Below are 144179 nucleotides of genomic sequence, written 5' to 3' on the forward strand. Positions count from 1 at the left end.
TCTAGGTGTGCAAGATGTGGTTCTTTCACACTTATACAGGTATCTATTCTTCCTCACATCCTTTTCTCATGTACGTTATGACAGAATGTTGAGTAGTCTTCTCCTGGTCTTCCGTACGTCTTTGCTGATTATATATTTCACATGGTTTGTATATCTCTGTTAACCCCAATATGGTAATGTATCCAATCCTCATCCCTTTCTATTTGGTGAACCATAAGTTTTTTAATGAATCTGCGATTGCCTCTCTCTGTGGAAATATCTTCATTGGTATCGATTTTTAAGTAACTCCTAAAAGTGATATGATAGGATATGTGTCTTTTGCTTTCTCACTTACTACAGGTGGCGTGATTACGTCTAGACTCATCTATGGTGCTGCAAATGGCATTGTTTCATTTTTTCACTAGCTCATATTCCATCTGTACAGGTAGCAGTTCTTCTTTGTCCGCCCATCTGTCGGTGGACTTTTTGGTTACTTCCGTATCTTGGCTATTGTAATACTATGCAATGCAGATTTGCATACCTGTGTCCTTCCAATTCTGTCTTCTTAGTTTATAGGTCCAGGAATAGGTCTGCTGGATCCTATGGTAGCTCAATGTTTACCTTTTAAAGGCACCTCTATTCTGCTCTCTTTAGTGGCTCTTTCCAGGTTACGTCCCACATAAAGTTGAGGGTATGCATTTCTTCCCAGCACCTTCAGCATTTATTCTTTGCAGTTTTTGCTGATGGTTATTCTGAGTGGTGTGAGCTGATACCTCTTTGTGGTTGAATATGCATGTGTCTCATAATGCGTTGAAATTGAGCTTTTAGACATGTCCTTTTTATTTTTCCAGCTATGATTAGAGCTTATTTCTTCATAGTGTTTTCTTAAAGTATGTGTCACCATTTGAAATATTTTGGCCATTACCTCCCTCAAGACATTTTGAGGGCAAGTTTCATTTACAGTTCTGCAGTACTTGTTCCTATGAAATGACCATTAGCACGGGCTTTAAAGCTGCTTTTGCAGGTAACTGCCAGAGGGCAGCAGCCTTTCTATGTTCCCCACCCTGGTAACTAGGGAAAAGCCCTTGCGGCCTGTGGTGTTTCTCGGTTAAAAATTAGAGTGGAGTGTGCCTGGAGAAACCCACACAAGCTGATGTCTCCTTACTTCTGTTGGATTTTTAAATGTAATTTTTATTTTTTATTGGAGTAATTTTCCACTGTGTACGTGGACCACTTCTACTTTGTGCATTCCTCGGTTGATGGACATTTTCATTTCTTCCAAGTCTTGGCTATGGTAAATATTGTTGGAGTGCAGGATTGCCAGCCTGTGACTTTTTGATTCTCATTTTCTCAGGTGATAGGCCCAGCAGTGGGTGTGATTCATTGACTGGTAGCACCGTGTTTCCCTTTTCAAAGCACCTCCTTTGTGTTTTCATTAGTGGCTCTTACCACGTCCCCCTTAGAATCGAGGGTACGCATTTCTCCACAATCGCTTCAGCATTTATTGTTTGCAGCATTTATGCTAATGGCCCTACTGGCTGCTGTGAGCTGATAGGTTTTTGTAATTTGGGTTTGCATGTATTTGAAAATTCGTAAAACTCATTATTTTTCTGCGCCGTTTTCTTTTCTGTTACAAAAAGGAAACAAATGGGAGTACATTATAACTCTTGAAATTGTCTTCTTAGAAGGTTGCCCTCTTTTGAATTTTTTGGTCGATTTTCCACCCCAGAGTTTTTTTAGAGAGCAGGTGTCATTTCCCGAACTGCAAGTTTGGTGAATATTTATTGACCTTTAGAAATGGGTTTAAAGCTGCTGTTGTGGGAAGTGGCCTCAAGCAGGCAGCATTTCTCCATTTTCAAATCTGGTTTCTAGGGCAGCAGAGCCTTTCTGGAAGTCGTGTTCCTAGGTTGTAAATTACATTGGAATGTGCATGGAGAAACCCCCATAAGTTTATGTCTCATTATTTCTTCTTGGTTTTAAAAATTTTTTAATTGTGGTAAAGCTTAGAATATTGTTTGTCCTAGGTGTACACAATCTGGTTCATTTGTAGATTATATATGTCTATTCAAGTACAGATCCTCTTCCCATGTAAAATGTTACAGAATGTTCCGCAGACCTCCCTTGCTATATGGTCGGTCTTTTTGAGATATGTGTATAATATGTGTTTGTATACATATAGTAACACTAATCTTAATTTATCCATTCCCCCCACCTTTCCTTTTAGATGAGCATAGTTTGTTTTCTAAGGCTGTGAGTGTCTTTCTCTGTGGAAATATGTTCATTTGTGTCAGTTATTAGATAACGCCTATAAGTGATATCATAGAATATAGGTCTTTTGCTTTTGGACTTACCTCATGTTTCGTGATTATCTCCAGACTCATTTGTGGTGCCTCAGGGAGCAATGGCTCATTGTTTTCCATGGCTAATATTCCATTGTGTACATGGACCACTTCTTCTTTATCCATTCACCTCTTGTTGGATATTTTGATTGCTTCACGGTCTTGGCTATTGTGAATAAGGCTGCACTGCAGCTTTTGCGGCCTGTGTCTTCTCGATTCTTGTCTTCTCAGGTGAGAGGTCCAATGGCGTGCCTGCTGGATTGAATGGTACCTCCATTTTTACTTTTAAACACACCTCCTTTCTATTCTCATTATTGGCTGTTACCCTTTTATGTCTCAACAGCAGGTAGAGGGTTCACAGTTCTCTAAAACCCCTTCAGCATTTATTGTTCGTAGACTTTTTGCTGATGGTCAGTCGATTGGTGTAAGTTGAAAACTTTTTGTAGATTAGATTGCATGCGTCTAACACTCCCTGAGGTGGAGCTTTTATCCATTTTCCTTTTTTTTTAAAAGAGCGTCAGTAAAACGTAACTCTTCATATTCTCTTCTTCAAACATTTGCCTGTTTTGAAATTTTTTGTCCATTCCCTACTTCAGCACAATTTTTTAGGGCAGGTGTCCTTACAGCCTTGAGTTCTTGTGAATGTTAAGTGACCATTAGCTGTGACTTTAAAGCTGCTCTTGCAGGAAACGGCCACAAGATGGCAGCATTTCTCCTTTACCAAATTTGGTTACTAGGGAAACAGAGCCTTAATGGAAGTGGTGTTCTAGGTTGTAAATTAGAATGGAATGTACCAGGAAAAAGCCCTTTAAGTTTATGTCTCATTAATTCTTGTTCATATTTGTAATTTACTTTTTATTTTTTATCCCAGCAAATTTGATTACAATGGTTTGTTTCTTCTTGGTGTGCAAGATGTGGTTCTTTCACACATATATGTGTATCTACTCTTCCTCGCATCCTTTTCCCATTTAGGTTATGACAGAATCTTGAGTAGTCTTCTCCTGGTCTTCCGTACGCCTTTGGTGATTATATATTTCACATGGTTTGTATATCTCTGTTAACCCCAATATGGTAATGTATCCAATCCTCATCCCTTTCTTTTTGGTGAGCCTAAGTTTTTTTAATGAATCTGTGATTGCCTTTCTCTGTGGAAATATCTTCATTGGTATCAATTTTTAAGTAACTCCTAAAAGTGATATGATAGGATATGTGTCTTTTGCTTTCTCACTTACTACAGGGGGCGTGATTACGTCTAGACTCATCTATGGTGCTGCAAATGGCATTGTTTCATTTTTTTCAGTAGCGAATATTCCATCTGTACATGGAGGAGTTCTTCTGTGTCCACCCATCTGTTGGTGGACTTTTTGGTTACTTCCATATCTTGGCTATTGTGATACTGTGCAATGCAGATTTGCCTGCCTGTGTCTTTCCAATTCTGTCTTCTTAGATTATAGGTCGAGGAGTGGGCCTGCTAGGTCATATGGTAGCTCAATGTTTACCTTTTTAAGGCACCTCCTTTCTGTTCTCATCTGTGGCCCTTTCCAACTTACGTCCCACTTGAAGTTGAGGGTATACATTTCTCCACAACACCTTCAGCATTTATTGTTTGTAGTTTTCTTGCTGATGGTTACTCTGGCAATTGTGAGCTGATACCTCTTTGTGGTTGAATTCGCATGTGCCTCAAAATCCGTTGAAATTGAGCTTTAAGGCATGTCCTTTTTATTTTTCAAGCTGTGATTACCCCTTAGTTCTTCAAAGTGTTCTCTTAAAGTATGTGTCACATTTTGAAATGTTTTGGCCATTACCTCCCTCAAGACATTTTGAGGGCAGGTTTCATTTACAGTTCTGCAGTACTTGTTCCTATGAAATGACCATTAGCACAGGCTTTAAAGCTGCTTTTGCAGGTAACTGCCAGAGGGCAGCAGCCTTTCTATTTTCCCCACCCTGGTAACTGGGGAAAAGCCCTTGCGGCTTGTGGTGTTTCTCGGTTAAAAATTAGAGTGGAGTGTGCCTGGAGAAACCCACACAAGCTGATGTCTCCTTATTTTTATTGGATTTTTACATGTAATTTTTATTTTTTATTGGAGAATTTTCCACTGTGTACATGGACCACTTCTACATTGTGCATTCCTTGGTTGATGGACATTTTCATTGCTTCCAAGTGTTGGCTATGGTAAATATTGTTTTAGTGCAGGATTGCCAGCCTGTGACTTTTTGATTCTCATTTTCTCTGGTGATAGGCCCAGCAGTGGGTGTGATTGACTGACTGGTAGCACCGTATTTCCCTTTTCAATGCACCTTCTTTGTGTTTTCATTAGTGGCACTTACCACGTCCCCTTTAGAATCGAGGGTACACATTTCTCCACAATCGTTTCAGCATTTATTGTTTGCAGCATTTATGCTAATGGCCCTTCTGGCTGCTGTGAGCTGATAGGTTTTTGTAATTTGGGTTTGCATGTCTCTGAAAATTCGTAAAACTCATCATTTTTCTCCGCCGTTTTCTTTTCTGTTAAAAAAAGGAAACAATTGGGAGTACAATATAACTCTTGATATGGTCTTCTTGGAAGGTTGCCCTCTTTTGAATTTTTTGGTCAATTTTCCACCCCAGAATTTTTTTAGAGAGCAGGTGTCATTTACCGAACTGCAAGTTTGGTGAATATTTAGTGACCTTTAGCAATGGGTTTAAAGCTGATTTGTGGGAAGTGGCCTCAAGCAGGCAGCATTTCTCCATTCCCAAATCTGGGTACTAGGGCAGCAGAGCCTTTCTGGAAGTCGTGTTCCTAGGTTGTAAATTACGTTGGAATGTGCATGGAGAAACGCCCCTAAGTTTATGTCTCATTATTTCTTCTTGGTATAAAAAATTTTTTAAATTGGAGTAAAGCTTAGAATATTGTTTGTCCTAGGTGTACACAATCTGGTTCATTTGTAGATTATATATGTCTATTCAAGTACAGATCCTCTTCCCATGTAAAATGTTACACAGGGTTCCGCAGACCTCCCTTGCTATATGGTCAGTCTTTTTGAGATATGTATATAATATGTGTTTGTATACATATAGTAACACTAATCTTAATTTATCCATTCCCCCCACCGTTCCTTTTAGATGAGCATAGTTTGTTTTCTAAGTCTGTGAGTGTCTTTCTCTGTGGAAATATGTTCATTTGTGTCAGTTATTAGATAACGCCTATAAGTGATATCATAGAATATAGGTCTTTTGCTTTCCGACTTACCTCATGTTTCATGATTATCTCCAGACTCATTTGTGGTGCCTCAGAGAGCAATGGTTCATTGTTTTCCATGGCTAATATTCCATTGTGTACATGGACCACTTCTTCTTTATCCATTCACCTCTTGTTGGATATTTTGATTGCTTCACTGTCTTGGCTATTGTGAATAAGGCTGCACTGCAGCTTTTGCGGCCTGTGTCTTCTCGATTCTTGTCTTCTCAGGTGAGAGGTCCAATGGTGCGCCTGCTGGATTGAATGGTACCTCCATTTTTACTTTTAAACACAGCTCCTTTCTGTTCTCATTATTGGCTGTTACCCTTTTACGTCTCACCAGCAGGTAGAGGGTACACAGTTCTGTAAAACCCCTTCAGCTTTTATTGTTCGTAGACTTTTTGCTGATGGTCAGTCGACTGGTGTAAGTTGAAACTTTTTGTAGATTAGATTGCAGGTGTCTAACACTCCCTGAGGTTGAGCTTTTATCCATTTACCTTTTTTTTAAAAAGAGTGTGAGTAAAACTTAACTCTTCATAATCTCTTCTTGAAACATTTGCCTGTTTTGAATTTTTTTGTTCATTCCCTACTTCAGCACAATTTTTTAGGGCAGGCGTCCTTTACAACCCTGAGTCTTTGTGAATGTTAAGTGACCATTAGCTGTGAGTTTAAAGCTGCTCTTGCAGGAAACGGCCACAAGGTGGCAGCATTTCTCCTTTACCAAATTTGGTTACGAGGGAAACAGAGCCTTAATGGAAGTGGTGTTCTAGGTTGTATATTAGAATGGAATATGCCAGGAAAAAGCCGTTTAAGTTTATGTCTCATTACTTCTTGTTCATATTTGTAATTTACGTTTTATTTTTTATCCCAGCAAATTTGATTACAATGGTTTGTTTGCTCTAGGTGTGCAAGATGTGGTTCTTTCACACTTATACAGGTATCTATTCTTCCTCACATCCTTTTCTCATGTACGTTATGACAGAATGTTGAGTAGTCTTCTCCTGGTCTTCCGTACGTCTTTGCTGATTATATATTTCACATGGTTTGTATATCTCTGTTAACCCCAATATGGTAATGTATCCAATCCTCATCCCTTTCTATTTGGTGAACCATAAGTTTTTTAATGAATCTGCGATTGCCTCTCTCTGTGGAAATATCTTCATTGGTATCGATTTTTAAGTAACTCCTAAAAGTGATATGATAGGATATGTGTCTTTTGCTTTCTCACTTACTACAGGTGGCGTGATTACGTCTAGACTCATCTATGGTGCTGCAAATGGCATTGTTTCATTTTTTCACTAGCTCATATTCCATCTGTACAGGTAGCAGTTCTTCTTTGTCCGCCCATCTGTCGGTGGACTTTTTGGTTACTTCCGTATCTTGGCTATTGTAATACTATGCAATGCAGATTTGCATACCTGTGTCCTTCCAATTCTGTCTTCTTAGTTTATAGGTCCAGGAATAGGTCTGCTGGATCCTATGGTAGCTCAATGTTTACCTTTTAAAGGCACCTCTATTCTGCTCTCTTTAGTGGCTCTTTCCAGGTTACGTCCCACATAAAGTTGAGGGTATGCATTTCTTCCCAGCACCTTCAGCATTTATTCTTTGCAGTTTTTGCTGATGGTTATTCTGAGTGGTGTGAGCTGATACCTCTTTGTGGTTGAATATGCATGTGTCTCATAATGCGTTGAAATTGAGCTTTTAGACATGTCCTTTTTATTTTTCCAGCTATGATTAGAGCTTATTTCTTCATAGTGTTTTCTTAAAGTATGTGTCACCATTTGAAATATTTTGGCCATTACCTCCCTCAAGACATTTTGAGGGCAAGTTTCATTTACAGTTCTGCAGTACTTGTTCCTATGAAATGACCATTAGCACGGGCTTTAAAGCTGCTTTTGCAGGTAACTGCCAGAGGGCAGCAGCCTTTCTATGTTCCCCACCCTGGTAACTAGGGAAAAGCCCTTGCGGCCTGTGGTGTTTCTCGGTTAAAAATTAGAGTGGAGTGTGCCTGGAGAAACCCACACAAGCTGATGTCTCCTTACTTCTGTTGGATTTTTAAATGTAATTTTTATTTTTTATTGGAGTAATTTTCCACTGTGTACGTGGACCACTTCTACTTTGTGCATTCCTCGGTTGATGGACATTTTCATTTCTTCCAAGTCTTGGCTATGGTAAATATTGTTGGAGTGCAGGATTGCCAGCCTGTGACTTTTTGATTCTCATTTTCTCAGGTGATAGGCCCAGCAGTGGGTGTGATTCATTGACTGGTAGCACCGTGTTTCCCTTTTCAAAGCACCTCCTTTGTGTTTTCATTAGTGGCTCTTACCACGTCCCCCTTAGAATCGAGGGTACGCATTTCTCCACAATCGCTTCAGCATTTATTGTTTGCAGCATTTATGCTAATGGCCCTACTGGCTGCTGTGAGCTGATAGGTTTTTGTAATTTGGGTTTGCATGTATTTGAAAATTCGTAAAACTCATTATTTTTCTGCGCCGTTTTCTTTTCTGTTACAAAAAGGAAACAAATGGGAGTACATTATAACTCTTGAAATTGTCTTCTTAGAAGGTTGCCCTCTTTTGAATTTTTTGGTCGATTTTCCACCCCAGAGTTTTTTTAGAGAGCAGGTGTCATTTCCCGAACTGCAAGTTTGGTGAATATTTATTGACCTTTAGAAATGGGTTTAAAGCTGCTGTTGTGGGAAGTGGCCTCAAGCAGGCAGCATTTCTCCATTTTCAAATCTGGTTTCTAGGGCAGCAGAGCCTTTCTGGAAGTCGTGTTCCTAGGTTGTAAATTACATTGGAATGTGCATGGAGAAACCCCCATAAGTTTATGTCTCATTATTTCTTCTTGGTTTTAAAAATTTTTTAATTGTGGTAAAGCTTAGAATATTGTTTGTCCTAGGTGTACACAATCTGGTTCATTTGTAGATTATATATGTCTATTCAAGTACAGATCCTCTTCCCATGTAAAATGTTACAGAATGTTCCGCAGACCTCCCTTGCTATATGGTCGGTCTTTTTGAGATATGTGTATAATATGTGTTTGTATACATATAGTAACACTAATCTTAATTTATCCATTCCCCCCACCTTTCCTTTTAGATGAGCATAGTTTGTTTTCTAAGGCTGTGAGTGTCTTTCTCTGTGGAAATATGTTCATTTGTGTCAGTTATTAGATAACGCCTATAAGTGATATCATAGAATATAGGTCTTTTGCTTTTGGACTTACCTCATGTTTCGTGATTATCTCCAGACTCATTTGTGGTGCCTCAGGGAGCAATGGCTCATTGTTTTCCATGGCTAATATTCCATTGTGTACATGGACCACTTCTTCTTTATCCATTCACCTCTTGTTGGATATTTTGATTGCTTCACGGTCTTGGCTATTGTGAATAAGGCTGCACTGCAGCTTTTGCGGCCTGTGTCTTCTCGATTCTTGTCTTCTCAGGTGAGAGGTCCAATGGTGTGCCTGCTGGATTGAATGGTACCTCCATTTTTACTTTTAAACACAGCTCCTTTCTATTCTCATTATTGGCTGTTACCCTTTTACGTCTCAACAGCAGGTAGAGGGTTCACAGTTCTCTAAAACCCCTTCAGCATTTATTGTTCGTAGACTTTTTGCTGATGGTCAGTCGATTGGTGTAAGTTGAAAACTTTTTGTAGATTAGATTGCATGGGTCTAACACTCCCTGAGGTTGAGCTTTTATCCATTTTCCTTTTTTTTAAAAGAGCGTCAGTAAAACGTAACTCTTCATATTCTCTTCTTGAAACATTTGCCTGTTTTGAAATTTTTTGTCCATTCCCTACTTCAGCACAATTTTTTAGGGCAGGTGTCCTTACAGCCCTGAGTCCTTGTGAATGTTAAGTGACCATTAGCTGTGACTTTAAAGCTGCTCTTGCAGGAAACGGCCACAAGGTGGCAGCATTTCTCCTTTACCAAATTTGGTTACTAGGGAAACAGAGCCTTAATGGAAGTGGTGTTCTAGGTTGTAAATTAAAATGGAATGTGCCAGGAAAAAGCCCTTTAAGTTTATGTCTCATTACTTCTTGTTCATATTTGTAATTTACTTTTTATTTTTTATCCCAGCAAATTTGATTACAATGGTTTGTTTGCTCTAGGTGTGCAAGATGTGGTTCTTTCACACATATACAGGTATCTATTTTTCCTCGCATCCTTTTCCCATGTAGGTTATGGCACAATGTTGAGTAGTCTTCTCCTGGTCTTCCGTACGCCTTTGGTGATTATATATTTCACATGGTTTGTATATCTCTGTTAACCCCAATATGGTAATATATCCAATCCTCATCCCTTTCTATTTGGTGAACCTAAGTTTTTTTAATGAATCTGTGATTGCCTTTCTCTGTGGAAATATCTTCATTGGTATCAATTTTTAAGTAACTCCTAAAAGTGATATGATAGGATATGTGTCTTTTGCTTTCTTACTTACTACAGGTGGCGTGATTACGTCTAGACTCATCTATGGTGCTGCAAATGGCATTGTTTCATTTTTTTCAGTAGCGAATATTCCATCTGTACATGGAGGAGTTCTTCTGTGTCCACCCATCTGTTGGTGGACTTTTTGGTTACTTCCATATCTTGGCTATTGTGATACTGTGCAATGCAGATTTGCCTGCCTGTGTCTTTCCAATTCTGTCTTCTTAGATTATAGGTCGAGGAGTGGGCCTGTTAGGTCATATGGTAGCTCAATGTTTACCTTTTTAAGGCACCTCCTTTCTGTTCTCATCTGTGGCCCTTTCCAACTTACGTCCCACTTGAAGTTGAGGGTATACACTTCTCCACAACACCTTCAGCACTTATTGTTTGTAGTTTTCTTGCTGATGGTTACTCTTGCAATTGTGAGCTGATACCTCTTTGTGGTTGAATTCGCATGTGCCTCAAAATCCATTGAAACTGAGCTTTAAGGCATGTCCTTTTTATTTTTCAAGCTGTGATTACCCCTTAGTACTTCAAAGTGTTCTCTTAAAGTATGTGTCACATTTTGAAATGTTTTGGCCATTACCTCCCTCAAGACATTTTGAGGGCAGTTTTCATTTACAGTTCTGCAGTATTTGTTCCTATGAAATGACCATTAGCACAGGCTTTAAAGCTGCTTTTGCAGGTAACTGCCAGAGGGCAGCAGCCTTTCTATTTTCCCCACCCTGGTAACTAGGGAAAAGCCCTTACGGCCGGTGGGGTTTCTCGGTTATAAATTAGAGTGGAGTGTGCCTGGACAAACCCACACAAGCTGATGTCTCCTTATTTTGTTGGATTTTTAAATGTAATTTTTATTTTTTATTGGAGTAATTTTCGACTGTGTGCGTGGACCACTTCTACTTTGTGCATTCCTCGGTTGATGGACATTTTCATTGCTTCCAAGAGTTGGCTATGGTAAATATTGTTTTAGTGCAGGATTGCCAGCCTGTGACTTTTTGATTCTCATTTTCTCTGGTGATAGGCCCAGCAGTGGGTGTGATTGACTGACTGGTAGCACCGTATTTCCCTTTTCAATGCACCTTCTTTGTGTTTTCATTAGTGGCACTTACCACGTCCCCTTTAGAATCGAGGGTACACATTTCTCCACAATCGTTTCAGCATTTATTGTTTGCAGCATTTATGCTAATGGCCCTTCTGTCTGCTGTGAGCTGATAGGTTTTTGTAATTTGGGTTTGCATGTCTCTGAAAATTCGTAAAACTCATCATTTTTCTCCGCCGTTTTCTTTTCTGTTAAAAAAAGGAAACAATTGGGAGTACAATATAACTCTTGATATGGTCTTCTTGGAAGGTTGCCCTCTTTTGAATTTTTTGGTCAATTTTCCACCCCAGAATTTTTTTAGAGAGCAGGTGTCATTTACCGAACTGCAAGTTTGGTGAATATTTAGTGACCTTTAGCAATGGGTTTAAAGCTGATTTGTGGGAAGTGGCCTCAAGAAGGCAGCATTTCTCCATTCCCAAATCTGGGTACTAGGGCAGCAGAGCCTTTCTGGAAGTCGTGTTCCTAGGTTGTAAATTACGTTGGAATGTGCATGGAGAAACGCCCCTAAGTTTATGTCTCATTATTTCTTCTTGGTATAAAAAATTTTTTAAATTGGAGTAAAGCTTAGAATATTGTTTGTCCTAGGTGTACACAATCTGGTTCATTTGTAGATTATATATGTCTATTCAAGTACAGATCCTCTTCCCATGTAAAATGTTACACAGGGTTCCGCAGACCTCCCTTGCTATATGGTCAGTCTTTTTGAGATATGTATATAATATGTGTTTGTATACATATAGTAACACTAATCTTAATTTATCCATTCCCCCCACCTTTCCTTTTAGATGAGCATAGTTTGTTTTCTAAGTCTGTGAGTGTCTTTCTCTGTGGAAATATGTTCATTTGTGTCAGTTATTAGATAACGCCTATAAGTGATATCATAGAATATAGGTCTTTTGCTTTCCGACTTACCTCATGTTTCATGATTATCTCCAGACTCATTTGTGGTGCCTCAGAGAGCAATGGTTCATTGTTTTCCATGGCTAATATTCCATTGTGTACATGGACCACTTCTTCTTTATCCATTCACCTCTTGTTGGATATTTTGATTGCTTCACTGTCTTGGCTATTGTGAATAAGGCTGCACTGCAGCTTTTGCGGCCTGTGTCTTCTCGATTCTTGTCTTCTCAGGTGAGAGGTCCAATGGTGTGCCTGCTGGATTGAATGGTACCTCCATTTTTACTTTTAAACACAGCTCCTTTCTGTTCTCATTATTGGCTGTTACCCTTTTACGTCTCACCAGCAGGTAGAGGGTACACAGTTCTGTAAAACCCCTTCAGCTTTTATTGTTCGTAGACTTTTTGCTGATGGTCAGTCGACTGGTGTAAGTTGAAACTTTTTGTAGATTAGATTGCAGGTGTCTAACACTCCCTGAGGTTGAGCTTTTATCCATTTACCTTTTTTTTAAAAAGAGTGTGAGTAAAACTTAACTCTTCATAATCTCTTCTTGAAACATTTGCCTGTTTTGAATTTTTTTGTTCATTCCCTACTTCAGCACAATTTTTTAGGGCAGGCGTCCTTTACAACCCTGAGTCTTTGTGAATGTTAAGTGACCATTAGCTGTGAGTTTAAAGCTGCTCTTGCAGGAAACGGCCACAAGGTGGCAGCATTTCTCCTTTACCAAATTTGGTTACGAGGGAAACAGAGCCTTAATGGAAGTGGTGTTCTAGGTTGTATATTAGAATGGAATATGCCAGGAAAAAGCCGTTTAAGTTTATGTCTCATTACTTCTTGTTCATATTTGTAATTTACGTTTTATTTTTTATCCCAGCAAATTTGATTACAATGGTTTGTTTGCTCTAGGTGTGCAAGATGTGGTTCTTTCACACATATACAGGTATCTATTCTTCCTCACATCCTTTTCTCATGTACGTTATGACAGAATGTTGAGTAGTCTTCTCCTGGTCTTCCGTACGTCTTTGCTGATTATATATTTCACATGGTTTGTATATCTCTGTTAACCCCAATATGGTAATGTATCCAATCCTCATCCCTTTCTATTTGGTGAACCATAAGTTTTTTAATGAATCTGCGATTGCCTCTCTCTGTGGAAATATCTTCATTGGTATCGATTTTTAAGTAACTCCTAAAAGTGATATGATAGGATATGTGTCTTTTGCTTTCTCACTTACTACAGGTGGCGTGATTACGTCTAGACTCCTCTATGGTGCTGCAAATGGCATTGCTTCATTTTTTCACTAGCTCATATTCCATCTGTACAGGTAGCAGTTCTTCTTTGTCCGCCCATCTGTCGGTGGACTTTTTGGTTACTTCCGTATCTTGGCTATTGTAATACTATGCAATGCAGATTTGCATACCTGTGTCCTTCCAATTCTGTCTTCTTAGTTTATAGGTCCAGGAATAGGTCTGCTGGATCCTATGGTAGCTCAATGTTTACCTTTTAAAGGCACCTCTATTCTGCTCTCTTTAGTGGCTCTTTCCAGGTTACGTCCCACATAAAGTTGAGGGTATGCATTTCTTCCCAGCACCTTCAGCATTTATTCTTTGCAGTTTTTGCTGATGGTTATTCTGAGTGGTGTGAGCTGATACCTCTTTGTGGTTGAATATGCATGTGTCTCATAATGCGTTGAAATTGAGCTTTTAGACATGTCCTTTTTATTTTTCCAGCTATGATTAGAGCTTATTTCTTCAAAGTGTTTTCTTAAAGTATGTGTCACCATTTGAAATATTTTGGCCATTACCTCCCTCAAGACATTTTGAGGGCAAGTTTCATTTACAGTTCTGCAGTACTTGTTCCTATGAAATGACCATTAGCACGGGCTTTAAAGCTGCTTTTGCAGGTAACTGCCAGAGGGCAGCAGCCTTTCTATGTTCCCCACCCTGGTAACTAGGGAAAAGCCCTTGCGGCCTGTGGTGTTTCTCGGTTAAAACATTAGAGTGGAGTGTGCCTGGAGAAACCCACACAAGCTGATGTCTCCTTACTTCTGTTGGATTTTTAAATGTAATTTTTATTTTTTATTGGAGTAATTTTCCACTGTGTACGTGGACCACTTCTACTTTGTGCATTCCTCGGTTGATGGACATTTTCATTTCTTCCAAGTCTTGGCTATGGTAAATATTGTTGGAGTGCAGGATTGCCAGCCTGTGACTTTTTGATTCTCATTTTCTCAGGTGATAGGCCCAGCAGTGGGTGTGATTCATTGACTGGTAGCACCGTGTTTCCCTTTTCAAAGCACCTCCTTTGTGTTTTCATTAGTGGCTCTTACCACGTCCCCCTTAGAATCGAGGGTACGCATTTCTCCACAATCGCTTCAGCATTTATTGTTTGCAGCATTTATGCTAATGGCCCTACTGGCTGCTGTGAGCTGATAGGTTTTTGTAATTTGGGTTTGCATGTATTTGAAAATTCGTAAAACTCATTATTTTTCTGCGCCGTTTTCTTTTCTGTTACAAAAAGGAAACAAATGGGAGTACATTATAACTCTTGAAATTGTCTTCTTAGAAGGTTGCCCTCTTTTGAATTTTTTGGTCGATTTTCCACCCCAGAGTTTTTTTAGAGAGCAGGTGTCATTTCCCGAACTGCAAGTTTGGTGAATATTTATTGACCTTTAGAAATGGGTTTAAAGCTGCTGTTGTGGGAAGTGGCCTCAAGCAGGCAGCATTTCTCCATTCCCAAATCTGGTTTCTAGGGCAGCAGAGCCTTTCTGGAAGTCGTGTTCCTAGGTTGTAAATTACATTGGAATGTGCATGGAGAAACCCCCATAAGTTTATGTCTCATTATTTCTTCTTGGTTTTAAAAATTTTTTAATTGTGGTAAAGCTTAGAATATTGTTTGTCCTAGGTGTACACAATCTGGTTCATTTGTAGATTATATATGTCTATTCAAGTACAGATCCTCTTCCCATGTAAAATGTTACAGAATGTTCCGCAGACCTCCCTTGCTATATGGTCGGTCTTTTTGAGATATGTGTATAATATGTGTTTGTATACATATAGTAACACTAATCTTAATTTATCCATTCCCCCCACCTTTCCTTTTAGATGAGCATAGTTTGTTTTCTAAGTCTGTGAGTGTCTTTCTCTGTGGAAATATGTTCATTTGTGTCAGTTATTAGATAACGCCTATAAGTGATATCATAGAATATAGGTCTTTTGCTTTTGGACTTACCTCATGTTTCGTGATTATCTCCAGACTCATTTGTGGTGCCTCAGGGAGCAATGGCTCATTGTTTTCCATGGCTAATATTCCATTGTGTACATGGACCACTTCTTCTTTATCCATTCACCTCTTGTTGGATATTTTGATTGCTTCACGGTCTTGGCTATTGTGAATAAGGCTGCACTGCAGCTTTTGCGGCCTGTGTCTTCTCGATTCTTGTCTTCTCAGGTGAGAGGTCCAATGGTGTGCCTGCTGGATTGAATGGTACCTCCATTTTTACTTTTAAACACAGCTCCTTTCTATTCTCATTATTGGCTGTTACCCTTTTACGTCTCAACAGCAGGTAGAGGGTTCACAGTTCTCTAAAACCCCTTCAGCATTTATTGTTCGTAGACTTTTTGCTGATGGTCAGTCGATTGGTGTAAGTTGAAAACTTTTTGTAGATTAGATTGCATGGGTCTAACACTCCCTGAGGTTGAGCTTTTATCCATTTTCCTTTTTTTTTAAAAGAGCGTCAGTAAAACGTAACTCTTCATATTCTCTTCTTGAAACATTTGCCTGTTTTGAAATTTTTTGTCCATTCCCTACTTCAGCACAATTTTTTAGGGCAGGTGTCCTTACAGCCCTGAGTCCTTGTGAATGTTAAGTGACCATTAGCTGTGACTTTAAAGCTGCTCTTGCAGGAAACGGCCACAAGGTGGCAGCATTTCTCCTTTACCAAATTTGGTTACTAGGGAAACAGAGCCTTAATGGAAGTGGTGTTCTAGGTTGTAAATTAAAATGGAATGTGCCAGGAAAAAGCCCTTTAAGTTTATGTCTCATTACTTCTTGTTCATATTTGTAATTTACTTTTTATTTTTTATCCCAGCAAATTTGATTACAATGGTTTGTTTCTTCTTGGTGTGCAAGATGTGGTTCTTTCACACATATTTGTGTATCTATTCTTCCTCGCATCCTTTTCCCATTTAGGTTATGACAGAATGTTGAGTAGTCTTCTCCTGGTCTTCCGTACGCCTTTGGTGATTATATATTTCACATGGTTTGTATATCTCTGTTAACCCCAATATGGTAATGTATCCAATCCTCATCCCTTTCTATTTGGTGAACCTAAGTTTTTTTAATGAATCTGTGATTGCCTTTCTCTGTGGACATATCTTCATTGGTATCAATTTTTAAGTAACTCCTAAAAGTGATATGATAGGATATGTGTCTTTTGCTTTCTTACTTACTACAGGTGGCGTGATTACGTCTAGACTCATCTATGGGTGCTGCAAATGGCATTGTTTCATTTTTTTCAGTAGCGAATATTCCATCTGTACATGGAGGAGTTCTTCTGTGTCCACCCATCTGTTGGTGGACTTTTTGGTTACTTCCATATCTTGGCTATTGTGATACTGTGCAATGCAGATTTGCCTGCCTGTGTCTTTCCAATTCTGTCTTCTTAGATTATAGGTCGAGGAGTGGGCCTGTTAGGTCATATGGTAGCTCAATGTTTACCTTTTTAAGGCACCTCCTTTCTGTTCTCATCTGTGGCCCTTTCCAACTTACGTCCCACTTGAAGTTGAGGGTATACACTTCTCCACAACACCTTCAGCACTTATTGTTTGTAGTTTTCTTGCTGATGGTTACTCTTGCAATTGTGAGCTGATACCTCTTGGTGGTTGAATTCGCATGTGCCTCAAAATCCATTGAAACTGAGCTTTAAGGCATGTCCTTTTTATTTTTCAAGCTGTGATTACCCCTTAGTACTTCAAAGTGTTCTCTTAAAGTATGTGTCACATTTTGAAATGTTTTGGCCATTACCTCCCTCAAGACATTTTGAGGGCAGTTTTCATTTACAGTTCTGCAGTATTTGTTCCTATGAAATGACCATTAGCACAGGCTTTAAAGCTGCTTTTGCAGGTAACTGCCAGAGGGCAGCAGCCTTTCTATTTTCCCCACCCTGGTAACTAGGGAAAAGCCCTTACGGCCGGTGGGGTTTCTCGGTTATAAATTAGAGTGGAGTGTGCCTGGACAAACCCACACAAGCTGATGTCTCCTTATTTTTGTTGGATTTTTAAATGTAATTTTTATTTTTTATTGGAGTAATTTTCGACTGTGTGCGTGGACCACTTCTACTTTGTGCATTCCTCGGTTGATGGACATTTTCATTGCTTCCAAGTGTTGGCTATGGTAAATATTGTTTTAGTGCAGGATTGCCAGCCTGTGACTTTTTGATTCTCATTTTCTCTGGTGATAGGCCCAGCAGTGGGTGTGATTGACTGACTGGTAGCACCGTATTTCCCTTTTCAATGCACCTTCTTTGTGTTTTCATTAGTGGCACTTACCACGTCCCCTTTAGAATCGAGGGTACACATTTCTCCACAATCGTTTCAGCATTTATTGTTTGCAGCATTTATGCTAATGGCCCTTCTGGCTGCTGTGAGCTGATAGGTTTTTGTAATTTGGGTTTGCATGTCTCTGAAAATTCGTAAAACTCATCATTTTTCTCCGCCGTTTTCTTTTCTGTTAAAAAAAGGAAACAATTGGGAGTACAATATAACTCTTGATATGGTCTTCTTGGAAGGTTGCCCTCTTTTGAATTTTTTGGTCAATTTTCCACCCCAGAATTTTTTTAGAGAGCAGGTGTCATTTACCGAACTGCAAGTTTGGTGAATATTTAGTGACCTTTAGCAATGGGTTTAAAGCTGATTTGTGGGAAGTGGCCTCAAGCAGGCAGCATTTCTCCATTCCCAAATCTGGGTACTAGGGCAGCAGAGCCTTTCTGGAAGTCGTGTTCCTAGGTTGTAAATTACGTTGGAATGTGCATGGAGAAACGCCCCTAAGTTTATGTCTCATTATTTCTTCTTGGTATAAAAAATTTTTTAAATTGGAGTAAAGCTTAGAATATTGTTTGTCCTAGGTGTACACAATCTGGTTCATTTGTAGATTATATATGTCTATTCAAGTACAGATCCTCTTCCCATGTAAAATGTTACACAGGGTTCCGCAGACCTCCCTTGCTATATGGTCAGTCTTTTTGAGATATGTATATAATATGTGTTTGTATACATATAGTAACACTAATCTTAATTTATCCATTCCCCCCACCGTTCCTTTTAGATGAGCATAGTTTGTTTTCTAAGTCTGTGAGTGTCTTTCTCTGTGGAAATATGTTCATTTGTGTCAGTTATTAGATAACGCCTATAAGTGATATCATAGAATATAGGTCTTTTGCTTTCCGACTTACCTCATGTTTCATGATTATCTCCAGACTCATTTGTGGTGCCTCAGAGAGCAATGGTTCATTGTTTTCCATGGCTAATATTCCATTGTGTACATGGACCACTTCTTCTTTATCCATTCACCTCTTGTTGGATATTTTGATTGCTTCACGGTCTTGGCTATTGTGAATAAGGCTGCACTGCAGCTTTTGCGGCCTGTGTCTTCTCGATTCTTGTCTTCTCAGGTGAGAGGTCCAATGGTGCGCCTGCTGGATTGAATGGTACCTCCATTTTTACTTTTAAACACAGCTCCTTTCTGTTCTCATTATTGGCTGTTACCCTTTTACGTCTCACCAGCAGGTAGAGGGTACACAGTTCTGTAAAACCCCTTCAGCTTTTATTGTTCGTAGACTTTTTGCTGATGGTCAGTCGACTGGTGTAAGTTGAAACTTTTTGTAGATTAGATTGCAGGTGTCTAACACTCCCTGAGGTTGAGCTTTTATCCATTTACCTTTTTTTTAAAAAGAGTGTGAGTAAAACTTAACTCTTCATAATCTCTTCTTGAAACATTTGCCTGTTTTGAATTTTTTTCTTCATTCCCTACTTCAGCACAATTTTTTAGGGCAGGCGTCCTTTACAACCCTGAGTCTTTGTGAATGTTAAGTGACCATTAGCTGTGAGTTTAAAGCTGCTCTTGCAGGAAACGGCCACAAGGTGGCAGCATTTCTCCTTTACCAAATTTGGTTACGAGGGAAACAGAGCCTTAATGGAAGTGGTGTTCTAGGTTGTATATTAGAATGGAATATGCCAGGAAAAAGCCGTTTAAGTTTATGTCTCATTACTTCTTGTTCATATTTGTAATTTACGTTTTATTTTTTATCCCAGCAAATTTGATTACAATGGTTTGTTTGCTCTAGGTGTGCAAGATGTGGTTCTTTCACACATATACAGGTATCTATTCTTCCTCACATCCTTTTCTCATGTACGTTATGACAGAATGTTGAGTAGTCTTCTCCTGGTCTTCCGTACGTCTTTGCTGATTATATATTTCACATGGTTTGTATATCTCTGTTAACCCCAATATGGTAATGTATCCAATCCTCATCCCTTTCTATTTGGTGAACCATAAGTTTTTTAATGAATCTGCGATTGCCTCTCTCTGTGGAAATATCTTCATTGGTATCGATTTTTAAGTAACTCCTAAAAGTGATATGATAGGATATGTGTCTTTTGCTTTCTCACTTACTACAGGTGGCGTGATTACGTCTAGACTCATCTATGGTGCTGCAAATGGCATTGTTTCATTTTTTCACTAGCTCATATTCCATCTGTACAGGTAGCAGTTCTTCTTTGTCCGCCCATCTGTCGGTGGACTTTTTGGTTACTTCCGTATCTTGGCTATTGTAATACTATGCAATGCAGATTTGCATACCTGTGTCCTTCCAATTCTGTCTTCTTAGTTTATAGGTCCAGGAATAGGTCTGCTGGATCCTATGGTAGCTCAATGTTTACCTTTTAAAGGCACCTCTATTCTGCTCTCTTTAGTGGCTCTTTCCAGGTTACGTCCCACATAAAGTTGAGGGTATGCATTTCTTCCCAGCACCTTCAGCATTTATTCTTTGCAGTTTTTGCTGATGGTTATTCTGAGTGGTGTGAGCTGATACCTCTTTGTGGTTGAATATGCATGTGTCTCATAATGCGTTGAAATTGAGCTTTTAGACATGTCCTTTTTATTTTTCCAGCTATGATTAGAGCTTATTTCTTCAAAGTGTTTTCTTAAAGTATGTGTCACCATTTGAAATATTTTGGCCATTACCTCCCTCAAGACATTTTGAGGGCAAGTTTCATTTACAGTTCTGCAGTACTTGTTCCTATGAAATGACCATTAGCACGGGCTTTAAAGCTGCTTTTGCAGGTAACTGCCAGAGGGCAGCAGCCTTTCTATGTTCCCCACCCTGGTAACTAGGGAAAAGCCCTTGCGGCCTGTGGTGTTTCTCGGTTAAAACATTAGAGTGGAGTGTGCCTGGAGAAACCCACACAAGCTGATGTCTCCTTACTTCTGTTGGATTTTTAAATGTAATTTTTATTTTTTATTGGAGTAATTTTCCACTGTGTACGTGGACCACTTCTACTTTGTGCATTCCTCGGTTGATGGACATTTTCATTTCTTCCAAGTCTTGGCTATGGTAAATATTGTTGGAGTGCAGGATTGCCAGCCTGTGACTTTTTGATTCTCATTTTCTCAGGTGATAGGCCCAGCAGTGGGTGTGATTCATTGACTGGTAGCACCGTGTTTCCCTTTTCAAAGCACCTCCTTTGTGTTTTCATTAGTGGCTCTTACCACGTCCCCCTTAGAATCGAGGGTACGCATTTCTCCACAATCGCTTCAGCATTTATTGTTTGCAGCATTTATGCTAATGGCCCTACTGGCTGCTGTGAGCTGATAGGTTTTTGTAATTTGGGTTTGCATGTATTTGAAAATTCGTAAAACTCATTATTTTTCTGCGCCGTTTTCTTTTCTGTTACAAAAAGGAAACAAATGGGAGTACATTATAACTCTTGAAATTGTCTTCTTAGAAGGTTGCCCTCTTTTGAATTTTTTGGTCGATTTTCCACCCCAGAGTTTTTTTAGAGAGCAGGTGTCATTTCCCGAACTGCAAGTTTGGTGAATATTTAGTGACCTTTAGCAATGGGTTTAAAGCTGATTTGTGGGAAGTGGCCTCAAGCAGGCAGCATTTCTCCATTCCCAAATCTGGGTAGTAGGGCAGCAGAGCCTTTCTGGAAGTCGTGTTCCTAGGTTGTAAATTACGTTGGAATGTGCATGGAGAAACGCCCCTAAGTTTATGTCTCATTATTTCTTCTTGGTATAAAAAATTTTTTAAATTGGAGTAAAGCTTAGAATATTGTTTGTCCTAGGTGTACACAATCTGGTTCATTTGTAGATTATATATGTCTATTCAAGTACAGATCCTCTTCCCATGTAAAATGTTACACAGGGTTCCGCAGACCTCCCTTGCTATATGGTCAGTCTTTTTGAGATATGTATATAATATGTGTTTGTATACATATAGTAACACTAATCTTAATTTATCCATTCCCCCCACCGTTCCTTTTAGATGAGCATAGTTTGTTTTCTAAGTCTGTGAGTGTCTTTCTCTGTGGAAATATGTTCATTTGTGTCAGTTATTAGATAACGCCTATAAGTGATATCATAGAATATAGGTCTTTTGCTTTCCGACTTACCTCATGTTTCATGATTATCTCCAGACTCATTTGTGGTGCCTCAGAGAGCAATGGTTCATTGTTTTCCATGGCTAATATTCCATTGTGTACATGGACCACTTCTTCTTTATCCATTCACCTCTTGTTGGATATTTTGATTGCTTCACGGTCTTGGCTATTGTGAATAAGGCTGCACTGCAGCTTTTGCGGCCTGTGTCTTCTCGATTCTTGTCTTCTCAGGTGAGAGGTCCAATGGTGCGCCTGCTGGATTGAATGGTACCTCCATTTTTACTTTTAAACACAGCTCCTTTCTGTTCTCATTATTGGCTGTTACCCTTTTACGTCTCACCAGCAGGTAGAGGGTACACAGTTCTGTAAAACCCCTTCAGCTTTTATTGTTCGTAGACTTTTTGCTGATGGTCAGTCGACTGGTGTAAGTTGAAACTTTTTGTAGATTAGATTGCAGGTGTCTAACACTCCCTGAGGTTGAGCTTTTATCCATTTACCTTTTTTTTAAAAAGAGTGTGAGTAAAACTTAACTCTTCATAATCTCTTCTTGAAACATTTGCCTGTTTTGAATTTTTTTCTTCATTCCCTACTTCAGCACAATTTTTTAGGGCAGGCGTCCTTTACAACCCTGAGTCTTTGTGAATGTTAAGTGACCATTAGCTGTGAGTTTAAAGCTGCTCTTGCAGGAAACGGCCACAAGGTGGCAGCATTTCTCCTTTACCAAATTTGGTTACGAGGGAAACAGAGCCTTAATGGAAGTGGTGTTCTAGGTTGTATATTAGAATGGAATATGCCAGGAAAAAGCCGTTTAAGTTTATGTCTCATTACTTCTTGTTCATATTTGTAATTTACGTTTTATTTTTTATCCCAGCAAATTTGATTACAATGGTTTGTTTGCTCTAGGTGTGCAAGATGTGGTTCTTTCACACATATACAGGTATCTATTCTTCCTCACATCCTTTTCTCATGTACGTTATGACAGAATGTTGAGTAGTCTTCTCCTGGTCTTCCGTACGTCTTTGCTGATTATATATTTCACATGGTTTGTATATCTCTGTTAACCCCAATATGGTAATGTATCCAATCCTCATCCCTTTCTATTTGGTGAACCATAAGTTTTTTAATGAATCTGCGATTGCCTCTCTCTGTGGAAATATCTTCATTGGTATCGATTTTTAAGTAACTCCTAAAAGTGATATGATAGGATATGTGTCTTTTGCTTTCTCACTTACTACAGGTGGCGTGATTACGTCTAGACTCCTCTATGGTGCTGCAAATGGCATTGCTTCATTTTTTCACTAGCTCATATTCCATCTGTACAGGTAGCAGTTCTTCTTTGTCCGCCCATCTGTCGGTGGACTTTTTGGTTACTTCCGTATCTTGGCTATTGTAATACTATGCAATGCAGATTTGCATACCTGTGTCCTTCCAATTCTGTCTTCTTAGTTTATAGGTCCAGGAATAGGTCTGCTGGATCCTATGGTAGCTCAATGTTTACCTTTTAAAGGCACCTCTATTCTGCTCTCTTTAGTGGCTCTTTCCAGGTTACGTCCCACATAAAGTTGAGGGTATGCATTTCTTCCCAGCACCTTCAGCATTTATTCTTTGCAGTTTTTGCTGATGGTTATTCTGAGTGGTGTGAGCTGATACCTCTTTGTGGTTGAATATGCATGTGTCTCATAATGCGTTGAAATTGAGCTTTTAGACATGTCCTTTTTATTTTTCCAGCTATGATTAGAGCTTATTTCTTCAAAGTGTTTTCTTAAAGTATGTGTCACCATTTGAAATATTTTGGCCATTACCTCCCTCAAGACATTTTGAGGGCAAGTTTCATTTACAGTTCTGCAGTACTTGTTCCTATGAAATGACCATTAGCACGGGCTTTAAAGCTGCTTTTGCAGGTAACTGCCAGAGGGCAGCAGCCTTTCTATGTTCCCCACCCTGGTAACTAGGGAAAAGCCCTTGCGGCCTGTGGTGTTTCTCGGTTAAAACATTAGAGTGGAGTGTGCCTGGAGAAACCCACACAAGCTGATGTCTCCTTACTTCTGTTGGATTTTTAAATGTAATTTTTATTTTTTATTGGAGTAATTTTCCACTGTGTACGTGGACCACTTCTACTTTGTGCATTCCTCGGTTGATGGACATTTTCATTTCTTCCAAGTCTTGGCTATGGTAAATATTGTTGGAGTGCAGGATTGCCAGCCTGTGACTTTTTGATTCTCATTTTCTCAGGTGATAGGCCCAGCAGTGGGTGTGATTCATTGACTGGTAGCACCGTGTTTCCCTTTTCAAAGCACCTCCTTTGTGTTTTCATTAGTGGCTCTTACCACGTCCCCCTTAGAATCGAGGGTACGCATTTCTCCACAATCGCTTCAGCATTTATTGTTTGCAGCATTTATGCTAATGGCCCTACTGGCTGCTGTGAGCTGATAGGTTTTTGTAATTTGGGTTTGCATGTATTTGAAAATTCGTAAAACTCATTATTTTTCTGCGCCGTTTTCTTTTCTGTTACAAAAAGGAAACAAATGGGAGTACATTATAACTCTTGAAATTGTCTTCTTAGAAGGTTGCCCTCTTTTGAATTTTTTGGTCGATTTTCCACCCCAGAGTTTTTTTAGAGAGCAGGTGTCATTTCCCGAACTGCAAGTTTGGTGAATATTTATTGACCTTTAGAAATGGGTTTAAAGCTGCTGTTGTGGGAAGTGGCCTCAAGCAGGCAGCATTTCTCCATTCCCAAATCTGGTTTCTAGGGCAGCAGAGCCTTTCTGGAAGTCGTGTTCCTAGGTTGTAAATTACATTGGAATGTGCATGGAGAAACCCCCATAAGTTTATGTCTCATTATTTCTTCTTGGTTTTAAAAATTTTTTAATTGTGGTAAAGCTTAGAATATTGTTTGTCCTAGGTGTACACAATCTGGTTCATTTGTAGATTATATATGTCTATTCAAGTACAGATCCTCTTCCCATGTAAAATGTTACAGAATGTTCCGCAGACCTCCCTTGCTATATGGTTGGTCTTTTTGAGATATGTGTATAATATGTGTTTGTATACATATAGTAACACTAATCTTAATTTATCCATTCCCCCCACCTTTCCTTTTAGATGAGCATAGTTTGTTTTCTAAGTCTGTGAGTGTCTTTCTCTGTGGAAATATGTTCATTTGTGTCAGTTATTAGATAACGCCTATAAGTGATATCATAGAATATAGGTCTTTTGCTTTTGGACTTACCTCATGTTTCGTGATTATCTCCAGACTCATTTGTGGTGCCTCAGGGAGCAATGGCTCATTGTTTTCCATGGCTAATATTCCATTGTGTACATGGACCACTTCTTCTTTATCCATTCACCTCTTGTTGGATATTTTGATTGCTTCACGGTCTTGGCTATTGTGAATAAGGCTGCACTGCAGCTTTTGCGGCCTGTGTCTTCTCGATTCTTGTCTTCTCAGGTGAGAGGTCCAATGGTGTGCCTGCTGGATTGAATGGTACCTCCATTTTTACTTTTAAACACAGCTCCTTTCTATTCTCATTATTGGCTGTTACCCTTTTACGTCTCAACAGCAGGTAGAGGGTTCACAGTTCTCTAAAACCCCTTCAGCATTTATTGTTCGTAGACTTTTTGCTGATGGTCAGTCGATTGGTGTAAGTTGAAAACTTTTTGTAGATTAGATTGCATGGGTCTAACACTCCCTGAGGTTGAGCTTTTATCCATTTTCCTTTTTTTTTAAAAGAGCGTCAGTAAAACGTAACTCTTCATATTCTCTTCTTGAAACATTTGCCTGTTTTGAAATTTTTTGTCCATTCCCTACTTCAGCACAATTTTTTAGGGCAGGTGTCCTTACAGCCCTGAGTCCTTGTGAATGTTAAGTGACCATTAGCTGTGACTTTAAAGCTGCTCTTGCAGGAAACGGCCACAAGGTGGCAGCATTTCTCCTTTACCAAATTTGGTTACTAGGGAAACAGAGCCTTAATGGAAGTGGTGTTCTAGGTTGTAAATTAAAATGGAATGTGCCAGGAAAAAGCCCTTTAAGTTTATGTCTCATTACTTCTTGTTCATATTTGTAATTTACTTTTTATTTTTTATCCCAGCAAATTTGATTACAATGGTTTGTTTCTTCTTGGTGTGCAAGATGTGGTTCTTTCACACATATTTGTGTATCTATTCTTCCTCGCATCCTTTTCCCATTTAGGTTATGACAGAATGTTGAGTAGTCTTCTCCTGGTCTTCCGTACGCCTTTGGTGATTATATATTTCACATGGTTTGTATATCTCTGTTAACCCCAATATGGTAATGTATCCAATCCTCATCCCTTTCTATTTGGTGAACCTAAGTTTTTTTAATGAATCTGTGATTGCCTTTCTCTGTGGACATATCTTCATTGGTATCAATTTTTAAGTAACTCCTAAAAGTGATATGATAGGATATGTGTCTTTTGCTTTCTTACTTACTACAGGTGGCGTGATTACGTCTAGACTCATCTATGGGTGCTGCAAATGGCATTGTTTCATTTCTTTCAGTAGCGAATATTCCATCTGTACATGGAGGAGTTCTTCTGTGTCCACCCATCTGTTGGTGGACTTTTTGGTTACTTCCATATCTTGGCTATTGTGATACTGTGCAATGCAGATTTGCCTGCCTGTGTCTTTCCAATTCTGTCTTCTTAGATTATAGGTCGAGGAGTGGGCCTGTTAGGTCATATGGTAGCTCAATGTTTACCTTTTTAAGGCACCTCCTTTCTGTTCTCATCTGTGGCCCTTTCCAACTTACGTCCCACTTGAAGTTGAGGGTATACACTTCTCCACAACACCTTCAGCACTTATTGTTTGTAGTTTTCTTGCTGATGGTTACTCTTGCAATTGTGAGCTGATACCTCTTGGTGGTTGAATTCGCATGTGCCTCAAAATCCATTGAAACTGAGCTTTAAGGCATGTCCTTTTTATTTTTCAAGCTGTGATTACCCCTTAGTACTTCAAAGTGTTCTCTTAAAGTATGTGTCACATTTTGAAATGTTTTGGCCATTACCTCCCTCAAGACATTTTGAGGGCAGTTTTCATTTACAGTTCTGCAGTATTTGTTCCTATGAAATGACCATTAGCACAGGCTTTAAAGCTGCTTTTGCAGGTAACTGCCAGAGGGCAGCAGCCTTTCTATTTTCCCCACCCTGGTAACTAGGGAAAAGCCCTTACGGCCGGTGGGGTTTCTCGGTTATAAATTAGAGTGGAGTGTGCCTGGACAAACCCACACAAGCTGATGTCTCCTTATTTTTGTTGGATTTTTAAATGTAATTTTTATTTTTTATTGGAGTAATTTTCGACTGTGTGCGTGGACCACTTCTACTTTGTGCATTCCTCGGTTGATGGACATTTTCATTGCTTCCAAGTGTTGGCTATGGTAAATATTGTTTTAGTGCAGGATTGCCAGCCTGTGACTTTTTGATTCTCATTTTCTCTGGTGATAGGCCCAGCAGTGGGTGTGATTGACTGACTGGTAGCACCGTATTTCCCTTTTCAATGCACCTTCTTTGTGTTTTCATTAGTGGCACTTACCACGTCCCCTTTAGAATCGAGGGTACACATTTCTCCACAATCGTTTCAGCATTTATTGTTTGCAGCATTTATGCTAATGGCCCTTCTGGCTGCTGTGAGCTGATAGGTTTTTGTAATTTGGGTTTGCATGTCTCTGAAAATTCGTAAAACTCATCATTTTTCTCCGCCGTTTTCTTTTCTGTTAAAAAAAGGAAACAATTGGGAGTACAATATAACTCTTGATATGGTCTTCTTGGAAGGTTGCCCTCTTTTGAATTTTTTGGTCAATTTTCCACCCCAGAATTTTTTTAGAGAGCAGGTGTCATTTACCGAACTGCAAGTTTGGTGAATATTTAGTGACCTTTAGCAATGGGTTTAAAGCTGATTTGTGGGAAGTGGCCTCAAGCAGGCAGCATTTCTCCATTCCCAAATCTGGGTACTAGGGCAGCAGAGCCTTTCTGGAAGTCGTGTTCCTAGGTTGTAAATTACGTTGGAATGTGCATGGAGAAACGCCCCTAAGTTTATGTCTCATTATTTCTTCTTGGTATAAAAAATTTTTTAAATTGGAGTAAAGCTTAGAATATTGTTTGTCCTAGGTGTACACAATCTGGTTCATTTGTAGATTATATATGTCTATTCAAGTACAGATCCTCTTCCCATGTAAAATGTTACACAGGGTTCCGCAGACCTCCCTTGCTATATGGTCAGTCTTTTTGAGATATGTATATAATATGTGTTTGTATACATATAGTAACACTAATCTTAATTTATCCATTCCCCCCACCGTTCCTTTTAGATGAGCATAGTTTGTTTTCTAAGTCTGTGAGTGTCTTTCTCTGTGGAAATATGTTCATTTGTGTCAGTTATTAGATAACGCCTATAAGTGATATCATAGAATATAGGTCTTTTGCTTTCCGACTTACCTCATGTTTCATGATTATCTCCAGACTCATTTGTGGTGCCTCAGAGAGCAATGGTTCATTGTTTTCCATGGCTAATATTCCATTGTGTACATGGACCACTTCTTCTTTATCCATTCACCTCTTGTTGGATATTTTGATTGCTTCACTGTCTTGGCTATTGTGAATAAGGCTGCACTGCAGCTTTTGCGGCCTGTGTCTTCTCGATTCTTGTCTTCTCAGGTGAGAGGTCCAATGGTGCGCCTGCTGGATTGAATGGTACCTCCATTTTTACTTTTAAACACAGCTCCTTTCTGTTCTCATTATTGGCTGTTACCCTTTTACGTCTCACCAGCAGGTAGAGGGTACACAGTTCTGTAAAACCCCTTCAGCTTTTATTGTTCGTAGACTTTTTGCTGATGGTCAGTCGACTGGTGTAAGTTGAAACTTTTTGTAGATTAGATTGCAGGTGTCTAACACTCCCTGAGGTTGAGCTTTTATCCATTTACCTTTTTTTTAAAAAGAGTGTGAGTAAAACTTAACTCTTCATAATCTCTTCTTGAAACATTTGCCTGTTTTGAATTTTTTTGTTCATTCCCTACTTCAGCACAATTTTTTAGGGCAGGCGTCCTTTACAACCCTGAGTCTTTGTGAATGTTAAGTGACCATTAGCTGTGAGTTTAAAGCTGCTCTTGCAGGAAACGGCCACAAGGTGGCAGCATTTCTCCTTTACCAAATTTGGTTACGAGGGAAACAGAGCCTTAATGGAAGTGGTGTTCTAGGTTGTATATTAGAATGGAATATGCCAGGAAAAAGCCGTTTAAGTTTATGTCTCATTACTTCTTGTTCATATTTGTAATTTACGTTTTATTTTTTATCCCAGCAAATTTGATTACAATGGTTTGTTTGCTCTAGGTGTGCAAGATGTGGTTCTTTCACACATATACAGGTATCTATTCTTCCTCACATCCTTTTCTCATGTACGTTATGACAGAATGTTGAGTAGTCTTCTCCTGGTCTTCCGTACGTCTTTGCTGATTATATATTTCACATGGTTTGTATATCTCTGTTAACCCCAATATGGTAATGTATCCAATCCTCATCCCTTTCTATTTGGTGAACCATAAGTTTTTTAATGAATCTGCGATTGCCTCTCTCTGTGGAAATATCTTCATTGGTATCGATTTTTAAGTAACTCCTAAAAGTGATATGATAGGATATGTGTCTTTTGCTTTCTCACTTACTACAGGTGGCGTGATTACGTCTAGACTCATCTATGGTGCTGCAAATGGCATTGTTTCATTTTTTCACTAGCTCATATTCCATCTGTACAGGTAGCAGTTCTTCTTTGTCCGCCCATCTGTCGGTGGACTTTTTGGTTACTTCCGTATCTTGGCTATTGTAATACTATGCAATGCAGATTTGCATACCTGTGTCCTTCCAATTCTGTCTTCTTAGTTTATAGGTCCAGGAATAGGTCTGCTGGATCCTATGGTAGCTCAATGTTTACCTTTTAAAGGCACCTCTATTCTGCTCTCTTTAGTGGCTCTTTCCAGGTTACGTCCCACATAAAGTTGAGGGTATGCATTTCTTCCCAGCACCTTCAGCATTTATTCTTTGCAGTTTTTGCTGATGGTTATTCTGAGTGGTGTGAGCTGATACCTCTTTGTGGTTGAATATGCATGTGTCTCATAATGCGTTGAAATTGAGCTTTTAGACATGTCCTTTTTATTTTTCCAGCTATGATTAGAGCTTATTTCTTCAAAGTGTTTTCTTAAAGTATGTGTCACCATTTGAAATATTTTGGCCATTACCTCCCTCAAGACATTTTGAGGGCAAGTTTCATTTACAGTTCTGCAGTACTTGTTCCTATGAAATGACCATTAGCACGGGCTTTAAAGCTGCTTTTGCAGGTAACTGCCAGAGGGCAGCAGCCTTTCTATGTTCCCCACCCTGGTAACTAGGGAAAAGCCCTTGCGGCCTGTGGTGTTTCTCGGTTAAAACATTAGAGTGGAGTGTGCCTGGAGAAACCCACACAAGCTGATGTCTCCTTACTTCTGTTGGATTTTTAAATGTAATTTTTATTTTTTATTGGAGTAATTTTCCACTGTGTACGTGGACCACTTCTACTTTGTGCATTCCTCGGTTGATGGACATTTTCATTTCTTCCAAGTCTTGGCTATGGTAAATATTGTTGGAGTGCAGGATTGCCAGCCTGTGACTTTTTGATTCTCATTTTCTCAGGTGATAGGCCCAGCAGTGGGTGTGATTCATTGACTGGTAGCACCGTGTTTCCCTTTTCAAAGCACCTCCTTTGTGTTTTCATTAGTGGCTCTTACCACGTCCCCCTTAGAATCGAGGGTACGCATTTCTCCACAATCGCTTCAGCATTTATTGTTTGCAGCATTTATGCTAATGGCCCTACTGGCTGCTGTGAGCTGATAGGTTTTTGTAATTTGGGTTTGCATGTATTTGAAAATTCGTAAAACTCATTATTTTTCTGCGCCGTTTTCTTTTCTGTTACAAAAAGGAAACAAATGGGAGTACATTATAACTCTTGAAATTGTCTTCTTAGAAGGTTGCCCTCTTTTGAATTTTTTGGTCGATTTTCCACCCCAGAGTTTTTTTAGAGAGCAGGTGTCATTTCCCGAACTGCAAGTTTGGTGAATATTTATTGACCTTTAGAAATGGGTTTAAAGCTGCTGTTGTGGGAAGTGGCCTCAAGCAGGCAGCATTTCTCCATTCCCAAATCTGGTTTCTAGGGCAGCAGAGCCTTTCTGGAAGTCGTGTTCCTAGGTTGTAAATTACATTGGAATGTGCATGGAGAAACCCCCATAAGTTTATGTCTCATTATTTCTTCTTGGTTTTAAAAATTTTTTAATTGTGGTAAAGCTTAGAATATTGTTTGTCCTAGGTGTACACAATCTGGTTCATTTGTAGATTATATATGTCTATTCAAGTACAGATCCTCTTCCCATGTAAAATGTTACAGAATGTTCCGCAGACCTCCCTTGCTATATGGTCGGTCTTTTTGAGATATGTGTATAATATGTGTTTGTATACATATAGTAACACTAATCTTAATTTATCCATTCCCCCCACCTTTCCTTTTAGATGAGCATAGTTTGTTTTCTAAGTCTGTGAGTGTCTTTCTCTGTGGAAATATGTTCATTTGTGTCAGTTATTAGATAACGCCTATAAGTGATATCATAGAATATAGGTCTTTTGCTTTTGGACTTACCTCATGTTTCGTGATTATCTCCAGACTCATTTGTGGTGCCTCAGGGAGCAATGGCTCATTGTTTTCCATGGCTAATATTCCATTGTGTACATGGACCACTTCTTCTTTATCCATTCACCTCTTGTTGGATATTTTGATTGCTTCACGGTCTTGGCTATTGTGAATAAGGCTGCACTGCAGCTTTTGCGGCCTGTGTCTTCTCGATTCTTGTCTTCTCAGGTGAGAGGTCCAATGGTGTGCCTGCTGGATTGAATGGTACCTCCATTTTTACTTTTAAACACAGCTCCTTTCTATTCTCATTATTGGCTGTTACCCTTTTACGTCTCAACAGCAGGTAGAGGGTTCACAGTTCTCTAAAACCCCTTCAGCATTTATTGTTCGTAGACTTTTTGCTGATGGTCAGTCGATTGGTGTAAGTTGAAAACTTTTTGTAGATTAGATTGCATGGGTCTAACACTCCCTGAGGTTGAGCTTTTATCCATTTTCCTTTTTTTTTAAAAGAGCGTCAGTAAAACGTAACTCTTCATATTCTCTTCTTGAAACATTTGCCTGTTTTGAAATTTTTTGTCCATTCCCTACTTCAGCACAATTTTTTAGGGCAGGTGTCCTTACAGCCCTGAGTCCTTGTGAATGTTAAGTGACCATTAGCTGTGACTTTAAAGCTGCTCTTGCAGGAAACGGCCACAAGGTGGCAGCATTTCTCCTTTACCAAATTTGGTTACTAGGGAAACAGAGCCTTAATGGAAGTGGTGTTCTAGGTTGTAAATTAAAATGGAATGTGCCAGGAAAAAGCCCTTTAAGTTTATGTCTCATTACTTCTTGTTCATATTTGTAATTTACTTTTTATTTTTTATCCCAGCAAATTTGATTACAATGGTTTGTTTCTTCTTGGTGTGCAAGATGTGGTTCTTTCACACATATTTGTGTATCTATTCTTCCTCGCATCCTTTTCCCATTTAGGTTATGACAGAATGTTGAGTAGTCTTCTCCTGGTCTTCCGTACGCCTTTGGTGATTATATATTTCACATGGTTTGTATATCTCTGTTAACCCCAATATGGTAATGTATCCAATCCTCATCCCTTTCTATTTGGTGAACCTAAGTTTTTTTAATGAATCTGTGATTGCCTTTCTCTGTGGACATATCTTCATTGGTATCAATTTTTAAGTAACTCCTAAAAGTGATATGATAGGATATGTGTCTTTTGCTTTCTTACTTACTACAGGTGGCGTGATTACGTCTAGACTCATCTATGGGTGCTGCAAATGGCATTGTTTCATTTTTTTCAGTAGCGAATATTCCATCTGTACATGGAGGAGTTCTTCTGTGTCCACCCATCTGTTGGTGGACTTTTTGGTTACTTCCATATCTTGGCTATTGTGATACTGTGCAATGCAGATTTGCCTGCCTGTGTCTTTCCAATTCTGTCTTCTTAGATTATAGGTCGAGGAGTGGGCCTGTTAGGTCATATGGTAGCTCAATGTTTACCTTTTTAAGGCACCTCCTTTCTGTTCTCATCTGTGGCCCTTTCCAACTTACGTCCCACTTGAAGTTGAGGGTATACACTTCTCCACAACACCTTCAGCACTTATTGTTTGTAGTTTTCTTGCTGATGGTTACTCTTGCAATTGTGAGCTGATACCTCTTGGTGGTTGAATTCGCATGTGCCTCAAAATCCATTGAAACTGAGCTTTAAGGCATGTCCTTTTTATTTTTCAAGCTGTGATTACCCCTTAGTACTTCAAAGTGTTCTCTTAAAGTATGTGTCACATTTTGAAATGTTTTGGCCATTACCTCCCTCAAGACATTTTGAGGGCAGTTTTCATTTACAGTTCTGCAGTATTTGTTCCTATGAAATGACCATTAGCACAGGCTTTAAAGCTGCTTTTGCAGGTAACTGCCAGAGGGCAGCAGCCTTTCTATTTTCCCCACCCTGGTAACTAGGGAAAAGCCCTTACGGCCGGTGGGGTTTCTCGGTTATAAATTAGAGTGGAGTGTGCCTGGACAAACCCACACAAGCTGATGTCTCCTTATTTTTGTTGGATTTTTAAATGTAATTTTTATTTTTTATTGGAGTAATTTTCGACTGTGTGCGTGGACCACTTCTACTTTGTGCATTCCTCGGTTGATGGACATTTTCATTGCTTCCAAGTGTTGGCTATGGTAAATATTGTTTTAGTGCAGGATTGCCAGCCTGTGACTTTTTGATTCTCATTTTCTCTGGTGATAGGCCCAGCAGTGGGTGTGATTGACTGACTGGTAGCACCGTATTTCCCTTTTCAATGCACCTTCTTTGTGTTTTCATTAGTGGCACTTACCACGTCCCCTTTAGAATCGAGGGTACACATTTCTCCACAATCGTTTCAGCATTTATTGTTTGCAGCATTTATGCTAATGGCCCTTCTGGCTGCTGTGAGCTGATAGGTTTTTGTAATTTGGGTTTGCATGTCTCTGAAAATTCGTAAAACTCATCATTTTTCTCCGCCGTTTTCTTTTCTGTTAAAAAAAGGAAACAATTGGGAGTACAATATAACTCTTGATATGGTCTTCTTGGAAGGTTGCCCTCTTTTGAATTTTTTGGTCAATTTTCCACCCCAGAATTTTTTTAGAGAGCAGGTGTCATTTACCGAACTGCAAGTTTGGTGAATATTTAGTGACCTTTAGCAATGGGTTTAAAGCTGATTTGTGGGAAGTGGCCTCAAGCAGGCAGCATTTCTCCATTCCCAAATCTGGGTACTAGGGCAGCAGAGCCTTTCTGGAAGTCGTGTTCCTAGGTTGTAAATTACGTTGGAATGTGCATGGAGAAACGCCCCTAAGTTTATGTCTCATTATTTCTTCTTGGTATAAAAAATTTTTTAAATTGGAGTAAAGCTTAGAATATTGTTTGTCCTAGGTGTACACAATCTGGTTCATTTGTAGATTATATATGTCTATTCAAGTACAGATCCTCTTCCCATGTAAAATGTTACACAGGGTTCCGCAGACCTCCCTTGCTATATGGTCAGTCTTTTTGAGATATGTATATAATATGTGTTTGTATACATATAGTAACACTAATCTTAATTTATCCATTCCCCCCACCGTTCCTTTTAGATGAGCATAGTTTGTTTTCTAAGTCTGTGAGTGTCTTTCTCTGTGGAAATATGTTCATTTGTGTCAGTTATTAGATAACGCCTATAAGTGATATCATAGAATATAGGTCTTTTGCTTTCCGACTTACCTCATGTTTCATGATTATCTCCAGACTCATTTGTGGTGCCTCAGAGAGCAATGGTTCATTGTTTTCCATGGCTAATATTCCATTGTGTACATGGACCACTTCTTCTTTATCCATTCACCTCTTGTTGGATATTTTGATTGCTTCACGGTCTTGGCTATTGTGAATAAGGCTGCACTGCAGCTTTTGCGGCCTGTGTCTTCTCGATTCTTGTCTTCTCAGGTGAGAGGTCCAATGGTGCGCCTGCTGGATTGAATGGTACCTCCATTTTTACTTTTAAACACAGCTCCTTTCTGTTCTCATTATTGGCTGTTACCCTTTTACGTCTCACCAGCAGGTAGAGGGTACACAGTTCTGTAAAACCCCTTCAGCTTTTATTGTTCGTAGACTTTTTGCTGATGGTCAGTCGACTGGTGTAAGTTGAAACTTTTTGTAGATTAGATTGCAGGTGTCTAACACTCCCTGAGGTTGAGCTTTTATCCATTTACCTTTTTTTTAAAAAGAGTGTGAGTAAAACTTAACTCTTCATAATCTCTTCTTGAAACATTTGCCTGTTTTGAATTTTTTTCTTCATTCCCTACTTCAGCACAATTTTTTAGGGCAGGCGTCCTTTACAACCCTGAGTCTTTGTGAATGTTAAGTGACCATTAGCTGTGAGTTTAAAGCTGCTCTTGCAGGAAACGGCCACAAGGTGGCAGCATTTCTCCTTTACCAAATTTGGTTACGAGGGAAACAGAGCCTTAATGGAAGTGGTGTTCTAGGTTGTATATTAGAATGGAATATGCCAGGAAAAAGCCGTTTAAGTTTATGTCTCATTACTTCTTGTTCATATTTGTAATTTACGTTTTATTTTTTATCCCAGCAAATTTGATTACAATGGTTTGTTTGCTCTAGGTGTGCAAGATGTGGTTCTTTCACACATATACAGGTATCTATTCTTCCTCACATCCTTTTCTCATGTACGTTATGACAGAATGTTGAGTAGTCTTCTCCTGGTCTTCCGTACGTCTTTGCTGATTATATATTTCACATGGTTTGTATATCTCTGTTAACCCCAATATGGTAATGTATCCAATCCTCATCCCTTTCTATTTGGTGAACCATAAGTTTTTTAATGAATCTGCGATTGCCTCTCTCTGTGGAAATATCTTCATTGGTATCGATTTTTAAGTAACTCCTAAAAGTGATATGATAGGATATGTGTCTTTTGCTTTCTCACTTACTACAGGTGGCGTGATTACGTCTAGACTCATCTATGGTGCTGCAAATGGCATTGTTTCATTTTTTCACTAGCTCATATTCCATCTGTACAGGTAGCAGTTCTTCTTTGTCCGCCCATCTGTCGGTGGACTTTTTGGTTACTTCCGTATCTTGGCTATTGTAATACTATGCAATGCAGATTTGCATACCTGTGTCCTTCCAATTCTGTCTTCTTAGTTTATAGGTCCAGGAATAGGTCTGCTGGATCCTATGGTAGCTCAATGTTTACCTTTTAAAGGCACCTCTATTCTGCTCTCTTTAGTGGCTCTTTCCAGGTTACGTCCCACATAAAGTTGAGGGTATGCATTTCTTCCCAGCACCTTCAGCATTTATTCTTTGCAGTTTTTGCTGATGGTTATTCTGAGTGGTGTGAGCTGATACCTCTTTGTGGTTGAATATGCATGTGTCTCATAATGCGTTGAAATTGAGCTTTTAGACATGTCCTTTTTATTTTTCCAGCTATGATTAGAGCTTATTTCTTCAAAGTGTTTTCTTAAAGTATGTGTCACCATTTGAAATATTTTGGCCATTACCTCCCTCAAGACATTTTGAGGGCAAGTTTCATTTACAGTTCTGCAGTACTTGTTCCTATGAAATGACCATTAGCACGGGCTTTAAAGCTGCTTTTGCAGGTAACTGCCAGAGGGCAGCAGCCTTTCTATGTTCCCCACCCTGGTAACTAGGGAAAAGCCCTTGCGGCCTGTGGTGTTTCTCGGTTAAAACATTAGAGTGGAGTGTGCCTGGAGAAACCCACACAAGCTGATGTCTCCTTACTTCTGTTGGATTTTTAAATGTAATTTTTATTTTTTATTGGAGTAATTTTCCACTGTGTACGTGGACCACTTCTACTTTGTGCATTCCTCGGTTGATGGACATTTTCATTTCTTCCAAGTCTTGGCTATGGTAAATATTGTTGGAGTGCAGGATTGCCAGCCTGTGACTTTTTGATTCTCATTTTCTCAGGTGATAGGCCCAGCAGTGGGTGTGATTCATTGACTGGTAGCACCGTGTTTCCCTTTTCAAAGCACCTCCTTTGTGTTTTCATTAGTGGCTCTTACCACGTCCCCCTTAGAATCGAGGGTACGCATTTCTCCACAATCGCTTCAGCATTTATTGTTTGCAGCATTTATGCTAATGGCCCTACTGGCTGCTGTGAGCTGATAGGTTTTTGTAATTTGGGTTTGCATGTATTTGAAAATTCGTAAAACTCATTATTTTTCTGCGCCGTTTTCTTTTCTGTTACAAAAAGGAAACAAATGGGAGTACATTATAACTCTTGAAATTGTCTTCTTAGAAGGTTGCCCTCTTTTGAATTTTTTGGTCGATTTTCCACCCCAGAGTTTTTTTAGAGAGCAGGTGTCTTTTCCCGAACTGCAAGTTTGGTGAATATTTATTGACCTTTAGAAATGGGTTTAAAGCTGCTGTTGTGGGAAGTGGCCTCAAGCAGGCAGCATTTCTCCATTCCCAAATCTGGTTTCTAGGGCAGCAGAGCCTTTCTGGAAGTCGTGTTCCTAGGTTGTAAATTACATTGGAATGTGCATGGAGAAACCCCCATAAGTTTATGTCTCATTATTTCTTCTTGGTTTTAAAAATTTTTTAATTGTGGTAAAGCTTAGAATATTGTTTGTCCTAGGTGTACACAATCTGGTTCATTTGTAGATTATATATGTCTATTCAAGTACAGATCCTCTTCCCATGTAAAATGTTACAGAATGTTCCGCAGACCTCCCTTGCTATATGGTCGGTCTTTTTGAGATATGTGTATAATATGTGTTTGTATACATATAGTAACACTAATCTTAATTTATCCATTCCCCCCACCTTTCCTTTTAGATGAGCATAGTTTGTTTTCTAAGGCTGTGAGTGTCTTTCTCTGTGGAAATATGTTCATTTGTGTCAGTTATTAGATAACGCCTATAAGTGATATCATAGAATATAGGTCTTTTGCTTTTGGACTTACCTCATGTTTCGTGATTATCTCCAGACTCATTTGTGGTGCCTCAGGGAGCAATGGCTCATTGTTTTCCATGGCTAATATTCCATTGTGTACATGGACCACTTCTTCTTTATCCATTCACCTCTTGTTGGATATTTTGATTGCTTCACGGTCTTGGCTATTGTGAATAAGGCTGCACTGCAGCTTTTGCGGCCTGTGTCTTCTCGATTCTTGTCTTCTCAGGTGAGAGGTCCAATGGTGTGCCTGCTGGATTGAATGGTACCTCCATTTTTACTTTTAAACACAGCTCCTTTCTATTCTCATTATTGGCTGTTACCCTTTTACGTCTCAACAGCAGGTAGAGGGTTCACAGTTCTCTAAAACCCCTTCAGCATTTATTGTTCGTAGACTTTTTGCTGATGGTCAGTCGATTGGTGTAAGTTGAAAACTTTTTGTAGATTAGATTGCATGGGTCTAACACTCCCTGAGGTTGAGCTTTTATCCATTTTCCTTTTTTTTTAAAAGAGCGTCAGTAAAACGTAACTCTTCATATTCTCTTCTTGAAACATTTGCCTGTTTTGAAATTTTTTGTCCATTCCCTACTTCAGCACAATTTTTTAGGGCAGGTGTCCTTACAGCCCTGAGTCCTTGTGAATGTTAAGTGACCATTAGCTGTGACTTTAAAGCTGCTCTTGCAGGAAACGGCCACAAGGTGGCAGCATTTCTCCTTTACCAAATTTGGTTACTAGGGAAACAGAGCCTTAATGGAAGTGGTGTTCTAGGTTGTAAATTAAAATGGAATGTGCCAGGAAAAAGCCCTTTAAGTTTATGTCTCATTACTTCTTGTTCATATTTGTAATTTACTTTTTATTTTTTATCCCAGCAAATTTGATTACAATGGTTTGTTTCTTCTTGGTGTGCAAGATGTGGTTCTTTCACACATATTTGTGTATCTATTCTTCCTCGCATCCTTTTCCCATTTAGGTTATGACAGAATGTTGAGTAGTCTTCTCCTGGTCTTCCGTACGCCTTTGGTGATTATATATTTCACATGGTTTGTATATCTCTGTTAACCCCAATATGGTAATGTATCCAATCCTCATCCCTTTCTATTTGGTGAACCTAAGTTTTTTTAATGAATCTGTGATTGCCTTTCTCTGTGGACATATCTTCATTGGTATCAATTTTTAAGTAACTCCTAAAAGTGATATGATAGGATATGTGTCTTTTGCTTTCTTACTTACTACAGGTGGCGTGATTACGTCTAGACTCATCTATGGGTGCTGCAAATGGCATTGTTTCATTTCTTTCAGTAGCGAATATTCCATCTGTACATGGAGGAGTTCTTCTGTGTCCACCCATCTGTTGGTGGACTTTTTGGTTACTTCCATATCTTGGCTATTGTGATACTGTGCAATGCAGATTTGCCTGCCTGTGTCTTTCCAATTCTGTCTTCTTAGATTATAGGTCGAGGAGTGGGCCTGTTAGGTCATATGGTAGCTCAATGTTTACCTTTTTAAGGCACCTCCTTTCTGTTCTCATCTGTGGCCCTTTCCAACTTACGTCCCACTTGAAGTTGAGGGTATACACTTCTCCACAACACCTTCAGCACTTATTGTTTGTAGTTTTCTTGCTGATGGTTACTCTTGCAATTGTGAGCTGATACCTCTTGGTGGTTGAATTCGCATGTGCCTCAAAATCCATTGAAACTGAGCTTTAAGGCATGTCCTTTTTATTTTTCAAGCTGTGATTACCCCTTAGTACTTCAAAGTGTTCTCTTAAAGTATGTGTCACATTTTGAAATGTTTTGGCCATTACCTCCCTCAAGACATTTTGAGGGCAGTTTTCATTTACAGTTCTGCAGTACTTGTTCCTATGAAATGACCATTAGCACAGGCTTTAAAGCTGCTTTTGCAGGTAACTGCCAGAGGGCAGCAGCCTTTCTATTTTCCCCACCCTGGTAACTAGGGAAAAGCCCTTACGGCCGGTGGGGTTTCTCGGTTATAAATTAGAGTGGAGTGTGCCTGGACAAACCCACACAAGCTGATGTCTCCTTATTTTTGTTGGATTTTTAAATGTAATTTTTATTTTTTATTGGAGTAATTTTCGACTGTGTGCGTGGACCACTTCTACTTTGTGCATTCCTCGGTTGATGGACATTTTCATTGCTTCCAAGTGTTGGCTATGGTAAATATTGTTTTAGTGCAGGATTGCCAGCCTGTGACTTTTTGATTCTCATTTTCTCTGGTGATAGGCCCAGCAGTGGGTGTGATTGACTGACTGGTAGCACCGTATTTCCCTTTTCAATGCACCTTCTTTGTGTTTTCATTAGTGGCACTTACCACGTCCCCTTTAGAATCGAGGGTACACATTTCTCCACAATCGTTTCAGCATTTATTGTTTGCAGCATTTATGCTAATGGCCCTTCTGGCTGCTGTGAGCTGATAGGTTTTTGTAATTTGGGTTTGCATGTCTCTGAAAATTCGTAAAACTCATCATTTTTCTCCGCCGTTTTCTTTTCTGTTAAAAAAAGGAAACAATTGGGAGTACAATATAACTCTTGATATGGTCTTCTTGGAAGGTTGCCCTCTTTTGAATTTTTTGGTCAATTTTCCACCCCAGAATTTTTTTAGAGAGCAGGTGTCATTTACCGAACTGCAAGTTTGGTGAATATTTAGTGACCTTTAGCAATGGGTTTAAAGCTGATTTGTGGGAAGTGGCCTCAAGCAGGCAGCATTTCTCCATTCCCAAATCTGGGTACTAGGGCAGCAGAGCCTTTCTGGAAGTCGTGTTCCTAGGTTGTAAATTACGTTGGAATGTGCATGGAGAAACGCCCCTAAGTTTATGTCTCATTATTTCTTCTTGGTATAAAAAATTTTTTAAATTGGAGTAAAGCTTAGAATATTGTTTGTCCTAGGTGTACACAATCTGGTTCATTTGTAGATTATATATGTCTATTCAAGTACAGATCCTCTTCCCATGTAAAATGTTACACAGGGTTCCGCAGACCTCCCTTGCTATATGGTCAGTCTTTTTGAGATATGTATATAATATGTGTTTGTATACATATAGTAACACTAATCTTAATTTATCCATTCCCCCCACCGTTCCTTTTAGATGAGCATAGTTTGTTTTCTAAGTCTGTGAGTGTCTTTCTCTGTGGAAATATGTTCATTTGTGTCAGTTATTAGATAACGCCTATAAGTGATATCATAGAATATAGGTCTTTTGCTTTCCGACTTACCTCATGTTTCATGATTATCTCCAGACTCATTTGTGGTGCCTCAGAGAGCAATGGTTCATTGTTTTCCATGGCTAATATTCCATTGTGTACATGGACCACTTCTTCTTTATCCATTCACCTCTTGTTGGATATTTTGATTGCTTCACTGTCTTGGCTATTGTGAATAAGGCTGCACTGCAGCTTTTGCGGCCTGTGTCTTCTCGATTCTTGTCTTCTCAGGTGAGAGGTCCAATGGTGCGCCTGCTGGATTGAATGGTACCTCCATTTTTACTTTTAAACACAGCTCCTTTCTGTTCTCATTATTGGCTGTTACCCTTTTACGTCTCACCAGCAGGTAGAGGGTACACAGTTCTGTAAAACCCCTTCAGCTTTTATTGTTCGTAGACTTTTTGCTGATGGTCAGTCGACTGGTGTAAGTTGAAACTTTTTGTAGATTAGATTGCAGGTGTCTAACACTCCCTGAGGTTGAGCTTTTATCCATTTACCTTTTTTTTAAAAAGAGTGTGAGTAAAACTTAACTCTTCATAATCTCTTCTTGAAACATTTGCCTGTTTTGAATTTTTTTCTTCATTCCCTACTTCAGCACAATTTTTTAGGGCAGGCGTCCTTTACAACCCTGAGTCTTTGTGAATGTTAAGTGACCATTAGCTGTGAGTTTAAAGCTGCTCTTGCAGGAAACGGCCACAAGGTGGCAGCATTTCTCCTTTACCAAATTTGGTTACGAGGGAAACAGAGCCTTAATGGAAGTGGTGTTCTAGGTTGTATATTAGAATGGAATATGCCAGGAAAAAGCCGTTTAAGTTTATGTCTCATTACTTCTTGTTCATATTTGTAATTTACGTTTTATTTTTTATCCCAGCAAATTTGATTACAATGGTTTGTTTGCTCTAGGTGTGCAAGATGTGGTTCTTTCACACATATACAGGTATCTATTCTTCCTCACATCCTTTTCTCATGTACGTTATGACAGAATGTTGAGTAGTCTTCTCCTGGTCTTCCGTACGTCTTTGCTGATTATATATTTCACATGGTTTGTATATCTCTGTTAACCCCAATATGGTAATGTATCCAATCCTCATCCCTTTCTATTTGGTGAACCATAAGTTTTTTAATGAATCTGCGATTGCCTCTCTCTGTGGAAATATCTTCATTGGTATCGATTTTTAAGTAACTCCTAAAAGTGATATGATAGGATATGTGTCTTTTGCTTTCTCACTTACTACAGGTGGCGTGATTACGTCTAGACTCCTCTATGGTGCTGCAAATGGCATTGCTTCATTTTTTCACTAGCTCATATTCCATCTGTACAGGTAGCAGTTCTTCTTTGTCCGCCCATCTGTCGGTGGACTTTTTGGTTACTTCCGTATCTTGGCTATTGTAATACTATGCAATGCAGATTTGCATACCTGTGTCCTTCCAATTCTGTCTTCTTAGTTTATAGGTCCAGGAATAGGTCTGCTGGATCCTATGGTAGCTCAATGTTTACCTTTTAAAGGCACCTCTATTCTGCTCTCTTTAGTGGCTCTTTCCAGGTTACGTCCCACATAAAGTTGAGGGTATGCATTTCTTCCCAGCACCTTCAGCATTTATTCTTTGCAGTTTTTGCTGATGGTTATTCTGAGTGGTGTGAGCTGATACCTCTTTGTGGTTGAATATGCATGTGTCTCATAATGCGTTGAAATTGAGCTTTTAGACATGTCCTTTTTATTTTTCCAGCTATGATTAGAGCTTATTTCTTCAAAGTGTTTTCTTAAAGTATGTGTCACCATTTGAAATATTTTGGCCATTACCTCCCTCAAGACATTTTGAGGGCAAGTTTCATTTACAGTTCTGCAGTACTTGTTCCTATGAAATGACCATTAGCACGGGCTTTAAAGCTGCTTTTGCAGGTAACTGCCAGAGGGCAGCAGCCTTTCTATGTTCCCCACCCTGGTAACTAGGGAAAAGCCCTTGCGGCCTGTGGTGTTTCTCGGTTAAAACATTAGAGTGGAGTGTGCCTGGAGAAACCCACACAAGCTGATGTCTCCTTACTTCTGTTGGATTTTTAAATGTAATTTTTATTTTTTATTGGAGTAATTTTCCACTGTGTACGTGGACCACTTCTACTTTGTGCATTCCTCGGTTGATGGACATTTTCATTTCTTCCAAGTCTTGGCTATGGTAAATATTGTTGGAGTGCAGGATTGCCAGCCTGTGACTTTTTGATTCTCATTTTCTCAGGTGATAGGCCCAGCAGTGGGTGTGATTCATTGACTGGTAGCACCGTGTTTCCCTTTTCAAAGCACCTCCTTTGTGTTTTCATTAGTGGCTCTTACCACGTCCCCCTTAGAATCGAGGGTACGCATTTCTCCACAATCGCTTCAGCATTTATTGTTTGCAGCATTTATGCTAATGGCCCTACTGGCTGCTGTGAGCTGATAGGTTTTTGTAATTTGGGTTTGCATGTATTTGAAAATTCGTAAAACTCATTATTTTTCTGCGCCGTTTTCTTTTCTGTTACAAAAAGGAAACAAATGGGAGTACATTATAACTCTTGAAATTGTCTTCTTAGAAGGTTGCCCTCTTTTGAATTTTTTGGTCGATTTTCCACCCCAGAGTTTTTTTAGAGAGCAGGTGTCATTTCCCGAACTGCAAGTTTGGTGAATATTTATTGACCTTTAGAAATGGGTTTAAAGCTGCTGTTGTGGGAAGTGGCCTCAAGCAGGCAGCATTTCTCCATTCCCAAATCTGGTTTCTAGGGCAGCAGAGCCTTTCTGGAAGTCGTGTTCCTAGGTTGTAAATTACATTGGAATGTGCATGGAGAAACCCCCATAAGTTTATGTCTCATTATTTCTTCTTGGTTTTAAAAATTTTTTAATTGTGGTAAAGCTTAGAATATTGTTTGTCCTAGGTGTACACAATCTGGTTCATTTGTAGATTATATATGTCTATTCAAGTACAGATCCTCTTCCCATGTAAAATGTTACAGAATGTTCCGCAGACCTCCCTTGCTATATGGTCGGTCTTTTTGAGATATGTGTATAATATGTGTTTGTATACATATAGTAACACTAATCTTAATTTATCCATTCCCCCCACCTTTCCTTTTAGATGAGCATAGTTTGTTTTCTAAGTCTGTGAGTGTCTTTCTCTGTGGAAATATGTTCATTTGTGTCAGTTATTAGATAACGCCTATAAGTGATATCATAGAATATAGGTCTTTTGCTTTTGGACTTACCTCATGTTTCGTGATTATCTCCAGACTCATTTGTGGTGCCTCAGGGAGCAATGGCTCATTGTTTTCCATGGCTAATATTCCATTGTGTACATGGACCACTTCTTCTTTATCCATTCACCTCTTGTTGGATATTTTGATTGCTTCACGGTCTTGGCTATTGTGAATAAGGCTGCACTGCAGCTTTTGCGGCCTGTGTCTTCTCGATTCTTGTCTTCTCAGGTGAGAGGTCCAATGGTGTGCCTGCTGGATTGAATGGTACCTCCATTTTTACTTTTAAACACAGCTCCTTTCTATTCTCATTATTGGCTGTTACCCTTTTACGTCTCAACAGCAGGTAGAGGGTTCACAGTTCTCTAAAACCCCTTCAGCATTTATTGTTCGTAGACTTTTTGCTGATGGTCAGTCGATTGGTGTAAGTTGAAAACTTTTTGTAGATTAGATTGCATGGGTCTAACACTCCCTGAGGTTGAGCTTTTATCCATTTTCCTTTTTTTTTAAAAGAGCGTCAGTAAAACGTAACTCTTCATATTCTCTTCTTGAAACATTTGCCTGTTTTGAAATTTTTTGTCCATTCCCTACTTCAGCACAATTTTTTAGGGCAGGTGTCCTTACAGCCCTGAGTCCTTGTGAATGTTAAGTGACCATTAGCTGTGACTTTAAAGCTGCTCTTGCAGGAAACGGCCACAAGGTGGCAGCATTTCTCCTTTACCAAATTTGGTTACTAGGGAAACAGAGCCTTAATGGAAGTGGTGTTCTAGGTTGTAAATTAAAATGGAATGTGCCAGGAAAAAGCCCTTTAAGTTTATGTCTCATTACTTCTTGTTCATATTTGTAATTTACTTTTTATTTTTTATCCCAGCAAATTTGATTACAATGGTTTGTTTCTTCTTGGTGTGCAAGATGTGGTTCTTTCACACATATTTGTGTATCTATTCTTCCTCGCATCCTTTTCCCATTTAGGTTATGACAGAATGTTGAGTAGTCTTCTCCTGGTCTTCCGTACGCCTTTGGTGATTATATATTTCACATGGTTTGTATATCTCTGTTAACCCCAATATGGTAATGTATCCAATCCTCATCCCTTTCTATTTGGTGAACCTAAGTTTTTTTAATGAATCTGTGATTGCCTTTCTCTGTGGAAATATCTTCATTGGTATCAATTTTTAAGTAACTCCTAAAAGTGATATGATAGGATATGTGTCTTTTGCTTTCTTACTTACTACAGGTGGCGTGATTACGTCTAGACTCATCTATGGGTGCTGCAAATGGCATTGTTTCATTTTTTTCAGTAGCGAATATTCCATCTGTACATGGAGGAGTTCTTCTGTGTCCACCCATCTGTTGGTGGACTTTTTGGTTACTTCCATATCTTGGCTATTGTGATACTGTGCAATGCAGATTTGCCTGCCTGTGTCTTTCCAATTCTGTCTTCTTAGATTATAGGTCGAGGAGTGGGCCTGTTAGGTCATATGGTAGCTCAATGTTTACCTTTTTAAGGCACCTCCTTTCTGTTCTCATCTGTGGCCCTTTCCAACTTACGTCCCACTTGAAGTTGAGGGTATACACTTCTCCACAACACCTTCAGCACTTATTGTTTGTAGTTTTCTTGCTGATGGTTACTCTTGCAATTGTGAGCTGATACCTCTTGGTGGTTGAATTCGCATGTGCCTCAAAATCCATTGAAACTGAGCTTTAAGGCATGTCCTTTTTATTTTTCAAGCTGTGATTACCCCTTAGTACTTCAAAGTGTTCTCTTAAAGTATGTGTCACATTTTGAAATGTTTTGGCCATTACCTCCCTCAAGACATTTTGAGGGCAGTTTTCATTTACAGTTCTGCAGTATTTGTTCCTATGAAATGACCATTAGCACAGGCTTTAAAGCTGCTTTTGCAGGTAACTGCCAGAGGGCAGCAGCCTTTCTATTTTCCCCACCCTGGTAACTAGGGAAAAGCCCTTACGGCCGGTGGGGTTTCTCGGTTATAAATTAGAGTGGAGTGTGCCTGGACAAACCCACACAAGCTGATGTCTCCTTATTTTTGTTGGATTTTTAAATGTAATTTTTATTTTTTATTGGAGTAATTTTCGACTGTGTGCGTGGACCACTTCTACTTTGTGCATTCCTCGGTTGATGGACATTTTCATTGCTTCCAAGTGTTGGCTATGGTAAATATTGTTTTAGTGCAGGATTGCCAGCCTGTGACTTTTTGATTCTCATTTTCTCTGGTGATAGGCCCAGCAGTGGGTGTGATTGACTGACTGGTAGCACCGTATTTCCCTTTTCAATGCACCTTCTTTGTGTTTTCATTAGTGGCACTTACCACGTCCCCTTTAGAATCGAGGGTACACATTTCTCCACAATCGTTTCAGCATTTATTGTTTGCAGCATTTATGCTAATGGCCCTTCTGGCTGCTGTGAGCTGATAGGTTTTTGTAATTTGGGTTTGCATGTCTCTGAAAATTCGTAAAACTCATCATTTTTCTCCGCCGTTTTCTTTTCTGTTAAAAAAAGGAAACAATTGGGAGTACAATATAACTCTTGATATGGTCTTCTTGGAAGGTTGCCCTCTTTTGAATTTTTTGGTCAATTTTCCACCCCAGAATTTTTTTAGAGAGCAGGTGTCATTTACCGAACTGCAAGTTTGGTGAATATTTAGTGACCTTTAGCAATGGGTTTAAAGCTGATTTGTGGGAAGTGGCCTCAAGCAGGCAGCATTTCTCCATTCCCAAATCTGGGTACTAGGGCAGCAGAGCCTTTCTGGAAGTCGTGTTCCTAGGTTGTAAATTACGTTGGAATGTGCATGGAGAAACGCCCCTAAGTTTATGTCTCATTATTTCTTCTTGGTATAAAAAATTTTTTAAATTGGAGTAAAGCTTAGAATATTGTTTGTCCTAGGTGTACACAATCTGGTTCATTTGTAGATTATATATGTCTATTCAAGTACAGATCCTCTTCCCATGTAAAATGTTACACAGGGTTCCGCAGACCTCCCTTGCTATATGGTCAGTCTTTTTGAGATATGTATATAATATGTGTTTGTATACATATAGTAACACTAATCTTAATTTATCCATTCCCCCCACCGTTCCTTTTAGATGAGCATAGTTTGTTTTCTAAGTCTGTGAGTGTCTTTCTCTGTGGAAATATGTTCATTTGTGTCAGTTATTAGATAACGCCTATAAGTGATATCATAGAATATAGGTCTTTTGCTTTCCGACTTACCTCATGTTTCATGATTATCTCCAGACTCATTTGTGGTGCCTCAGAGAGCAATGGTTCATTGTTTTCCATGGCTAATATTCCATTGTGTACATGGACCACTTCTTCTTTATCCATTCACCTCTTGTTGGATATTTTGATTGCTTCACGGTCTTGGCTATTGTGAATAAGGCTGCACTGCAGCTTTTGCGGCCTGTGTCTTCTCGATTCTTGTCTTCTCAGGTGAGAGGTCCAATGGTGCGCCTGCTGGATTGAATGGTACCTCCATTTTTACTTTTAAACACAGCTCCTTTCTGTTCTCATTATTGGCTGTTACCCTTTTACGTCTCACCAGCAGGTAGAGGGTACACAGTTCTGTAAAACCCCTTCAGCTTTTATTGTTCGTAGACTTTTTGCTGATGGTCAGTCGACTGGTGTAAGTTGAAACTTTTTGTAGATTAGATTGCAGGTGTCTAACACTCCCTGAGGTTGAGCTTTTATCCATTTACCTTTTTTTTAAAAAGAGTGTGAGTAAAACTTAACTCTTCATAATCTCTTCTTGAAACATTTGCCTGTTTTGAATTTTTTTCTTCATTCCCTACTTCAGCACAATTTTTTAGGGCAGGCGTCCTTTACAACCCTGAGTCTTTGTGAACGTTAAGTGACCATTAGCTGTGAGTTTAAAGCTGCTCTTGCAGGAAACGGCCACAAGGTGGCAGCATTTCTCCTTTACCAAATTTGGTTACGAGGGAAACAGAGCCTTAATGGAAGTGGTGTTCTAGGTTGTATATTAGAATGGAATATGCCAGGAAAAAGCCGTTTAAGTTTATGTCTCATTACTTCTTGTTCATATTTGTAATTTACGTTTTATTTTTTATCCCAGCAAATTTGATTACAATGGTTTGTTTGCTCTAGGTGTGCAAGATGTGGTTCTTTCACACATATACAGGTATCTATTCTTCCTCACATCCTTTTCTCATGTACGTTATGACAGAATGTTGAGTAGTCTTCTCCTGGTCTTCCGTACGCCTTTGGTGATTATATATTTCACATGGTTTGTATATCTCTGTTAACCCCAATATGGTAATGTATCCAATCCTCATCCCTTTCTATTTGGTGAACCATAAGTTTTTTAATGAATCTGCGATTGCCTCTCTCTGTGGAAATATCTTCATTGGTATCGATTTTTAAGTAACTCCTAAAAGTGATATGATAGGATATGTGTCTTTTGCTTTCTCACTTACTACAGGTGGCGTGATTACGTCTAGACTCATCTATGGTGCTGCAAATGGCATTGTTTCATTTTTTCACTAGCTCATATTCCATCTGTACAGGTAGCAGTTCTTCTTTGTCCGCCCATCTGTCGGTGGACTTTTTGGTTACTTCCGTATCTTGGCTATTGTAATACTATGCAATGCAGATTTGCATACCTGTGTCCTTCCAATTCTGTCTTCTTAGTTTATAGGTCCAGGAATAGGTCTGCTGGATCCTATGGTAGCTCAATGTTTACCTTTTAAAGGCACCTCTATTCTGCTCTCTTTAGTGGCTCTTTCCAGGTTACGTCCCACATAAAGTTGAGGGTATGCATTTCTTCCCAGCACCTTCAGCATTTATTCTTTGCAGTTTTTGCTGATGGTTATTCTGAGTGGTGTGAGCTGATACCTCTTTGTGGTTGAATATGCATGTGTCTCATAATGCGTTGAAATTGAGCTTTTAGACATGTCCTTTTTATTTTTCCAGCTATGATTAGAGCTTATTTCTTCATAGTGTTTTCTTAAAGTATGTGTCACCATTTGAAATATTTTGGCCATTACCTCCCTCAAGACATTTTGAGGGCAAGTTTCATTTACAGTTCTGCAGTACTTGTTCCTATGAAATGACCATTAGCACGGGCTTTAAAGCTGCTTTTGCAGGTAACTGCCAGAGGGCAGCAGCCTTTCTATGTTCCCCACCCTGGTAACTAGGGAAAAGCCCTTGCGGCCTGTGGTGTTTCTCGGTTAAAAATTAGAGTGGAGTGTGCCTGGAGAAACCCACACAAGCTGATGTCTCCTTACTTCTGTTGGATTTTTAAATGTAATTTTTATTTTTTATTGGAGTAATTTTCCACTGTGTACGTGGACCACTTCTACTTTGTGCATTCCTCGGTTGATGGACATTTTCATTTCTTCCAAGTCTTGGCTATGGTAAATATTGTTGGAGTGCAGGATTGCCAGCCTGTGACTTTTTGATTCTCATTTTCTCAGGTGATAGGCCCAGCAGTGGGTGTGATTCATTGACTGGTAGCACCGTGTTTCCCTTTTCAAAGCACCTCCTTTGTGTTTTCATTAGTGGCTCTTACCACGTCCCCCTTAGAATCGAGGGTACGCATTTCTCCACAATCGCTTCAGCATTTATTGTTTGCAGCATTTATGCTAATGGCCCTACTGGCTGCTGTGAGCTGATAGGTTTTTGTAATTTGGGTTTGCATGTATTTGAAAATTCGTAAAACTCATTATTTTTCTGCGCCGTTTTCTTTTCTGTTACAAAAAGGAAACAAATGGGAGTACATTATAACTCTTGAAATTGTCTTCTTAGAAGGTTGCCCTCTTTTGAATTTTTTGGTCGATTTTCCACCCCAGAGTTTTTTTAGAGAGCAGGTGTCATTTCCCGAACTGCAAGTTTGGTGAATATTTATTGACCTTTAGAAATGGGTTTAAAGCTGCTGTTGTGGGAAGTGGCCTCAAGCAGGCAGCATTTCTCCATTCCCAAATCTGGTTTCTAGGGCAGCAGAGCCTTTCTGGAAGTCGTGTTCCTAGGTTGTAAATTACATTGGAATGTGCATGGAGAAACCCCCATAAGTTTATGTCTCATTATTTCTTCTTGGTTTTAAAAATTTTTTAATTGTGGTAAAGCTTAGAATATTGTTTGTCCTAGGTGTACACAATCTGGTTCATTTGTAGATTATATATGTCTATTCAAGTACAGATCCTCTTCCCATGTAAAATGTTACAGAATGTTCCGCAGACCTCCCTTGCTATATGGTCGGTCTTTTTGAGATATGTGTATAATATGTGTTTGTATACATATAGTAACACTAATCTTAATTTATCCATTCCCCCCACCTTTCCTTTTAGATGAGCATAGTTTGTTTTCTAAGTCTGTGAGTGTCTTTCTCTGTGGAAATATGTTCATTTGTGTCAGTTATTAGATAACGCCTATAAGTGATATCATAGAATATAGGTCTTTTGCTTTTGGACTTACCTCATGTTTCGTGATTATCTCCAGACTCATTTGTGGTGCCTCAGGGAGCAATGGCTCATTGTTTTCCATGGCTAATATTCCATTGTGTACATGGACCACTTCTTCTTTATCCATTCACCTCTTGTTGGATATTTTGATTGCTTCACGGTCTTGGCTATTGTGAATAAGGCTGCACTGCAGCTTTTGCGGCCTGTGTCTTCTCGATTCTTGTCTTCTCAGGTGAGAGGTCCAATGGTGTGCCTGCTGGATTGAATGGTACCTCCATTTTTACTTTTAAACACAGCTCCTTTCTATTCTCATTATTGGCTGTTACCCTTTTACGTCTCAACAGCAGGTAGAGGGTTCACAGTTCTCTAAAACCCCTTCAGCATTTATTGTTCGTAGACTTTTTGCTGATGGTCAGTCGATTGGTGTAAGTTGAAAACTTTTTGTAGATTAGATTGCATGGGTCTAACACTCCCTGAGGTTGAGCTTTTATCCATTTTCCTTTTTTTTTAAAAGAGCGTCAGTAAAACGTAACTCTTCATATTCTCTTCTTGAAACATTTGCCTGTTTTGAAATTTTTTGTCCATTCCCTACTTCAGCACAATTTTTTAGGGCAGGTGTCCTTACAGCCCTGAGTCCTTGTGAATGTTAAGTGACCATTAGCTGTGACTTTAAAGCTGCTCTTGCAGGAAACGGCCACAAGGTGGCAGCATTTCTCCTTTACCAAATTTGGTTACTAGGGAAACAGAGCCTTAATGGAAGTGGTGTTCTAGGTTGTAAATTAAAATGGAATGTGCCAGGAAAAAGCCCTTTAAGTTTATGTCTCATTACTTCTTGTTCATATTTGTAATTTACTTTTTATTTTTTATCCCAGCAAATTTGATTACAATGGTTTGTTTCTTCTTGGTGTGCAAGATGTGGTTCTTTCACACATATTTGTGTATCTATTCTTCCTCGCATCCTTTTCCCATTTAGGTTATGACAGAATGTTGAGTAGTCTTCTCCTGGTCTTCCGTACGCCTTTGGTGATTATATATTTCACATGGTTTGTATATCTCTGTTAACCCCAATATGGTAATGTATCCAATCCTCATCCCTTTCTATTTGGTGAACCTAAGTTTTTTTAATGAATCTGTGATTGCCTTTCTCTGTGGACATATCTTCATTGGTATCAATTTTTAAGTAACTCCTAAAAGTGATATGATAGGATATGTGTCTTTTGCTTTCTTACTTACTACAGGTGGCGTGATTACGTCTAGACTCATCTATGGTGCTGCAAATGGCATTGTTTCATTTTTTTCAGTAGCGAATATTCCATCTGTACATGGAGGAGTTCTTCTGTGTCCACCCATCTGTTGGTGGACTTTTTGGTTACTTCCATATCTTGGCTATTGTGATACTGTGCAATGCAGATTTGCCTGCCTGTGTCTTTCCAATTCTGTCTTCTTAGATTATAGGTCGAGGAGTGGGCCTGTTAGGTCATATGGTAGCTCAACGTTTACCTTTTTAAGGCACCTCCTTTCTGTTCTCATCTGTGGCCCTTTCCAACTTACGTCCCACTTGAAGTTGAGGGTATACACTTCTCCACAACACCTTCAGCACTTATTGTTTGTAGTTTTCTTGCTGATGGTTACTCTTGCAATTGTGAGCTGATACCTCTTTGTGGTTGAATTCGCATGTGCCTCAAAATCCATTGAAACTGAGCTTTAAGGCATGTCCTTTTTATTTTTCAAGCTGTGATTACCCCTTAGTACTTCAAAGTGTTCTCTTAAAGTATGTGTCACATTTTGAAAAGTTTTGGCCATTACCTCCCTCAAGACATTTTGAGGGCAGTTTTCATTTACAGTTCTGCAGTATTTGTTCCTATGAAATGACCATTAGCACAGGCTTTAAAGCTGCTTTTGCAGGTAACTGCCAGAGGGCAGCAGCCTTTCTATTTTCCCCACCCTGGTAACTAGGGAAAAGCCCTTACGGCCGGTGGGGTTTCTCGGTTATAAATTAGAGTGGAGTGTGCCTGGACAAACCCACACAAGCTGATGTCTCCTTATTTTTGTTGGATTTTTAAATGTAATTTTTATTTTTTATTGGAGTAATTTTCGACTGTGTGCGTGGACCACTTCTACTTTGTGCATTCCTCGGTTGATGGACATTTTCATTGCTTCCAAGTGTTGGCTATGGTAAATATTGTTTTAGTGCAGGATTGCCAGCCTGTGACTTTTTGATTCTCATTTTCTCTGGTGATAGGCCCAGCAGTGGGTGTGATTGACTGACTGGTAGCACCGTATTTCCCTTTTCAATGCACCTTCTTTGTGTTTTCATTAGTGGCACTTACCACGTCCCCTTTAGAATCGAGGGTACACATTTCTCCACAATCGTTTCAGCATTTATTGTTTGCAGCATTTATGCTAATGGCCCTTCTGGCTGCTGTGAGCTGATAGGTTTTTGTAATTTGGGTTTGCATGTCTCTGAAAATTCCTAAAACTCATCATTTTTCTCCGCCGTTTTCTTTTCTGTTAAAAAAAGGAAACAATTGGGAGTACAATATAACTCTTGATATGGTCTTCTTGGAAGGTTGCCCTCTTTTGAATTTTTTGGTCAATTTTCCACCCCAGAATTTTTTTAGAGAGCAGGTGTCATTTACCGAACTGCAAGTTTGGTGAATATTTAGTGACCTTTAGCAATGGGTTTAAAGCTGATTTGTGGGAAGTGGCCTCAAGCAGGCAGCATTTCTCCATTCCCAAATCTGGGTACTAGGGCAGCAGAGCCTTTCTGGAAGTCGTGTTCCTAGGTTGTAAATTACGTTGGAATGTGCATGGAGAAACGCCCCTAAGTTTATGTCTCATTATTTCTTCTTGGTATAAAAAATTTTTTAAATTGGAGTAAAGCTTAGAATATTGTTTGTCCTAGGTGTACACAATCTGGTTCATTTGTAGATTATATATGTCTATTCAAGTACAGATCCTCTTCCCATGTAAAATGTTACACAGGGTTCCGCAGACCTCCCTTGCTATATGGTCAGTCTTTTTGAGATATGTATATAATATGTGTTTGTATACATATAGTAACACTAATCTTAATTTATCCATTCCCCCCACCGTTCCTTTTAGATGAGCATAGTTTGTTTTCTAAGTCTGTGAGTGTCTTTCTCTGTGGAAATATGTTCATTTGTGTCAGTTATTAGATAACGCCTATAAGTGATATCATAGAATATAGGTCTTTTGCTTTCCGACTTACCTCATGTTTCATGATTATCTCCAGACTCATTTGTGGTGCCTCAGAGAGCAATGGTTCATTGTTTTCCATGGCTAATATTCCATTGTGTACATGGACCACTTCTTCTTTATCCATTCACCTCTTGTTGGATATTTTGATTGCTTCACGGTCTTGGCTATTGTGAATAAGGCTGCACTGCAGCTTTTGCGGCCTGTGTCTTCTCGATTCTTGTCTTCTCAGGTGAGAGGTCCAATGGTGCGCCTGCTGGATTGAATGGTACCTCCATTTTTACTTTTAAACACAGCTCCTTTCTGTTCTCATTATTGGCTGTTACCCTTTTACGTCTCACCAGCAGGTAGAGGGTACACAGTTCTGTAAAACCCCTTCAGCTTTTATTGTTCGTAGACTTTTTGCTGATGGTCAGTCGACTGGTGTAAGTTGAAACTTTTTGTAGATTAGATTGCAGGTGTCTAACACTCCCTGAGGTTGAGCTTTTATCCATTTACCTTTTTTTTAAAAAGAGTGTGAGTAAAACTTAACTCTTCATAATCTCTTCTTGAAACATTTGCCTGTTTTGAATTTTTTCTTCATTCCCTACTTCAGCACAATTTTTTAGGGCAGGCGTCCTTTACAACCCTGAGTCTTTGTGAATGTTAAGTGACCATTAGCTGTGAGTTTAAAGCTGCTCTTGCAGGAAACGGCCACAAGGTGGCAGCATTTCTCCTTTACCAAATTTGGTTACGAGGAAACAGAGCCTTAATGGAAGTGGTGTTCTAGGTTGTATATTAGAATGGAATATGCCAGGAAAAAGCCGTTTAAGTTTATGTCTCATTACTTCTTGTTCATATTTGTAATTTACGTTTTATTTTTTATCCCAGCAAATTTGATTACAATGGTTTGTTTGCTCTAGGTGTGCAAGATGTGGTTCTTTCACACATATACAGGTATCTATTCTTCCTCACATCCTTTTCTCATGTACGTTATGACAGAATGTTGAGTAGTCTTCTCCTGGTCTTCCGTACGTCTTTGCTGATTATATATTTCACATGGTTTGTATATCTCTGTTAACCCCAATATGGTAATGTATCCAATCCTCATCCCTTTCTATTTGGTGAACCATAAGTTTTTTAATGAATCTGCGATTGCCTCTCTCTGTGGAAATATCTTCATTGGTATCGATTTTTAAGTAACTCCTAAAAGTGATATGATAGGATATGTGTCTTATTTGCTTTCTCACTTACTACAGGTGGCGTGATTACGTCTAGACTCATCTATGGTGCTGCAAATGGCATTGTTTCATTTTTTCACTAGCTCATATTCCATCTGTACAGGTAGCAGTTCTTCTTTGTCCGCCCATCTGTCGGTGGACTTTTTGGTTACTTCCGTATCTTGGCTATTGTAATACTATGCAATGCAGATTTGCATACCTGTGTCCTTCCAATTCTGTCTTCTTAGTTTATAGGTCCAGGAATAGGTCTGCTGGATCCTATGGTAGCTCAATGTTTACCTTTTAAAGGCACCTCTATTCTGCTCTCTTTAGTGGCTCTTTCCAGGTTACGTCCCACATAAAGTTGAGGGTATGCATTTCTTCCCAGCACCTTCAGCATTTATTCTTTGCAGTTTTTGCTGATGGTTATTCTGAGTGGTGTGAGCTGATACCTCTTTGTGGTTGAATATGCATGTGTCTCATAATGCGTTGAAATTGAGCTTTTAGACATGTCCTTTTTATTTTTCCAGCTATGATTAGAGCTTATTTCTTCAAAGTGTTTTCTTAAAGTATGTGTCACCATTTGAAATATTTTGGCCATTACCTCCCTCAAGACATTTTGAGGGCAAGTTTCATTTACAGTTCTGCAGTACTTGTTCCTATGAAATGACCATTAGCACGGGCTTTAAAGCTGCTTTTGCAGGTAACTGCCAGAGGGCAGCAGCCTTTCTATGTTCCCCACCCTGGTAACTAGGGAAAAGCCCTTGCGGCCTGTGGTGTTTCTCGGTTAAAACATTAGAGTGGAGTGTGCCTGGAGAAACCCACACAAGCTGATGTCTCCTTACTTCTGTTGGATTTTTAAATGTAATTTTTATTTTTTATTGGAGTAATTTTCCACTGTGTACGTGGACCACTTCTACTTTGTGCATTCCTCGGTTGATGGACATTTTCATTTCTTCCAAGTCTTGGCTATGGTAAATATTGTTGGAGTGCAGGATTGCCAGCCTGTGACTTTTTGATTCTCATTTTCTCAGGTGATAGGCCCAGCAGTGGGTGTGATTCATTGACTGGTAGCACCGTGTTTCCCTTTTCAAAGCACCTCCTTTGTGTTTTCATTAGTGGCTCTTACCACGTCCCCCTTAGAATCGAGGGTACGCATTTCTCCACAATCGCTTCAGCATTTATTGTTTGCAGCATTTATGCTAATGGCCCTACTGGCTGCTGTGAGCTGATAGGTTTTTGTAATTTGGGTTTGCATGTATTTGAAAATTCGTAAAACTCATTATTTTTCTGCGCCGTTTTCTTTTCTGTTACAAAAAGGAATCAAATGGGAGTACATTATAACTCTTGAAATTGTCTTCTTAGAAGGTTGCCCTCTTTTGAATTTTTTGGTCGATTTTCCACCCCAGAGTTTTTTTAGAGAGCAGGTGTCTTTTCCCGAACTGCAAGTTTGGTGAATATTTATTGACCTTTAGAAATGGGTTTAAAGCTGCTGTTGTGGGAAGTGGCCTCAAGCAGGCAGCATTTCTCCATTCCCAAATCTGGTTTCTAGGGCAGCAGAGCCTTTCTGGAAGTCGTGTTCCTAGGTTGTAAATTACATTGGAATGTGCATGGAGAAACCCCCATAAGTTTATGTCTCATTATTTCTTCTTGGTTTTAAAAATTTTTTAATTGTGGTAAAGCTTAGAATATTGTTTGTCCTAGGTGTACACAATCTGGTTCATTTGTAGATTATATATGTCTATTCAAGTACAGATCCTCTTCCCATGTAAAATGTTACAGAATGTTCCGCAGACCTCCCTTGCTATATGGTCGGTCTTTTTGAGATATGTGTATAATATGTGTTTGTATACATATAGTAACACTAATCTTAATTTATCCATTCCCCCCACCTTTCCTTTTAGATGAGCATAGTTTGTTTTCTAAGGCTGTGAGTGTCTTTCTCTGTGGAAATATGTTCATTTGTGTCAGTTATTAGATAACGCCTATAAGTGATATCATAGAATATAGGTCTTTTGCTTTTGGACTTACCTCATGTTTCGTGATTATCTCCAGACTCATTTGTGGTGCCTCAGGGAGCAATGGCTCATTGTTTTCCATGGCTAATATTCCATTGTGTACATGGACCACTTCTTCTTTATCCATTCACCTCTTGTTGGATATTTTGATTGCTTCACGGTCTTGGCTATTGTGAATAAGGCTGCACTGCAGCTTTTGCGGCCTGTGTCTTCTCGATTCTTGTCTTCTCAGGTGAGAGGTCCAATGGTGTGCCTGCTGGATTGAATGGTACCTCCATTTTTACTTTTAAACACAGCTCCTTTCTATTCTCATTATTGGCTGTTACCCTTTTACGTCTCAACAGCAGGTAGAGGGTTCACAGTTCTCTAAAACCCCTTCAGCATTTATTGTTCGTAGACTTTTTGCTGATGGTCAGTCGATTGGTGTAAGTTGAAAACTTTTTGTAGATTAGATTGCATGGGTCTAACACTCCCTGAGGTTGAGCTTTTATCCATTTTCCTTTTTTTTTAAAAGAGCGTCAGTAAAACGTAACTCTTCATATTCTCTTCTTGAAACATTTGCCTGTTTTGAAATTTTTTGTCCATTCCCTACTTCAGCACAATTTTTTAGGGCAGGTGTCCTTACAGCCCTGAGTCCTTGTGAATGTTAAGTGACCATTAGCTGTGACTTTAAAGCTGCTCTTGCAGGAAACGGCCACAAGGTGGCAGCATTTCTCCTTTACCAAATTTGGTTACTAGGGAAACAGAGCCTTAATGGAAGTGGTGTTCTAGGTTGTAAATTAAAATGGAATGTGCCAGGAAAAAGCCCTTTAAGTTTATGTCTCATTACTTCTTGTTCATATTTGTAATTTACTTTTTATTTTTTATCCCAGCAAATTTGATTACAATGGTTTGTTTCTTCTTGGTGTGCAAGATGTGGTTCTTTCACACATATTTGTGTATCTATTCTTCCTCGCATCCTTTTCCCATTTAGGTTATGACAGAATGTTGAGTAGTCTTCTCCTGGTCTTCCGTACGCCTTTGGTGATTATATATTTCACATGGTTTGTATATCTCTGTTAACCCCAATATGGTAATGTATCCAATCCTCATCCCTTTCTATTTGGTGAACCTAAGTTTTTTTAATGAATCTGTGATTGCCTTTCTCTGTGGACATATCTTCATTGGTATCAATTTTTAAGTAACTCCTAAAAGTGATATGATAGGATATGTGTCTTTTGCTTTCTTACTTACTACAGGTGGCGTGATTACGTCTAGACTCATCTATGGGTGCTGCAAATGGCATTGTTTCATTTCTTTCAGTAGCGAATATTCCATCTGTACATGGAGGAGTTCTTCTGTGTCCACCCATCTGTTGGTGGACTTTTTGGTTACTTCCATATCTTGGCTATTGTGATACTGTGCAATGCAGATTTGCCTGCCTGTGTCTTTCCAATTCTGTCTTCTTAGATTATAGGTCGAGGAGTGGGCCTGTTAGGTCATATGGTAGCTCAATGTTTACCTTTTTAAGGCACCTCCTTTCTGTTCTCATCTGTGGCCCTTTCCAACTTACGTCCCACTTGAAGTTGAGGGTATACACTTCTCCACAACACCTTCAGCACTTATTGTTTGTAGTTTTCTTGCTGATGGTTACTCTTGCAATTGTGAGCTGATACCTCTTGGTGGTTGAATTCGCATGTGCCTCAAAATCCATTGAAACTGAGCTTTAAGGCATGTCCTTTTTATTTTTCAAGCTGTGATTACCCCTTAGTACTTCAAAGTGTTCTCTTAAAGTATGTGTCACATTTTGAAATGTTTTGGCCATTACCTCCCTCAAGACATTTTGAGGGCAGTTTTCATTTACAGTTCTGCAGTATTTGTTCCTATGAAATGACCATTAGCACAGGCTTTAAAGCTGCTTTTGCAGGTAACTGCCAGAGGGCAGCAGCCTTTCTATTTTCCCCACCCTGGTAACTAGGGAAAAGCCCTTACGGCCGGTGGGGTTTCTCGGTTATAAATTAGAGTGGAGTGTGCCTGGACAAACCCACACAAGCTGATGTCTCCTTATTTTTGTTGGATTTTTAAATGTAATTTTTATTTTTTATTGGAGTAATTTTCGACTGTGTGCGTGGACCACTTCTACTTTGTGCATTCCTCGGTTGATGGACATTTTCATTGCTTCCAAGTGTTGGCTATGGTAAATATTGTTTTAGTGCAGGATTGCCAGCCTGTGACTTTTTGATTCTCATTTTCTCTGGTGATAGGCCCAGCAGTGGGTGTGATTGACTGACTGGTAGCACCGTATTTCCCTTTTCAATGCACCTTCTTTGTGTTTTCATTAGTGGCACTTACCACGTCCCCTTTAGAATCGAGGGTACACATTTCTCCACAATCGTTTCAGCATTTATTGTTTGCAGCATTTATGCTAATGGCCCTTCTGGCTGCTGTGAGCTGATAGGTTTTTGTAATTTGGGTTTGCATGTCTCTGAAAATTCGTAAAACTCATCATTTTTCTCCGCCGTTTTCTTTTCTGTTAAAAAAAGGAAACAATTGGGAGTACAATATAACTCTTGATATGGTCTTCTTGGAAGGTTGCCCTCTTTTGAATTTTTTGGTCAATTTTCCACCCCAGAATTTTTTTAGAGAGCAGGTGTCATTTACCGAACTGCAAGTTTGGTGAATATTTAGTGACCTTTAGCAATGGGTTTAAAGCTGATTTGTGGGAAGTGGCCTCAAGCAGGCAGCATTTCTCCATTCCCAAATCTGGGTACTAGGGCAGCAGAGCCTTTCTGGAAGTCGTGTTCCTAGGTTGTAAATTACGTTGGAATGTGCATGGAGAAACGCCCCTAAGTTTATGTCTCATTATTTCTTCTTGGTATAAAAAATTTTTTAAATTGGAGTAAAGCTTAGAATATTGTTTGTCCTAGGTGTACACAATCTGGTTCATTTGTAGATTATATATGTCTATTCAAGTACAGATCCTCTTCCCATGTAAAATGTTACACAGGGTTCCGCAGACCTCCCTTGCTATATGGTCAGTCTTTTTGAGATATGTATATAATATGTGTTTGTATACATATAGTAACACTAATCTTAATTTATCCATTCCCCCCACCGTTCCTTTTAGATGAGCATAGTTTGTTTTCTAAGTCTGTGAGTGTCTTTCTCTGTGGAAATATGTTCATTTGTGTCAGTTATTAGATAACGCCTATAAGTGATATCATAGAATATAGGTCTTTTGCTTTCCGACTTACCTCATGTTTCATGATTATCTCCAGACTCATTTGTGGTGCCTCAGAGAGCAATGGTTCATTGTTTTCCATGGCTAATATTCCATTGTGTACATGGACCACTTCTTCTTTATCCATTCACCTCTTGTTGGATATTTTGATTGCTTCACTGTCTTGGCTATTGTGAATAAGGCTGCACTGCAGCTTTTGCGGCCTGTGTCTTCTCGATTCTTGTCTTCTCAGGTGAGAGGTCCAATGGTGCGCCTGCTGGATTGAATGGTACCTCCATTTTTACTTTTAAACACAGCTCCTTTCTGTTCTCATTATTGGCTGTTACCCTTTTACGTCTCACCAGCAGGTAGAGGGTACACAGTTCTGTAAAACCCCTTCAGCTTTTATTGTTCGTAGACTTTTTGCTGATGGTCAGTCGACTGGTGTAAGTTGAAACTTTTTGTAGATTAGATTGCAGGTGTCTAACACTCCCTGAGGTTGAGCTTTTATCCATTTACCTTTTTTTTAAAAAGAGTGTGAGTAAAACTTAACTCTTCATAATCTCTTCTTGAAACATTTGCCTGTTTTGAATTTTTTTCTTCATTCCCTACTTCAGCACAATTTTTTAGGGCAGGCGTCCTTTACAACCCTGAGTCTTTGTGAATGTTAAGTGACCATTAGCTGTGAGTTTAAAGCTGCTCTTGCAGGAAACGGCCACAAGGTGGCAGCATTTCTCCTTTACCAAATTTGGTTACGAGGGAAACAGAGCCTTAATGGAAGTGGTGTTCTAGGTTGTATATTAGAATGGAATATGCCAGGAAAAAGCCGTTTAAGTTTATGTCTCATTACTTCTTGTTCATATTTGTAATTTACGTTTTATTTTTTATCCCAGCAAATTTGATTACAATGGTTTGTTTGCTCTAGGTGTGCAAGATGTGGTTCTTTCACACATATACAGGTATCTATTCTTCCTCACATCCTTTTCTCATGTACGTTATGACAGAATGTTGAGTAGTCTTCTCCTGGTCTTCCGTACGTCTTTGCTGATTATATATTTCACATGGTTTGTATATCTCTGTTAACCCCAATATGGTAATGTATCCAATCCTCATCCCTTTCTATTTGGTGAACCATAAGTTTTTTAATGAATCTGCGATTGCCTCTCTCTGTGGAAATATCTTCATTGGTATCGATTTTTAAGTAACTCCTAAAAGTGATATGATAGGATATGTGTCTTTTGCTTTCTCACTTACTACAGGTGGCGTGATTACGTCTAGACTCCTCTATGGTGCTGCAAATGGCATTGCTTCATTTTTTCACTAGCTCATATTCCATCTGTACAGGTAGCAGTTCTTCTTTGTCCGCCCATCTGTCGGTGGACTTTTTGGTTACTTCCGTATCTTGGCTATTGTAATACTATGCAATGCAGATTTGCATACCTGTGTCCTTCCAATTCTGTCTTCTTAGTTTATAGGTCCAGGAATAGGTCTGCTGGATCCTATGGTAGCTCAATGTTTACCTTTTAAAGGCACCTCTATTCTGCTCTCTTTAGTGGCTCTTTCCAGGTTACGTCCCACATAAAGTTGAGGGTATGCATTTCTTCCCAGCACCTTCAGCATTTATTCTTTGCAGTTTTTGCTGATGGTTATTCTGAGTGGTGTGAGCTGATACCTCTTTGTGGTTGAATATGCATGTGTCTCATAATGCGTTGAAATTGAGCTTTTAGACATGTCCTTTTTATTTTTCCAGCTATGATTAGAGCTTATTTCTTCAAAGTGTTTTCTTAAAGTATGTGTCACCATTTGAAATATTTTGGCCATTACCTCCCTCAAGACATTTTGAGGGCAAGTTTCATTTACAGTTCTGCAGTACTTGTTCCTATGAAATGACCATTAGCACGGGCTTTAAAGCTGCTTTTGCAGGTAACTGCCAGAGGGCAGCAGCCTTTCTATGTTCCCCACCCTGGTAACTAGGGAAAAGCCCTTGCGGCCTGTGGTGTTTCTCGGTTAAAACATTAGAGTGGAGTGTGCCTGGAGAAACCCACACAAGCTGATGTCTCCTTACTTCTGTTGGATTTTTAAATGTAATTTTTATTTTTTATTGGAGTAATTTTCCACTGTGTACGTGGACCACTTCTACTTTGTGCATTCCTCGGTTGATGGACATTTTCATTTCTTCCAAGTCTTGGCTATGGTAAATATTGTTGGAGTGCAGGATTGCCAGCCTGTGACTTTTTGATTCTCATTTTCTCAGGTGATAGGCCCAGCAGTGGGTGTGATTCATTGACTGGTAGCACCGTGTTTCCCTTTTCAAAGCACCTCCTTTGTGTTTTCATTAGTGGCTCTTACCACGTCCCCCTTAGAATCGAGGGTACGCATTTCTCCACAATCGCTTCAGCATTTATTGTTTGCAGCATTTATGCTAATGGCCCTACTGGCTGCTGTGAGCTGATAGGTTTTTGTAATTTGGGTTTGCATGTATTTGAAAATTCGTAAAACTCATTATTTTTCTGCGCCGTTTTCTTTTCTGTTACAAAAAGGAAACAAATGGGAGTACATTATAACTCTTGAAATTGTCTTCTTAGAAGGTTGCCCTCTTTTGAATTTTTTGGTCGATTTTCCACCCCAGAGTTTTTTTAGAGAGCAGGTGTCATTTCCCGAACTGCAAGTTTGGTGAATATTTATTGACCTTTAGAAATGGGTTTAAAGCTGCTGTTGTGGGAAGTGGCCTCAAGCAGGCAGCATTTCTCCATTCCCAAATCTGGTTTCTAGGGCAGCAGAGCCTTTCTGGAAGTCGTGTTCCTAGGTTGTAAATTACATTGGAATGTGCATGGAGAAACCCCCATAAGTTTATGTCTCATTATTTCTTCTTGGTTTTAAAAATTTTTTAATTGTGGTAAAGCTTAGAATATTGTTTGTCCTAGGTGTACACAATCTGGTTCATTTGTAGATTATATATGTCTATTCAAGTACAGATCCTCTTCCCATGTAAAATGTTACAGAATGTTCCGCAGACCTCCCTTGCTATATGGTCGGTCTTTTTGAGATATGTGTATAATATGTGTTTGTATACATATAGTAACACTAATCTTAATTTATCCATTCCCCCCACCTTTCCTTTTAGATGAGCATAGTTTGTTTTCTAAGTCTGTGAGTGTCTTTCTCTGTGGAAATATGTTCATTTGTGTCAGTTATTAGATAACGCCTATAAGTGATATCATAGAATATAGGTCTTTTGCTTTTGGACTTACCTCATGTTTCGTGATTATCTCCAGACTCATTTGTGGTGCCTCAGGGAGCAATGGCTCATTGTTTTCCATGGCTAATATTCCATTGTGTACATGGACCACTTCTTCTTTATCCATTCACCTCTTGTTGGATATTTTGATTGCTTCACGGTCTTGGCTATTGTGAATAAGGCTGCACTGCAGCTTTTGCGGCCTGTGTCTTCTCGATTCTTGTCTTCTCAGGTGAGAGGTCCAATGGTGTGCCTGCTGGATTGAATGGTACCTCCATTTTTACTTTTAAACACAGCTCCTTTCTATTCTCATTATTGGCTGTTACCCTTTTACGTCTCAACAGCAGGTAGAGGGTTCACAGTTCTCTAAAACCCCTTCAGCATTTATTGTTCGTAGACTTTTTGCTGATGGTCAGTCGATTGGTGTAAGTTGAAAACTTTTTGTAGATTAGATTGCATGGGTCTAACACTCCCTGAGGTTGAGCTTTTATCCATTTTCCTTTTTTTTTAAAAGAGCGTCAGTAAAACGTAACTCTTCATATTCTCTTCTTGAAACATTTGCCTGTTTTGAAATTTTTTGTCCATTCCCTACTTCAGCACAATTTTTTAGGGCAGGTGTCCTTACAGCCCTGAGTCCTTGTGAATGTTAAGTGACCATTAGCTGTGACTTTAAAGCTGCTCTTGCAGGAAACGGCCACAAGGTGGCAGCATTTCTCCTTTACCAAATTTGGTTACTAGGGAAACAGAGCCTTAATGGAAGTGGTGTTCTAGGTTGTAAATTAAAATGGAATGTGCCAGGAAAAAGCCCTTTAAGTTTATGTCTCATTACTTCTTGTTCATATTTGTAATTTACTTTTTATTTTTTATCCCAGCAAATTTGATTACAATGGTTTGTTTCTTCTTGGTGTGCAAGATGTGGTTCTTTCACACATATTTGTGTATCTATTCTTCCTCGCATCCTTTTCCCATTTAGGTTATGACAGAATGTTGAGTAGTCTTCTCCTGGTCTTCCGTACGCCTTTGGTGATTATATATTTCACATGGTTTGTATATCTCTGTTAACCCCAATATGGTAATGTATCCAATCCTCATCCCTTTCTATTTGGTGAACCTAAGTTTTTTTAATGAATCTGTGATTGCCTTTCTCTGTGGAAATATCTTCATTGGTATCAATTTTTAAGTAACTCCTAAAAGTGATATGATAGGATATGTGTCTTTTGCTTTCTTACTTACTACAGGTGGCGTGATTACGTCTAGACTCATCTATGGGTGCTGCAAATGGCATTGTTTCATTTTTTTCAGTAGCGAATATTCCATCTGTACATGGAGGAGTTCTTCTGTGTCCACCCATCTGTTGGTGGACTTTTTGGTTACTTCCATATCTTGGCTATTGTGATACTGTGCAATGCAGATTTGCCTGCCTGTGTCTTTCCAATTCTGTCTTCTTAGATTATAGGTCGAGGAGTGGGCCTGTTAGGTCATATGGTAGCTCAATGTTTACCTTTTTAAGGCACCTCCTTTCTGTTCTCATCTGTGGCCCTTTCCAACTTACGTCCCACTTGAAGTTGAGGGTATACACTTCTCCACAACACCTTCAGCACTTATTGTTTGTAGTTTTCTTGCTGATGGTTACTCTTGCAATTGTGAGCTGATACCTCTTGGTGGTTGAATTCGCATGTGCCTCAAAATCCATTGAAACTGAGCTTTAAGGCATGTCCTTTTTATTTTTCAAGCTGTGATTACCCCTTAGTACTTCAAAGTGTTCTCTTAAAGTATGTGTCACATTTTGAAATGTTTTGGCCATTACCTCCCTCAAGACATTTTGAGGGCAGTTTTCATTTACAGTTCTGCAGTATTTGTTCCTATGAAATGACCATTAGCACAGGCTTTAAAGCTGCTTTTGCAGGTAACTGCCAGAGGGCAGCAGCCTTTCTATTTTCCCCACCCTGGTAACTAGGGAAAAGCCCTTACGGCCGGTGGGGTTTCTCGGTTATAAATTAGAGTGGAGTGTGCCTGGACAAACCCACACAAGCTGATGTCTCCTTATTTTTGTTGGATTTTTAAATGTAATTTTTATTTTTTATTGGAGTAATTTTCGACTGTGTGCGTGGACCACTTCTACTTTGTGCATTCCTCGGTTGATGGACATTTTCATTGCTTCCAAGTGTTGGCTATGGTAAATATTGTTTTAGTGCAGGATTGCCAGCCTGTGACTTTTTGATTCTCATTTTCTCTGGTGATAGGCCCAGCAGTGGGTGTGATTGACTGACTGGTAGCACCGTATTTCCCTTTTCAATGCACCTTCTTTGTGTTTTCATTAGTGGCACTTACCACGTCCCCTTTAGAATCGAGGGTACACATTTCTCCACAATCGTTTCAGCATTTATTGTTTGCAGCATTTATGCTAATGGCCCTTCTGGCTGCTGTGAGCTGATAGGTTTTTGTAATTTGGGTTTGCATGTCTCTGAAAATTCGTAAAACTCATCATTTTTCTCCGCCGTTTTCTTTTCTGTTAAAAAAAGGAAACAATTGGGAGTACAATATAACTCTTGATATGGTCTTCTTGGAAGGTTGCCCTCTTTTGAATTTTTTGGTCAATTTTCCACCCCAGAATTTTTTTAGAGAGCAGGTGTCATTTACCGAACTGCAAGTTTGGTGAATATTTAGTGACCTTTAGCAATGGGTTTAAAGCTGATTTGTGGGAAGTGGCCTCAAGCAGGCAGCATTTCTCCATTCCCAAATCTGGGTACTAGGGCAGCAGAGCCTTTCTGGAAGTCGTGTTCCTAGGTTGTAAATTACGTTGGAATGTGCATGGAGAAACGCCCCTAAGTTTATGTCTCATTATTTCTTCTTGGTATAAAAAATTTTTTAAATTGGAGTAAAGCTTAGAATATTGTTTGTCCTAGGTGTACACAATCTGGTTCATTTGTAGATTATATATGTCTATTCAAGTACAGATCCTCTTCCCATGTAAAATGTTACACAGGGTTCCGCAGACCTCCCTTGCTATATGGTCAGTCTTTTTGAGATATGTATATAATATGTGTTTGTATACATATAGTAACACTAATCTTAATTTATCCATTCCCCCCACCGTTCCTTTTAGATGAGCATAGTTTGTTTTCTAAGTCTGTGAGTGTCTTTCTCTGTGGAAATATGTTCATTTGTGTCAGTTATTAGATAACGCCTATAAGTGATATCATAGAATATAGGTCTTTTGCTTTCCGACTTACCTCATGTTTCATGATTATCTCCAGACTCATTTGTGGTGCCTCAGAGAGCAATGGTTCATTGTTTTCCATGGCTAATATTCCATTGTGTACATGGACCACTTCTTCTTTATCCATTCACCTCTTGTTGGATATTTTGATTGCTTCACGGTCTTGGCTATTGTGAATAAGGCTGCACTGCAGCTTTTGCGGCCTGTGTCTTCTCGATTCTTGTCTTCTCAGGTGAGAGGTCCAATGGTGCGCCTGCTGGATTGAATGGTACCTCCATTTTTACTTTTAAACACAGCTCCTTTCTGTTCTCATTATTGGCTGTTACCCTTTTACGTCTCACCAGCAGGTAGAGGGTACACAGTTCTGTAAAACCCCTTCAGCTTTTATTGTTCGTAGACTTTTTGCTGATGGTCAGTCGACTGGTGTAAGTTGAAACTTTTTGTAGATTAGATTGCAGGTGTCTAACACTCCCTGAGGTTGAGCTTTTATCCATTTACCTTTTTTTTAAAAAGAGTGTGAGTAAAACTTAACTCTTCATAATCTCTTCTTGAAACATTTGCCTGTTTTGAATTTTTTTCTTCATTCCCTACTTCAGCACAATTTTTTAGGGCAGGCGTCCTTTACAACCCTGAGTCTTTGTGAACGTTAAGTGACCATTAGCTGTGAGTTTAAAGCTGCTCTTGCAGGAAACGGCCACAAGGTGGCAGCATTTCTCCTTTACCAAATTTGGTTACGAGGGAAACAGAGCCTTAATGGAAGTGGTGTTCTAGGTTGTATATTAGAATGGAATATGCCAGGAAAAAGCCGTTTAAGTTTATGTCTCATTACTTCTTGTTCATATTTGTAATTTACGTTTTATTTTTTATCCCAGCAAATTTGATTACAATGGTTTGTTTGCTCTAGGTGTGCAAGATGTGGTTCTTTCACACATATACAGGTATCTATTCTTCCTCACATCCTTTTCTCATGTACGTTATGACAGAATGTTGAGTAGTCTTCTCCTGGTCTTCCGTACGTCTTTGCTGATTATATATTTCACATGGTTTGTATATCTCTGTTAACCCCAATATGGTAATGTATCCAATCCTCATCCCTTTCTATTTGGTGAACCATAAGTTTTTTAATGAATCTGCGATTGCCTCTCTCTGTGGAAATATCTTCATTGGTATCGATTTTTAAGTAACTCCTAAAAGTGATATGATAGGATATGTGTCTTTTGCTTTCTCACTTACTACAGGTGGCGTGATTACGTCTAGACTCATCTATGGTGCTGCAAATGGCATTGTTTCATTTTTTCACTAGCTCATATTCCATCTGTACAGGTAGCAGTTCTTCTTTGTCCGCCCATCTGTCGGTGGACTTTTTGGTTACTTCCGTATCTTGGCTATTGTAATACTATGCAATGCAGATTTGCATACCTGTGTCCTTCCAATTCTGTCTTCTTAGTTTATAGGTCCAGGAATAGGTCTGCTGGATCCTATGGTAGCTCAATGTTTACCTTTTAAAGGCACCTCTATTCTGCTCTCTTTAGTGGCTCTTTCCAGGTTACGTCCCACATAAAGTTGAGGGTATGCATTTCTTCCCAGCACCTTCAGCATTTATTCTTTGCAGTTTTTGCTGATGGTTATTCTGAGTGGTGTGAGCTGATACCTCTTTGTGGTTGAATATGCATGTGTCTCATAATGCGTTGAAATTGAGCTTTTAGACATGTCCTTTTTATTTTTCCAGCTATGATTAGAGCTTATTTCTTCATAGTGTTTTCTTAAAGTATGTGTCACCATTTGAAATATTTTGGCCATTACCTCCCTCAAGACATTTTGAGGGCAAGTTTCATTTACAGTTCTGCAGTACTTGTTCCTATGAAATGACCATTAGCACGGGCTTTAAAGCTGCTTTTGCAGGTAACTGCCAGAGGGCAGCAGCCTTTCTATGTTCCCCACCCTGGTAACTAGGGAAAAGCCCTTGCGGCCTGTGGTGTTTCTCGGTTAAAAATTAGAGTGGAGTGTGCCTGGAGAAACCCACACAAGCTGATGTCTCCTTACTTCTGTTGGATTTTTAAATGTAATTTTTATTTTTTATTGGAGTAATTTTCCACTGTGTACGTGGACCACTTCTACTTTGTGCATTCCTCGGTTGATGGACATTTTCATTTCTTCCAAGTCTTGGCTATGGTAAATATTGTTGGAGTGCAGGATTGCCAGCCTGTGACTTTTTGATTCTCATTTTCTCAGGTGATAGGCCCAGCAGTGGGTGTGATTCATTGACTGGTAGCACCGTGTTTCCCTTTTCAAAGCACCTCCTTTGTGTTTTCATTAGTGGCTCTTACCACGTCCCCCTTAGAATCGAGGGTACGCATTTCTCCACAATCGCTTCAGCATTTATTGTTTGCAGCATTTATGCTAATGGCCCTACTGGCTGCTGTGAGCTGATAGGTTTTTGTAATTTGGGTTTGCATGTATTTGAAAATTCGTAAAACTCATTATTTTTCTGCGCCGTTTTCTTTTCTGTTACAAAAAGGAAACAAATGGGAGTACATTATAACTCTTGAAATTGTCTTCTTAGAAGGTTGCCCTCTTTTGAATTTTTTGGTCGATTTTCCACCCCAGAGTTTTTTTAGAGAGCAGGTGTCATTTCCCGAACTGCAAGTTTGGTGAATATTTATTGACCTTTAGAAATGGGTTTAAAGCTGCTGTTGTGGGAAGTGGCCTCAAGCAGGCAGCATTTCTCCATTCCCAAATCTGGTTTCTAGGGCAGCAGAGCCTTTCTGGAAGTCGTGTTCCTAGGTTGTAAATTACATTGGAATGTGCATGGAGAAACCCCCATAAGTTTATGTCTCATTATTTCTTCTTGGTTTTAAAAATTTTTTAATTGTGGTAAAGCTTAGAATATTGTTTGTCCTAGGTGTACACAATCTGGTTCATTTGTAGATTATATATGTCTATTCAAGTACAGATCCTCTTCCCATGTAAAATGTTACAGAATGTTCCGCAGACCTCCCTTGCTATATGGTCGGTCTTTTTGAGATATGTGTATAATATGTGTTTGTATACATATAGTAACACTAATCTTAATTTATCCATTCCCCCCACCTTTCCTTTTAGATGAGCATAGTTTGTTTTCTAAGTCTGTGAGTGTCTTTCTCTGTGGAAATATGTTCATTTGTGTCAGTTATTAGATAACGCCTATAAGTGATATCATAGAATATAGGTCTTTTGCTTTTGGACTTACCTCATGTTTCGTGATTATCTCCAGACTCATTTGTGGTGCCTCAGGGAGCAATGGCTCATTGTTTTCCATGGCTAATATTCCATTGTGTACATGGACCACTTCTTCTTTATCCATTCACCTCTTGTTGGATATTTTGATTGCTTCACGGTCTTGGCTATTGTGAATAAGGCTGCACTGCAGCTTTTGCGGCCTGTGTCTTCTCGATTCTTGTCTTCTCAGGTGAGAGGTCCAATGGTGTGCCTGCTGGATTGAATGGTACCTCCATTTTTACTTTTAAACACAGCTCCTTTCTATTCTCATTATTGGCTGTTACCCTTTTACGTCTCAACAGCAGGTAGAGGGTTCACAGTTCTCTAAAACCCCTTCAGCATTTATTGTTCGTAGACTTTTTGCTGATGGTCAGTCGATTGGTGTAAGTTGAAAACTTTTTGTAGATTAGATTGCATGGGTCTAACACTCCCTGAGGTTGAGCTTTTATCCATTTTCCTTTTTTTTTAAAAGAGCGTCAGTAAAACGTAACTCTTCATATTCTCTTCTTGAAACATTTGCCTGTTTTGAAATTTTTTGTCCATTCCCTACTTCAGCACAATTTTTTAGGGCAGGTGTCCTTACAGCCCTGAGTCCTTGTGAATGTTAAGTGACCATTAGCTGTGACTTTAAAGCTGCTCTTGCAGGAAACGGCCACAAGGTGGCAGCATTTCTCCTTTACCAAATTTGGTTACTAGGGAAACAGAGCCTTAATGGAAGTGGTGTTCTAGGTTGTAAATTAAAATGGAATGTGCCAGGAAAAAGCCCTTTAAGTTTATGTCTCATTACTTCTTGTTCATATTTGTAATTTACTTTTTATTTTTTATCCCAGCAAATTTGATTACAATGGTTTGTTTCTTCTTGGTGTGCAAGATGTGGTTCTTTCACACATATTTGTGTATCTATTCTTCCTCGCATCCTTTTCCCATTTAGGTTATGACAGAATGTTGAGTAGTCTTCTCCTGGTCTTCCGTACGCCTTTGGTGATTATATATTTCACATGGTTTGTATATCTCTGTTAACCCCAATATGGTAATGTATCCAATCCTCATCCCTTTCTATTTGGTGAACCTAAGTTTTTTTAATGAATCTGTGATTGCCTTTCTCTGTGGACATATCTTCATTGGTATCAATTTTTAAGTAACTCCTAAAAGTGATATGATAGGATATGTGTCTTTTGCTTTCTTACTTACTACAGGTGGCGTGATTACGTCTAGACTCATCTATGGTGCTGCAAATGGCATTGTTTCATTTTTTTCAGTAGCGAATATTCCATCTGTACATGGAGGAGTTCTTCTGTGTCCACCCATCTGTTGGTGGACTTTTTGGTTACTTCCATATCTTGGCTATTGTGATACTGTGCAATGCAGATTTGCCTGCCTGTGTCTTTCCAATTCTGTCTTCTTAGATTATAGGTCGAGGAGTGGGCCTGTTAGGTCATATGGTAGCTCAACGTTTACCTTTTTAAGGCACCTCCTTTCTGTTCTCATCTGTGGCCCTTTCCAACTTACGTCCCACTTGAAGTTGAGGGTATACACTTCTCCACAACACCTTCAGCACTTATTGTTTGTAGTTTTCTTGCTGATGGTTACTCTTGCAATTGTGAGCTGATACCTCTTTGTGGTTGAATTCGCATGTGCCTCAAAATCCATTGAAACTGAGCTTTAAGGCATGTCCTTTTTATTTTTCAAGCTGTGATTACCCCTTAGTACTTCAAAGTGTTCTCTTAAAGTATGTGTCACATTTTGAAAAGTTTTGGCCATTACCTCCCTCAAGACATTTTGAGGGCAGTTTTCATTTACAGTTCTGCAGTATTTGTTCCTATGAAATGACCATTAGCACAGGCTTTAAAGCTGCTTTTGCAGGTAACTGCCAGAGGGCAGCAGCCTTTCTATTTTCCCCACCCTGGTAACTAGGGAAAAGCCCTTACGGCCGGTGGGGTTTCTCGGTTATAAATTAGAGTGGAGTGTGCCTGGACAAACCCACACAAGCTGATGTCTCCTTATTTTTGTTGGATTTTTAAATGTAATTTTTATTTTTTATTGGAGTAATTTTCGACTGTGTGCGTGGACCACTTCTACTTTGTGCATTCCTCGGTTGATGGACATTTTCATTGCTTCCAAGTGTTGGCTATGGTAAATATTGTTTTAGTGCAGGATTGCCAGCCTGTGACTTTTTGATTCTCATTTTCTCTGGTGATAGGCCCAGCAGTGGGTGTGATTGACTGACTGGTAGCACCGTATTTCCCTTTTCAATGCACCTTCTTTGTGTTTTCATTAGTGGCACTTACCACGTCCCCTTTAGAATCGAGGGTACACATTTCTCCACAATCGTTTCAGCATTTATTGTTTGCAGCATTTATGCTAATGGCCCTTCTGGCTGCTGTGAGCTGATAGGTTTTTGTAATTTGGGTTTGCATGTCTCTGAAAATTCCTAAAACTCATCATTTTTCTCCGCCGTTTTCTTTTCTGTTAAAAAAAGGAAACATTTGGGAGTACAATATAACTCTTGATATGGTCTTCTTGGAAGGTTGCCCTCTTTTGAATTTTTTGGTCAATTTTCCACCCCAGAATTTTTTTAGAGAGCAGGTGTCATTTACCGAACTGCAAGTTTGGTGAATATTTAGTGACCTTTAGCAATGGGTTTAAAGCTGATTTGTGGGAAGTGGCCTCAAGCAGGCAGCATTTCTCCATTCCCAAATCTGGGTACTAGGGCAGCAGAGCCTTTCTGGAAGTCGTGTTCCTAGGTTGTAAATTACGTTGGAATGTGCATGGAGAAACGCCCCTAAGTTTATGTCTCATTATTTCTTCTTGGTATAAAAAATTTTTTAAATTGGAGTAAAGCTTAGAATATTGTTTGTCCTAGGTGTACACAATCTGGTTCATTTGTAGATTATATATGTCTATTCAAGTACAGATCCTCTTCCCATGTAAAATGTTACACAGGGTTCCGCAGACCTCCCTTGCTATATGGTCAGTCTTTTTGAGATATGTATATAATATGTGTTTGTATACATATAGTAACACTAATCTTAATTTATCCATTCCCCCCACCGTTCCTTTTAGATGAGCATAGTTTGTTTTCTAAGTCTGTGAGTGTCTTTCTCTGTGGAAATATGTTCATTTGTGTCAGTTATTAGATAACGCCTATAAGTGATATCATAGAATATAGGTCTTTTGCTTTCCGACTTACCTCATGTTTCATGATTATCTCCAGACTCATTTGTGGTGCCTCAGAGAGCAATGGTTCATTGTTTTCCATGGCTAATATTCCATTGTGTACATGGACCACTTCTTCTTTATCCATTCACCTCTTGTTGGATATTTTGATTGCTTCACGGTCTTGGCTATTGTGAATAAGGCTGCACTGCAGCTTTTGCGGCCTGTGTCTTCTCGATTCTTGTCTTCTCAGGTGAGAGGTCCAATGGTGCGCCTGCTGGATTGAATGGTACCTCCATTTTTACTTTTAAACACAGCTCCTTTCTGTTCTCATTATTGGCTGTTACCCTTTTACGTCTCACCAGCAGGTAGAGGGTACACAGTTCTGTAAAACCCCTTCAGCTTTTATTGTTCGTAGACTTTTTGCTGATGGTCAGTCGACTGGTGTAAGTTGAAACTTTTTGTAGATTAGATTGCAGGTGTCTAACACTCCCTGAGGTTGAGCTTTTATCCATTTACCTTTTTTTTAAAAAGAGTGTGAGTAAAACTTAACTCTTCATAATCTCTTCTTGAAACATTTGCCTGTTTTGAATTTTTTTGTTCATTCCCTACTTCAGCACAATTTTTTAGGGCAGGCGTCCTTTACAACCCTGAGTCTTTGTGAACGTTAAGTGACCATTAGCTGTGAGTTTAAAGCTGCTCTTGCAGGAAACGGCCACAAGGTGGCAGCATTTCTCCTTTACCAAATTTGGTTACGAGGGAAACAGAGCCTTAATGGAAGTGGTGTTCTAGGTTGTATATTAGAATGGAATATGCCAGGAAAAAGCCGTTTAAGTTTATGTCTCATTACTTCTTGTTCATATTTGTAATTTACGTTTTATTTTTTATCCCAGCAAATTTGATTACAATGGTTTGTTTGCTCTAGGTGTGCAAGATGTGGTTCTTTCACACATATACAGGTATCTATTCTTCCTCACATCCTTTTCTCATGTACGTTATGACAGAATGTTGAGTAGTCTTCTCCTGGTCTTCCGTACGTCTTTGCTGATTATATATTTCACATGGTTTGTATATCTCTGTTAACCCCAATATGGTAATGTATCCAATCCTCATCCCTTTCTATTTGGTGAACCATAAGTTTTTTAATGAATCTGCGATTGCCTCTCTCTGTGGAAATATCTTCATTGGTATCGATTTTTAAGTAACTCCTAAAAGTGATATGATAGGATATGTGTCTTTTGCTTTCTCACTTACTACAGGTGGCGTGATTACGTCTAGACTCATCTATGGTGCTGCAAATGGCATTGTTTCATTTTTTCACTAGCTCATATTCCATCTGTACAGGTAGCAGTTCTTCTTTGTCCGCCCATCTGTCGGTGGACTTTTTGGTTACTTCCGTATCTTGGCTATTGTAATACTATGCAATGCAGATTTGCATACCTGTGTCCTTCCAATTCTGTCTTCTTAGTTTATAGGTCCAGGAATAGGTCTGCTGGATCCTATGGTAGCTCAATGTTTACCTTTTAAAGGCACCTCTATTCTGCTCTCTTTAGTGTCTCTTTCCAGGTTACGTCCCACATAAAGTTGAGGGTATGCATTTCTTCCCAGCACCTTCAGCATTTATTCTTTGCAGTTTTTGCTGATGGTTATTCTGAGTGGTGTGAGCTGATACCTCTTTGTGGTTGAATATGCATGTGTCTCATAATGCGTTGAAATTGAGCTTTTAGACATGTCCTTTTTATTTTTCCAGCTATGATTAGAGCTTATTTCTTCATAGTGTTTTCTTAAAGTATGTGTCACCATTTGAAATATTTTGGCCATTACCTCCCTCAAGACATTTTGAGGGCAAGTTTCATTTACAGTTCTGCAGTACTTGTTCCTATGAAATGACCATTAGCACGGGCTTTAAAGCTGCTTTTGCAGGTAACTGCCAGAGGGCAGCAGCCTTTCTATGTTCCCCACCCTGGTAACTAGGGAAAAGCCCTTGCGGCCTGTGGTGTTTCTCGGTTAAAAATTAGAGTGGAGTGTGCCTGGAGAAACCCACACAAGCTGATGTCTCCTTACTTCTGTTGGATTTTTAAATGTAATTTTTATTTTTTATTGGAGTAATTTTCCACTGTGTACGTGGACCACTTCTACTTTGTGCATTCCTCGGTTGATGGACATTTTCATTTCTTCCAAGTCTTGGCTATGGTAAATATTGTTGGAGTGCAGGATTGCCAGCCTGTGACTTTTTGATTCTCATTTTCTCAGGTGATAGGCCCAGCAGTGGGTGTGATTCATTGACTGGTAGCACCGTGTTTCCCTTTTCAAAGCACCTCCTTTGTGTTTTCATTAGTGGCTCTTACCACGTCCCCCTTAGAATCGAGGGTACGCATTTCTCCACAATCGCTTCAGCATTTATTGTTTGCAGCATTTATGCTAATGGCCCTACTGGCTGCTGTGAGCTGATAGGTTTTTGTAATTTGGGTTTGCATGTATTTGAAAATTCGTAAAACTCATTATTTTTCTGCGCCGTTTTCTTTTCTGTTACAAAAAGGAAACAAATGGGAGTACATTATAACTCTTGAAATTGTCTTCTTAGAAGGTTGCCCTCTTTTGAATTTTTTGGTCGATTTTCCACCCCAGAGTTTTTTTAGAGAGCAGGTGTCATTTCCCGAACTGCAAGTTTGGTGAATATTTATTGACCTTTAGAAATGGGTTTAAAGCTGCTGTTGTGGGAAGTGGCCTCAAGCAGGCAGCATTTCTCCATTCCCAAATCTGGTTTCTAGGGCAGCAGAGCCTTTCTGGAAGTCGTGTTCCTAGGTTGTAAATTACATTGGAATGTGCATGGAGAAACCCCCATAAGTTTATGTCTCATTATTTCTTCTTGGTTTTAAAAATTTTTTAATTGTGGTAAAGCTTAGAATATTGTTTGTCCTAGGTGTACACAATCTGGTTCATTTGTAGATTATATATGTCTATTCAAGTACAGATCCTCTTCCCATGTAAAATGTTACAGAATGTTCCGCAGACCTCCCTTGCTATATGGTCGGTCTTTTTGAGATATGTGTATAATATGTGTTTGTATACATATAGTAACACTAATCTTAATTTATCCATTCCCCCCACCTTTCCTTTTAGATGAGCATAGTTTGTTTTCTAAGTCTGTGAGTGTCTTTCTCTGTGGAAATATGTTCATTTGTGTCAGTTATTAGATAACGCCTATAAGTGATATCATAGAATATAGGTCTTTTGCTTTTGGACTTACCTCATGTTTCGTGATTATCTCCAGACTCATTTGTGGTGCCTCAGGGAGCAATGGCTCATTGTTTTCCATGGCTAATATTCCATTGTGTACATGGACCACTTCTTCTTTATCCATTCACCTCTTGTTGGATATTTTGATTGCTTCACGGTCTTGGCTATTGTGAATAAGGCTGCACTGCAGCTTTTGCGGCCTGTGTCTTCTCGATTCTTGTCTTCTCAGGTGAGAGGTCCAATGGTGTGCCTGCTGGATTGAATGGTACCTCCATTTTTACTTTTAAACACAGCTCCTTTCTATTCTCATTATTGGCTGTTACCCTTTTACGTCTCAACAGCAGGTAGAGGGTTCACAGTTCTCTAAAACCCCTTCAGCATTTATTGTTCGTAGACTTTTTGCTGATGGTCAGTCGATTGGTGTAAGTTGAAAACTTTTTGTAGATTAGATTGCATGGGTCTAACACTCCCTGAGGTTGAGCTTTTATCCATTTTCCTTTTTTTTTAAAAGAGCGTCAGTAAAACGTAACTCTTCATATTCTCTTCTTGAAACATTTGCCTGTTTTGAAATTTTTTGTCCATTCCCTACTTCAGCACAATTTTTTAGGGCAGGTGTCCTTACAGCCCTGAGTCCTTGTGAATGTTAAGTGACCATTAGCTGTGACTTTAAAGCTGCTCTTGCAGGAAACGGCCACAAGGTGGCAGCATTTCTCCTTTACCAAATTTGGTTACTAGGGAAACAGAGCCTTAATGGAAGTGGTGTTCTAGGTTGTAAATTAAAATGGAATGTGCCAGGAAAAAGCCCTTTAAGTTTATGTCTCATTACTTCTTGTTCATATTTGTAATTTACTTTTTATTTTTTATCCCAGCAAATTTGATTACAATGGTTTGTTTCTTCTTGGTGTGCAAGATGTGGTTCTTTCACACATATTTGTGTATCTATTCTTCCTCGCATCCTTTTCCCATTTAGGTTATGACAGAATGTTGAGTAGTCTTCTCCTGGTCTTCCGTACGCCTTTGGTGATTATATATTTCACATGGTTTGTATATCTCTGTTAACCCCAATATGGTAATGTATCCAATCCTCATCCCTTTCTATTTGGTGAACCTAAGTTTTTTTAATGAATCTGTGATTGCCTTTCTCTGTGGACATATCTTCATTGGTATCAATTTTTAAGTAACTCCTAAAAGTGATATGATAGGATATGTGTCTTTTGCTTTCTTACTTACTACAGGTGGCGTGATTACGTCTAGACTCATCTATGGTGCTGCAAATGGCATTGTTTCATTTTTTTCAGTAGCGAATATTCCATCTGTACATGGAGGAGTTCTTCTGTGTCCACCCATCTGTTGGTGGACTTTTTGGTTACTTCCATATCTTGGCTATTGTGATACTGTGCAATGCAGATTTGCCTGCCTGTGTCTTTCCAATTCTGTCTTCTTAGATTATAGGTCGAGGAGTGGGCCTGTTAGGTCATATGGTAGCTCAACGTTTACCTTTTTAAGGCACCTCCTTTCTGTTCTCATCTGTGGCCCTTTCCAACTTACGTCCCACTTGAAGTTGAGGGTATACACTTCTCCACAACACCTTCAGCACTTATTGTTTGTAGTTTTCTTGCTGATGGTTACTCTTGCAATTGTGAGCTGATACCTCTTTGTGGTTGAATTCGCATGTGCCTCAAAATCCATTGAAACTGAGCTTTAAGGCATGTCCTTTTTATTTTTCAAGCTGTGATTACCCCTTAGTACTTCAAAGTGTTCTCTTAAAGTATGTGTCACATTTTGAAAAGTTTTGGCCATTACCTCCCTCAAGACATTTTGAGGGCAGTTTTCATTTACAGTTCTGCAGTATTTGTTCCTATGAAATGACCATTAGCACAGGCTTTAAAGCTGCTTTTGCAGGTAACTGCCAGAGGGCAGCAGCCTTTCTATTTTCCCCACCCTGGTAACTAGGGAAAAGCCCTTACGGCCGGTGGGGTTTCTCGGTTATAAATTAGAGTGGAGTGTGCCTGGACAAACCCACACAAGCTGATGTCTCCTTATTTTTGTTGGATTTTTAAATGTAATTTTTATTTTTTATTGGAGTAATTTTCGACTGTGTGCGTGGACCACTTCTACTTTGTGCATTCCTCGGTTGATGGACATTTTCATTGCTTCCAAGTGTTGGCTATGGTAAATATTGTTTTAGTGCAGGATTGCCAGCCTGTGACTTTTTGATTCTCATTTTCTCTGGTGATAGGCCCAGCAGTGGGTGTGATTGACTGACTGGTAGCACCGTATTTCCCTTTTCAATGCACCTTCTTTGTGTTTTCATTAGTGGCACTTACCACGTCCCCTTTAGAATCGAGGGTACACATTTCTCCACAATCGTTTCAGCATTTATTGTTTGCAGCATTTATGCTAATGGCCCTTCTGGCTGCTGTGAGCTGATAGGTTTTTGTAATTTGGGTTTGCATGTCTCTGAAAATTCCTAAAACTCATCATTTTTCTCCGCCGTTTTCTTTTCTGTTAAAAAAAGGAAACATTTGGGAGTACAATATAACTCTTGATATGGTCTTCTTGGAAGGTTGCCCTCTTTTGAATTTTTTGGTCAATTTTCCACCCCAGAATTTTTTTAGAGAGCAGGTGTCATTTACCGAACTGCAAGTTTGGTGAATATTTAGTGACCTTTAGCAATGGGTTTAAAGCTGATTTGTGGGAAGTGGCCTCAAGCAGGCAGCATTTCTCCATTCCCAAATCTGGGTACTAGGGCAGCAGAGCCTTTCTGGAAGTCGTGTTCCTAGGTTGTAAATTACGTTGGAATGTGCATGGAGAAACGCCCCTAAGTTTATGTCTCATTATTTCTTCTTGGTATAAAAAATTTTTTAAATTGGAGTAAAGCTTAGAATATTGTTTGTCCTAGGTGTACACAATCTGGTTCATTTGTAGATTATATATGTCTATTCAAGTACAGATCCTCTTCCCATGTAAAATGTTACACAGGGTTCCGCAGACCTCCCTTGCTATATGGTCAGTCTTTTTGAGATATGTATATAATATGTGTTTGTATACATATAGTAACACTAATCTTAATTTATCCATTCCCCCCACCGTTCCTTTTAGATGAGCATAGTTTGTTTTCTAAGTCTGTGAGTGTCTTTCTCTGTGGAAATATGTTCATTTGTGTCAGTTATTAGATAACGCCTATAAGTGATATCATAGAATATAGGTCTTTTGCTTTCCGACTTACCTCATGTTTCATGATTATCTCCAGACTCATTTGTGGTGCCTCAGAGAGCAATGGTTCATTGTTTTCCATGGCTAATATTCCATTGTGTACATGGACCACTTCTTCTTTATCCATTCACCTCTTGTTGGATATTTTGATTGCTTCACGGTCTTGGCTATTGTGAATAAGGCTGCACTGCAGCTTTTGCGGCCTGTGTCTTCTCGATTCTTGTCTTCTCAGGTGAGAGGTCCAATGGTGCGCCTGCTGGATTGAATGGTACCTCCATTTTTACTTTTAAACACAGCTCCTTTCTGTTCTCATTATTGGCTGTTACCCTTTTACGTCTCACCAGCAGGTAGAGGGTACACAGTTCTGTAAAACCCCTTCAGCTTTTATTGTTCGTAGACTTTTTGCTGATGGTCAGTCGACTGGTGTAAGTTGAAACTTTTTGTAGATTAGATTGCAGGTGTCTAACACTCCCTGAGGTTGAGCTTTTATCCATTTACCTTTTTTTTAAAAAGAGTGTGAGTAAAACTTAACTCTTCATAATCTCTTCTTGAAACATTTGCCTGTTTTGAATTTTTTTCTTCATTCCCTACTTCAGCACAATTTTTTAGGGCAGGCGTCCTTTACAACCCTGAGTCTTTGTGAACGTTAAGTGACCATTAGCTGTGAGTTTAAAGCTGCTCTTGCAGGAAACGGCCACAAGGTGGCAGCATTTCTCCTTTACCAAATTTGGTTACGAGGGAAACAGAGCCTTAATGGAAGTGGTGTTCTAGGTTGTATATTAGAATGGAATATGCCAGGAAAAAGCCGTTTAAGTTTATGTCTCATTACTTCTTGTTCATATTTGTAATTTACGTTTTATTTTTTATCCCAGCAAATTTGATTACAATGGTTTGTTTGCTCTAGGTGTGCAAGATGTGGTTCTTTCACACATATACAGGTATCTATTCTTCCTCACATCCTTTTCTCATGTACGTTATGACAGAATGTTGAGTAGTCTTCTCCTGGTCTTCCGTACGTCTTTGCTGATTATATATTTCACATGGTTTGTATATCTCTGTTAACCCCAATATGGTAATGTATCCAATCCTCATCCCTTTCTATTTGGTGAACCATAAGTTTTTTAATGAATCTGCGATTGCCTCTCTCTGTGGAAATATCTTCATTGGTATCGATTTTTAAGTAACTCCTAAAAGTGATATGATAGGATATGTGTCTTTTGCTTTCTCACTTACTACAGGTGGCGTGATTACGTCTAGACTCATCTATGGTGCTGCAAATGGCATTGTTTCATTTTTTCACTAGCTCATATTCCATCTGTACAGGTAGCAGTTCTTCTTTGTCCGCCCATCTGTCGGTGGACTTTTTGGTTACTTCCGTATCTTGGCTATTGTAATACTATGCAATGCAGATTTGCATACCTGTGTCCTTCCAATTCTGTCTTCTTAGTTTATAGGTCCAGGAATAGGTCTGCTGGATCCTATGGTAGCTCAATGTTTACCTTTTAAAGGCACCTCTATTCTGCTCTCTTTAGTGGCTCTTTCCAGGTTACGTCCCACATAAAGTTGAGGGTATGCATTTCTTCCCAGCACCTTCAGCATTTATTCTTTGCAGTTTTTGCTGATGGTTATTCTGAGTGGTGTGAGCTGATACCTCTTTGTGGTTGAATATGCATGTGTCTCATAATGCGTTGAAATTGAGCTTTTAGACATGTCCTTTTTATTTTTCCAGCTATGATTAGAGCTTATTTCTTCATAGTGTTTTCTTAAAGTATGTGTCACCATTTGAAATATTTTGGCCATTACCTCCCTCAAGACATTTTGAGGGCAAGTTTCATTTACAGTTCTGCAGTACTTGTTCCTATGAAATGACCATTAGCACGGGCTTTAAAGCTGCTTTTGCAGGTAACTGCCAGAGGGCAGCAGCCTTTCTATGTTCCCCACCCTGGTAACTAGGGAAAAGCCCTTGCGGCCTGTGGTGTTTCTCGGTTAAAAATTAGAGTGGAGTGTGCCTGGAGAAACCCACACAAGCTGATGTCTCCTTACTTCTGTTGGATTTTTAAATGTAATTTTTATTTTTTATTGGAGTAATTTTCCACTGTGTACGTGGACCACTTCTACTTTGTGCATTCCTCGGTTGATGGACATTTTCATTTCTTCCAAGTCTTGGCTATGGTAAATATTGTTGGAGTGCAGGATTGCCAGCCTGTGACTTTTTGATTCTCATTTTCTCAGGTGATAGGCCCAGCAGTGGGTGTGATTCATTGACTGGTAGCACCGTGTTTCCCTTTTCAAAGCACCTCCTTTGTGTTTTCATTAGTGGCTCTTACCACGTCCCCCTTAGAATCGAGGGTACGCATTTCTCCACAATCGCTTCAGCATTTATTGTTTGCAGCATTTATGCTAATGGCCCTACTGGCTGCTGTGAGCTGATAGGTTTTTGTAATTTGGGTTTGCATGTATTTGAAAATTCGTAAAACTCATTATTTTTCTGCGCCGTTTTCTTTTCTGTTACAAAAAGGAAACAAATGGGAGTACATTATAACTCTTGAAATTGTCTTCTTAGAAGGTTGCCCTCTTTTGAATTTTTTGGTCGATTTTCCACCCCAGAGTTTTTTTAGAGAGCAGGTGTCATTTCCCGAACTTCAAGTTTGGTGAATATTTATTGACCTTTAGAAATGGGTTTAAAGCTGCTGTTGTGGGAAGTGGCCTCAAGCAGGCAGCATTTCTCCATTCCCAAATCTGGTTTCTAGGGCAGCAGAGCCTTTCTGGAAGTCGTGTTCCTAGGTTGTAAATTACATTGGAATGTGCATGGAGAAACCCCCATAAGTTTATGTCTCATTATTTCTTCTTGGTTTTAAAAATTTTTTAATTGTGGTAAAGCTTAGAATATTGTTTGTCCTAGGTGTACACAATCTGGTTCATTTGTAGATTATATATGTCTATTCAAGTACAGATCCTCTTCCCATGTAAAATGTTACAGAATGTTCCGCAGACCTCCCTTGCTATATGGTCGGTCTTTTTGAGATATGTGTATAATATGTGTTTGTATACATATAGTAACACTAATCTTAATTTATCCATTCCCCCCACCTTTCCTTTTAGATGAGCATAGTTTGTTTTCTAAGTCTGTGAGTGTCTTTCTCTGTGGAAATATGTTCATTTGTGTCAGTTATTAGATAACGCCTATAAGTGATATCATAGAATATAGGTCTTTTGCTTTTGGACTTACCTCATGTTTCGTGATTATCTCCAGACTCATTTGTGGTGCCTCAGGGAGCAATGGCTCATTGTTTTCCATGGCTAATATTCCATTGTGTACATGGACCACTTCTTCTTTATCCATTCACCTCTTGTTGGATATTTTGATTGCTTCACGGTCTTGGCTATTGTGAATAAGGCTGCACTGCAGCTTTTGCGGCCTGTGTCTTCTCGATTCTTGTCTTCTCAGGTGAGAGGTCCAATGGTGTGCCTGCTGGATTGAATGGTACCTCCATTTTTACTTTTAAACACAGCTCCTTTCTATTCTCATTATTGGCTGTTACCCTTTTACGTCTCAACAGCAGGTAGAGGGTTCACAGTTCTCTAAAACCCCTTCAGCATTTATTGTTCGTAGACTTTTTGCTGATGGTCAGTCGATTGGTGTAAGTTGAAAACTTTTTGTAGATTAGATTGCATGGGTCTAACACTCCCTGAGGTTGAGCTTTTATCCATTTTCCTTTTTTTTTAAAAGAGCGTCAGTAAAACGTAACTCTTCATATTCTCTTCTTGAAACATTTGCCTGTTTTGAAATTTTTTGTCCATTCCCTACTTCAGCACAATTTTTTAGGGCAGGTGTCCTTACAGCCCTGAGTCCTTGTGAATGTTAAGTGACCATTAGCTGTGACTTTAAAGCTGCTCTTGCAGGAAACGGCCACAAGGTGGCAGCATTTCTCCTTTACCAAATTTGGTTACTAGGGAAACAGAGCCTTAATGGAAGTGGTGTTCTAGGTTGTAAATTAAAATGGAATGTGCCAGGAAAAAGCCCTTTAAGTTTATGTCTCATTACTTCTTGTTCATATTTGTAATTTACTTTTTATTTTTTATCCCAGCAAATTTGATTACAATGGTTTGTTTCTTCTTGGTGTGCAAGATGTGGTTCTTTCACACATATTTGTGTATCTATTCTTCCTCGCATCCTTTTCCCATTTAGGTTATGACAGAATGTTGAGTAGTCTTCTCCTGGTCTTCCGTACGCCTTTGGTGATTATATATTTCACATGGTTTGTATATCTCTGTTAACCCCAATATGGTAATGTATCCAATCCTCATCCCTTTCTATTTGGTGAACCTAAGTTTTTTTAATGAATCTGTGATTGCCTTTCTCTGTGGACATATCTTCATTGGTATCAATTTTTAAGTAACTCCTAAAAGTGATATGATAGGATATGTGTCTTTTGCTTTCTTACTTACTACAGGTGGCGTGATTACGTCTAGACTCATCTATGGTGCTGCAAATGGCATTGTTTCATTTTTTTCAGTAGCGAATATTCCATCTGTACATGGAGGAGTTCTTCTGTGTCCACCCATCTGTTGGTGGACTTTTTGGTTACTTCCATATCTTGGCTATTGTGATACTGTGCAATGCAGATTTGCCTGCCTGTGTCTTTCCAATTCTGTCTTCTTAGATTATAGGTCGAGGAGTGGGCCTGTTAGGTCATATGGTAGCTCAACGTTTACCTTTTTAAGGCACCTCCTTTCTGTTCTCATCTGTGGCCCTTTCCAACTTACGTCCCACTTGAAGTTGAGGGTATACACTTCTCCACAACACCTTCAGCACTTATTGTTTGTAGTTTTCTTGCTGATGGTTACTCTTGCAATTGTGAGCTGATACCTCTTTGTGGTTGAATTCGCATGTGCCTCAAAATCCATTGAAACTGAGCTTTAAGGCATGTCCTTTTTATTTTTCAAGCTGTGATTACCCCTTAGTACTTCAAAGTGTTCTCTTAAAGTATGTGTCACATTTTGAAAAGTTTTGGCCATTACCTCCCTCAAGACATTTTGAGGGCAGTTTTCATTTACAGTTCTGCAGTATTTGTTCCTATGAAATGACCATTAGCACAGGCTTTAAAGCTGCTTTTGCAGGTAACTGCCAGAGGGCAGCAGCCTTTCTATTTTCCCCACCCTGGTAACTAGGGAAAAGCCCTTACGGCCGGTGGGGTTTCTCGGTTATAAATTAGAGTGGAGTGTGCCTGGACAAACCCACACAAGCTGATGTCTCCTTATTTTTGTTGGATTTTTAAATGTAATTTTTATTTTTTATTGGAGTAATTTTCGACTGTGTGCGTGGACCACTTCTACTTTGTGCATTCCTCGGTTGATGGACATTTTCATTGCTTCCAAGTGTTGGCTATGGTAAATATTGTTTTAGTGCAGGATTGCCAGCCTGTGACTTTTTGATTCTCATTTTCTCTGGTGATAGGCCCAGCAGTGGGTGTGATTGACTGACTGGTAGCACCGTATTTCCCTTTTCAATGCACCTTCTTTGTGTTTTCATTAGTGGCACTTACCACGTCCCCTTTAGAATCGAGGGTACACATTTCTCCACAATCGTTTCAGCATTTATTGTTTGCAGCATTTATGCTAATGGCCCTTCTGGCTGCTGTGAGCTGATAGGTTTTTGTAATTTGGGTTTGCATGTCTCTGAAAATTCCTAAAACTCATCATTTTTCTCCGCCGTTTTCTTTTCTGTTAAAAAAAGGAAACATTTGGGAGTACAATATAACTCTTGATATGGTCTTCTTGGAAGGTTGCCCTCTTTTGAATTTTTTGGTCAATTTTCCACCCCAGAATTTTTTTAGAGAGCAGGTGTCATTTACCGAACTGCAAGTTTGGTGAATATTTAGTGACCTTTAGCAATGGGTTTAAAGCTGATTTGTGGGAAGTGGCCTCAAGCAGGCAGCATTTCTCCATTCCCAAATCTGGGTACTAGGGCAGCAGAGCCTTTCTGGAAGTCGTGTTCCTAGGTTGTAAATTACGTTGGAATGTGCATGGAGAAACGCCCCTAAGTTTATGTCTCATTATTTCTTCTTGGTATAAAAAATTTTTTAAATTGGAGTAAAGCTTAGAATATTGTTTGTCCTAGGTGTACACAATCTGGTTCATTTGTAGATTATATATGTCTATTCAAGTACAGATCCTCTTCCCATGTAAAATGTTACACAGGGTTCCGCAGACCTCCCTTGCTATATGGTCAGTCTTTTTGAGATATGTATATAATATGTGTTTGTATACATATAGTAACACTAATCTTAATTTATCCATTCCCCCCACCGTTCCTTTTAGATGAGCATAGTTTGTTTTCTAAGTCTGTGAGTGTCTTTCTCTGTGGAAATATGTTCATTTGTGTCAGTTATTAGATAACGCCTATAAGTGATATCATAGAATATAGGTCTTTTGCTTTCCGACTTACCTCATGTTTCATGATTATCTCCAGACTCATTTGTGGTGCCTCAGAGAGCAATGGTTCATTGTTTTCCATGGCTAATATTCCATTGTGTACATGGACCACTTCTTCTTTATCCATTCACCTCTTGTTGGATATTTTGATTGCTTCACGGTCTTGGCTATTGTGAATAAGGCTGCACTGCAGCTTTTGCGGCCTGTGTCTTCTCGATTCTTGTCTTCTCAGGTGAGAGGTCCAATGGTGCGCCTGCTGGATTGAATGGTACCTCCATTTTTACTTTTAAACACAGCTCCTTTCTGTTCTCATTATTGGCTGTTACCCTTTTACGTCTCACCAGCAGGTAGAGGGTACACAGTTCTGTAAAACCCCTTCAGCTTTTATTGTTCGTAGACTTTTTGCTGATGGTCAGTCGACTGGTGTAAGTTGAAACTTTTTGTAGATTAGATTGCAGGTGTCTAACACTCCCTGAGGTTGAGCTTTTATCCATTTACCTTTTTTTTAAAAAGAGTGTGAGTAAAACTTAACTCTTCATAATCTCTTCTTGAAACATTTGCCTGTTTTGAATTTTTTTGTTCATTCCCTACTTCAGCACAATTTTTTAGGGCAGGCGTCCTTTACAACCCTGAGTCTTTGTGAACGTTAAGTGACCATTAGCTGTGAGTTTAAAGCTGCTCTTGCAGGAAACGGCCACAAGGTGGCAGCATTTCTCCTTTACCAAATTTGGTTACGAGGGAAACAGAGCCTTAATGGAAGTGGTGTTCTAGGTTGTATATTAGAATGGAATATGCCAGGAAAAAGCCGTTTAAGTTTATGTCTCATTACTTCTTGTTCATATTTGTAATTTACGTTTTATTTTTTATCCCAGCAAATTTGATTACAATGGTTTGTTTGCTCTAGGTGTGCAAGATGTGGTTCTTTCACACATATACAGGTATCTATTCTTCCTCACATCCTTTTCTCATGTACGTTATGACAGAATGTTGAGTAGTCTTCTCCTGGTCTTCCGTACGTCTTTGCTGATTATATATTTCACATGGTTTGTATATCTCTGTTAACCCCAATATGGTAATGTATCCAATCCTCATCCCTTTCTATTTGGTGAACCATAAGTTTTTTAATGAATCTGCGATTGCCTCTCTCTGTGGAAATATCTTCATTGGTATCGATTTTTAAGTAACTCCTAAAAGTGATATGATAGGATATGTGTCTTTTGCTTTCTCACTTACTACAGGTGGCGTGATTACGTCTAGACTCATCTATGGTGCTGCAAATGGCATTGTTTCATTTTTTCACTAGCTCATATTCCATCTGTACAGGTAGCAGTTCTTCTTTGTCCGCCCATCTGTCGGTGGACTTTTTGGTTACTTCCGTATCTTGGCTATTGTAATACTATGCAATGCAGATTTGCATACCTGTGTCCTTCCAATTCTGTCTTCTTAGTTTATAGGTCCAGGAATAGGTCTGCTGGATCCTATGGTAGCTCAATGTTTACCTTTTAAAGGCACCTCTATTCTGCTCTCTTTAGTGGCTCTTTCCAGGTTACGTCCCACATAAAGTTGAGGGTATGCATTTCTTCCCAGCACCTTCAGCATTTATTCTTTGCAGTTTTTGCTGATGGTTATTCTGAGTGGTGTGAGCTGATACCTCTTTGTGGTTGAATATGCATGTGTCTCATAATGCGTTGAAATTGAGCTTTTAGACATGTCCTTTTTATTTTTCCAGCTATGATTAGAGCTTATTTCTTCATAGTGTTTTCTTAAAGTATGTGTCACCATTTGAAATATTTTGGCCATTACCTCCCTCAAGACATTTTGAGGGCAAGTTTCATTTACAGTTCTGCAGTACTTGTTCCTATGAAATGACCATTAGCACGGGCTTTAAAGCTGCTTTTGCAGGTAACTGCCAGAGGGCAGCAGCCTTTCTATGTTCCCCACCCTGGTAACTAGGGAAAAGCCCTTGCGGCCTGTGGTGTTTCTCGGTTAAAAATTAGAGTGGAGTGTGCCTGGAGAAACCCACACAAGCTGATGTCTCCTTACTTCTGTTGGATTTTTAAATGTAATTTTTATTTTTTATTGGAGTAATTTTCCACTGTGTACGTGGACCACTTCTACTTTGTGCATTCCTCGGTTGATGGACATTTTCATTTCTTCCAAGTCTTGGCTATGGTAAATATTGTTGGAGTGCAGGATTGCCAGCCTGTGACTTTTTGATTCTCATTTTCTCAGGTGATAGGCCCAGCAGTGGGTGTGATTCATTGACTGGTAGCACCGTGTTTCCCTTTTCAAAGCACCTCCTTTGTGTTTTCATTAGTGGCTCTTACCACGTCCCCCTTAGAATCGAGGGTACGCATTTCTCCACAATCGCTTCAGCATTTATTGTTTGCAGCATTTATGCTAATGGCCCTACTGGCTGCTGTGAGCTGATAGGTTTTTGTAATTTGGGTTTGCATGTATTTGAAAATTCGTAAAACTCATTATTTTTCTGCGCCGTTTTCTTTTCTGTTACAAAAAGGAAACAAATGGGAGTACATTATAACTCTTGAAATTGTCTTCTTAGAAGGTTGCCCTCTTTTGAATTTTTTGGTCGATTTTCCACCCCAGAGTTTTTTTAGAGAGCAGGTGTCATTTCCCGAACTGCAAGTTTGGTGAATATTTATTGACCTTTAGAAATGGGTTTAAAGCTGCTGTTGTGGGAAGTGGCCTCAAGCAGGCAGCATTTCTCCATTCCCAAATCTGGTTTCTAGGGCAGCAGAGCCTTTCTGGAAGTCGTGTTCCTAGGTTGTAAATTACATTGGAATGTGCATGGAGAAACCCCCATAAGTTTATGTCTCATTATTTCTTCTTGGTTTTAAAAATTTTTTAATTGTGGTAAAGCTTAGAATATTGTTTGTCCTAGGTGTACACAATCTGGTTCATTTGTAGATTATATATGTCTATTCAAGTACAGATCCTCTTCCCATGTAAAATGTTACAGAATGTTCCGCAGACCTCCCTTGCTATATGGTCGGTCTTTTTGAGATATGTGTATAATATGTGTTTGTATACATATAGTAACACTAATCTTAATTTATCCATTCCCCCCACCTTTCCTTTTAGATGAGCATAGTTTGTTTTCTAAGTCTGTGAGTGTCTTTCTCTGTGGAAATATGTTCATTTGTGTCAGTTATTAGATAACGCCTATAAGTGATATCATAGAATATAGGTCTTTTGCTTTTGGACTTACCTCATGTTTCGTGATTATCTCCAGACTCATTTGTGGTGCCTCAGGGAGCAATGGCTCATTGTTTTCCATGGCTAATATTCCATTGTGTACATGGACCACTTCTTCTTTATCCATTCACCTCTTGTTGGATATTTTGATTGCTTCACGGTCTTGGCTATTGTGAATAAGGCTGCACTGCAGCTTTTGCGGCCTGTGTCTTCTCGATTCTTGTCTTCTCAGGTGAGAGGTCCAATGGTGTGCCTGCTGGATTGAATGGTACCTCCATTTTTACTTTTAAACACAGCTCCTTTCTATTCTCATTATTGGCTGTTACCCTTTTACGTCTCAACAGCAGGTAGAGGGTTCACAGTTCTCTAAAACCCCTTCAGCATTTATTGTTCGTAGACTTTTTGCTGATGGTCAGTCGATTGGTGTAAGTTGAAAACTTTTTGTAGATTAGATTGCATGGGTCTAACACTCCCTGAGGTTGAGCTTTTATCCATTTTCCTTTTTTTTTAAAAGAGCGTCAGTAAAACGTAACTCTTCATATTCTCTTCTTGAAACATTTGCCTGTTTTGAAATTTTTTGTCCATTCCCTACTTCAGCACAATTTTTTAGGGCAGGTGTCCTTACAGCCCTGAGTCCTTGTGAATGTTAAGTGACCATTAGCTGTGACTTTAAAGCTGCTCTTGCAGGAAACGGCCACAAGGTGGCAGCATTTCTCCTTTACCAAATTTGGTTACTAGGGAAACAGAGCCTTAATGGAAGTGGTGTTCTAGGTTGTAAATTAAAATGGAATGTGCCAGGAAAAAGCCCTTTAAGTTTATGTCTCATTACTTCTTGTTCATATTTGTAATTTACTTTTTATTTTTTATCCCAGCAAATTTGATTACAATGGTTTGTTTCTTCTTGGTGTGCAAGATGTGGTTCTTTCACACATATTTGTGTATCTATTCTTCCTCGCATCCTTTTCCCATTTAGGTTATGACAGAATGTTGAGTAGTCTTCTCCTGGTCTTCCGTACGCCTTTGGTGATTATATATTTCACATGGTTTGTATATCTCTGTTAACCCCAATATGGTAATGTATCCAATCCTCATCCCTTTCTATTTGGTGAACCTAAGTTTTTTTAATGAATCTGTGATTGCCTTTCTCTGTGGACATATCTTCATTGGTATCAATTTTTAAGTAACTCCTAAAAGTGATATGATAGGATATGTGTCTTTTGCTTTCTTACTTACTACAGGTGGCGTGATTACGTCTAGACTCATCTATGGTGCTGCAAATGGCATTGTTTCATTTTTTTCAGTAGCGAATATTCCATCTGTACATGGAGGAGTTCTTCTGTGTCCACCCATCTGTTGGTGGACTTTTTGGTTACTTCCATATCTTGGCTATTGTGATACTGTGCAATGCAGATTTGCCTGCCTGTGTCTTTCCAATTCTGTCTTCTTAGATTATAGGTCGAGGAGTGGGCCTGTTAGGTCATATGGTAGCTCAACGTTTACCTTTTTAAGGCACCTCCTTTCTGTTCTCATCTGTGGCCCTTTCCAACTTACGTCCCACTTGAAGTTGAGGGTATACACTTCTCCACAACACCTTCAGCACTTATTGTTTGTAGTTTTCTTGCTGATGGTTACTCTTGCAATTGTGAGCTGATACCTCTTTGTGGTTGAATTCGCATGTGCCTCAAAATCCATTGAAACTGAGCTTTAAGGCATGTCCTTTTTATTTTTCAAGCTGTGATTACCCCTTAGTACTTCAAAGTGTTCTCTTAAAGTATGTGTCACATTTTGAAAAGTTTTGGCCATTACCTCCCTCAAGACATTTTGAGGGCAGTTTTCATTTACAGTTCTGCAGTATTTGTTCCTATGAAATGACCATTAGCACAGGCTTTAAAGCTGCTTTTGCAGGTAACTGCCAGAGGGCAGCAGCCTTTCTATTTTCCCCACCCTGGTAACTAGGGAAAAGCCCTTACGGCCGGTGGGGTTTCTCGGTTATAAATTAGAGTGGAGTGTGCCTGGACAAACCCACACAAGCTGATGTCTCCTTATTTTTGTTGGATTTTTAAATGTAATTTTTATTTTTTATTGGAGTAATTTTCGACTGTGTGCGTGGACCACTTCTACTTTGTGCATTCCTCGGTTGATGGACATTTTCATTGCTTCCAAGTGTTGGCTATGGTAAATATTGTTTTAGTGCAGGATTGCCAGCCTGTGACTTTTTGATTCTCATTTTCTCTGGTGATAGGCCCAGCAGTGGGTGTGATTGACTGACTGGTAGCACCGTATTTCCCTTTTCAATGCACCTTCTTTGTGTTTTCATTAGTGGCACTTACCACGTCCCCTTTAGAATCGAGGGTACACATTTCTCCACAATCGTTTCAGCATTTATTGTTTGCAGCATTTATGCTAATGGCCCTTCTGGCTGCTGTGAGCTGATAGGTTTTTGTAATTTGGGTTTGCATGTCTCTGAAAATTCCTAAAACTCATCATTTTTCTCCGCCGTTTTCTTTTCTGTTAAAAAAAGGAAACAATTGGGAGTACAATATAACTCTTGATATGGTCTTCTTGGAAGGTTGCCCTCTTTTGAATTTTTTGGTCAATTTTCCACCCCAGAATTTTTTTAGAGAGCAGGTGTCATTTACCGAACTGCAAGTTTGGTGAATATTTAGTGACCTTTAGCAATGGGTTTAAAGCTGATTTGTGGGAAGTGGCCTCAAGCAGGCAGCATTTCTCCATTCCCAAATCTGGGTACTAGGGCAGCAGAGCCTTTCTGGAAGTCGTGTTCCTAGGTTGTAAATTACGTTGGAATGTGCATGGAGAAACGCCCCTAAGTTTATGTCTCATTATTTCTTCTTGGTATAAAAAATTTTTTAAATTGGAGTAAAGCTTAGAATATTGTTTGTCCTAGGTGTACACAATCTGGTTCATTTGTAGATTATATATGTCTATTCAAGTACAGATCCTCTTCCCATGTAAAATGTTACACAGGGTTCCGCAGACCTCCCTTGCTATATGGTCAGTCTTTTTGAGATATGTATATAATATGTGTTTGTATACATATAGTAACACTAATCTTAATTTATCCATTCCCCCCACCGTTCCTTTTAGATGAGCATAGTTTGTTTTCTAAGTCTGTGAGTGTCTTTCTCTGTGGAAATATGTTCATTTGTGTCAGTTATTAGATAACGCCTATAAGTGATATCATAGAATATAGGTCTTTTGCTTTCCGACTTACCTCATGTTTCATGATTATCTCCAGACTCATTTGTGGTGCCTCAGAGAGCAATGGTTCATTGTTTTCCATGGCTAATATTCCATTGTGTACATGGACCACTTCTTCTTTATCCATTCACCTCTTGTTGGATATTTTGATTGCTTCACGGTCTTGGCTATTGTGAATAAGGCTGCACTGCAGCTTTTGCGGCCTGTGTCTTCTCGATTCTTGTCTTCTCAGGTGAGAGGTCCAATGGTGCGCCTGCTGGATTGAATGGTACCTCCATTTTTACTTTTAAACACAGCTCCTTTCTGTTCTCATTATTGGCTGTTACCCTTTTACGTCTCACCAGCAGGTAGAGGGTACACAGTTCTGTAAAACCCCTTCAGCTTTTATTGTTCGTAGACTTTTTGCTGATGGTCAGTCGACTGGTGTAAGTTGAAACTTTTTGTAGATTAGATTGCAGGTGTCTAACACTCCCTGAGGTTGAGCTTTTATCCATTTACCTTTTTTTTAAAAAGAGTGTGAGTAAAACTTAACTCTTCATAATCTCTTCTTGAAACATTTGCCTGTTTTGAATTTTTTTGTTCATTCCCTACTTCAGCACAATTTTTTAGGGCAGGCGTCCTTTACAACCCTGAGTCTTTGTGAACGTTAAGTGACCATTAGCTGTGAGTTTAAAGCTGCTCTTGCAGGAAACGGCCACAAGGTGGCAGCATTTCTCCTTTACCAAATTTGGTTACGAGGGAAACAGAGCCTTAATGGAAGTGGTGTTCTAGGTTGTATATTAGAATGGAATATGCCAGGAAAAAGCCGTTTAAGTTTATGTCTCATTACTTCTTGTTCATATTTGTAATTTACGTTTTATTTTTTATCCCAGCAAATTTGATTACAATGGTTTGTTTGCTCTAGGTGTGCAAGATGTGGTTCTTTCACACATATACAGGTATCTATTCTTCCTCACATCCTTTTCTCATGTACGTTATGACAGAATGTTGAGTAGTCTTCTCCTGGTCTTCCGTACGTCTTTGCTGATTATATATTTCACATGGTTTGTATATCTCTGTTAACCCCAATATGGTAATGTATCCAATCCTCATCCCTTTCTATTTGGTGAACCATAAGTTTTTTAATGAATCTGCGATTGCCTCTCTCTGTGGAAATATCTTCATTGGTATCGATTTTTAAGTAACTCCTAAAAGTGATATGATAGGATATGTGTCTTTTGCTTTCTCACTTACTACAGGTGGCGTGATTACGTCTAGACTCATCTATGGTGCTGCAAATGGCATTGTTTCATTTTTTCACTAGCTCATATTCCATCTGTACAGGTAGCAGTTCTTCTTTGTCCGCCCATCTGTCGGTGGACTTTTTGGTTACTTCCGTATCTTGGCTATTGTAATACTATGCAATGCAGATTTGCATACCTGTGTCCTTCCAATTCTGTCTTCTTAGTTTATAGGTCCAGGAATAGGTCTGCTGGATCCTATGGTAGCTCAATGTTTACCTTTTAAAGGCACCTCTATTCTGCTCTCTTTAGTGTCTCTTTCCAGGTTACGTCCCACATAAAGTTGAGGGTATGCATTTCTTCCCAGCACCTTCAGCATTTATTCTTTGCAGTTTTTGCTGATGGTTATTCTGAGTGGTGTGAGCTGATACCTCTTTGTGGTTGAATATGCATGTGTCTCATAATGCGTTGAAATTGAGCTTTTAGACATGTCCTTTTTATTTTTCCAGCTATGATTAGAGCTTATTTCTTCATAGTGTTTTCTTAAAGTATGTGTCACCATTTGAAATATTTTGGCCATTACCTCCCTCAAGACATTTTGAGGGCAAGTTTCATTTACAGTTCTGCAGTACTTGTTCCTATGAAATGACCATTAGCACGGGCTTTAAAGCTGCTTTTGCAGGTAACTGCCAGAGGGCAGCAGCCTTTCTATGTTCCCCACCCTGGTAACTAGGGAAAAGCCCTTGCGGCCTGTGGTGTTTCTCGGTTAAAAATTAGAGTGGAGTGTGCCTGGAGAAACCCACACAAGCTGATGTCTCCTTACTTCTGTTGGATTTTTAAATGTAATTTTTATTTTTTATTGGAGTAATTTTCCACTGTGTACGTGGACCACTTCTACTTTGTGCATTCCTCGGTTGATGGACATTTTCATTTCTTCCAAGTCTTGGCTATGGTAAATATTGTTGGAGTGCAGGATTGCCAGCCTGTGACTTTTTGATTCTCATTTTCTCAGGTGATAGACCCAGCAGTGGGTGTGATTCATTGACTGGTAGCACCGTGTTTCCCTTTTCAAAGCACCTCCTTTGTGTTTTCATTAGTGGCTCTTACCACGTCCCCCTTAGAATCGAGGGTACGCATTTCTCCACAATCGCTTCAGCATTTATTGTTTGCAGCATTTATGCTAATGGCCCTACTGGCTGCTGTGAGCTGATAGGTTTTTGTAATTTGGGTTTGCATGTATTTGAAAATTCGTAAAACTCATTATTTTTCTGCGCCGTTTTCTTTTCTGTTACAAAAAGGAAACAAATGGGAGTACATTATAACTCTTGAAATTGTCTTCTTAGAAGGTTGCCCTCTTTTGAATTTTTTGGTCGATTTTCCACCCCAGAGTTTTTTTAGAGAGCAGGTGTCATTTCCCGAACTGCAAGTTTGGTGAATATTTATTGACCTTTAGAAATGGGTTTAAAGCTGCTGTTGTGGGAAGTGGCCTCAAGCAGGCAGCATTTCTCCATTCCCAAATCTGGTTTCTAGGGCAGCAGAGCCTTTCTGGAAGTCGTGTTCCTAGGTTGTAAATTACATTGGAATGTGCATGGAGAAACCCCCATAAGTTTATGTCTCATTATTTCTTCTTGGTTTTAAAAATTTTTTAATTGTGGTAAAGCTTAGAATATTGTTTGTCCTAGGTGTACACAATCTGGTTCATTTGTAGATTATATATGTCTATTCAAGTACAGATCCTCTTCCCATGTAAAATGTTACAGAATGTTCCGCAGACCTCCCTTGCTATATGGTCGGTCTTTTTGAGATATGTGTATAATATGTGTTTGTATACATATAGTAACACTAATCTTAATTTATCCATTCCCCCCACCTTTCCTTTTAGATGAGCATAGTTTGTTTTCTAAGTCTGTGAGTGTCTTTCTCTGTGGAAATACGTTCATTTGTGTCAGTTATTAGATAACGCCTATAAGTGATATCATAGAATATAGGTCTTTTGCTTTTGGACTTACCTCATGTTTCGTGATTATCTCCAGACTCATTTGTGGTGCCTCAGGGAGCAATGGCTCATTGTTTTCCATGGCTAATATTCCATTGTGTACATGGACCACTTCTTCTTTATCCATTCACCTCTTGTTGGATATTTTGATTGCTTCACGGTCTTGGCTATTGTGAATAAGGCTGCACTGCAGCTTTTGCGGCCTGTGTCTTCTCGATTCTTGTCTTCTCAGGTGAGAGGTCCAATGGTGTGCCTGCTGGATTGAATGGTACCTCCATTTTTACTTTTAAACACAGCTCCTTTCTATTCTCATTATTGGCTGTTACCCTTTTACGTCTCAACAGCAGGTAGAGGGTTCACAGTTCTCTAAAACCCCTTCAGCATTTATTGTTCGTAGACTTTTTGCTGATGGTCAGTCGATTGGTGTAAGTTGAAAACTTTTTGTAGATTAGATTGCATGGGTCTAACACTCCCTGAGGTTGAGCTTTTATCCATTTTCCTTTTTTTTAAAAGAGCGTCAGTAAAACGTAACTCTTCATATTCTCTTCTTGAAACATTTGCCTGTTTTGAAATTTTTTGTCCATTCCCTACTTCAGCACAATTTTTTAGGGCAGGTGTCCTTACAGCCCTGAGTCCTTGTGAATGTTAAGTGACCATTAGCTGTGACTTTAAAGCTGCTCTTGCAGGAAACGGCCACAAGGTGGCAGCATTTCTCCTTTACCAAATTTGGTTACTAGGGAAACAGAGCCTTAATGGAAGTGGTGTTCTAGGTTGTAAATTAAAATGGAATGTGCCAGGAAAAAGCCCTTTAAGTTTATGTCTCATTACTTCTTGTTCATATTTGTAATTTACTTTTTATTTTTTATCCCAGCAAATTTGATTACAATGGTTTGTTTCTTCTTGGTGTGCAAGATGTGGTTCTTTCACACATATTTGTGTATCTATTCTTCCTCGCATCCTTTTCCCATTTAGGTTATGACAGAATGTTGAGTAGTCTTCTCCTGGTCTTCCGTACGCCTTTGGTGATTATATATTTCACATGGTTTGTATATCTCTGTTAACCCCAATATGGTAATGTATCCAATCCTCATCCCTTTCTATTTGGTGAACCTAAGTTTTTTTAATGAATCTGTGATTGCCTTTCTCTGTGGAAATATCTTCATTGGTATCAATTTTTAAGTAACTCCTAAAAGTGATATGATAGGATATGTGTCTTTTGCTTTCTTACTTACTACAGGTGGCGTGATTACGTCTAGACTCATCTATGGTGCTGCAAATGGCATTGTTTCATTTTTTTCAGTAGCGAATATTCCATCTGTACATGGAGGAGTTCTTCTGTGTCCACCCATCTGTTGGTGGACTTTTTGGTTACTTCCATATCTTGGCTATTGTGATACTGTGCAATGCAGATTTGCCTGCCTGTGTCTTTCCAATTCTGTCTTCTTAGATTATAGGTCGAGGAGTGGGCCTGTTAGGTCATATGGTAGCTCAATGTTTACCTTTTTAAGGCACCTCCTTTCTGTTCTCATCTGTGGCCCTTTCCAACTTACGTCCCACTTGAAGTTGAGGGTATACACTTCTCCACAACACCTTCAGCACTTATTGTTTGTAGTTTTCTTGCTGATGGTTACTCTTGCAATTGTGAGCTGATACCTCTTTGTGGTTGAATTCGCATGTGCCTCAAAATCCATTGAAACTGAGCTTTAAGGCATGTCCTTTTTATTTTTCAAGCTGTGATTACCCCTTAGTACTTCAAAGTGTTCTCTTAAAGTATGTGTCACATTTTGAAATGTTTTGGCCATTACCTCCCTCAAGACATTTTGAGGGCAGTTTTCATTTACAGTTCTGCAGTATTTGTTCCTATGAAATGACCATTAGCACAGGCTTTAAAGCTGCTTTTGCAGGTAACTGCCAGAGGGCAGCAGCCTTTCTATTTTCCCCACCCTGGTAACTAGGGAAAAGCCCTTACGGCCGGTGGGGTTTCTCGGTTATAAATTAGAGTGGAGTGTGCCTGGACAAACCCACACAAGCTGATGTCTCCTTATTTTGTTGGATTTTTAAATGTAATTTTTATTTTTTATTGGAGTAATTTTCGACTGTGTGCGTGGACCACTTCTACTTTGTGCATTCCTCGGTTGATGGCCATTTTCATTGCTTCCAAGTGTTGGCTATGGTAAATATTGTTTTAGTGCAGGATTGCCAGCCTGTGACTTTTTGATTCTCATTTTCTCTGGTGATAGGCCCAGCAGTGGGTGTGATTGACTGACTGGTAGCACCGTATTTCCCTTTTCAATGCACCTTCTTTGTGTTTTCATTAGTGGCACTTACCACGTCCCCTTTAGAATCGAGGGTACACATTTCTCCACAATCGTTTCAGCATTTATTGTTTGCAGCATTTATGCTAATGGCCCTTCTGGCTGCTGTGAGCTGATAGGTTTTTGTAATTTGGGGTTGCATGTCTCTGAAAATTCGTAAAACTCATCATTTTTCTCCGCCGTTTTCTTTTCTGTTAAAAAAAGGAAACAATTGGGAGTACAATATAACTCTTGATATGGTCTTCTTGGAAGGTTGCCCTCTTTTGAATTTTTTGGTCAATTTTCCACCCCAGAATTTTTTTAGAGAGCAGGTGTCATTTACCGAACTGCAATTTTGGTGAATATTTAGTGACCTTTAGCAATGGGTTTAAAGCTGATTTGTGGGAAGTGGCCTCAAGAAGGCAGCATTTCTCCATTCCCAAATCTGGGTACTAGGGCAGCAGAGCCTTTCTGGAAGTCGTGTTCCTAGGTTGTAAATTACATTGGAATGTGCATGGAGAAACCCCCATAAGTTTATGTCTCATTATTTATTCTTGGTATAAAAAATTTTTTAAATTGGAGTAAAGCTTAGAATATTGTTTGTCCTAGGTGTACACAATCTGGTTCATTTGTAGATTATATATGTCTATTCAAGTACAGATCCTCTTCCCATGTAAAATGTTACACAGGGTTCCGCAGACCTCCCTTGCTATATGGTCAGTCTTTTTGAGATATGTATATAATATGTGTTTGTATACATATAGTAACACTAATCTTAATTTATCCATTCCCCCCACCGTTCCTTTTAGATGAGCATAGTTTGTTTTCTAAGTCTGTGAGTGTCTTTCTCTGTGGAAATATGTTCATTTGTGTCAGTTATTAGATAACGCCTATAAGTGATATCATAGAATATAGGTCTTTTGCTTTCCGACTTACCTCATGTTTCATGATTATCTCCAGACTCATTTGTGGTGCCTCAGAGAGCAATGGTTCATTGTTTTCCATGGCTAATATTCCATTGTGTACATGGACCACTTCTTCTTTATCCATTCACCTCTTGTTGGATATTTTGATTGCTTCACTGTCTTGGCTATTGTGAATAAGGCTGCACTGCAGCTTTTGCGGCCTGTGTCTTCTCGATTCTTGTCTTCTCAGGTGAGAGGTCCAATGGTGTGCCTGCTGGATTGAATGGTACCTCCATTTTTACTTTTAAACACAGCTCCTTTCTGTTCTCATTATTGGCTGTTACCCTTTTACGTCTCACCAGCAGGTAGAGGGTACATAGTTCTGTAAAACCCCTTCAGCTTTTATTGTTCGTAGACTTTTTGCTGATGGTCAGTCGACTGGTGTAAGTTGAAACTTTTTGTAGATTAGATTGCAGGTGTCTAACACTCCCTGAGGTTGAGCTTTTATCCATTTACCTTTTTTTTAAAAAGAGTGTGAGTAAAACTTAACTCTTCATAATCTCTTCTTGAAACATTTGCCTGTTTTGAATTTTTTTGTTCATTCCCTACTTCAGCACAATTTTTTAGGGCAGGCGTCCTTTACAACCCTGAGTCTTTGTGAATGTTAAGTGACCATTAGCTGTGAGTTTAAAGCTGCTCTTGCAGGAAACGGCCACAAGGTGGCAGCATTTCTCCTTTACCAAATTTGGTTACGAGGGAAACAGAGCCTTAATGGAAGTGGTGTTCTAGGTTGTATATTAGAATGGAATATGCCAGGAAAAAGCCGTTTAAGTTTATGTCTCATTACTTCTTGTTCATATTTGTAATTTACTTTTTACTTTTTATCCCAGCAAATTTGATTACAATGGTTTGTTTGCTCTAGGTGTGCAAGATGTGTTTCTTTCACACATATACAGGTATCTATTCTTCCTCACATCCTTTTCTCATGTACGTTATGACAGAATGTTGAGTAGTCTTCTCCTGGTCTTCCGTACGTCTTTGGTGATTATATATTTCACATGGTTTGTATATCTCTGTTAACCCCAATATGGTAATGTATCCAATCCTCATCCCTTTCTATTTGGTGAACCATAAGTTTTTAAATGAATCTGCGATTGCCTCTCTCTGTGGAAATATCTTCATTGGTATCGATTTTTAAGTAACTCCTAAAAGTGATATGATAGGATATGTGTCTTTTGCTTTCTCACTTACTACAGGTGGCGTGATTACGTCTAGACTCATCTATGGTGCTGCAAATGGCATTGTTTCATTTTTTCACTAGCTCATATTCCATCTGTACAGGTAGCAGTTCTTCTTTGTCCGCCCATCTGTCGGTGGACTTTTTGGTTACTTCCGTATCTTGGCTATTGTAATACTATGCAATGCAGATTTGCATACCTGTGTCCTTCCAATTCTGTCTTCTTAGTTTATAGGTCCAGGAATAGGTCTGCTGGATCCTATGGTAGCTCAATGTTTGCCTTTTAAAGGCACCTCTATTCTGTTCTCTTTAGTGGCTCTTTCCAGGTTACGTCCCACATAAAGTTGAGGGTATGCATTTCTTCCCAGCACCTTCAGCATTTATTCTTTGCAGTTTTTGCTGATGGTTATTCTGAGTGGTGTGAGCTGATACCTCTTTGTGGTTGAATTTGCATGTGTCTCATAATGCGTTGAAATTGAGCTTTTAGACATGTCCTTTTTATTTTTCCAGCTATGATTAGAGCTTATTTCTTCAAAGTGTTTTCTTAAAGTATGTGTCACCATTTGAAATATTTTGGCCATTACCTCCCTCAAGACATTTTGAGTGCAAGTTTCATTTACAGTTCTACAGTACTTGTTCCTATGAAATGACCATTAGCACAGGCTTTAAAGCTGCTTTTGCAGGTAACTGCCAGAGGGCAGCAGCCTTTCTATTTTCCCCACCCTGGTAACTGGGGAAAAGCCCTTGCGGCTTGTGGTGTTTCTCGGTTAAAAATTAGAGTGGAGTGTGCCTGGAGAAACCCACACAAGCTGATGTCTCCTTACTTTTGTTGGATTTTTACATGTAATTTTTATTTTTTATTGGAGTAATTTTCTACTGTGTACATGGACCACTTCTACATTGTGCATTCCTCGGTTGATGGACATTTTCATTGCTTCCAAGTGTTGGCTATGGTAAATATTGTTGGAGTGCAGGATTGCCAGCCTGTGACTTTTTGATTCTCATTTTCTCAGGTGATAGGCCCAGCAGTGGGTGTGATTGACTGACTGGTAGCACCGTTTTTCCCTTTTCAAAGCACCTTCTTTGTGTTTTCATTAGTGGCACTTATTACGTCCCCTTTAGAATCGAGGGTACACATTTCTCCACAATCGCTTCAGCATTTATTGTTTGCAGAATTTATGCCAATGCCCCTACTGGCTGCTGTGAGCTGATAGGGTTTTGTAATTTGGGTTTGCATGTCTTTGAAAATTCGTAAAACTCATCATTTTTCTCTGCCGTTTTCTTTTTTGTTAAAAAAAGGAAACAAATGGGAGTACATTATAACTCTTGATATTGTCTTCTTGGAAGGTTGCCCTCTTTTGAATTTTTTGGTCGATTTTCCACCTCAGACTTTTTTTAGAGAGCAGGTGTCATTTCCCGAACTGCAAGTTTGGTGAATATTTAGTGACCTTTAGCAATGTGTTTAAAGCTGCTGTTGTGGGAAGTGGCCTAAAGGAGGCAGCATTTCTCCATTCCCAAATCTGGGTACTAGGGCAGCAGAGCCTTTCTGGAAGTCGTGTTCCTAGGTTGTAAATTACATTGGAATGTGCATGGAGAAACCCCCATAAGTTTATGTCGCATTATTTCTTCTTGGTTTTAAATTTTTTTTTAATTGGGGTAAAGCTTAGAATATTGTTTCTCCTAGGTGTAAACAATCTGGTTCATCTGTACATTATATATGTCTATTCAAGTACAGATCCTCTTCCCATGTAAAATATTACAGAGGGTTCCTCAGACTTCCTTGCTGTATGGTCGGTATTTTTGAGATATGTATATAATATGTGTTTGTATACATATAGTAACACTAATCTTAATTTATCCATTCACTCCACCTTTCCTTTTAGATGAGCATAGTTTTCTAAATCTGTGAGTGTCTTTCTCTGTGGAAATATGTTCATTTGTGTCAGTTATTAGATAACGCCTATAGGTGATATCATAGAATACAGGTCTTTTGCTTTCCGAGTTACCTCATGATTCGTGATTATCTCCAGACTCATTTGTGGTGCGTCAAAGAGCAATGGTTCATTGTCTTCCATGGCTAATATTCCATTGGGTACATGGACCACTTCTTCTTTATCCATTCACCTGTTGGTGGGCATTTTGGTTGCTTCACTGTCTTGGCTATTGTGAATAAGGCTGCACTGCAGCTTTTGCGGCCTGTGTCTTCTCCAATCTTGTCTTCTCAGGTGAGAGGTCCAATGGTGCGCCTGCTGGATTGAATGATACCTCCATTTTTACTTTTAAACACAGCTCCTTTCGGTTCTCATTATTGGCTGTTACCGTTTTATGTCTCACCAGCAGGTAGAGGGTACACAGTTCTCTAAAACCCCTTCAGCATTTATTGTTTATAGACTTTTTGCTGATGGTCATTCGACTGATGTAAGTTGAAACTTTTTGTAGATTAGATTGCATGCGTCTAACACACCCTGAGGTTGAGCTTTTATCCATTTTCCTTTTTTTTTAAAAGTGTGTGAGTAAAACTTAAGTCTTCATAATCTCTTCTTGAAACATTTGCCTGTTTTGAATTTTTTTGTCCATTCCCTACTTCAGCTCAATTTTTTAGGGCAGGTGTCCTTTACAGCCCTGAGTCCTTGTGAATGTTAAGTGACCATTAGCTGTGAGTTTAAAGCTGCTCTTGCAGGAAACGGCCACAAGGTGGCAGCATTTCTCCTTTACCAAATTTGGTTACTAGTGAAACAGAGCCTTAATGGAAGTGGTGTTCTAGGTTGTATATTAGAATGGAATATGCCAGGAAAAAGCCCTTTAAGTTTATGTCTCATTACTTCTTGTTCATATTTGTAATTTACTTTTTATTTTTTATCCCAGCAAATTTGATTACAATGGTTTGTTTGCTCTAGGTGTGCAAGATGTGGTTCTTTCACACATATACAGGTATCTATTTTTCCTCGCATCCTTTTCCCATGTAGGTTATGGCACAATGTTGAGTAGTCTTCTCCTGGTCTTCCGTACGTCTTTGGTGGTTATATATTTCACATGGTTTGTATATCTCTGTTAACCCCAATATGGTAATGTATCCAATCCTCATCCCTTTCTATTTGGTGAACCATAAGTTTTTAAATGAATCTTCGATTGCCTCTCTCTGTGGAAATATCTTCATTGGTATCAATTTTTAAGTAACTCCTAAAAGTGATATGATAGGATATGTGTCTTTTGCTTTCTCACTTACTACAGGTGGCGTGATTACTACTAGACTCATCTATGGTGCTGCAAATGGCATTGTTTCATTTTTTCACTAGCTCATATTCCATCTGTACAGGTAGCAGTTCTTCTTTGTCCGCCCATCTGTCGGTGGACTTTTTGGTTACTTCCGTATCTTGGCTATTGTAATACTATGCAATGCAGATTTGCATACCTGTGTCCTTCCAATTCTGTCTTCTTAGTTTATAGGTCCAGGAATAGGTCTGCTGGATCCTATGGTAGCTCAATGTTTACCTTTTAAAGGCACCTCTATTCTGTTCTCTTTAGTGGCTCTTTCCAGGTTACGTCCCACATAAAGTTGAGGGTATGCATTTCTTCCCAGCACCTTCAGCATTTATTCTTTGCAGTTTTTGCTGATGGTTATTCTGAGTGGTGTGAGCTGATACCTCTTTGTGGTTGAATTTGCATGTGTCTCATAATGCGTTGAAATTGAGCTTTTAGACATGTCCTTTTTATTTTTCAAGCTATGATTAGAGCTTATTTCTTCAAAGTGTTTTCTTAAAATATGTGTCACCATTTGAAATATTTTGGCCATTACCTCCCTCAAGACATTTTGAGGGCAAGTTTCATTTACAGTTCTGCAGTACTTGTTCCTATGAAATGACCATTAGCACGGGCTTTAAAGCTGCTTTTGCAGGTAACTGCCAGAGGGCAGCAGCCTTTCTATGTTCCCCACCCTGGTAACCAGGGAAAAGCCCTTGCGGCCTGTGGTGTTTCTCGGTTAAAACATTAGAGTGGAGTGTGCCTGGAGAAACCCACACAAGCTGATGTCTCCTTATTTTTGTTGGATTTTTAAATGTAATTTTTATTTTTTATTGGAGTAATTTTCCACTGTGTACGTGGACCACTTCTACTTTGTGCATTCCTCGGTTGATGGACATTTTCATTTCTTCCAAGTGTTGGCTATGGTAAATATTGTTGGAGTGCAGAATTGCCAGCCTGTGACTTTTTGATTCTCATTTTCTCAGGTGATAGGCCCAGCAGTGGGTGTGATTCATTGACTGGTAGCACCGTGTTTCCCTTTTCAAAGCACCTCCTTTGTGTTTTCATTAGTGGCTCTTACCACGTCCCCCTTAGAATCGAGGGTACGCATTTCTCCACAATCGCTTCAGCATTTATTGTTTGCAGCATTTATGCTAATGGCCTTACTGGCTGCTGTGAGCTGATAGGTTTTTGTAATTTGGGTTTGCATGTATTTGAAAATTCGTAAAAATCATTATTTTTCTCCGCCGTTTTCTTTTCTGTTACAAAAAGGAAACAAATGGGAGTACATTATAACTCTGGAAACTGTCTCCTTAGAAGGTTGCCCTCTTTCGAATTTTTTGGTCGATTTTCCACCCCAGAGTTTTTTAGAGAGCAGGTGTCATTTCCCGAACTGCAAGTTTGGTGAATATTTATTGACCTTTAGAAATGGGTTTAAAGCTGCTGTTGTGGGAAGTGGCCTCAAGCAGGCAGCATTTCTCCATTCCCAAATCTGGTTTCTAGGGCAGCAGAGCCTTTCTGGAAGTCGTGTTCCTAGGTTGTAAATTACATTGGAATGTGCATGGAGAAACCCCCATAAGTTTATGTCTCATTATTTCTTCTTGGTTTTAAAATTTTTTTTAATTGTGGTAAAGCTTAGAATATTGTTTGTCCTAGGTGTACACAATCTGGTTCATTTGTAGATTATATATGTCTATTCAAGTACAGATCCTCTTCCCATGTAAAATGTTACAGAATGTTCCGCAGACCTCCCTTGCTATATGGTCGGTCTTTTTGAGATATGTATATAATATGTGTTTGTATACATATAGTAACACTAATCTTAATTTATCCATTCACTCCACCTTTCCTTTTAGATGAGCATAGTTTGTTTTCTAAGTCTGTGAGTGTCTTTCTCTGTGGAAATATGTTCATTTGTGTCAGTTATTAGATAACGCCTATAAGTGATATCATAGAATATAGGTCTTTTGCTTTTGGACTTACCTCATGTTTCGTGATTGTCTCCAGACTCATTTGTGGTGCCTCAGAGAGCAATGGTTCATTGTTTTCCATGGATAATATTCCATTGTGTACATGGACCACTTCTTCTTTATCCATTCACCTCTTGTTGGATATTTTGATTGCTTCACGGTCTTGGCTATTGTGAATAAGGCTGCACTGCAGCTTTTGCGGCCTGTGTCTTCTCGATTCTTGTCTTCTCAGGTGAGAGGTCCAATGGCGTGCCTGCTGGATTGAATGGTACCTCCATTTTTACTTTTAAACACAGCTCCTTTCTATTCTCATTATTGGCTGTTACCCTTTTATGTCTCAACAGCAGGTAGAGGGTTCACAGTTCTCTAAAACCCCTTCAGCATTTATTGTTCGTAGACTTTTTGCTGATGGTCAGTCGATTGGTGTAAGTTGAAAACTTTTTGTAGATTAGATTGCATGCGTCTAACACTCCCTGAGGTGGAGCTTTTATCCATTTTCCTTTTTTTTTTAAAGAGCGTCAGTAAAACGTAACTCTTCATATTCTCTTCTTCAAACATTTGCCTGTTTTGAAATTTTTTGTCCATTCCCTACTTCAGCACAATTTTTTAGGGCAGGTGTCCTTACAGCCTTGAGTTCTTGTGAATGTTAAGTGACCATTAGCTGTGACTTTAAAGCTGCTCTTGCAGGAAACGGCCACAAGATGGCAGCATTTCTCCTTTACCAAATTTGGTTACTAGGGAAACAGAGCCTTAATGGAAGTGGTGTTCTAGGTTGTAAATTAGAATGGAATGTACCAGGAAAAAGCCCTTTAAGTTTATGTCTCATTAATTCTTGTTCATATTTGTAATTTACTTTTTATTTTTTATCCCAGCAAATTTGATTACAATGGTTTGTTTCTTCTTGGTGTGCAAGATGTGGTTCTTTCACACATATATGTGTATCTACTCTTCCTCGCATCCTTTTCCCATTTAGGTTATGACAGAATCTTGAGTAGTCTTCTCCTGGTCTTCCGTACGCCTTTGGTGATTATATATTTCACATGGTTTGTATATCTCTGTTAACCCCAATATGGTAATGTATCCAATCCTCATCCCTTTCTTTTTGGTGAGCCTAAGTTTTTTTAATGAATCTGTGATTGCCTTTCTCTGTGGAAATATCTTCATTGGTATCAATTTTTAAGTAACTCCTAAAAGTGATATGATAGGATATGTGTCTTTTGCTTTCTCACTTACTACAGGGGGCGTGATTACGTCTAGACTCATCTATGGTGCTGCAAATGGCATTGTTTCATTTTTTTCAGTAGCGAATATTCCATCTGTACATGGAGGAGTTCTTCTGTGTCCACCCATCTGTTGGTGGACTTTTTGGTTACTTCCATATCTTGGCTATTGTGATACTGTGCAATGCAGATTTGCCTGCCTGTGTCTTTCCAATTCTGTCTTCTTAGATTATAGGTCGAGGAGTGGGCCTGCTAGGTCATATGGTAGCTCAATGTTTACCTTTTTAAGGCACCTCCTTTCTGTTCTCATCTGTGGCACTTTCCAACTTACGTCCCACTTGAAGTTGAGGGTATACATTTCTCCACAACACCTTCAGCATTTATTGTTTGTAGTTTTCTTGCTGATGGTTACTCTGGCAATTGTGAGCTGATACCTCTTTGTGGTTGAATTCGCATGTGCCTCAAAATCCGTTGAAATTGAGCTTTAAGGCATGTCCTTTTTATTTTTCAAGCTGTGATTACCCCTTAGTTCTTCAAAGTGTTCTCTTAAAGTATGTGTCACATTTTGAAATGTTTTGGCCATTACCTCCCTCAAGACATTTTGAGGGCAGGTTTCATTTACAGTTCTGCAGTACTTGTTCCTATGAAATGACCATTAGCACAGGCTTTAAAGCTGCTTTTGCAGGTAACTGCCAGAGGGCAGCAGCCTTTCTATTTTCCCCACCCTGGTAACTGGGGAAAAGCCCTTGCGGCTTGTGGTGTTTCTCGGTTAAAAATTAGAGTGGAGTGTGCCTGGAGAAACCCACACAAGCTGATGTCTCCTTATTTTTGTTGGATTTTTACATGTAATTTTTATTTTTTATTGGAGAATTTTCCACTGTGTACATGGACCACTTCTACATTGTGCATTCCTTGGTTGATGGACATTTTCATTGCTTCCAAGTGTTGGCTATGGTAAATATTGTTGGAGTGCAGGATTGCCAGCCTGTGACTTTTTGATTCTCATTTTCTCAGGTGATAGGCCCAGCAGTGGGTGTGATTGACTGACTGGTAGCACCGTTTTTCCCTTTTCAAAGCACCTTCTTTGTGTTTTCATTAGTGGCACTTATTACGTCCCCTTTAGAATCGAGGGTACACATTTCTCCACAATCGCTTCAGCATTTATTCTTTGCAGAATTTATGCCAATGCCCCTACTGGCTGCTGTGAGCTGATAGGGTTTTGTAATTTGGGTTTGCATGTCTTTGAAAATTCGTAAAACTCATCATTTTTCTCCGCCGTTTTCTTTTCTGTTAAAAAAAGGAAACAAATGGGAGTACATTATAACTCTTGATATGGTCTTCTTGGAAGGTTGCCCTCTTTTGAATTTTTTGGTCGATTTTCCACCTCAGACTTTTTTTAGAGAGCAGGTGTCATTTCCCGAACTGCAAGTTTGGTGAATATTTAGTGACCTTTAGCAATGTGTTTAAAGCTGCTGTTGTGGGAAGTGGCCTAAAGGAGGCAGCATTTCTCCATTCCCAAATCTGGTTACTAGGGCAGCAGAGCCTTTCTGGAAGTCATGTTCCTAGGTTGTAAATTACATTGGAATGTGCATGGAGAAACCCCCATAAGTTTATGTCTCATTATTTCTTCTTGGTTTTAAAATTTTTTTTAATTGGGGTAAAGCTTAGAATATTGTTTCTCCTAGGTGTACACAATCTGGTTCATTTGTAGATTATATATGTCTATTCAAGTACAGATCCTCTTCCCATGTAAAATGTTACACAGGGTTCTGCAGACCTCCCTTGCTATATGGTCGGTAGTTTTGAGATATGTATATAATATGTGTTTGTATACATATAGTAACACTAATCTTAATTTATCCATACCCCCACCTTTCCTTTTAGATGAGCATAGTTTGTTTTCTAAGTCTGTGAGTGTCTATCTCTGTGGAAATATGTTCATTTGTGTCAGTTATTAGATAACGCCTATAAGTGATATCATAGAATATAGGTCTTTTGCTTTCCGACTTACCTCATGATTCATGATTATCTCCAGACTCATTTGTGGTGCCTCAGTGAGCAATGGTTCATTGTTTTCCATGGCCAATATTCCATTGTGTACATGGACCACTTCGTCTTTATCCATTCACCTCTTGTTGGATATTTTGATTGCTTCACTGTCTTGGCTATTGTGAATAAGGCTGCACTGCAGCTTTTGCGGCCTGTGTCTTCTCGATTCTTGTCTTCTCAGGTGAGAGGTCCAATGGTGTGCCTGCTGGATTGAATGGTACCTACATTTTTACTTTTAAACACAGCTCCTTTCTGTTCTCATTATTGGCTGTTATCCTTTTACGTCTCACCAGCAGGTTGAGGGTACACAGTTCTGTAAAACCCCTTCAGCATTTATTTTTTGTAGACTTTTTGCTGATGGTCAGTCGACTGGTGTAAGTTGAAACTTTTGTAGATTAGATTGCATGCGTCTAACAATCCCTGAGGTTGAGCTTTTATCCATGTTCCTTTTTTTTAAAAAAAACAGTGTGATTAAAACTTAACTCTTCATAATCTCTTCTTGAAACATTTGCCTGTTTTGAATTTTATTGTCCACTCCCTACTTCAGCACAATATTTTAGGGCAGGTGTTCTTTACAGCCCTGAGTCTTTGTGAATTTTAAGTGACCATTAGCTGTGAGTTTAAAGCTGCTCTTGCAGGTAACGGCCACAAGGTGGCATCATTTCTCCTTTACCAAATTTGGTTACGAGGGAAACAGAGCCTTAATGGAAGTGGTGTTCTAGGTTGTATATTAGAATGGAATATGCCAGGAAAAAGCCCTTTAAGTTTATGTCTCATTACTTCTTGTTCATATTTGTAATTTACGTTTTATTTTTTATCCCAGCAAATTTGATTACAATGGTTTGTTTGCTCTAGGTGTGCAAGATGTGGTTCTTTCACACATATACAGGTATCTATTCTTCCTCGCATCCTTTTCTCATGTAGGTTATGACGGAATGTTGAGTAGTCTTCTCCTGGTCTTCCGTACGCCTTTGGTGATTATATATTTCACATGGTTTGTATATCTCTGTTAACCCCAATATGGTAATGTATCCAATCCTCATCCCTTTCTATTTGGTGAACCATAAGTTTTTAAATGAATCTGCGATTGCCTCTCTTTGTGGAAATATCTTCATTGGTATCAATTTTTAAGTAACTCCTAAAAGTGATATGATAGGATATGTGTCTTTTGCTTTCTCACTTACTACAGGTGGCGTGATTACGTCTAGACTCATCTATGGTGCTGCAAATGGCATTGTTTCATTTTTTCACTAGCTCATATTCCATCTGTACAGGTAGCAGTTCTTCTTTCTCCGCCCATCTGTCGGTGGACTTTTTGGTTACTTCCGTATCTTGGCTATTGTAATACTATGCAATGCAGATTTGCATACCTGTGTCCTTCCAATTCTGTCTTCTTAGTTTATAGGTCCAGGAATAGGTCTGCTGGATCCTATGGTAGCTCAATATTTACCTTTTAAAGGCACCTCTATTCTGTTCTCTTTAGTGGCTCTTTCCAGGTTACGTCCCACATAAAGTTGAGGGTATGCATTTCTTCCCAGCACCTTCAGCATTTATTCTTTGTAGTTTTTGCTGATGGTTATTCTGAGTGGTGTGAGCTGATACCTCTTTGTGGTTGAATTTGCATGTGTCTCATAATGCGTTGAAATTGAGCTTTTAGACATGTCCTTTTTATTTTTCCAGCTATGATTAGAGCTTATTTCTTCAAAGTATTTTCTTAAAGTATGTGTCACCATTTGAAATATTTTGGCCATTACCTCCCTCAAGACATTTTGAGGGCAAGTTTCATTTACAGTTCTGCAGTACTTGTTCCTATGAAATGACCATTAGCACGGGCTTTAAAGCTGCTTTTGCAGGTAACTGCCAGAGGGCAGCAGCCTTTCTATGTTCCCCACCCTGGTAACTAGGGAAAAGCCCTTGCGGCCTGTGGTGTTTCTCGGTTAAAACATTAGAGTGGAGTGTGCCTGGAGAAACCCACACAAGCTGATGTCTCCTTACTTTTGTTGGATTTTTAAATGTAATTTTTATTTTTTATTGGAGTAATTTTCCACTGTGTACGTGGACCACTTCTGCTTTGTGCATTCCTCGGTTGATGGACATTTTCATTTCTTCCAAGTGTTGGCTATGGTAAATATTGTTGGAGTGCAGGATTGCCAGCCTGTGACTTTTTGATTCTCATTTTCTCAGGTGATAGGCCCAGCAGTGGGTGTGATTCATTGACTGGTAGCACCGTGTTTCCCTTTTCAAAGCACCTCCTTTGTGTTTTCATTAGTGGCTCTTACCACGTCCCCCTTAGAATCGAGGGTACGCATTTCTCCACAATCGCTTCAGCATTTATTGTTTGCAGCATTTATGCTAATGGCCCTACTGGCTGCTGTGAGCTGATAGGTTTTTGTAATTTGGGTTTGCATGTATTTGAAAATTCGTAAAACTCATTATTTTTCTGCGCCGTTTTCTTTTCTGTTACTAAAAGGAAACAAATGGGAGTACATTATAACTCTTGAAATTGTCTTCTTAGAAGGTTGCCCTCTTTTGAATTTTTTGGTCGATTTTCCACCTCAGAGTTTTTTTAGAGAGCAGGTGTCATTTCCCGAACTGCAAGTTTGGTGAATATTTATTGACCTTTAGAAATGGGTTTAAAGCTGCTGTTGTGGGAAGTGGCCTCAAGCAGGCAGCATTTCTCCATTCCCAAATCTGGTTTCTAGGGCAGCAGAGCCTTTCTGGAAGTCGTGTTCCTAGGTTGTAAATTACATTGGAATGTGCATGGAGAAACCCCCATAAGTTTATGTCTCATTATTTCTTCTTGGTTTTAAAAATTTTTTAATTGTGGTAAAGCTTAGAATATTGTTTGTCCTAGGTGTACACAATCTGGTTCATTTGTAGATTATATATGTCTATTCAAGTACAGATCCTCTTCCCATGTAAAATGTTACAGAATGTTCCGCAGACCTCCCTTGCTATATGGTCGGTCTTTTTGAGATATGTGTATAATATGTGTTTGTATACATATAGTAACACTAATCTTAATTTATCCATTCCCCCCACCTTTCCTTTTAGATGAGCATAGTTTGTTTTCTAAGTCTGTGAGTGTCTTTCTCTGTGGAAATATGTTCATTTGTGTCAGTTATTAGATAACGCCTATAAGTGATATCATAGAATATAGGTCTTTTGCTTTTGGACTTACCTCATGTTTCGTGATTATCTCCAGACTCATTTGTGGTGCCTCAGGGAGCAATGGCTCATTGTTTTCCATGGCTAATATTCCATTGTGTACATGGACCACTTCTTCTTTATCCATTCACCTCTTGTTGGATATTTTGATTGCTTCACGGTCTTGGCTATTGTGAATAAGGCTGCACTGCAGCTTTTGCGGCCTGTGTCTTCTCGATTCTTGTCTTCTCAGGTGAGAGGTCCAATGGTGTGCCTGCTGGATTGAATGGTACCTCCATTTTTACTTTTAAACACAGCTCCTTTCTATTCTCATTATTGGCTGTTACCCTTTTACGTCTCAACAGCAGGTAGAGGGTTCACAGTTCTCTAAAACCCCTTCAGCATTTATTGTTCGTAGACTTTTTGCTGATGGTCAGTCGATTGGTGTAAGTTGAAAACTTTTTGTAGATTAGATTGCATGGGTCTAACACTCCCTGAGGTTGAGCTTTTATCCATTTTCCTTTTTTTTAAAAGAGCGTCAGTAAAACGTAACTCTTCATATTCTCTTCTTGAAACATTTGCCTGTTTTGAAATTTTTTGTCCATTCCCTACTTCAGCACAATTTTTTAGGGCAGGTGTCCTTACAGCCCTGAGTCCTTGTGAATGTTAAGTGACCATTAGCTGTGACTTTAAAGCTGCTCTTGCAGGAAACGGCCACAAGGTGGCAGCATTTCTCCTTTACCAAATTTGGTTACTAGGGAAACAGAGCCTTAATGGAAGTGGTGTTCTAGGTTGTAAATTAAAATGGAATGTGCCAGGAAAAAGCCCTTTAAGTTTATGTCTCATTACTTCTTGTTCATATTTGTAATTTACTTTTTATTTTTTATCCCAGCAAATTTGATTACAATGGTATGTTTCTTCTTGGTGTGCAAGATGTGGTTCTTTCACACATATTTGTGTATCTATTCTTCCTCGCATCCTTTTCCCATTTAGGTTATGACAGAATGTTGAGTAGTCTTCTCCTGGTCTTCCGTACGCCTTTGGTGATTATATATTTCACATGGTTTGTATATCTCTGTTAACCCCAATATGGTAATGTATCCAATCCTCATCCCTTTCTATTTGGTGAACCTAAGTTTTTTTTAATGAATCTGTGATTGCCTTTCTCTGTGGAAATATCTTCATTGGTATCAATTTTTAAGTAACTCCTAAAAGTGATATGATAGGATATGTGTCTTTTGCTTTCTTATTTACTACAGGTGGCGTGATTACGTCTAGACTCATCTATGGTGCTGCAAATGGCATTGTTTCATTTTTTTCAGTAGCGAATATTCCATCTGTACATGGAGGAGTTCTTCTGTGTCCACCCATCTGTTGGTGGACTTTTTGGTTACTTCCATATCTTGGCTATTGTGATACTGTGCAGTGCAGATTTGCCTGCCTGTGTCTTTCCAATTCTGTCTTCTTAGATTATAGGTGGAGGAGTGGGCCTGTTAGGTCATATGGTAGCTCAATGTTTACCTTTTTAAGGCACCTCCTTTCTGTTCTCATCTGTGGCCCTTTCCAACTTACGTCCCACTTGCAGTTGAGGGTATACACTTCTCCACAACACCTTCAGCACTTATTGTTTGTAGTTTTCTTGCTGATGGTTACTCTTGCAATTGTGAGCTGATACCTCTTTGTGGTTGAATTCGCATGTGCCTCAAAATCCATTGAAACTGAGCTTTAAGGCATGTCCTTTTTATTTTTCAAGCTGTGATTACCCCTTAGTACTTCAAAGTGTTCTCTTAAAGTATGTGTCACATTTTGAAATGTTTTGGCCATTACCTCCCTCAAGACATTTTGAGGGCAGTTTTCATTTACAGTTCTTCAGTATTTGTTCCTATGAAATGACCATTAGCACAGGCTTTAAAGCTGCTTTTGCAGGTAACTGCCAGAGGGCAGCAGCCTTTCTATTTTCCCCACCCTGGTAACTAGGGAAAAGCCCTTACGGCCGGTGGGGTTTCTCGGTTATAAATTAGAGTGGAGTGTGCCTGGACAAACCCACACAAGCTGATGTCTCCTTATTTTTGTTGGATTTTTAAATGTAATTTTTATTTTTTATTGGAGTAATTTTCGACTGTGTGCGTGGACCACTTCTACTTTGTGCATTCCTCGGTTGATGGACATTTTCATTGCTTCCAAGTGTTGGCTATGGTAAATATTGTTTTAGTGCAGGATTGCCAGCCTGTGACTTTTTGATTCTCATTTTCTCTGGTGATAGGCCCAGCAGTGGGTGTGATTGACTGACTGGTAGCACCGTATTTCCCTTTTCAATGCACCTTCTTTGTGTTTTCATTAGTGGCACTTATTACGTCCCCTTTAGAATCGAGGGTACACATTTCTCCACAATCGTTTCAGCATTTATTGTTTGCAGCATTTATGCTAATGGCCCTTCTGGCTGCTGTGAGCTGATAGGTTTTTGTAATTTGGGTTTGCATGTCTCTGAAAATTCGTAAAACTCATCATTTTTCTCCGCCGTTTTCTTTTCTGTTAAAAAAAGGAAACAATTGGGAGTACAATATAACTCTTGATATGGTCTTCTTGGAAGGTTGCCCTCTTTTGAATTTTTTGGTCAATTTTCCACCCAAAATTTTTTTAGAGAGCAGGTGTCATTTACCGAACTGCAAGTTTGGTGAATATTTAGTGACCTTTAGCAATGGGTTTAAAGCTGATTTGTGGGAAGTGGCCTCAAGCAGGCAGCATTTCTCCATTCCCAAATCTGGGTACTAGGGCAGCAGAGCCTTTCTGGAAGTCGTGTTCCTAGGTTGTAAATTACGTTGGAATGTGCATGGAGAAACGCCCCTAAGTTTATGTCTCATTATTTCTTCTTGGTATAAAAATTTTTTTAAATTGGAGTAAAGCTTAGAATATTTTTTGTCCTAGGTGTACACAATCTGGTTCATTTGTACATTATATATGTCTATTCAAGTACAGATCCTCTTCCCATGTAAAATGTTACACAGGGTTCCGCAGACCTCCCTTGCTATATGGTCAGTCTTTTTGAGATATGTATATAATATGTGTTTGTATACATATAGTAACACTAATCTTAATTTATCCATTCCCCCCACCGTTCCTTTTATATGAGCAGAGTTTGTTTTCTAAGTCTGTGAGTGTCTTTCTCTGTGGAAATATGTTCATTTGTGTCAGTTATTAGATAACGCCTATAAGTGATATCATAGAATATAGGTCTTTTGCTTTCCGACTTACCTCATGTTTCATGATTATCTCCAGACTCATTTGTGGTGCCTCAGGGAGCAATGGTTCATTGTTTTCCATGGTTAATATTCCATTGTGTACATGGACCACTTCTTCTTTATCCATTCACCTCTTGTTGGATATTTTGATTGCTTCACGGTCTTGGCTATTGTGAATAAGGCTGCACTGCAGCTTTTGCGGCCTGTGTCTTCTCGATTCTTGTCTTCTCAGGTGAGAGGTCCAATGGTGCGCCTGCTGGATTGAATGGTACCTCCATTTTTACTTTTAAACACAGCTCCTTTCTGTTCTCATTATTGGCTGTTACCCTTTTACGTCTCACCAGCAGGTAGAGGGTACACAGTTCTGTAAAACCCCTTCAGCTTTTATTGTTCGTAGACTTTTGCTGATGGTCAGTCGACTGGTGTAAGTTGAAACTTTTTGTAGATTAGATTGCAGGTGTCTAACACTCCCTGAGGTTGAGCTTTTATCCATTTACCTTTTTTTTAAAAAGAGTGTGAGTAAAACTTAACTCTTCATAATCTCTTCTTGAAACATTTGCCTGTTTTGAATTTTTTTCTTCATTCCCTACTTCAGCACAATTTTTTAGGGCAGGTGTCCTTTACAACCCTGAGTCTTTGTGAATGTTAAGTGACCATTAGCTGTGAGTTTAAAGCTGCTCTTGCAGGAAACGGCCACAAGGTGGCAGCATTTCTCCTTTACCAAATTTGGTTACGAGGGAAACAGAGCCTTAATGGAAGTGGTGTTCTAGGTTGTATATTAGAATGGAATATGCCAGGAAAAAGCCGTTTAAGTTTATGTCTCATTACTTCTTGTTCATATTTGTAATTTACTTTTCATTTTTTGTCCCAGCAAATTTGATTACAATGGTTTGTTTGCTCTAGGTGTGCAAGATGTGGTTCTTTCACACATATACAGGTATCTATTCTTCCTCACATCCTTTTCTCATGTACGTTATGACAGAATGTTGAGTAGTCTTCTCCTGGTCTTCCGTACGCCTTTGGTGATTATATATTTCACATGGTTTGTATATCTCTGTTAACCCCAATATGGTAATGTATCCAATCCTCATCCCTTTCTATTTGGTGAACCATAAGTTTTTTAATGAATCTGCGATTGCCTCTCTCTGTGGAAATATCTTCTTTGGTATCGATTTTTAAGTAACTCCTAAAAGTGATATGATAGGATATGTGTCTTTTGCTTTCTCACTTACTACAGGTGGCGTGATTACGTCTAGACTCATCTATGGTGCTGCAAATGGCATTGTTTCATTTTTTCACTAGCTCATATTCCATCTGTACAGGTAGCAGTTCTTCTTTGTCCGCCCATCTGTCGGTGGACTTTTTGGTTACTTCCGTATCTTGGCTATTGTAATACTATGCAATGCAGATTTGCATACCTGTGTCCTTCCAATTCTGTCTTCTTAGTTTATAGGTCCAGGAATAGGTCTGCTGGATCCTATGGTAGCTCAATGTTTACCTTTTAAAGGCACCTCTATTCTGCTCTCTTTAGTGGCTCTTTCCAGGTTACGTCCCACATAAAGTTGAGGGTATGCATTTCTTCCCAGCACCTTCAGCATTTATTCTTTGCAGTTTTTGCTGATGGTTATTCTGAGTGGTGTGAGCTGATACCTCTTTGTGGTTGAATATGCATGTGTCTCATAATGCGTTGAAATTGAGCTTTTAGACATGTCCTTTTTATTTTTCCAGCTATGATTAGAGCTTATTTCTTCATAGTGTTTTCTTAAAGTATGTGTCACCATTTGAAATATTTTGGCCATTACCTCCCTCAAGACATTTTGAGGGCAAGTTTCATTTACAGTTCTGCAGTACTTGTTCCTATGAAATGACCATTAGCACGGGCTTTAAAGCTGCTTTTGCAGGTAACTGCCAGAGGGCAGCAGCCTTTCTATGTTCCCCACCCTGGTAACTAGGGAAAAGCCCTTGCGGCCTGTGGTGTTTCTCGGTTAAAAATTAGAGTGGAGTGTGCCTGGAGAAACCCACACAAGCTGATGTCTCCTTACTTCTGTTGGATTTTTAAATGTAATTTTTATTTTTTATTGGAGTAATTTTCCACTGTGTACGTGGACCACTTCTACTTTGTGCATTCCTCGGTTGATGGACATTTTCATTTCTTCCAAGTCTTGGCTATGGTAAATATTGTTGGAGTGCAGGATTGCCAGCCTGTGACTTTTTGATTCTCATTTTCTCAGGTGATAGGCCCAGCAGTGGGTGTGATTCATTGACTGGTAGCACCGTGTTTCCCTTTTCAAAGCACCTCCTTTGTGTTTTCATTAGTGGCTCTTACCACGTCCCCCTTAGAATCGAGGGTACGCATTTCTCCACAATCGCTTCAGCATTTATTGTTTGCAGCATTTATGCTAATGGCCCTACTGGCTGCTGTGAGCTGATAGGTTTTTGTAATTTGGGTTTGCATGTATTTGAAAATTCGTAAAACTCATTATTTTTCTGCGCCATTTTCTTTTCTGTTACAAAAAGGAAACAAATGGGAGTACATTATAACTCTTGAAATTGTCTTCTTAGAAGGTTGCCCTCTTTTGAATATTTTGGTCGATTTTCCACCCCAGAGTTTTTTTAGAGAGCAGGTGTCATTTCCCGAACTGCAAGTTTGGTGAATATTTATTGACCTTTAGAAATGGGTTTAAAGCTGCTGTTGTGGGAAGTGGCCTCAAGCAGGCAGCATTTCTCCATTCCCAAATCTGGTTTCTAGGGCAGCAGAGCCTTTCTGGAAGTCGTGTTCCTAGGTTGTAAATTACATTGGAATGTGCATGGAGAAACCCCCATAAGTTTATGTCTCATTATTTCTTCTTGGTTTTAAAATTTTTTTAATTGTGGTAAAGCTTAGAATATTGTTTGTCCTAGGTGTACACAATCTGGTTCATTTGTAGATTATATATGTCTATTCAAGTACAGATCCTCTTCCCATGTAAAATGTTACAGAATGTTCCGCAGACCTCCCTTGCTATATGGTCGGTCTTTTTGAGATATGTGTATAATATGTGTTTGTATACATATAGTAACACTAATCTTAATTTATCCATTTCCCCCACCTTTCCTTTTAGATGAGCATAGTTTGTTTTCTAAGTCTGTGAGTGTCTTTCTCTGTGGAAATATGTTCATTTGTGTCAGTTATTAGATAACGCCTATAAGTGATATCATAGAATATAGGTCTTTTGCTTTTGGACTTACCTCATGTTTCGTGATTATCTCCAGACTCATTTGTGGTGCCTCAGGGAGCAATGGCTCATTGTTTTCCATGGCTAATATTCCATTGTGTACATGGACCACTTCTTCTTTATCCATTCACCTCTTGTTGGATATTTTGATTGCTTCACGGTCTTGGCTATTGTGAATAAGGCTGCACTGCAGCTTTTGCGGCCTGTGTCTTCTCGATTCTTGTCTTCTCAGGTGAGAGGTCCAATGGTGTGCCTGCTGGATTGAATGGTACCTCCATTTTTACTTTTAAACACAGCTCCTTTCTATTCTCATTATTGGCTGTTACCCTTTTACGTCTCAACAGCAGGTAGAGGGTTCACAGTTCTCTAAAACCCCTTCAGCATTTATTGTTCGTAGACTTTTTGCTGATGGTCAGTCGATTGGTGTAAGTTGAAAACTTTTTGTAGATTAGATTGCATGGGTCTAACACTCCCTGAGGTTGAGCTTTTATCCATTTTCCTTTTTTTTAAAAGAGCGTCAGTAAAACGTAACTCTTCATATTCTCTTCTTGAAACATTTGCCTGTTTTGAAATTTTTTGTCCATTCCCTACTTCAGCACAATTTTTTAGGGCAGGTGTCCTTACAGCCCTGAGTCCTTGTGAATGTTAAGTGACCATTAGCTGTGACTTTAAAGCTGCTCTTGCAGGAAACGGCCACAAGGTGGCAGCATTTCTCCTTTACCAAATTTGGTTACTAGGGAAACAGAGCCTTAATGGAAGTGGTGTTCTAGGTTGTAAATTAAAATGGAATGTGCCAGGAAAAAGCCCTTTAAGTTTATGTCTCATTACTTCTTGTTCATATTTGTAATTTACTTTTTATTTTTTATCCCAGCAAATTTGATTACAATGGTATGTTTCTTCTTGGTGTGCAAGATGTGGTTCTTTCACACATATTTGTGTATCTATTCTTCCTCGCATCCTTTTCCCATTTAGGTTATGACAGAATGTTGAGTAGTCTTCTCCTGGTCTTCCGTACGCCTTTGGTGATTATATATTTCACATGGTTTGTATATCTCTGTTAACCCCAATATGGTAATGTATCCAATCCTCATCCCTTTCTATTTGGTGAACCTAAGTTTTTTTTAATGAATCTGTGATTGCCTTTCTCTGTGGAAATATCTTCATTGGTATCAATTTTTAAGTAACTCCTAAAAGTGATATGATAGGATATGTGTCTTTTGCTTTCTTACTTACTACAGGTGGCGTGATTACGTCTAGACTCATCTATGGTGCTGCAAATGGCATTGTTTCATTTTTTTCAGTAGCGAATATTCCATCTGTACATGGAGGAGTTCTTCTGTGTCCACCCATCTGTTGGTGGACTTTTTGGTTACTTCCATATCTTGGCTATTGTGATACTGTGCAATGCAGATTTGCCTGCCTGTGTCTTTCCAATTCTGTCTTCTTAGATTATAGGTGGAGGAGTGGGCCTGTTAGGTCATATGGTAGCTCAATGTTTACCTTTTTAAGGCACCTCCTTTCTGTTCTCATCTGTGGCCCTTTCCAACTTACGTCCCACTTGCAGTTGAGGGTATACACTTCTCCACAACACCTTCAGCACTTATTGTTTGTAGTTTTCTTGCTGATGGTTACTCTTGCAATTGTGAGCTGATACCTCTTTGTGGTTGAATTCGCATGTGCCTCAAAATCCATTGAAACTGAGCTTTAAGGCATGTCCTTTTTATTTTTCAAGCTGTGATTACCCCTTAGTACTTCAAAGTGTTCTCTTAAAGTATGTGTCACATTTTGAAATGTTTTGGCCATTACCTCCCTCAAGACATTTTGAGGGCAGTTTTCATTTACAGTTCTGCAGTATTTGTTCCTATGAAATGACCATTAGCACAGGCTTTAAAGCTGCTTTTGCAGGTAACTGCCAGAGGGCAGCAGCCTTTCTATTTTCCCCACCCTGTTAACTAGGGAAAAGCCCTTACGGCCGGTGGGGTTTCTCGGTTATAAATTAGAGTGGAGTGTGCCTGGACAAACCCACACAAGCTGATGTCTCCTTATTTTTGTTGGATTTTTAAATGTAATTTTTATTTTTTATTGGAGTAATTTTCGACTGTGTGCGTGGACCACTTCTACTTTGTGCATTCCTCGGTTGATGGACATTTTCATTGCTTCCAAGTGTTGGCTATGGTAAATATTGTTTTAGTGCAGGATTGCCAGCCTGTGACTTTTTGATTCTCATTTTCTCTGGTGATAGGCCCAGCAGTGGGTGTGATTGACTGACTGGTAGCACCGTATTTCCCTTTTCAATGCACCTTCTTTGTGTTTTCATTAGTGGCACTTACCACGTCCCCTTTAGAATCGAGGGTACACATTTCTCCACAATCGTTTCAGCATTTATTGTTTGCAGCATTTATGCTAATGGCCCTTCTGGCTGCTGTGAGCTGATAGGTTTTTGTAATTTGGGTTTGCATGTCTCTGAAAATTCGTAAAACTCATCATTTTTCTCCGCCGTTTTCTTTTCTGTTAAAAAAAGGAAACAATTGGGAGTACAATATAACTCTTGATATGGTCTTCTTGGAAGGTTGCCCTCTTTTGAATTTTTTGGTCAATTTTCCACCCCAGAATTTTTTTAGAGAGCAGGTGTCATTTACCGAACTGCAAGTTTGGTGAATATTTAGTGACCTTTAGCAATGGGTTTAAAGCTGATTTGTGGGAAGTGGCCTCAAGAAGGCAGCATTTCTCCATTCCCAAATCTGGGTACTAGGGCAGCAGAGCCTTTCTGGAAGTCATGTTCCTAGGTTGTAAATTACATTGGAATGTGCATGGAGAAACCCCCATAAGTTTATGTCTCATTATTTCTTCTTGGTTTTAAAATTTTTTTTAATTGGGGTAAAGCTTAGAATATTGTTTGTCCTAGGTGTACACAATCTGGTTCATTTGTAGATTATATATGTCTATTCAAGTACAGATCCTCTTCCCATGTAAAATGTTACACAGGGTTCTGCAGACCTCCCTTGCTATATGGTCGGTAGTTTTGAGATATGTATATAATATGTGTTTGTGTACATATAGTAACACTAATCTTAATTTATCCATACCCCCACCTTTCCTTTTAGATGAGCATAGTTTGTTTTCTAAGTCTGTGAGTGTCTATCTCTGTGGAAATATGTTCATTTGTGTCAGTTATTAGATAACGCCTATAAGTGATATCATAGAATATAGGTCTTTTGCTTTCCGACTTACCTCATGATTCATGATTATCTCCAGACTCATTTGTGGTGCCTCAGTGAGCAATGGTTCATTGTTTTCCATGGCCAATATTCCATTGTGTACATGGACCACTTCGTCTTTATCCATTCACCTCTTGTTGGATATTTTGATTGCTTCACTGTCTTGGCTATTGTGAATAAGGCTGCACTGCAGCTTTTGCGGCCTGTGTCTTCTCGATTCTTGTCTTCTCAGGTGAGAGGTCCAATGGTGTGCCTGCTGGATTGAATGGTACCTACATTTTTACTTTTAAACACAGCTCCTTTCTGTTCTCATTATTGGCTGTTATCCTTTTACGTCTCACCAGCAGGTTGAGGGTACACAGTTCTGTAAAACCCCTTCAGCATTTATTTTTTGTAGACTTTTTGCTGATGGTCAGTCGACTGGTGTAAGTTGAAACTTTTGTAGATTAGATTGCATGCGTCTAACAATCCCTGAGGTTGAGCTTTTATCCATGTTCCTTTTTTTTAAAAAAAACAGTGTGATTAAAACTTAACTCTTCATAATCTCTTCTTGAAACATTTGCCTGTTTTGAATTTTATTGTCCACTCCCTACTTCAGCACAATATTTTAGGGCAGGTGTTCTTTACAGCCCTGAGTCTTTGTGAATTTTAAGTGACCATTAGCTGTGAGTTTAAAGCTGCTCTTGCAGGTAACGGCCACAAGGTGGCATCATTTCTCCTTTACCAAATTTGGTTACGAGGGAAACAGAGCCTTAATGGAAGTGGTGTTCTAGGTTGTATATTAGAATGGAATATGCCAGGAAAAAGCCCTTTAAGTTTATGTCTCATTACTTCTTGTTCATATTTGTAATTTACGTTTTATTTTTTATCCCAGCAAATTTGATTACAATGGTTTGTTTGCTCTAGGTGTGCAAGATGTGGTTCTTTCACACATATACAGGTATCTATTCTTCCTCGCATCCTTTTCTCATGTAGGTTATGACGGAATGTTGAGTAGTCTTCTCCTGGTCTTCCGTACGCCTTTGGTGATTATATATTTCACATGGTTTGTATATCTCTGTTAACCCCAATATGGTAATGTATCCAATCCTCATCCCTTTCTATTTGGTGAACCATAAGTTTTTAAATGAATCTGCGATTGCCTCTCTTTGTGGAAATATCTTCATTGGTATCAATTTTTAAGTAACTCCTAAAAGTGATATGATAGGATATGTGTCTTTTGCTTTCTCACTTACTACAGGTGGCGTGATTACGTCTAGACTCATCTATGGTGCTGCAAATGGCATTGTTTCATTTTTTCACTAGCTCATATTCCATCTGTACAGGTAGCAGTTCTTCTTTCTCCGCCCATCTGTCGGTGGACTTTTTGGTTACTTCCGTATCTTGGCTATTGTAATACTATGCAATGCAGATTTGCATACCTGTGTCCTTCCAATTCTGTCTTCTTAGTTTATAGGTCCAGGAATAGGTCTGCTGGATCCTATGGTAGCTCAATATTTACCTTTTAAAGGCACCTCTATTCTGTTCTCTTTAGTGGCTCTTTCCAGGTTACGTCCCACATAAAGTTGAGGGTATGCATTTCTTCCCAGCACCTTCAGCATTTATTCTTTGCAGTTTTTGCTGATGGTTATTCTGAGTGGTGTGAGCTGATACCTCTTTGTGGTTGAATATGCATGTGTCTCATAATGCGTTGAAATTGAGCTTTTAGACATGTCCTTTTTATTTTTCCAGCTATGATTAGAGCTTATTTCTTCATAGTGTTTTCTTAAAGTATGTGTCACCATTTGAAATATTTTGGCCATTACCTCCCTCAAGACATTTTGAGGGCAAGTTTCATTTACAGTTCTGCAGTACTTGTTCCTATGAAATGACCATTAGCACGGGCTTTAAAGCTGCTTTTGCAGGTAACTGCCAGAGGGCAGCAGCCTTTCTATGTTCCCCACCCTGGTAACTAGGGAAAAGCCCTTGCGGCCTGTGGTGTTTCTCGGTTAAAACATTAGAGTGGAGTGTGCCTGGAGAAACCCACACAAGCTGATGTCTCCTTACTTTTGTTGGATTTTTAAATGTAATTTTTATTTTTTATTGGAGTAATTTTCCACTGTGTACGTGGACCACTTCTGCTTTGTGCATTCCTCGGTTGATGGACATTTTCATTTCTTCCAAGTGTTGGCTATGGTAAATATTGTTGGAGTGCAGGATTGCCAGCCTGTGACTTTTTGATTCTCATTTTCTCAGGTGATAGGCCCAGCAGTGGGTGTGATTCATTGACTGGTAGCACCGTGTTTCCCTTTTCAAAGCACCTCCTTTGTGTTTTCATTAGTGGCTCTTACCACGTCCCCCTTAGAATCGAGGGTACGCATTTCTCCACAATCGCTTCAGCATTTATTGTTTGCAGCATTTATGCTAATGGCCCTACTGGCTGCTGTGAGCTGATAGGTTTTTGTAATTTGGGTTTGCATGTATTTGAAAATTCGTAAAACTCATTATTTTTCTGCGCCGTTTTCTTTTCTGTTACTAAAAGGAAACAAATGGGAGTACATTATAACTCTTGAAATTGTCTTCTTAGAAGGTTGCCCTCTTTTGAATTTTTTGGTCGATTTTCCACCTCAGAGTTTTTTTAGAGAGCAGGTGTCATTTCCCGAACTGCAAGTTTGGTGAATATTTATTGACCTTTAGAAATGGGTTTAAAGCTGCTGTTGTGGGAAGTGGCCTCAAGCAGGCAGCATTTCTCCATTCCCAAATCTGGTTTCTAGGGCAGCAGAGCCTTTCTGGAAGTCGTGTTCCTAGGTTGTAAATTACATTGGAATGTGCATGGAGAAACCCCCATAAGTTTATGTCTCATTATTTCTTCTTGGTTTTAAAAATTTTTTAATTGTGGTAAAGCTTAGAATATTGTTTGTCCTAGGTGTACACAATCTGGTTCATTTGTAGATTATATATGTCTATTCAAGTACAGATCCTCTTCCCATGTAAAATGTTACAGAATGTTCCGCAGACCTCCCTTGCTATATGGTCGGTCTTTTTGAGATATGTGTATAATATGTGTTTGTATACATATAGTAACACTAATCTTAATTTATCCATTCCCCCCACCTTTCCTTTTAGATGAGCATAGTTTGTTTTCTAAGTCTGTGAGTGTCTTTCTCTGTGGAAATATGTTCATTTGTGTCAGTTATTAGATAACGCCTATAAGTGATATCATAGAATATAGGTCTTTTGCTTTTGGACTTACCTCATGTTTCGTGATTATCTCCAGACTCATTTGTGGTGCCTCAGGGAGCAATGGCTCATTGTTTTCCATGGCTAATATTCCATTGTGTACATGGACCACTTCTTCTTTATCCATTCACCTCTTGTTGGATATTTTGATTGCTTCACGGTCTTGGCTATTGTGAATAAGGCTGCACTGCAGCTTTTGCGGCCTGTGTCTTCTCGATTCTTGTCTTCTCAGGTGAGAGGTCTAATGGTGTGCCTGCTGGATTGAATGGTACCTCCATTTTTACTTTTAAACACAGCTCCTTTCTATTCTCATTATTGGCTGTTACCCTTTTACGTCTCAACAGCAGGTAGAGGGTTCACAGTTCTCTAAAACCCCTTCAGCATTTATTGTTCGTAGACTTTTTGCTGATGGTCAGTCGATTGGTGTAAGCTGAAAACTTTTTGTAGATTAGATTGCATGGGTCTAACACTCCCTGAGGTTGAGCTTTTATCCATTTTCCTTTTTTTTAAAAGAGCGTCAGTAAAACGTAACTCTTCATATTCTCTTCTTGAAACATTTGCCTGTTTTGAAATTTTTTGTCCATTCCCTACTTCAGCACAATTTTTTAGGGCAGGTGTCCTTACAGCCCTGAGTCCTTGTGAATGTTAAGTGACCATTAGCTGTGACTTTAAAGCTGCTCTTGCAGGAAACGGCCACAAGGTGGCAGCATTTCTCCTTTACCAAATTTGGTTACTAGGGAAACAGAGCCTTAATGGAAGTGGTGTTCTAGGTTGTAAATTAAAATGGAATGTGCCAGGAAAAAGCCCTTTAAGTTTATGTCTCATTACTTCTTGTTCATATTTGTAATTTACTTTTTATTTTTTATCCCAGCAAATTTGATTACAATGGTATGTTTCTTCTTGGTGTGCAAGATGTGGTTCTTTCACACATATTTGTGTATCTATTCTTCCTCGCATCCTTTTCCCATTTAGGTTATGACAGAATGTTGAGTAGTCTTCTCCTGGTCTTCCGTACGCCTTTGGTGATTATATATTTCACATGGTTTGTATATCTCTGTTAACCCCAATATGGTAATGTATCCAATCCTCATCCCTTTCTATTTGGTGAACCTAAGTTTTTTTTAATGAATCTGTGATTGCCTTTCTCTGTGGAAATATCTTCATTGGTATCAATTTTTAAGTAACTCCTAAAAGTGATATGATAGGATATGTGTCTTTTGCTTTCTTACTTACTACAGGTGGCGTGATTACGTCTAGACTCATCTATGGTGCTGCAAATGGCATTGTTTCATTTTTTTCAGTAGCGAATATTCCATCTGTACATGGAGGAGTTCTTCTGTGTCCACCCATCTGTTGGTGGACTTTTTGGTTACTTCCATATCTTGGCTATTGTGATACTGTGCAATGCAGATTTGCCTGCCTGTGTCTTTCCAATTCTGTCTTCTTAGATTATAGGTGGAGGAGTGGGCCTGTTAGGTCATATGGTAGCTCAATGTTTACCTTTTTAAGGCACCTCCTTTCTGTTCTCATCTGTGGCCCTTTCCAACTTACGTCCCACTTGCAGTTGAGGGTATACACTTCTCCACAACACCTTCAGCACTTATTGTTTGTAGTTTTCTTGCTGATGGTTACTCTTGCAATTGTGAGCTGATACCTCTTTGTGGTTGAATTCGCATGTGCCTCAAAATCCATTGAAACTGAGCTTTAAGGCATGTCCTTTTTATTTTTCAAGCTGTGATTACCCCTTAGTACTTCAAAGTGTTCTCTTAAAGTATGTGTCACATTTTGAAATGTTTTGGCCATTACCTCCCTCAAGACATTTTGAGGGCAGTTTTCATTTACAGTTCTGCAGTATTTGTTCCTATGAAATGACCATTAGCACAGGCTTTAAAGCTGCTTTTGCAGGTAACTGCCAGAGGGCAGCAGCCTTTCTATTTTCCCCACCCTGTTAACTAGGGAAAAGCCCTTACGGCCGGTGGGGTTTCTCGGTTATAAATTAGAGTGGAGTGTGCCTGGACAAACCCACACAAGCTGATGTCTCCTTATTTTTGTTGGATTTTTAAATGTAATTTTTATTTTTTATTGGAGTAATTTTCGACTGTGTGCGTGGACCACTTCTACTTTGTGCATTCCTCGGTTGATGGACATTTTCATTGCTTCCAAGTGTTGGCTATGGTAAATATTGTTTTAGTGCAGGATTGCCAGCCTGTGACTTTTTGATTCTCATTTTCTCTGGTGATAGGCCCAGCAGTGGGTGTGATTGACTGACTGGTAGCACCGTATTTCCCTTTTCAATGCACCTTCTTTGTGTTTTCATTAGTGGCACTTACCACGTCCCCTTTAGAATCGAGGGTACACATTTCTCCACAATCGTTTCAGCATTTATTGTTTGCAGCATTTATGCTAATGGCCCTTCTGGCTGCTGTGAGCTGATAGGTTTTTGTAATTTGGGTTTGCATGTCTCTGAAAATTCGTAAAACTCATCATTTTTCTCCGCCGTTTTCTTTTCTGTTAAAAAAAGGAAACAATTGGGAGTACAATATAACTCTTGATATGGTCTTCTTGGAAGGTTGCCCTCTTTTGAATTTTTTGGTCAATTTTCCACCCCAGAATTTTTTTAGAGAGCAGGTGTCATTTACCGAACTGCAAGTTTGGTGAATATTTAGTGACCTTTAGCAATGGGTTTAAAGCTGATTTGTGGGAAGTGGCCTCAAGAAGGCAGCATTTCTCCATTCCCAAATCTGGGTACTAGGGCAGCAGAGCCTTTCTGGAAGTCATGTTCCTAGGTTGTAAATTACATTGGAATGTGCATGGAGAAACCCCCATAAGTTTATGTCTCATTATTTCTTCTTGGTTTTAAAATTTTTTTTAATTGGGGTAAAGCTTAGAATATTGTTTCTCCTAGGTGTACACAATCTGGTTCATTTGTAGATTATATATGTCTATTCAAGTACAGATCCTCTTCCCATGTAAAATGTTACACAGGGTTCTGCAGACCTCCCTTGCTATATGGTCGGTAGTTTTGAGATATGTATATAATATGTGTTTGTGTACATATAGTAACACTAATCTTAATTTATCCATACCCCCACCTTTCCTTTTAGATGAGCATAGTTTGTTTTCTAAGTCTGTGAGTGTCTATCTCTGTGGAAATATGTTCATTTGTGTCAGTTATTAGATAACGCCTATAAGTGATATCATAGAATATAGGTCTTTTGCTTTCCGACTTACCTCATGATTCATGATTATCTCCAGACTCATTTGTGGTGCCTCAGTGAGCAATGGTTCATTGTTTTCCATGGCCAATATTCCATTGTGTACATGGACCACTTCGTCTTTATCCATTCACCTCTTGTTGGATATTTTGATTGCTTCACTGTCTTGGCTATTGTGAATAAGGCTGCACTGCAGCTTTTGCGGCCTGTGTCTTCTCGATTCTTGTCTTCTCAGGTGAGAGGTCCAATGGTGTGCCTGCTGGATTGAATGGTACCTACATTTTTACTTTTAAACACAGCTCCTTTCTGTTCTCATTATTGGCTGTTATCCTTTTACGTCTCACCAGCAGGTTGAGGGTACACAGTTCTGTAAAACCCCTTCAGCATTTATTTTTTGTAGACTTTTTGCTGATGGTCAGTCGACTGGTGTAAGTTGAAACTTTTGTAGATTAGATTGCATGCGTCTAACAATCCCTGAGGTTGAGCTTTTATCCATGTTCCTTTTTTTTAAAAAAAACAGTGTGATTAAAACTTAACTCTTCATAATCTCTTCTTGAAACATTTGCCTGTTTTGAATTTTATTGTCCACTCCCTACTTCAGCACAATATTTTAGGGCAGGTGTTCTTTACAGCCCTGAGTCTTTGTGAATTTTAAGTGACCATTAGCTGTGAGTTTAAAGCTGCTCTTGCAGGTAACGGCCACAAGGTGGCATCATTTCTCCTTTACCAAATTTGGTTACGAGGGAAACAGAGCCTTAATGGAAGTGGTGTTCTAGGTTGTATATTAGAATGGAATATGCCAGGAAAAAGCCCTTTAAGTTTATGTCTCATTACTTCTTGTTCATATTTGTAATTTACGTTTTATTTTTTATCCCAGCAAATTTGATTACAATGGTTTGTTTGCTCTAGGTGTGCAAGATGTGGTTCTTTCACACATATACAGGTATCTATTCTTCCTCGCATCCTTTTCTCATGTAGGTTATGACGGAATGTTGAGTAGTCTTCTCCTGGTCTTCCGTACGCCTTTGGTGATTATATATTTCACATGGTTTGTATATCTCTGTTAACCCCAATATGGTAATGTATCCAATCCTCATCCCTTTCTATTTGGTGAACCATAAGTTTTTAAATGAATCTGCGATTGCCTCTCTTTGTGGAAATATCTTCATTGGTATCAATTTTTAAGTAACTCCTAAAAGTGATATGATAGGATATGTGTCTTTTGCTTTCTCACTTACTACAGGTGGCGTGATTACGTCTAGACTCATCTATGGTGCTGCAAATGGCATTGTTTCATTTTTTCACTAGCTCATATTCCATCTGTACAGGTAGCAGTTCTTCTTTCTCCGCCCATCTGTCGGTGGACTTTTTGGTTACTTCCGTATCTTGGCTATTGTAATACTATGCAATGCAGATTTGCATACCTGTGTCCTTCCAATTCTGTCTTCTTAGTTTATAGGTCCAGGAATAGGTCTGCTGGATCCTATGGTAGCTCAATATTTACCTTTTAAAGGCACCTCTATTCTGTTCTCTTTAGTGGCTCTTTCCAGGTTACGTCCCACATAAAGTTGAGGGTATGCATTTCTTCCCAGCACCTTCAGCATTTATTCTTTGCAGTTTTTGCTGATGGTTATTCTGAGTGGTGTGAGCTGATACCTCTTTGTGGTTGAATATGCATGTGTCTCATAATGCGTTGAAATTGAGCTTTTAGACATGTCCTTTTTATTTTTCCAGCTATGATTAGAGCTTATTTCTTCATAGTGTTTTCTTAAAGTATGTGTCACCATTTGAAATATTTTGGCCATTACCTCCCTCAAGACATTTTGAGGGCAAGTTTCATTTACAGTTCTGCAGTACTTGTTCCTATGAAATGACCATTAGCACGGGCTTTAAAGCTGCTTTTGCAGGTAACTGCCAGAGGGCAGCAGCCTTTCTATGTTCCCCACCCTGGTAACTAGGGAAAAGCCCTTGCGGCCTGTGGTGTTTCTCGGTTAAAACATTAGAGTGGAGTGTGCCTGGAGAAACCCACACAAGCTGATGTCTCCTTACTTTTGTTGGATTTTTAAATGTAATTTTTATTTTTTATTGGAGTAATTTTCCACTGTGTACGTGGACCACTTCTGCTTTGTGCATTCCTCGGTTGATGGACATTTTCATTTCTTCCAAGTGTTGGCTATGGTAAATATTGTTGGAGTGCAGGATTGCCAGCCTGTGACTTTTTGATTCTCATTTTCTCAGGTGATAGGCCCAGCAGTGGGTGTGATTCATTGACTGGTAGCACCGTGTTTCCCTTTTCAAAGCACCTCCTTTGTGTTTTCATTAGTGGCTCTTACCACGTCCCCCTTAGAATCGAGGGTACGCATTTCTCCACAATCGCTTCAGCATTTATTGTTTGCAGCATTTATGCTAATGGCCCTACTGGCTGCTGTGAGCTGATAGGTTTTTGTAATTTGGGTTTGCATGTATTTGAAAATTCGTAAAACTCATTATTTTTCTGCGCCGTTTTCTTTTCTGTTACTAAAAGGAAACAAATGGGAGTACATTATAACTCTTGAAATTGTCTTCTTAGAAGGTTGCCCTCTTTTGAATTTTTTGGTCGATTTTCCACCTCAGAGTTTTTTTAGAGAGCAGGTGTCATTTCCCGAACTGCAAGTTTGGTGAATATTTATTGACCTTTAGAAATGGGTTTAAAGCTGCTGTTGTGGGAAGTGGCCTCAAGCAGGCAGCATTTCTCCATTCCCAAATCTGGTTTCTAGGGCAGCAGAGCCTTTCTGGAAGTCGTGTTCCTAGGTTGTAAATTACATTGGAATGTGCATGGAGAAACCCCCATAAGTTTATGTCTCATTATTTCTTCTTGGTTTTAAAAATTTTTTAATTGTGGTAAAGCTTAGAATATTGTTTGTCCTAGGTGTACACAATCTGGTTCATTTGTAGATTATATATGTCTATTCAAGTACAGATCCTCTTCCCATGTAAAATGTTACAGAATGTTCCGCAGACCTCCCTTGCTATATGGTCGGTCTTTTTGAGATATGTGTATAATATGTGTTTGTATACATATAGTAACACTAATCTTAATTTATCCATTCCCCCCACCTTTCCTTTTAGATGAGCATAGTTTGTTTTCTAAGTCTGTGAGTGTCTTTCTCTGTGGAAATATGTTCATTTGTGTCAGTTATTAGATAACGCCTATAAGTGATATCATAGAATATAGGTCTTTTGCTTTTGGACTTACCTCATGTTTCGTGATTATCTCCAGACTCATTTGTGGTGCCTCAGGGAGCAATGGCTCATTGTTTTCCATGGCTAATATTCCATTGTGTACATGGACCACTTCTTCTTTATCCATTCACCTCTTGTTGGATATTTTGATTGCTTCACGGTCTTGGCTATTGTGAATAAGGCTGCACTGCAGCTTTTGCGGCCTGTGTCTTCTCGATTCTTGTCTTCTCAGGTGAGAGGTCCAATGGTGTGCCTGCTGGATTGAATGGTACCTCCATTTTTACTTTTAAACACAGCTCCTTTCTATTCTCATTATTGGCTGTTACCCTTTTACGTCTCAACAGCAGGTAGAGGGTTCACAGTTCTCTAAAACCCCTTCAGCATTTATTGTTCGTAGACTTTTTGCTGATGGTCAGTCGATTGGTGTAAGTTGAAAACTTTTTGTAGATTAGATTGCATGGGTCTAACACTCCCTGAGGTTGAGCTTTTATCCATTTTCCTTTTTTTTAAAAGAGCGTCAGTAAAACGTAACTCTTCATATTCTCTTCTTGAAACATTTGCCTGTTTTGAAATTTTTTGTCCATTCCCTACTTCAGCACAATTTTTTAGGGCAGGTGTCCTTACAGCCCTGAGTCCTTGTGAATGTTAAGTGACCATTAGCTGTGACTTTAAAGCTGCTCTTGCAGGAAACGGCCACAAGGTGGCAGCATTTCTCCTTTACCAAATTTGGTTACTAGGGAAACAGAGCCTTAATGGAAGTGGTGTTCTAGGTTGTAAATTAAAATGGAATGTGCCAGGAAAAAGCCCTTTAAGTTTATGTCTCATTACTTCTTGTTCATATTTGTAATTTACTTTTTATTTTTTATCCCAGCAAATTTGATTACAATGGTATGTTTCTTCTTGGTGTGCAAGATGTGGTTCTTTCACACATATTTGTGTATCTATTCTTCCTCGCATCCTTTTCCCATTTAGGTTATGACAGAATGTTGAGTAGTCTTCTCCTGGTCTTCCGTACGCCTTTGGTGATTATATATTTCACATGGTTTGTATATCTCTGTTAACCCCAATATGGTAATGTATCCAATCCTCATCCCTTTCTATTTGGTGAACCTAAGTTTTTTTTAATGAATCTGTGATTGCCTTTCTCTGTGGAAATATCTTCATTGGTATCAATTTTTAAGTAACTCCTAAAAGTGATATGATAGGATATGTGTCTTTTGCTTTCTTACTTACTACAGGTGGCGTGATTACGTCTAGACTCATCTATGGTGCTGCAAATGGCATTGTTTCATTTTTTTCAGTAGCGAATATTCCATCTGTACATGGAGGAGTTCTTCTGTGTCCACCCATCTGTTGGTGGACTTTTTGGTTACTTCCATATCTTGGCTATTGTGATACTGTGCAATGCAGATTTGCCTGCCTGTGTCTTTCCAATTCTGTCTTCTTAGATTATAGGTGGAGGAGTGGGCCTGTTAGGTCATATGGTAGCTCAATGTTTACCTTTTTAAGGCACCTCCTTTCTGTTCTCATCTGTGGCCCTTTCCAACTTACGTCCCACTTGCAGTTGAGGGTATACACTTCTCCACAACACCTTCAGCACTTATTGTTTGTAGTTTTCTTGCTGATGGTTACTCTTGCAATTGTGAGCTGATACCTCTTTGTGGTTGAATTCGCATGTGCCTCAAAATCCATTGAAACTGAGCTTTAAGGCATGTCCTTTTTATTTTTCAAGCTGTGATTACCCCTTAGTACTTCAAAGTGTTCTCTTAAAGTATGTGTCACATTTTGAAATGTTTTGGCCATTACCTCCCTCAAGACATTTTGAGGGCAGTTTTCATTTACAGTTCTGCAGTATTTGTTCCTATGAAATGACCATTAGCACAGGCTTTAAAGCTGCTTTTGCAGGTAACTGCCAGAGGGCAGCAGCCTTTCTATTTTCCCCACCCTGTTAACTAGGGAAAAGCCCTTACGGCCGGTGGGGTTTCTCGGTTATAAATTAGAGTGGAGTGTGCCTGGACAAACCCACACAAGCTGATGTCTCCTTATTTTTGTTGGATTTTTAAATGTAATTTTTATTTTTTATTGGAGTAATTTTCGACTGTGTGCGTGGACCACTTCTACTTTGTGCATTCCTCGGTTGATGGACATTTTCATTGCTTCCAAGTGTTGGCTATGGTAAATATTGTTTTAGTGCAGGATTGCCAGCCTGTGACTTTTTGATTCTCATTTTCTCTGGTGATAGGCCCAGCAGTGGGTGTGATTGACTGACTGGTAGCACCGTATTTCCCTTTTCAATGCACCTTCTTTGTGTTTTCATTAGTGGCACTTACCACGTCCCCTTTAGAATCGAGGGTACACATTTCTCCACAATCGTTTCAGCATTTATTGTTTGCAGCATTTATGCTAATGGCCCTTCTGGCTGCTGTGAGCTGATAGGTTTTTGTAATTTGGGTTTGCATGTCTCTGAAAATTCGTAAAACTCATCATTTTTCTCCGCCGTTTTCTTTTCTGTTAAAAAAAGGAAACAATTGGGAGTACAATATAACTCTTGATATGGTCTTCTTGGAAGGTTGCCCTCTTTTGAATTTTTTGGTCAATTTTCCACCCCAGAATTTTTTTAGAGAGCAGGTGTCATTTACCGAACTGCAAGTTTGGTGAATATTTAGTGACCTTTAGCAATGGGTTTAAAGCTGATTTGTGGGAAGTGGCCTCAAGAAGGCAGCATTTCTCCATTCCCAAATCTGGGTACTAGGGCAGCAGAGCCTTTCTGGAAGTCATGTTCCTAGGTTGTAAATTACATTGGAATGTGCATGGAGAAACCCCCATAAGTTTATGTCTCATTATTTCTTCTTGGTTTTAAAATTTTTTTTAATTGGGGTAAAGCTTAGAATATTGTTTCTCCTAGGTGTACACAATCTGGTTCATTTGTAGATTATATATGTCTATTCAAGTACAGATCCTCTTCCCATGTAAAATGTTACACAGGGTTCTGCAGACCTCCCTTGCTATATGGTCGGTAGTTTTGAGATATGTATATAATATGTGTTTGTGTACATATAGTAACACTAATCTTAATTTATCCATACCCCCACCTTTCCTTTTAGATGAGCATAGTTTGTTTTCTAAGTCCGTGAGTGTCTATCTCTGTGGAAATATGTTCATTTGTGTCAGTTATTAGATAACGCCTATAAGTGATATCATAGAATATAGGTCTTTTGCTTTCCGACTTACCTCATGATTCATGATTATCTCCAGACTCATTTGTGGTGCCTCAGTGAGCAATGGTTCATTGTTTTCCATGGCCAATATTCCATTGTGTACATGGACCACTTCGTCTTTATCCATTCACCTCTTGTTGGATATTTTGATTGCTTCACTGTCTTGGCTATTGTGAATAAGGCTGCACTGCAGCTTTTGCGGCCTGTGTCTTCTCGATTCTTGTCTTCTCAGGTGAGAGGTCCAATGGTGTGCCTGCTGGATTGAATGGTACCTACATTTTTACTTTTAAACACAGCTCCTTTCTGTTCTCATTATTGGCTGTTATCCTTTTACGTCTCACCAGCAGGTTGAGGGTACACAGTTCTGTAAAACCCCTTCAGCATTTATTTTTTGTAGACTTTTTGCTGATGGTCAGTCGACTGGTGTAAGTTGAAACTTTTGTAGATTAGATTGCATGCGTCTAACAATCCCTGAGGTTGAGCTTTTATCCATGTTCCTTTTTTTTAAAAAAAACAGTGTGATTAAAACTTAACTCTTCATAATCTCTTCTTGAAACATTTGCCTGTTTTGAATTTTATTGTCCACTCCCTACTTCAGCACAATATTTTAGGGCAGGTGTTCTTTACAGCCCTGAGTCTTTGTGAATTTTAAGTGACCATTAGCTGTGAGTTTAAAGCTGCTCTTGCAGGTAACGGCCACAAGGTGGCATCATTTCTCCTTTACCAAATTTGGTTACGAGGGAAACAGAGCCTTAATGGAAGTGGTGTTCTAGGTTGTATATTAGAATGGAATATGCCAGGAAAAAGCCCTTTAAGTTTATGTCTCATTACTTCTTGTTCATATTTGTAATTTACGTTTTATTTTTTATCCCAGCAAATTTGATTACAATGGTTTGTTTGCTCTAGGTGTGCAAGATGTGGTTCTTTCACACATATACAGGTATCTATTCTTCCTCGCATCCTTTTCTCATGTAGGTTATGACGGAATGTTGAGTAGTCTTCTCCTGGTCTTCCGTACGCCTTTGGTGATTATATATTTCACATGGTTTGTATATCTCTGTTAACCCCAATATGGTAATGTATCCAATCCTCATCCCTTTCTATTTGGTGAACCATAAGTTTTTAAATGAATCTGCGATTGCCTCTCTTTGTGGAAATATCTTCATTGGTATCAATTTTTAAGTAACTCCTAAAAGTGATATGATAGGATATGTGTCTTTTGCTTTCTCACTTACTACAGGTGGCGTGATTACGTCTAGACTCATCTATGGTGCTGCAAATGGCATTGTTTCATTTTTTCACTAGCTCATATTCCATCTGTACAGGTAGCAGTTCTTCTTTCTCCGCCCATCTGTCGGTGGACTTTTTGGTTACTTCCGTATCTTGGCTATTGTAATACTATGCAATGCAGATTTGCATACCTGTGTCCTTCCAATTCTGTCTTCTTAGTTTATAGGTCCAGGAATAGGTCTGCTGGATCCTATGGTAGCTCAATATTTACCTTTTAAAGGCACCTCTATTCTGTTCTCTTTAGTGGCTCTTTCCAGGTTACGTCCCACATAAAGTTGAGGGTATGCATTTCTTCCCAGCACCTTCAGCATTTATTCTTTGCAGTTTTTGCTGATGGTTATTCTGAGTGGTGTGAGCTGATACCTCTTTGTGGTTGAATATGCATGTGTCTCATAATGCGTTGAAATTGAGCTTTTAGACATGTCCTTTTTATTTTTCCAGCTATGATTAGAGCTTATTTCTTCATAGTGTTTTCTTAAAGTATGTGTCACCATTTGAAATATTTTGGCCATTACCTCCCTCAAGACATTTTGAGGGCAAGTTTCATTTACAGTTCTGCAGTACTTGTTCCTATGAAATGACCATTAGCACGGGCTTTAAAGCTGCTTTTGCAGGTAACTGCCAGAGGGCAGCAGCCTTTCTATGTTCCCCACCCTGGTAACTAGGGAAAAGCCCTTGCGGCCTGTGGTGTTTCTCGGTTAAAACATTAGAGTGGAGTGTGCCTGGAGAAACCCACACAAGCTGATGTCTCCTTACTTTTGTTGGATTTTTAAATGTAATTTTTATTTTTTATTGGAGTAATTTTCCACTGTGTACGTGGACCACTTCTGCTTTGTGCATTCCTCGGTTGATGGACATTTTCATTTCTTCCAAGTGTTGGCTATGGTAAATATTGTTGGAGTGCAGGATTGCCAGCCTGTGACTTTTTGATTCTCATTTTCTCAGGTGATAGGCCCAGCAGTGGGTGTGATTCATTGACTGGTAGCACCGTGTTTCCCTTTTCAAAGCACCTCCTTTGTGTTTTCATTAGTGGCTCTTACCACGTCCCCCTTAGAATCGAGGGTACGCATTTCTCCACAATCGCTTCAGCATTTATTGTTTGCAGCATTTATGCTAATGGCCCTACTGGCTGCTGTGAGCTGATAGGTTTTTGTAATTTGGGTTTGCATGTATTTGAAAATTCGTAAAACTCATTATTTTTCTGCGCCGTTTTCTTTTCTGTTACTAAAAGGAAACAAATGGGAGTACATTATAACTCTTGAAATTGTCTTCTTAGAAGGTTGCCCTCTTTTGAATTTTTTGGTCGATTTTCCACCTCAGAGTTTTTTTAGAGAGCAGGTGTCATTTCCCGAACTGCAAGTTTGGTGAATATTTATTGACCTTTAGAAATGGGTTTAAAGCTGCTGTTGTGGGAAGTGGCCTCAAGCAGGCAGCATTTCTCCATTCCCAAATCTGGTTTCTAGGGCAGCAGAGCCTTTCTGGAAGTCGTGTTCCTAGGTTGTAAATTACATTGGAATGTGCATGGAGAAACCCCCATAAGTTTATGTCTCATTATTTCTTCTTGGTTTTAAAAATTTTTTAATTGTGGTAAAGCTTAGAATATTGTTTGTCCTAGGTGTACACAATCTGGTTCATTTGTAGATTATATATGTCTATTCAAGTACAGATCCTCTTCCCATGTAAAATGTTACAGAATGTTCCGCAGACCTCCCTTGCTATATGGTCGGTCTTTTTGAGATATGTGTATAATATGTGTTTGTATACATATAGTAACACTAATCTTAATTTATCCATTCCCCCCACCTTTCCTTTTAGATGAGCATAGTTTGTTTTCTAAGTCTGTGAGTGTCTTTCTCTGTGGAAATATGTTCATTTGTGTCAGTTATTAGATAACGCCTATAAGTGATATCATAGAATATAGGTCTTTTGCTTTTGGACTTACCTCATGTTTCGTGATTATCTCCAGACTCATTTGTGGTGCCTCAGGGAGCAATGGCTCATTGTTTTCCATGGCTAATATTCCATTGTGTACATGGACCACTTCTTCTTTATCCATTCACCTCTTGTTGGATATTTTGATTGCTTCACGGTCTTGGCTATTGTGAATAAGGCTGCACTGCAGCTTTTGCGGCCTGTGTCTTCTCGATTCTTGTCTTCTCAGGTGAGAGGTCCAATGGTGTGCCTGCTGGATTGAATGGTACCTCCATTTTTACTTTTAAACACAGCTCCTTTCTATTCTCATTATTGGCTGTTACCCTTTTACGTCTCAACAGCAGGTAGAGGGTTCACAGTTCTCTAAAACCCCTTCAGCATTTATTGTTCGTAGACTTTTTGCTGATGGTCAGTCGATTGGTGTAAGTTGAAAACTTTTTGTAGATTAGATTGCATGGGTCTAACACTCCCTGAGGTTGAGCTTTTATCCATTTTCCTTTTTTTTAAAAGAGCGTCAGTAAAACGTAACTCTTCATATTCTCTTCTTGAAACATTTGCCTGTTTTGAAATTTTTTGTCCATTCCCTACTTCAGCACAATTTTTTAGGGCAGGTGTCCTTACAGCCCTGAGTCCTTGTGAATGTTAAGTGACCATTAGCTGTGACTTTAAAGCTGCTCTTGCAGGAAACGGCCACAAGGTGGCAGCATTTCTCCTTTACCAAATTTGGTTACTAGGGAAACAGAGCCTTAATGGAAGTGGTGTTCTAGGTTGTAAATTAAAATGGAATGTGCCAGGAAAAAGCCCTTTAAGTTTATGTCTCATTACTTCTTGTTCATATTTGTAATTTACTTTTTATTTTTTATCCCAGCAAATTTGATTACAATGGTATGTTTCTTCTTGGTGTGCAAGATGTGGTTCTTTCACACATATTTGTGTATTCTTCCTCGCATCCTTTTCCCATTTAGGTTATGACAGAATGTTGAGTAGTCTTCTCCTGGTCTTCCGTACGCCTTTGGTGATTATATATTTCACATGGTTTGTATATCTCTGTTAACCCCAATATGGTAATGTATCCAATCCTCATCCCTTTCTATTTGGTGAACCTAAGTTTTTTTTAATGAATCTGTGATTGCCTTTCTCTGTGGAAATATCTTCATTGGTATCAATTTTTAAGTAACTCCTAAAAGTGATATGATAGGATATGTGTCTTTTGCTTTCTTACTTACTACAGGTGGCGTGATTACGTCTAGACTCATCTATGGTGCTGCAAATGGCATTGTTTCATTTTTTTCAGTAGCGAATATTCCATCTGTACATGGAGGAGTTCTTCTGTGTCCACCCATCTGTTGGTGGACTTTTTGGTTACTTCCATATCTTGGCTATTGTGATACTGTGCAATGCAGATTTGCCTGCCTGTGTCTTTCCAATTCTGTCTTCTTAGATTATAGGTGGAGGAGTGGGCCTGTTAGGTCATATGGTAGCTCAATGTTTACCTTTTTAAGGCACCTCCTTTCTGTTCTCATCTGTGGCCCTTTCCAACTTACGTCCCACTTGCAGTTGAGGGTATACACTTCTCCACAACACCTTCAGCACTTATTGTTTGTAGTTTTCTTGCTGATGGTTACTCTTGCAATTGTGAGCTGATACCTCTTTGTGGTTGAATTCGCATGTGCCTCAAAATCCATTGAAACTGAGCTTTAAGGCATGTCCTTTTTATTTTTCAAGCTGTGATTACCCCTTAGTACTTCAAAGTGTTCTCTTAAAGTATGTGTCACATTTTGAAATGTTTTGGCCATTACCTCCCTCAAGACATTTTGAGGGCAGTTTTCATTTACAGTTCTGCAGTATTTGTTCCTATGAAATGACCATTAGCACAGGCTTTAAAGCTGCTTTTGCAGGTAACTGCCAGAGGGCAGCAGCCTTTCTATTTTCCCCACCCTGGTAACTAGGGAAAAGCCCTTACGGCCGGTGGGGTTTCTCGGTTATAAATTAGAGTGGAGTGTGCCTGGACAAACCCACACAAGCTGATGTCTCCTTATTTTTGTTGGATTTTTAAATGTAATTTTTATTTTTTATTGGAGTAATTTTCGACTGTGTGCGTGGACCACTTCTACTTTGTGCATTCCTCGGTTGATGGACATTTTCATTGCTTCCAAGTGTTGGCTATGGTAAATATTGTTTTAGTGCAGGATTGCCAGCCTGTGACTTTTTGATTCTCATTTTCTCTGGTGATAGGCCCAGCAGTGGGTGTGATTGACTGACTGGTAGCACCGTATTTCCCTTTTCAATGCACCTTCTTTGTGTTTTCATTAGTGGCACTTACCACGTCCCCTTTAGAATCGAGGGTACACATTTCTCCACAATCGTTTCAGCATTTATTGTTTGCAGCATTTATGCTAATGGCCCTTCTGGCTGCTGTGAGCTGATAGGTTTTTGTAATTTGGGTTTGCATGTCTCTGAAAATTCGTAAAACTCATCATTTTTCTCCGCCGTTTTCTTTTCTGTTAAAAAAAGGAAACAATTGGGAGTACAATATAACTCTTGATATGGTCTTCTTGGAAGGTTGCCCTCTTTTGAATTTTTTGGTCAATTTTCCACCCCAGAATTTTTTTAGAGAGCAGGTGTCATTTACCGAACTGCAAGTTTGGTGAATATTTAGTGACCTTTAGCAATGAGTTTAAAGCTGATTTGTGGGAAGTGGCCTCAAGCAGGCAGCATTTCTCCATTCCCAAATCTGGGTACTAGGGCAGCAGAGCCTTTCTGGAAGTCGTGTTCCTAGGTTGTAAATTACGTTGGAATGTGCATGGAGAAACGCCCCTAAGTTTATGTCTCATTACTTCTTATTGGTATAAAAATTTTTTTAAATTGGAGTAAAGCTTAGAATATTGTTTGTCCTAGGTGTACACAATCTGGTTCATTTGTAGATTATATATGTCTATTCAAGTACAGATCCTCTTCCCATGTAAAATGTTACACAGGGTTCCGCAGACCTCCCTTGCTATATGGTCAGTCTTTTTGAGATATGTATATAATATGTGTTTGTATACATATAGTAACACTAATCTTAATTTATCCATTCCCCCCACCGTTCCTTTTAGATGAGCATAGTTTGTTTTCTAAGTCTGTGAGTGTCTTTCTCTGTGGAAATATGTTCATTTGTGTCAGTTATTAGATAACGCCTATAAGTGATATCATAGAATATAGGTCTTTTGCTTTCCGACTTACCTCATGTTTCATGATTATCTCCAGACTCATTTGTGGTGCCTCAGAGAGCAATGGTTCATTGTTTTCCATGGCTAATATTCCATTGTGTACATGGACCACTTCTTCTTTATCCATTCACCTCTTGTTGGATATTTTGATTGCTTCACTGTCTTGGCTATTGTGAATAAGGCTGCACTGCAGCTTTTGCGGCCTGTGTCTTCTCGATTCTTGTCTTCTCAGGTGAGAGGTCCAATGGTGTGCCTGCTGGATTGAATGGTACCTCCATTTTTACTTTTAAACACAGCTCCTTTCTGTTCTCATTATTGGCTGTTACCCTTTTACGTCTCACCAGCAGGTAGAGGGTACACAGTTCTGTAAAACCCCTTCAGCTTTTATTGTTCGTAGACTTTTTGCTGATGGTCAGTCGACTGGTGTAAGTTGAAACTTTTTGTAGATTAGATTGCAGGTGTCTAACACTCCCTGAGGTTGAGCTTTTATCCATTTACCTTTTTTTTAAAAAGAGTGTGAGTAAAACTTAACTCTTCATAATCTCTTCTTGAAACATTTGCCTGTTTTGAATTTTTTTGTTCATTCCCTACTTCAGCACAATTTTTTAGGGCAGGTGTCCTTTACAACCCTGAGTCTTTGTGAATGTTAAGTGACCATTAGCTGTGAGTTTAAAGCTGCTCTTGCAGGAAACGGCCACAAGGTGGCAGCATTTCTCCTTTACCAAATTTGGTTACGAGGGAAACAGAGCCTTAATGGAAGTGGTGTTCTAGGTTGTATATTAGAATGGAATATGCCAGGAAAAAGCCGTTTAAGTTTATGTCTCATTACTTCTTGTTCATATTTGTAATTTACTTTTTACTTTTTATCCCAGCAAATTTGATTACAATGGTTTGTTTGCTCTAGGTGTGCAAGATGTGGTTCTTTCACACATATACAGGTATCTATTCTTCCTCACATCCTTTTCTCATGTACGTTATGACAGAAAGTTGAGTAGTCTTCTCCTGGTCTTCCGTACGTCTTTGGTGATTATATATTTCACATGGTTTGTATATCTCTGTTAACCCCAATATGGTAATGTATCCAATCCTCATCCCTTTCTATTTGGTGAACCATAAGTTTTTTAATGAATCTGCGATTGCCTCTCTCTGTGGAAATATCTTCATTGGTATCGATTTTTAAGTAACTCCTAAAAGTGATATGATAGGATATGTGTCTTTTGCTTTCTCACTTACTACAGGTGGCGTGATTACGTCTAGACTCATCTATGGTGCTGCAAATGGCATTGTTTCATTTTTTCACTAGCTCATATTCCATCTGTACAGGTAGCAGTTCTTCTTTCTCCGCCCATCTGTCGGTGGACTTTTTGGTTACTTCCGTATCTTGGCTATTGTAATACTATGCAATGCAGATTTGCATACCTGTGTCCTTCCAATTCTGTCTTCTTAGTTTATAGGTCCAGGAATAGGTCTGCTGGATCCTATGGTAGCTCAATGTTTACCTTTTAAAGGCACCTCTATTCTGCTCTCTTTAGTGGCTCTTTCCAGGTTACGTCCCACATAAAGTTGAGGGTATGCATTTCTTCCCAGCACCTTCAGCATTTATTCTTTGCAGTTTTTGCTGATGGTTATTCTGAGTGGTGTGAGCTGATACCTCTTTGTGGTTGAATATGCATGTGTCTCATAATGCGTTGAAATTGAGCTTTTAGACATGTCCTTTTTATTTTTCCAGCTATGATTAGAGCTTATTTCTTCATAGTGTTTTCTTAAAGTATGTGTCACCATTTGAAATATTTTGGCCATTACCTCCCTCAAGACATTTTGAGGGCAAGTTTCATTTACAGTTCTGCAGTACTTGTTCCTATGAAATGACCATTAGCACGGGCTTTAAAGCTGCTTTTGCAGGTAACTGCCAGAGGGCAGCAGCCTTTCTATGTTCCCCACCCTGGTAACTAGGGAAAAGCCCTTGCGGCCTGTGGTGTTTCTCGGTTAAAAATTAGAGTGGAGTGTGCCTGGAGAAACCCACACAAGCTGATGTCTCCTTACTTCTGTTGGATTTTTAAATGTAATTTTTATTTTTTATTGGAGTAATTTTCCACTGTGTACGTGGACCACTTCTACTTTGTGCATTCCTCGGTTGATGGACATTTTCATTTCTTCCAAGTGTTGGCTATGGTAAATATTGTTGGAGTGCAGGATTGCCAGCCTGTGACTTTTTGATTCTCATTTTCTCAGGTGATAGGCCCAGCAGTGGGTGTGATTCATTGACTGGTAGCACCGTGTTTCCCTTTTCAAAGCACCTCCTTTGTGTTTTCATTAGTGGCTCTTACCACGTCCCCCTTAGAATCGAGGGTACGCATTTCTCCACAATCGCTTCAGCATTTATTGTTTGCAGCATTTATGCTAATGGCCCTACTGGCTGCTGTGAGCTGATCGGTTTTTGTAATTTGGGTTTGCATGTCTTTGAAAATTCGTAAAACTCATTATTTTTCTGCGCCGTTTTCTTTTCTGTTACAAAAAGGAAACAAATGGGAGTACATTATAACTCTTGAAATTGTCTTCTTAGAAGGTTGCCCTCTTTTGAATTTTTTGGTCGATTTTCCACCTCAGAGTTTTTTTAGAGAGCAGGTGTCATGTCCCGAACTGCAAGTTTGGTGAATATTTATTGACCTTTAGAAATGGGTTTAAAGCTGCTGTTGTGGGAAGTGGCCTCAAGCAGGCAGCATTTCTCCATTCCCAAATCTGGTTTCTAGGGCAGCAGAGCCTTTCTGGAAGTCGTGTTCCTAGGTTGTAAATTACATTGGAATGTGCATGGAGAAACCCCCATAAGTTTATGTCTCATTATTTCTTCTTGGTTTTAAAAATTTTTTAATTGTGGTAAAGCTTAGAATATTGTTTGTCCTAGGTGTACACAATCTGGTTCATTTGTAGATTATATATGTCTATTCAAGTACAGATCCTCTTCCCATGTAAAATGTTACAGAATGTTCCGCAGACCTCCCTTGCTATATGGTCGGTCTTTTTGAGATATGTGTATAATATGTGTTTGTATACATATAGTAACACTAATCTTAATTTATCCATTCCCCCCACCTTTCCTTTTAGATGAGCATAGTTTGTTTTCTAAGTCTGTGAGTGTCTTTCTCTGTGGAAATATGTTCATTTGTGTCAGTTATTAGATAACGCCTATAAGTGATATCATAGAATATAGGTCTTTTGCTTTTGGACTTACCTCATGTTTCGTGATTATCTCCAGACTCATTTGTGGTGCCTCAGGGAGCAATGGCTCATTGTTTTCCATGGCTAATATTCCATTGTGTACATGGACCACTTCTTCTTTATCCATTCACCTCTTGTTGGATATTTTGATTGCTTCACGGTCTTGGCTATTGTGAATAAGGCTGCACTGCAGCTTTTGCGGCCTGTGTCTTCTCGATTCTTGTCTTCTCAGGTGAGAGGTCCAATGGTGTGCCTGCTGGATTGAATGGTACCTCCATTTTTACTT

This window comes from Eschrichtius robustus, chromosome 7, assembly GCF_028021215.1.
Source record: "Eschrichtius robustus isolate mEscRob2 chromosome 7, mEscRob2.pri, whole genome shotgun sequence".
Lineage (NCBI taxonomy): Eukaryota > Metazoa > Chordata > Mammalia > Artiodactyla > Eschrichtiidae > Eschrichtius > Eschrichtius robustus.